Raw genomic sequence first — 130,602 nt, forward strand, 5'->3', positions numbered from 1 at the left:
CCAGCATGTGTCTCCACAGAAAGCTGAATTATAAAAAGTGTGAATGGAGTTTCTAGGTGAAAGTGCTTTTTTGACGTGCCAATATCTGCCATTGAGCCCCATTGTAAATGTCTCACATTTGAAAGCACTATATTTCTAAAACGATGAAACATTTCAAAGATTCCTTTTCAGGCAAACATGTCCACCGTAAGATGAACCTAAATAGGTTTGAATGGGGTTTCTAGGTGTAAGTATGTAGGACTAGTAGCATGCCAAAGTTTGTGCTATTGCCATTGGGAATGCATTGGGCGTTTAACTTAAATAACTCAGAAACTACAAAACATTTCAAAGTAAAAAGTTCCAGCATGTGTCTCCACAGAAAGCTGAATTATAAAAAGTGTGAATGGAGTTTCTAGGTGAAAGTGCTTTTTTGACGTGCCAATATCTGCCATTGAGCCCCATTGTAAATGTCTCAAATTTGAAAGCACTATATTTCTAAAACGATGAAACATTTCAAAGATTCCTTTTCAGGCAAACATGTCCACCGTAAGATGAACCTAAATAGGTTTGAATGGGGTTTCTAGGTGTAAGTATGTAGGACTAGTAGCATGCCAAAGTTTGTGCTATTGCCATTGGGAATGCATTGGGCGTTTACCTTAAATAACTCAGATAATACAAAACATTTCAAAGTAAAAAGTTCCAGCATGTGTCTCCACAGAAAGCTGAATTATAAAAAGTGTGAATGGAGTTTCTAGGTGAAAGTGCTTTTTTGACGTGCCAATATCTGCCATTGAGCCCCATTGTAAATGTCTCACATTTGAAAGCACTATATTTCTAAAACGATGAAACATTTCAAAGATTCCTTTTCAGGCAAACATGTCCACCGTAAGATGAACCTAAATAGGTTTGAATGGGGTTTCTAGGTGTAAGTATGTAGGACTAGTAGCATGCCAAAGTTTGTGCTATTGCCATTGGGAATGCATTGGGCGTTTAACTTAAATAACTCAGAAACTACAAAACATTTCAAAGTAAAAAGTTCCAGCATGTGTCTCCACAGAAAGCTGAATTATAAAAAGTGTGAATGGAGTTTCTAGGTGAAAGTGCTTTTTTGACGTGCCAATATCTGCCATTGAGCCCCATTGTAAATGTCTCAAATTTGAAAGCACTATATTTCTAAAACGATGAAACATTTCAAAGATTCCTTTTCAGGCAAACATGTCCACCGTAAGATGAACCTAAATAGGTTTGAATGGGGTTTCTAGGTGTAAGTATGTAGGACTAGTAGCATGCCAAAGTTTGTGCTATTGCCATTGGGAATGCATTGGGCGTTTAACTTAAATAACTCAGAAACTACAAAACATTTCAAAGTAAAAAGTTCCAGCATGTGTCTCCACAGTAAGCTGAATTATAAAATGTGTGAATGGAGTTTCTAGGTGAAAGTTTTTTTGACGTGCCACTATCTGCCATTATACATTTCTCAAATTTAAAGCACTATATTTCTAAAACTATGAAACATTTCAAAGATTCCTTTTCAGGCAAACATGTCCACCGTAAGATGAACCTAAATAGGTTTGAATGGGGATTCTAGGTGTAAGTATGTAGGACTAGTAGCATGCCAAAGTTATGATTTTTTTCGGACGGCATACTATAGCATGTCGTTTTTCGTGATTTTGGACTATTTGAAAAAAAGATGAAAATCATGAAAAAACGACATACTATAGTTCATGGTTTCGGACGGCATACTACAGCATGTCGTTTTTCATGATTTTGGAGGATTTGAAAAAAAGATGAAAATCATGAAAAAACGACATACTATAGTCCATGGTTTGGGACGGCATAATATATTTTGTCATATTTTCATGATTTTGGGAAACTATGTCAGAGCCAGGACTTGAACCTGCAGCCTCCTGATTCCGAGGCAGGCTCTGTACCCAGTGAGCCACTGTGAATGCTGTTCTTAAAAGGCCGAATAGATAATGACAGAAGAGCCAGAGACTTGTTTCCATTGTGGTTCATAAACATTCGAACGTCTAGAGATAAACAACAGCAAAAGAAACAATAGACAAATCTCCTGTTATTTTTTTTTTTGTATTTTATTTTTGTATCAATGTTGTACTCAAAGGGAACAGCAGACTGTGTTGTGACAGGTAGCAAGTAGATCAGTGACTTAGCACACTGGCTGCATGATCTGGAGATTGTGGGATCAAACCCCACTCAAATGTTTACTTGCCAAAATCTGCCATTGACCCCCATTCTGAATTTCTCAAATTTAAAAGCACTATATTTCTAAAACGATGAAACATTTCAAAGATTCCTTTTCAGGCAAACATGTCCACCGTAAGATGAACCTAAATAGGTTTGAATGGGGTTTATAGGTGTAAGTATGTAGGACTAGTAGCATGCCAAAGTTTGTGCTATTGCCATTGGGAATGCATTGGGCGTTTAACTTAAATAACTCAGAAACTACAAAACATTTCAAAGTAAAAAGTTCCAGCATGTGTCTCCACAGAAAGCTGAATTATAAAAAGTGTGAATGGAGTTTCTAGGTGAAAGTGCTTTTTTGACGTGCCAATATCTGCCATTGAGCCCCATTGTAAATGTCTCACATTTGAAAGCACTATATTTCTAAAACGATGAAACATTTCAAAGATTCCTTTTCAGGCAAACATGTCCACCGTAAGATGAACCTAAATAGGTTTGAATGGGGTTTCTAGGTGTAAGTATGTAGGACTAGTAGCATGCCAAAGTTTGTGCTATTGCCATTGGGAATGCATTGGGCGTTTAACTTAAATAACTCAGAAACTACAAAACATTTCAAAGTAAAAAGTTCCAGCATGTGTCTCCACAGTAAGCTGAATTATAAAATGTGTGAATGGAGTTTCTAGGTGAACGTTTTTTTGACGTGTCACTATCTGCCATTATACATTTCTCAAATTTAAAGCACTATATTTCTAAAACTATGAAACATTTCAAAGATTCCTTTTCAGGCAAACATGTCCACCGTAAGATGAACCTAAATAGGTTTGAATGGGGATTCTAGGTGTAAGTATGTAGGACTAGTAGCATGCCAAAGTTATAATTTTTTTCGGACGGCATACTATAGCATGTCGTTTTTCGTGATTTTGGACTATTTGAAAAAAAGATGAAAATCATGAAAAAACGACATACTATAGTTCATGGTTTCGGACGGCATACTATAGCATGTCGTTTTTCATGATTTTGGAGGATTTGAAAAAAAGATGAAAATCATGAAAAAACGACATACTATAGTCCATGGTTTGGGACGGCATAATATATTTTGTCATATTTTCATGATTTTGGGAAACTATGTCAGAGCCAGGACTTGAACCTGCAGCCTCCTGATTCCGAGGCAGGCTCTGTACCCAGTGAGCCACTGTGAATGCTGTTCTTAAAAGGCCGAATAGATAATGACAGAAGAGCCAGAGACTTGTTTCCATTGTGGTTCATAAACATTCGAACGTCTAGAGATAAACAACAGCAAAAGAAACAATAGACAAATCTCCTGTTATTTTTTTTTTTTTATTTTTTTTTTGTATCAATGTTGTACTCAAAGGGAACAGCAGACTGTGTTGTGACAGGTAGCAAGTAGATCAGTGACTTAGCACACTGGCTGCATGATCTGGAGATTGTGGGATCAAACCCCACTCAAATGTTTACTTGCCAAAATCTGCCATTGACCCCCATTCTGAATTTCTCAAATTTAAAAGCACTATATTTCTAAAACGATGAAACATTTCAAAGATTCCTTTTCAGGCAAACATGTCCACCGTAAGATGAACCTAAATAGGTTTGAATGGGGTTTATAGGTGTAAGTATGTAGGACTAGTAGCATGCCAAAGTTTGTGCTATTGCCATTGGGAATGCATTGGGCGTTTAACTTAAATAACTCAGAAACTACAAAACATTTCAAAGTAAAAAGTTCCAGCATGTGTCTCCACAGAAAGCTGAATTATAAAAAGTGTGAATGGAGTTTCTAGGTGAAAGTGCTTTTTTGACGTGCCAATATCTGCCATTGAGCCCCATTGTAAATGTCTCACATTTGAAAGCACTATATTTCTAAAACGATGAAACATTTCAAAGATTCCTTTTCAGGCAAACATGTCCACCGTAAGATGAACCTAAATAGGTTTGAATGGGGTTTCTAGGTGTAAGTATGTAGGACTAGTAGCATGCCAAAGTTTGTGCTATTGCCATTGGGAATGCATTGGGCGTTTAACTTAAATAACTCAGAAACTACAAAACATTTCAAAGTAAAAAGTTCCAGCATGTGTCTCCACAGAAAGCTGAATTATAAAAAGTGTGAATGGAGTTTCTAGGTGAAAGTGCTTTTTTGACGTGCCAATATCTGCCATTGAGCCCCATTGTAAATGTCTCAAATTTGAAAGCACTATATTTCTAAAACGATGAAACATTTCAAAGATTCCTTTTCAGGCAAACATGTCCACCGTAAGATGAACCTAAATAGGTTTGAATGGGGTTTCTAGGTGTAAGTATGTAGGACTAGTAGCATGCCAAAGTTTGTGCTATTGCCATTGGGAATGCATTGGGCGTTTACCTTAAATAACTCAGATAATACAAAACATTTCAAAGTAAAAAGTTCCAGCATGTGTCTCCACAGAAAGCTGAATTATAAAAAGTGTGAATGGAGTTTCTAGGTGAAAGTGCTTTTTTGACGTGCCAATATCTGCCATTGAGCCCCATTGTAAATGTCTCACATTTGAAAGCACTATATTTCTAAAACGATGAAACATTTCAAAGATTCCTTTTCAGGCAAACATGTCCACCGTAAGATGAACCTAAATAGGTTTGAATGGGGTTTCTAGGTGTAAGTATGTAGGACTAGTAGCATGCCAAAGTTTGTGCTATTGCCATTGGGAATGCATTGGGCGTTTAACTTAAATAACTCAGAAACTACAAAACATTTCAAAGTAAAAAGTTCCAGCATGTGTCTCCACAGAAAGCTGAATTATAAAAAGTGTGAATGGAGTTTCTAGGTGAAAGTGCTTTTTTGACGTGCCAATATCTGCCATTGAGCCCCATTGTAAATGTCTCAAATTTGAAAGCACTATATTTCTAAAACGATGAAACATTTCAAAGATTCCTTTTCAGGCAAACATGTCCACCGTAAGATGAACCTAAATAGGTTTGAATGGGGTTTCTAGGTGTAAGTATGTAGGACTAGTAGCATGCCAAAGTTTGTGCTATTGCCATTGGGAATGCATTGGGCGTTTAACTTAAATAACTCAGAAACTACAAAACATTTCAAAGTAAAAAGTTCCAGCATGTGTCTCCACAGTAAGCTGAATTATAAAATGTGTGAATGGAGTTTCTAGGTGAAAGTTTTTTTGACGTGCCACTATCTGCCATTATACATTTCTCAAATTTAAAGCACTATATTTCTAAAACTATGAAACATTTCAAAGATTCCTTTTCAGGCAAACATGTCCACCGTAAGATGAACCTAAATAGGTTTGAATGGGGATTCTAGGTGTAAGTATGTAGGACTAGTAGCATGCCAAAGTTATGATTTTTTTCGGACGGCATACTATAGCATGTCGTTTTTCGTGATTTTGGACTATTTGAAAAAAAGATGAAAATCATGAAAAAACGACATACTATAGTTCATGGTTTCGGACGGCATACTACAGCATGTCGTTTTTCATGATTTTGGAGGATTTGAAAAAAAGATGAAAATCATGAAAAAACGACATACTATAGTCCATGGTTTGGGACGGCATAATATATTTTGTCATATATTCATGATTTTGGGACACTATGTCAGAGCCAGGACTTGAACCTGCAGCCTCCTGATTCCCAGGCAGGCTCTGTACCCAGTGAGCCACTGTGAATGCTGTTCTTAAAAGGCCGAATAGGTAATGACAGAAGAGCCAGAGACTTGTTTCCATTGTGGTTCATAAACATTCGAACGTCTAGAGATAAACAACAGCAAAAGAAACAATAGACAAATCTCCTGTTATTTTATTTTTTGTATTTTATTTTTGTATCAATGTTGTACTCAAAGGGAACAGCAGACTGTGTTGTGGCAGGTAGCAAGTAGATCAGTGACTTAGCACACTGGCTGCATGATCTGGAGATTGTGGGATCAAACCCCACTCAAATGTTTACTTGCCAAAATCTGCCATTGACCCCCATTCTGAATTTCTCAAATTTAAAAGCACTATATTTCTAAAACGATGAAACATTTCAAAGATTCCTTTTCAGGCAAACATGTCCACCGTAAGATGAACCTAAATAGGTTTGAATGGGGTTTCTAGGTGTAAGTATGTAGGACTAGTAGCATGCCAAAGTTTGTGCTATTGCCATTGGGAATGCATTGGGCGTTTAACTTAAATAACTCAGAAACTACAAAACATTTCAAAGTAAAAAGTTCCAGCATGTGTCTCCACAGAAAGCTGAATTATAAAAAGTGTGAATGGAGTTTCTAGGTGAAAGTGCTTTTTTGACGTGCCAATATCTGCCATTGAGCCCCATTGTAAATGTCTCAAATTTGAAAGCACTATATTTCTAAAACGATGAAACATTTCAAAGATTCCTTTTCAGGCAAACATGTCCACCGTAAGATGAACCTAAATAGGTTTGAATGGGGTTTCTAGGTGTAAGTATGTAGGACTAGTAGCATGCCAAAGTTTGTGCTATTGCCATTGGGAATGCATTGGGCGTTTAACTTAAATAACTCAGAAACTACAAAACATTTCAAAGTAAAAAGTTCCAGCATGTGTCTCCACAGTAAGCTGAATTATAAAATGTGTGAATGGAGTTTCTAGGTGAAAGTTTTTTTGACGTGCCACTATCTGCCATTATACATTTCTCAAATTTAAAGCACTATATTTCTAAAACTATGAAACATTTCAAAGATTCCTTTTCAGGCAAACATGTCCACCGTAAGATGAACCTAAATAGGTTTGAATGGGGATTCTAGGTGTAAGTATGTAGGACTAGTAGCATGCCAAAGTTATGATTTTTTTCGGACGGCATACTTTAGCATGTCGTTTTTCGTGATTTTGGACTATTTGAAAAAAAGATGAAAATCATGAAAAAACGACATACTATAGTTCATGGTTTCGGACGGCATACTATAGCATGTCGTTTTTCATGATTTTGGAGGATTTGAAAAAAAGATGAAAATCATGAAAAAACGACATACTATAGTCCATGGTTTGGGACGGCATAATATATTTTGTCATATATTCATGATTTTGGGACACTATGTCAGAGCCAGGACTTGAACCTGCAGCCTCCTGATTCCCAGGCAGGCTCTGTACCCAGTGAGCCACTGTGAATGCTGTTCTTAAAAGGCCGAATAGGTAATGACAGAAGAGCCAGAGACTTGTTTCCATTGTGGTTCATAAACATTCGAACGTCTAGAGATAAACAACAGCAAAAGAAACAATAGACAAATCTCCTGTTATTTTATTTTTTGTATTTTATTTTTGTATCAATGTTGTACTCAAAGGGAACAGCAGACTGTGTTGTGGCAGGTAGCAAGTAGATCAGTGACTTAGCACACTGGCTGCATGATCTGGAGATTGTGGGATCAAACCCCACTCAAATGTTTACTTGCCAAAATCTGCCATTGACCCCCATTCTGAATTTCTCAAATTTAAAAGCACTATATTTCTAAAACGATGAAACATTTCAAAGATTCCTTTTCAGGCAAACATGTCCACCGTAAGATGAACCTAAATAGGTTTGAATGGGGTTTCTAGTTGTAAGTATGTAGGACTAGTAGCATGCCAAAGTTTGTGCTATTGCCATTGGGAATGCATTGGGCGTTTAACTTAAATAACTCAGAAACTACAAAACATTTCAAAGTAAAAAGTTCCAGCATGTGTCTCCACAGAAAGCTGAATTATAAAAAGTGTGAATGGAGTTTCTAGGTGAAAGTGCTTTTTTGACGTGCCAATATCTGCCATTGAGCCCCATTGTAAATGTCTCACATTTGAAAGCACTATATTTCTAAAACGATGAAACATTTCAAAGATTCCTTTTCAGGCAAACATGTCCACCGTAAGATGAACCTAAATAGGTTTGAATGGGGTTTCTAGGTGTAAGTATGTAGAACTAGTAGCATGCCAAAGTTTGTGCTATTGCCATTGGGAATGCATTGGGCGTTTAACTTAAATAACTCAGAAACTACAAAACATTTCAAAGTAAAAAGTTCCAGCATGTGTCTCCACAGTAAGCTGAATTTTAAAAAGTGTGAATGGAGTTTCTAGGTGAAAGTTCTTTTGACGTGCCACTATCTGCCATTATAAATTTCTCAAATTTAAAGCACTATATTTCTAAAACGATGAAACATTTCAAAGATTCCTTTTCAGGCAAACATGTCCACCGTAAGATGAACCTAAATAGGTTTGAATGGGGATTCTAGGTGTAAGTATGTAGGACTAGTAGCATGCCAAAGTTATGATTTTTTTCGGACGGCATACTATAGCATGTCGTTTTTCGTGATTTTGGACTATTTGAAAAAAAGATGAAAATCATGAAAAAACGACATACTATAGTTCATGGTTTCGGACGGCATACTATAGCATGTCGTTTTTCATGATTTTGGAGGATTTGAAAAAAAGATGAAAATCATGAAAAAACGACATACTATAGTCCATGGTTTGGGACGGCATAATATATTTTGTCATATATTCATGATTTTGGGACACTATGTCAGAGCCAGGACTTGAACCTGCAGCCTCCTGATTCCCAGGCAGGCTCTGTACCCAGTGAGCCACTGTGAATGCTGTTCTTAAAAGGCCGAATAGGTAATGACAGAAGAGCCAGAGACTTGTTTCCATTGTGGTTCATAAACATTCGAACGTCTAGAGATAAACAACAGCAAAAGAAACAATAGACAAATCTCCTGTTATTTTATTTTTTGTATTTTATTTTTGTATCAATGTTGTACTCAAAGGGAACAGCAGACTGTGTTGTGGCAGGTAGCAAGTAGATCAGTGACTTAGCACACTGGCTGCATGATCTGGAGATTGTGGGATCAAACCCCACTCAAATGTTTACTTGCCAAAATCTGCCATTGACCCCCATTCTGAATTTCTCAAATTTAAAAGCACTATATTTCTAAAACGATGAAACATTTCAAAGATTCCTTTTCAGGCAAACATGTCCACCGTAAGATGAACCTAAATAGGTTTGAATGGGGTTTCTAGGTGTAAGTATGTAGGACTAGTATCATGCCAAAGTTTGTGCTATTGCCATTGGGAATGCATTGGGCGTTTAACTTAAATAACTCAGAAACTACAAAACATTTCAAAGTAAAAAGTTCCAGCATGTGTCTCCACAGAAAGCTGAATTATAAAAAGTGTGAATGGAGTTTCTAGGTGAAAGTGCTTTTTTTACGTGCCAATATCTGCCATTGAGCCCCATTGTAAATGTCTCACATTTGAAAGCACTATATTTCTAAAACGATGAAACATTTCAAAGATTCCTTTTCAGGCAAACATGTCCACCGTAAGATGAACCTAAATAGGTTTGAATGGGGTTTCTAGGTGTAAGTATGTAGAACTAGTAGCATGCCAAAGTTTGTGCTATTGCCATTGGGAATGCATTGGGCGTTTAACTTAAATAACTCAGAAACTACAAAACATTTCAAAGTAAAAAGTTCCAGCATGTGTCTCCACAGTAAGCTGAATTTTAAAAAGTGTGAATGGAGTTTCTAGGTGAAAGTTCTTTTGACGTGCCACTATCTGCCATTATAAATTTCTCAAATTTAAAGCACTATATTTCTAAAACGATGAAACATTTCAAAGATTCCTTTTCAGGCAAACATGTCCACCGTAAGATGAACCTAAATAGGTTTGAATGGGGTTTCTAGGTGTAAGTATGTAGGACTAGTAGCATGCCAAAGTTTGTGCTATTGCCATTAGGAATGCATTGGGCGTTTAACTTAAATAACTCAGAAACTACAAAACATTTCAAAGTAAAAAGTTCCAGCATGTGTCTCCACAGAAAGCTGAATTATAAAAAGTGTGAATGGAGTTTCTAGGTGAAAGTGCTTTTTTGACGTGCCAATATCTGCCATTGAGCCCCATTGTAAATGTCTCACATTTGAAAGCACTATATTTCTAAAACGATGAAACATTTCAAAGATTCCTTTTCAGGCAAACATGTCCACCGTAAGATGAACCTAAATAGGTTTGAATGGGGTTTCTAGGTGTAAGTATGTAGAACTAGTAGCATGCCAAAGTTTGTGCTATTGCCATTGGGAATGCATTGGGCGTTTAACTTAAATAACTCAGAAACTACAAAACATTTCAAAGTAAAAAGTTCCAGCATGTGTCTCCACAGTAAGCTGAATTATAAAAAGTGTGAATGGAGTTTCTAGGTGAAAGTTCTTTTGACGTGCCACTATCTGCCATTATAAATTTCTCAAATTTAAAGCACTATATTTCTAAAACGATGAAACATTTCAAAGATTCCTTTTCAGGCAAACATGTCCACCGTAAGATGAACCTAAATAGGTTTGAATGGGGTTTCTAGGTGTAAGTATGTAGGACTAGTAGCATGCCAAAGTTTGTGCTATTGCCATTGGGAATGCATTGGGCGTTTAACTTAAATAACTCAGAAACGACAAAACATTTCAAAGTAAAAAGTTCCAGCATGTGTCTCCACAGAAAGCTGAATTATAAAAAGTGTGAATGGAGTTTCTAGGTGAAAGTGCTTTTTTGACGTGCCAATATCTGCCATTGAGCCCCATTGTAAATGTCTCAAATTTGAAAGCACTATATTTCTAAAACGATGAAACATTTCAAAGATTCCTTTTCAGGCAAACATGTCCACCGTAAGATGAACCTAAATAGGTTTGAATGGGGTTTCTAGGTGTAAGTATGTAGGACTAGTAGCATGCCAAAGTTTGTGCTATTGCCATTGGGAATGCATTGGGCGTTTAACTTAAATAACTCAGAAACTACAAAACATTTCAAAGTAAAAAGTTCCAGCATGTGTCTCCACAGAAAGCTGAATTATAAAAAGTGTGAATGGAGTTTCTAGGTGAAAGTGCTTTTTTGACGTGCCAATATCTGCCATTGAGCCCCATTGTAAATGTCTCAAATTTGAAAGCACTATATTTCTAAAACGATGAAACATTTAAAAGATTCCTTTTCAGGCAAACATGTCCACCGTAAGATGAACCTAAATAGGTTTGAATGGGGTTTCTAGGTGTAAGTATGTAGGACTAGTAGCATGCTAAAGTTTGTGCTATTGCCATTGGGAATGCATTGGGCGTTTAACTTAAATAACTCAGAAACTACAAAACATTTCAAAGTAAAAAGTTCCAGCATGTGTCTCCACAGTAAGCTGAATTATAAAATGTGTGAATGGAGTTTCTAGGTGAAAGTTTTTTTGACGTGCCACTATCTGCCATTATAAATTTCTCAAATTTAAAGCACTATATTTCTAAAACTATGAAACATTTCAAAGATTCCTTTTCAGGCAAACATGTCCACCGTAAGATGAACCTAAATAGGTTTGAATGGGGTTTCTAGGTGTAAGTATGTAGGACTAGTAGCATGCCAAAGTTTGTGCTATTGCCATTGGGAATGCATTGGGCGTTTAACTTAAATAACTCAGAAACTACAAAACATTTCAAAGTAAAAAGTTCCAGCATGTGTCTCCACAGTAAGCTGAATTATAAAATGTGTGAATGGAGTTTCTAGGTGAAAGTTTTTTTGACGTGCCACTATCTGCCATTATACATTTCTCAAATTTAAAGCACTATATTTCTAAAACTATGAAACATTTCAAAGATTCCTTTTCAGGCAAACATGTCCACCGTAAGATGAACCTAAATAGGTTTGAATGGGGATTCTAGGTGTAAGTATGTAGGACTAGTAGCATGCCAAAGTTATGATTTTTTTCGGACGGCATACTTTAGCATGTCGTTTTTCGTGATTTTGGACTATTTGAAAAAAAGATGAAAATCATGAAAAAACGACATACTATAGTTCATGGTTTCGGACGGCATACTATAGCATGTCGTTTTTCATGATTTTGGAGGATTTGAAAAAAAGATGAAAATCATGAAAAAACGACATACTATAGTCCATGGTTTGGGACGGCATAATATATTTTGTCATATATTCATGATTTTGGGACACTATGTCAGAGCCAGGACTTGAACCTGCAGCCTCCTGATTCCCAGGCAGGCTCTGTACCCAGTGAGCCACTGTGAATGCTGTTCTTAAAAGGCCGAATAGGTAATGACAGAAGAGCCAGAGACTTGTTTCCATTGTGGTTCATAAACATTCGAACGTCTAGAGATAAACAACAGCAAAAGAAACAATAGACAAATCTCCTGTTATTTTATTTTTTGTATTTTATTTTTGTATCAATGTTGTACTCAAAGGGAACAGCAGACTGTGTTGTGGCAGGTAGCAAGTAGATCAGGGACTTAGCACACTGGCTGCATGATCTGGAGATTGTGGGATCAAACCCCACTCAAATGTTTACTTGCCAAAATCTGCCATTGACCCCCATTCTGAATTTCTCAAATTTAAAAGCACTATATTTCTAAAACGATGAAACATTTCAAAGATTCCTTTTCAGGCAAACATGTCCACCGTAAGATGAACCTAAATAGGTTTGAATGGGGTTTCTAGTTGTAAGTATGTAGGACTAGTAGCATGCCAAAGTTTGTGCTATTGCCATTGGGAATGCATTGGGCGTTTAACTTAAATAACTCAGAAACTACAAAACATTTCAAAGTAAAAAGTTCCAGCATGTGTCTCCACAGAAAGCTGAATTATAAAAAGTGTGAATGGAGTTTCTAGGTGAAAGTGCTTTTTTGACGTGCCAATATCTGCCATTGAGCCCCATTGTAAATGTCTCACATTTGAAAGCACTATATTTCTAAAACGATGAAACATTTCAAAGATTCCTTTTCAGGCAAACATGTCCACCGTAAGATGAACCTAAATAGGTTTGAATGGGGTTTCTAGGTGTAAGTATGTAGAACTAGTAGCATGCCAAAGTTTGTGCTATTGCCATTGGGAATGCATTGGGCGTTTAACTTAAATAACTCAGAAACTACAAAACATTTCAAAGTAAAAAGTTCCAGCATGTGTCTCCACAGTAAGCTGAATTTTAAAAAGTGTGAATGGAGTTTCTAGGTGAAAGTTCTTTTGACGTGCCACTATCTGCCATTATAAATTTCTCAAATTTAAAGCACTATATTTCTAAAACGATGAAACATTTCAAAGATTCCTTTTCAGGCAAACATGTCCACCGTAAGATGAACCTAAATAGGTTTGAATGGGGATTCTAGGTGTAAGTATGTAGGACTAGTAGCATGCCAAAGTTATGATTTTTTTCGGACGGCATACTATAGCATGTCGTTTTTCGTGATTTTGGACTATTTGAAAAAAAGATGAAAATCATGAAAAAACGACATACTATAGTTCATGGTTTCGGACGGCATACTATAGCATGTCGTTTTTCATGATTTTGGAGGATTTGAAAAAAAGATGAAAATCATGAAAAAACGACATACTATAGTCCATGGTTTGGGACGGCATAATATATTTTGTCATATATTCATGATTTTGGGACACTATGTCAGAGCCAGGACTTGAACCTGCAGCCTCCTGATTCCCAGGCAGGCTCTGTACCCAGTGAGCCACTGTGAATGCTGTTCTTAAAAGGCCGAATAGGTAATGACAGAAGAGCCAGAGACTTGTTTCCATTGTGGTTCATAAACATTCGAACGTCTAGAGATAAACAACAGCAAAAGAAACAATAGACAAATCTCCTGTTATTTTATTTTTTGTATTTTATTTTTGTATCAATGTTGTACTCAAAGGGAACAGCAGACTGTGTTGTGGCAGGTAGCAAGTAGATCAGTGACTTAGCACACTGGCTGCATGATCTGGAGATTGTGGGATCAAACCCCACTCAAATGTTTACTTGCCAAAATCTGCCATTGACCCCCATTCTGAATTTCTCAAATTTAAAAGCACTATATTTCTAAAACGATGAAACATTTCAAAGATTCCTTTTCAGGCAAACATGTCCACCGTAAGATGAACCTAAATAGGTTTGAATGGGGTTTCTAGGTGTAAGTATGTAGGACTAGTATCATGCCAAAGTTTGTGCTATTGCCATTGGGAATGCATTGGGCGTTTAACTTAAATAACTCAGAAACTACAAAACATTTCAAAGTAAAAAGTTCCAGCATGTGTCTCCACAGAAAGCTGAATTATAAAAAGTGTGAATGGAGTTTCTAGGTGAAAGTGCTTTTTTTACGTGCCAATATCTGCCATTGAGCCCCATTGTAAATGTCTCACATTTGAAAGCACTATATTTCTAAAACGATGAAACATTTCAAAGATTCCTTTTCAGGCAAACATGTCCACCGTAAGATGAACCTAAATAGGTTTGAATGGGGTTTCTAGGTGTAAGTATGTAGAACTAGTAGCATGCCAAAGTTTGTGCTATTGCCATTGGGAATGCATTGGGCGTTTAACTTAAATAACTCAGAAACTACAAAACATTTCAAAGTAAAAAGTTCCAGCATGTGTCTCCACAGTAAGCTGAATTTTAAAAAGTGTGAATGGAGTTTCTAGGTGAAAGTTCTTTTGACGTGCCACTATCTGCCATTATAAATTTCTCAAATTTAAAGCACTATATTTCTAAAACGATGAAACATTTCAAAGATTCCTTTTCAGGCAAACATGTCCACCGTAAGATGAACCTAAATAGGTTTGAATGGGGTTTCTAGGTGTAAGTATGTAGGACTAGTAGCATGCCAAAGTTTGTGCTATTGCCATTAGGAATGCATTGGGCGTTTAACTTAAATAACTCAGAAACTACAAAACATTTCAAAGTAAAAAGTTCCAGCATGTGTCTCCACAGAAAGCTGAATTATAAAAAGTGTGAATGGAGTTTCTAGGTGAAAGTGCTTTTTTGACGTGCCAATATCTGCCATTGAGCCCCATTGTAAATGTCTCACATTTGAAAGCACTATATTTCTAAAACGATGAAACATTTCAAAGATTCCTTTTCAGGCAAACATGTCCACCGTAAGATGAACCTAAATAGGTTTGAATGGGGTTTCTAGGTGTAAGTATGTAGAACTAGTAGCATGCCAAAGTTTGTGCTATTGCCATTGGGAATGCATTGGGCGTTTAACTTAAATAACTCAGAAACTACAAAACATTTCAAAGTAAAAAGTTCCAGCATGTGTCTCCACAGTAAGCTGAATTTTAAAAAGTGTGAATGGAGTTTCTAGGTGAAAGTTCTTTTGACGTGCCACTATCTGCCATTATAAATTTCTCAAATTTAAAGCACTATATTTCTAAAACGATGAAACATTTCAAAGATTCCTTTTCAGGCAAACATGTCCACCGTAAGATGAACCTAAATAGGTTTGAATGGGGATTCTAGGTGTAAGTATGTAGGACTAGTAGCATGCCAAAGTTATGATTTTTTTCGGACGGCATACTATAGCATGTCGTTTTTCGTGATTTTGGACTATTTGAAAAAAAGATGAAAATCATGAAAAAACGACATACTATAGTTCATGGTTTCGGACGGCATACTATAGCATGTCGTTTTTCATGATTTTGGAGGATTTGAAAAAAAGATGAAAATCATGAAAAAACGACATACTATAGTCCATGGTTTGGGACGGCATAATATATTTTGTCATATATTCATGATTTTGGGACACTATGTCAGAGCCAGGACTTGAACCTGCAGCCTCCTGATTCCCAGGCAGGCTCTGTACCCAGTGAGCCACTGTGAATGCTGTTCTTAAAAGGCCGAATAGGTAATGACAGAAGAGCCAGAGACTTGTTTCCATTGTGGTTCATAAACATTCGAACGTCTAGAGATAAACAACAGCAAAAGAAACAATAGACAAATCTCCTGTTATTTTATTTTTTGTATTTTATTTTTGTATCAATGTTGTACTCAAAGGGAACAGCAGACTGTGTTGTGGCAGGTAGCAAGTAGATCAGTGACTTAGCACACTGGCTGCATGATCTGGAGATTGTGGGATCAAACCCCACTCAAATGTTTACTTGCCAAAATCTGCCATTGACCCCCATTCTGAATTTCTCAAATTTAAAAGCACTATATTTCTAAAACGATGAAACATTTCAAAGATTCCTTTTCAGGCAAACATGTCCACCGTAAGATGAACCTAAATAGGTTTGAATGGGGTTTCTAGGTGTAAGTATGTAGGACTAGTATCATGCCAAAGTTTGTGCTATTGCCATTGGGAATGCATTGGGCGTTTAACTTAAATAACTCAGAAACTACAAAACATTTCAAAGTAAAAAGTTCCAGCATGTGTCTCCACAGAAAGCTGAATTATAAAAAGTGTGAATGGAGTTTCTAGGTGAAAGTGCTTTTTTTACGTGCCAATATCTGCCATTGAGCCCCATTGTAAATGTCTCACATTTGAAAGCACTATATTTCTAAAACGATGAAACATTTCAAAGATTCCTTTTCAGGCAAACATGTCCACCGTAAGATGAACCTAAATAGGTTTGAATGGGGTTTCTAGGTGTAAGTATGTAGAACTAGTAGCATGCCAAAGTTTGTGCTATTGCCATTGGGAATGCATTGGGCGTTTAACTTAAATAACTCAGAAACTACAAAACATTTCAAAGTAAAAAGTTCCAGCATGTGTCTCCACAGTAAGCTGAATTTTAAAAAGTGTGAATGGAGTTTCTAGGTGAAAGTTCTTTTGACGTGCCACTATCTGCCATTATAAATTTCTCAAATTTAAAGCACTATATTTCTAAAACGATGAAACATTTCAAAGATTCCTTTTCAGGCAAACATGTCCACCGTAAGATGAACCTAAATAGGTTTGAATGGGGTTTCTAGGTGTAAGTATGTAGGACTAGTAGCATGCCAAAGTTTGTGCTATTGCCATTAGGAATGCATTGGGCGTTTAACTTAAATAACTCAGAAACTACAAAACATTTCAAAGTAAAAAGTTCCAGCATGTGTCTCCACAGAAAGCTGAATTATAAAAAGTGTGAATGGAGTTTCTAGGTGAAAGTGCTTTTTTGACGTGCCAATATCTGCCATTGAGCCCCATTGTAAATGTCTCAAATTTGAAAGCACTATATTTCTAAAACGATGAAACATTTCAAAGATTACTTTTCAGGCAAACATGTCCACCGTAAGATGAACCTAAATAGGTTTGAATGGGGTTTCTAGGTGTAAGTATGTAGGACTAGTAGCATGCCAAAGTTTGTGCTATTGCCATTGGGAATGCATTGGGCGTTTAACTTAAATAACTCAGAAACTACAAAACATTTCAAAGTAAAAAGTTCCAGCATGTGTCTCCACAGTAAGCTGAATTATAAAAAGTGTGAATGGAGTTTCTAGGTGAAAGTTCTTTTGACGTGCCACTATCTGCCATTATAAATTTCTCAAATTTAAAGCACTATATTTCTAAAACGATGAAACATTTCAAAGATTCCTTTTCAGGCAAACATGTCCACCGTAAGATGAACCTAAATAGGTTTGAATGGGGTTTCTAGGTGTAAGTATGTAGGACTAGTAGCATGCCAAAGTTTGTGCTATTGCCATTGGGAATGCATTGGGCGTTTAACTTAAATAACTCAGAAACGACAAAACATTTCAAAGTAAAAAGTTCCAGCATGTGTCTCCACAGAAAGCTGAATTATAAAAAGTGTGAATGGAGTTTCTAGGTGAAAGTGCTTTTTTGACGTGCCAATATCTGCCATTGAGCCCCATTGTAAATGTCTCAAATTTGAAAGCACTATATTTCTAAAACGATGAAACATTTAAAAGATTCCTTTTCAGGCAAACATGTCCACCGTAAGATGAACCTAAATAGGTTTGAATGGGGTTTCTAGGTGTAAGTATGTAGGACTAGTAGCATGCTAAAGTTTGTGCTATTGCCATTGGGAATGCATTGGGCGTTTAACTTAAATAACTCAGAAACTACAAAACATTTCAAAGTAAAAAGTTCCAGCATGTGTCTCCACAGTAAGCTGAATTATAAAATGTGTGAATGGAGTTTCTAGGTGAAAGTTTTTTTGACGTGCCACTATCTGCCATTATAAATTTCTCAAATTTAAAGCACTATATTTCTAAAACTATGAAACATTTCAAAGATTCCTTTTCAGGCAAACATGTCCACCGTAAGATGAACCTAAATAGGTTTGAATGGGGATTCTAGGTGTAAGTATGTAGGACTAGTAGCATGCCAAAGTTATAATTTCTTTCGGACGGCATACTATAGCATGTCGTTTTTCGTGATTTTGGACTATTTGAAAAAAAGATGAAAATCATGAAAAAACGACATACTATAGTTCATGGTTTCGGACGGCATACTATAGCATGTCGTTTTTCGTGATTTTGGACTATTTGAAAAAAAGATGAAAATCATGAAAAAACGACATACGTATAGTTCATGGTTTCGGACGGCATACTATAGCATGTCGTTTTTCATGATTTTGGACTATTTGAAAAAAAGATGAAAATCATGAAAAAACGACATACTATAGTCCATGGTTTGGGACGGCATAATATATTTTGTCATATTTTCATGATTTTGGGACACTATGTCAGAGCCAGGACTTGAACCTGCAGCCTCCTGATTCCCAGGCAGGCTCTGTACCCAGTGAGCCACTGTGCATGCTGTTCTTAAAAGGCCGAATAGATAATGACAAAAGAGCCAGAGACTTGTTTCCATTGTGGTTCTTAAACATTCGAACGTCTAGAGATAAACAACAGCAAAAGAAACAATAGACAAATCTCCTGTTATTTTATTTTTTGTATTTTATTTTTGTATCAATGTTGTACTCAAAGGGAACAGCAGACTGTGTTGTGGCAGTTAGCAAGTAGATCAGTGACTTAGCACACTGGCTGCATGATCTGGAGATTGTGGGTTCAAACCCCACTCAAATGTTTACTTGCCAAAATCTGCCATTGACCCCCATTCTGAATTTCTCAAATTTAAAAGCACTATATTTCTAAAACGATGAAACATTTCAAAGATTCCTTTTCAGGCACCGTAAGATGAACCTAAATAGGTTTGAATGGGGTTTCTAGGTGTAAGTATGTAGGACTAGTAGCATGCCAAAGTTTGTGCTATTGCCATTGGGAATGCATTGGGCGTTTAACTTAAATAACTCAGAAACTACAAAACATTTCAAAGTAAAAAGTTCCAGCATGTGTCTCCACAGAAAGCTGAATTATAAAAAGTGTGAATGGAGTTTCTAGGTGAAAGTGCTTTTTTGACGTGCCAATATCTGCCATTGAGCCCCATTGTAAATGTCTCAAATTTAAAAGCACTATATTTCTAAAACGATGAAACATTTCAAAGATTCCTTTTCAGGCAAACATGTCCACCGTAAGATGAACCTAAATAGGTTTGAATGGGGTTTCTAGGTGTAAGTATGTAGGACTAGTAGCATGCCAAAGTTTGTGCTATTGCCATTGGGAATGCATTGGGCGTTTAACTTAAATAACTCAGAAACTACAAAACATTTCAAAGTAAAAAGTTCCAGCATGTGTCTCCACAGAAAGCTGAATTATAAAAAGTGTGAATGGAGTTTCTAGGTGAAAGTGCTTTTTTGACGTGCCAATATCTGCCATTGAGCCCCATTGTAAATGTCTCAAATTTGAAAGCACTATATTTCTAAAACGATGAAACATTTCAAAGATTCCTTTTCAGGCAAACATGTCCAACGTAATATGAACCTAAATAGGTTTGAATGGGGTTTCTAGGTGTAAGTATGTAGGACTAGTAGCATGCCAAAGTTTGTGCTATTGCCATTGGGAATGCATTGGGCGTTTAACTTAAATAACTCAGAAACTACAAAACATTTCATAGTAAAAAGTTCCAGCATGTGTCTCCACAGAAAGCTGAATTATAAAAACTGTGAATGGAGTTTCTAGGTGAAAGTGATTTTTTTGACATGCCAATAGCTGCCATTGAGCCCCATTATAACTTTCTCAAATTTGAAAGCACTATATTTCTAAAACTATGAAACGCTTCAAAGATTCCTTTTCAGGCAAACATGTCCGCCGCAAGATGAACCTAAATATTGTTGAATGGGGTTTCTAGGTGTAAGTATGTAGGACTAGTAGCATGCCAAAGTTTGTGGTATTGCCATTGAGAATGCATTGGGCGTTTAAGTTAAATAACTCAGAAACTACAAAACATTTCAAAGTAAAAAGTTCCAGCATGTGTCTCCACAGTAAGCTGAATTATAAAAACTGTGAATGGAGTTTCTAGGTGAAAGTGATTTTTTGACGTTCCAATAGCTGCCATTGAGCCCCATTATAACTTTCTCAAATTTGAAAGCACTATATTTCTAAAACTATGAAACGCTTCAAAGATTCCTTTTCAGGCAAACATGTCCACCGTAAGGTGAACCTAAATAGGTTCGTATGGGGTTTTAGGTGTAAGTATGTAGGACTAGTAGCATGCCAAAGTTTGTGCTATTGCCATTGGGAATGCATTGGGCGTTTAACTTAAATAACTCAGAAACTACAAAACATTTCAAAGTAAAACGTTCCAGCATGTGTCTCCACAGAAAGCTGAATTATAAAAACTGTGAATGGAGTTTCTAGGTGAAAGTGATTTTTTGACGTGCCAATAGCTGCCATTGAGCCCCATTATAACTTTCTCAAATTTGAAAGCACTATATTTCTAAAACTTTGAAACGCTTCAAAGATTCCTTTTCAGGCAAACATGTCCACCGTAAGGTGAACCTAAATAGGTTTGAATGGGGTTTCTAGGTGTAAGTATGTAGGACTAGTAGCATGCCAAAGTTTGTGCTATTGACATTGGGAATGCATTGGGCGTTTAACTTAAATAACTCAGAAACTACAAAACATTTCATAGTAAAAAGTTCCAGCATGTGTCTCCACAGAAAGCTGAATTATAAAAACTGTGAATGGAGTTTCTAGGTGAAAGTGATTTTTTTGACATGCCAATAGCTGCCATTGAGCCCCATTATAACTTTCTCAAATTTGAAAGCACTATATTTCTAAAACTATGAAACGCTTCAAAGATTCCTTTTCAGGCAAACATGTCCGCCGCAAGATGAACCTAAATATTGTTGAATGGGGTTTCTAGGTGTAAGTATGTAGGACTAGTAGCATGCCAAAGTTTGTGGTATTGCCATTGAGAATGCATTGGGCGTTTAAGTTAAATAACTCAGAAACTACAAAACATTTCAAAGTAAAAAGTTCCAGCATTTGTCTCCACAGTAAGCTGAATTATAAAAACTGTGAATGGAGTTTCTAGGTGAAAGTGATTTTTTGACGTTCCAATAGCTGCCATTGAGCCCCATTATAACTTTCTCAAATTTGAAAGCACTATATTTCTAAAACTATGAAACGCTTCAAAGATTCCTTTTCAGGCAAACATGTCCACCGTAAGGTGAACCTAAATAGGTTCGTATGGGGTTTTAGGTGTAAGTATGTAGGACTAGTAGCATGCCAAAGTTTGTGCTATTGCCATTGGGAATGCATTGGGCGTTTAACTTAAATAACTCAGAAACTACAAAACATTTCAAAGTAAAACGTTCCAGCATGTGTCTCCACAGAAAGCTGAATTATAAAAACTGTGAATGGAGTTTCTAGGTGAAAGTGATTTTTTGACGTGCCAATAGCTGCCATTGAGCCCCATTATAACTTTCTCAAATTTGAAAGCACTATATTTCTAAAACTATGAAACGCTTCAAAGATTCCTTTTCAGGCAAACATGTCCACCGTAAGGTGAACCTAAATAGGTTCGTATGGGGTTTCTAGGTGTAAGTATGTAGGACTAGTAGCATGCCAAAGTTTGTGCTATTGCCATTGAGAATGCATTGGGCGTTTAAGTTAAATAACTCAGAAACTACAAAACATTTAAAAGTAAAAAGTTCCAGCATGTGTCTCCACAGTAAGCTGAATTATAAAAAGTGTGAATGGAGTTTCTAAGGGAAAGTGAGTTGATGTGCACGCCCTTCCAACAGTCATTAAGACATGCGAATCCCTTGACTCCTTCAAAATCGCTCTCAAAGGGCACCTACGGACAGCTGCAATTCGAAACTGGCACACGTAAAATCTGAATCCCCCACCCACCCCCTTCTTCCCCTCACTGTATATATATATATGTTTTCCCTTTTGACCTCCTCTATGATGATTTCCTGTTTTTTGGCTATATATAAGCTTATATTTGTACGTCTCTAAATGTTATGAATTGAAAATGGTGGACCCTCTTGTAAACAAGTGTAATACTTTATGGTGTCGTGCACTCAGTTAACTTAACTGTACTTGAAATGTAGCCTACTGTAATTCTGCAACCTGTTAATAAATACTTCAAAATCAATCAAAAAACCTTAGTCTGACTGAGTGAGATTTCCTGGCGCTTTTAACAGTATGTTGGCTGGAATGGCTTAGGGTCGACGACAGAGTACAGCAACTTGCAATGGGTCTGGTCCACAAGATTCGATACACCACCAAGATACCCATGTACCTGTCTAGATACTTCCTTAATGTTAACGAAGTCCACACCCACAACACCAGAGGGAGTGCAACGAACCATGTACAACCCAGATTCGGCACAAACAAGGGACTAAATTCTTTTCGCTCCTATGCCACCAAAATGTGGAACGCCCTACCAACTGTCATTAAGACATGCGAATCCCTTGACTCCTTCAAAACCGCTCTCAAAGGGCACCTACGGATGGCTGCAATTCGAAACTGGCCCCCGTAAAATCTGAATCCCCCCCCCGCCCCCCCCTTTTTTCCCCTCACTGTATATATTTCTTTTCCCTTTTTACCTCCTTTTTGATGAATTCCTGTTCTGTCTATAGAAGTGTCTATTTGTACGTCTCTAAATGTTTTGATGATTTGAACATGGTGGACCCTGTTGGAAACAAGTGTAATGCTTAATTGGGTCGTCCACTCACAGTTAACAGCCTTTGTATTGAGTTTGTGCTTGAAATGTACTGTAATTCTGCAAACTGTTAATAAATTCTTCAATCAATCAATCAATCAATCAATGTTTTAACAGCGGGCGACAGGCAGACACATTTTCCGGAAGTGCATTATTTGTCAATGGGACCCGGCAACTACTGGCGATAGCAGGCGAAGGTCGAAAAGTGGGCGGAGGAACATCGGCCAAGAAGATAAAAATAACTCATCTTTTGGGCGATAGTGGGACAATAGCCAATTAAATTCAAGCGTCGCTCGCCGTTGTTCTCCCGCTGTTAAAACGCACTGTAACTTCTTCTTTCTTCAAAGTAAAGTTTCAGAGTAATTATCAGAGTGGGATTTGAACCCTCAACATCTGGATCATGTGGACAGCCACTTAACACATTGAGCTACCAGGCTAACTGTGTTCTGTCATGGTTTCTCCTCTGTAGTATCCGATTAACATCCATGATAACACTTAAATGCACTAAAGACAGCTTTGATGCACAGCAAACACCATTAAAATGCTCTGTAGGCGTACAAATTAAAGACTTCAGTGGGGTTTGAACCTACAATCTCCCAATCATGTAGCTAGCATCCTACCCACTGCCCTACTTGTTACCTGCCCTAACACAGTCTTCCTTTACCCTTGAGTAACATTGATACACAAATATGAAAAAAACAGGAGATTTGTCTAGATGTTTGAATGTGTATGAACCACAATGGAAACAAGGCACTGGCTTTTCTGTCATTATCTATGATAGATTCCCCAGCCTGACAATATGTTGCCAACATCTTGACACATTTGGGTCAAAACTTCAAAGTTCAGAGCTGCTGTCCTATCACACTGAGCTGTTTAGTTGTAGTTTTCCTTCTTTTTAACTAACAACTATACACACAAAATACATATCAAGATAGTTAAAATGTTTTTTAAAACAAAAAGTCTAGGGTTTGCTGTGCTGTTGCTTGTCTTAAATGAATGTTTATGAACCAATGGAAATTATAGATTTGGCTTTTGATGAATATCAAAATAAGAACATAATGGTTGTAAAAACAGAAAATCTAAAATTTGCCACAGACAAGCTAGGACAAGTCTTTACCACGGACACATGTGTACTCTCAAGACTTGATGCTTGTGTGTGACGCTGCAGTATGATCATGTAAGGGCGTTAATTTACGGGAAAACACAAAGTTAGAATATGGAGATAAGTTTCTGCCTGTTTCAGCAACAATATTCAAGAACACATTTACAGCACATCCTCTGGTTTCTGTGTTGAGCTTGAAATCATTGAAAGGAGTAAATTAAGGCTTGTGACACACTTTGAATGCTGCAACCTTTATTTATTTATTTTATTTAATGTATTTATTTAAACTGCATTTAGAGCACGTCGTCTTCCTCAGATTACAACGTGGTGTGCTGATCCTTCGTCTCCATGTCGGCCAACCCCTGGACAGGAAGTGATTTCACAAAAACAATCATTAGAATTTCCAAAGGAGGTGGGGTCTGAATAAGTGAGCTAGGATGTAAGGTAGAGCAGTGGTTCTCAAACTTTTTCATGTCAAGGACCCCTAAATTAATGGTTAAAAATGTAAAAACAATAGTCAAACATTTTCAAAGAATGTCAAGATTTTTTTCAAAATAGATGGCCCCACTTTGAGAACCCTGCGCTTTAGACCTCATACCACCATAACTCTGAAAGTGTTGGTTCCATTTGTACACATTCAAAGTTACACCACATCAGTGTTCCTATTCCTAACTATCCATCATTTATCTGGGGGACACCCTGGAACCTACTCAAGGACCCCTGGGGGTCCACAGACCCGACTTTGAGAACCACTGAGGTAGAGCATAGATAACGTCACTCAAAACCTATATACACGTCATTGGCCGCTGCAGTTAATTGGAGCGACATGTATCACAGGGAAGGCGGAAGTCAAGCGGAAGTGCTGAAGGCACGCTGCCACTCAAAGTGAGTACTGTCACAGCGCGTCTTTTCCAGGACTTATCAATTCTAACGTAGCTTTATTGGCATGAGAAAACTTGCGTTTACATTGCCCCTTATTGGCCTACCGAAAGTCCCCTTCTGTGACGCACGTGGAAGCTTGACAGAAGTTTGCGTCCCTCGAAATACAGACGCCCCAGAGTTTTCTATGAGGTAGAGTCTGAAGACACAAGTGCTAGGGGATGAGGTGGAGTCTGAGGAGGTGAGTGCTAGGGGATGAGGTGAGTGCTAGGGGGTGAGGTGAGTGCTAGGGGGTGAGGTGAGTGCTAGGGGGCGAGGTAGAGTCTGAGGAGGTGAGTGCTATAGGGGGTGAGGTGGAGTCTGAAGAGGTGAGTGCTAGGGGGTGAGGTGGTGCTAGTGGTAAGGTGTAGTCTGAGGAGGTGAGTGCTAGGGGGTGAGGTGGAGTCTGAAGAGGTGAGTGCTAGGGGGTGAGGTGAGTGCTAGTGGTAAGGTGGAGTCTGAGGAGGTGAGTGCTAGGGGGTGAGGTGGAGTAGGAAGAGGTGAGTGCTAGGGGGTGAGGTGGAGTCTGAGGAGGTGAGTGGTCCTTTTTTGTGAACTTGGCCCTATACTGATTTGGATTTTGTATTTTACCTTATTCAGAACCTGACCAAAGCAGAGACGACCCAGTTTCAGAGCGAAGGGCGGATAGTGCACACTGTAAAAAAAAAAAAGAGACAAATGTTTTATCAGAAATGTTCTAAAGTAGCGGAAACAGCAGCACTTTTATTTAACCAGGCAAGGCAAGATATCGTTGGTGATTGTGCAAATATCTGATCTACAAGCAAACAATACATTGCACAGTTTTGAGCTTGTATATCTGCTATTGTCACTACATTTGTGTGACACTCTTGTATGATGTAGTAGGGCCTTAAAAAACTATGAAGAGGTGATACAAGGTTTCTGCCCGACAGCAACGATATACAACCTCTTCTTGAGGAGAGGGGAAAGAGGCCAAAAACAATGTTAAAACAATAAACACCACAATATAAAGCACAATGTAATCATTAACACCAGTGCTTCTCAACCTTTATCAGGCCGTGCCCCCGCCTGCCCCAAAATAAAAGGAAATACGTTCACTTTAACTCTGTAAATTTTACACATCAGTTAAACTGAACGCATTTCTGCAGAGCCTAAAAGTGAACTAACAGGGCACAGACACATTTGTCTGAGTGTCAACTGTCAAGTTTTAAAGCGATAAAGAGAGAATCAAAAAGTGCCCCTCGGGGGACAGGTCTCCACCAGGGCAGGTCAGGTTGTGGCCTCCTGGTGCCATTTCTTCTTACGCCTTGGATGGCAATTGGATGATTTGAGGCATTTAGTTCCAAAAATGTGTTTTGCAAAAATCCCCCTGTTGGTGGCGCTATAACAGGCCAATGTGAAAAGGGTGGGATATATTCCTCAGCCTAGTATGAAAGGCTATGAAAGATTTCACGTAAATTGCACGCTGCGTTCATGATTTGAGGCTTTTTGTTCAAAACGGGCCAATCCTCCAAACTTTGAAAGCCAATGTTAGCCAATTAGGATGGAATATGAAATATCAGACAGATCCGTCTTGAACACATGACACATCAAGGTACTTTAACAATAAAGTAACATGAATTTGTATCCACCCCCTCCTCATTTCTAACCATTTTTGAGTGTTCGGATCGCCGCCTTCTCTTTAGTGTCAAGTTTTAAAGTTCACAACAGAAGCTTGTGAGCTTGTCAATCAGCTATTTGCTCTTTCTTTTGGTAATTATTAAATATGGCCTGTACCATTATCGGTACCGGTCATTGTCAATCCTTTCATGGTATATTTAAAAGGGAAACCAGGTAACATTTAGCTTATTTCTTTATGCACTGTACTGTACGTATATAAATATTTTAGCCCGTCATTTCACATCAAGCCACTATATTATTGTGCTGGTGTGTTTCCTTTCAGAAAGACATATCCCTCTGGCTGTTGGTTTTGTTCCACCGTTTGTTGAATGTTGACATTCATCCCTTGCAGGGACGTGTTTTTCCTATGAGGGGAGGGGGGAGCTCAGCCAGAGCTCTTAAAGCTAGTGTAAGGGATTTTCTTTGGTTAAAATAAGTGTTAAAAAGCTCTATATTGTGATAGTACTCACTGCATAGTGTTTGTTGCAGTAACAGGAGTCTCCATGTCTCTCCAGCTTTTTATTAAACAGAAAATGTATTTTCAAACTGAAACTGGGATACCAATTTGATCCAACTAGGACAGAGAACACAGGGGCACAGATTAAACAAGTGTAGTGTATGTGAGGACAAAGAAATGAGCAGACAAAATTGGAACTGGAACACTATAACAATTAAGCTCATAAATGGCTACTCTCTCCTGATTGGCTGAAATTATGTCACCTACCCAAAAATGTATAGCTCTTTATTAGAGAGTCTTTGTTTACAAGTTAGTCTGATCGATTCGACAGACGGTGGGTGGATCTCAGCGGTTTGCTACGTGGCTTATTTCTAAACCTATAATGTTTTCAGATCTTTTTACTGTGCTGATTAAGTTTAAAACGAGTTGACACTGTCTGGATGTCATCTTGAATGAGTTTTTGGATGTCATCTTGAATGAGATTAAAAACGGAGTAGTTCTGTAATCACAACCAGCTGCGTTTGGAAGAATAAACTGCAGCAATGGGAATAAACCAGGTGAACGGAAAACAATTAAAATCAGCCTATCACAACCTATCATTTGTGACAATTGTCAACTAAAACGACTTTACAGATGAAATATGGCAACAGTAGTCAACAGTTATAACATGACAGTCCACTTACCACTAAGTTCCATGACTTTAGTCTCCATGTGGTCTGACCCCTCAGAAGGCCCCTCATCAAGGCCAGCTTGAAGATCGACATCTTCGCCAATGTGATCGAGACTAGCTTGCTGTTGGACCTGCTCTTCAGTGGAGTGGTCAAGATACTCATGGCTTGAAATAGTCTGAGGACTAGCCTGAAGTTCAAGGTGGATTTGGACCTCTTCACTGATGTGATCGAGGCCAGCTTGCAGATGGCCCTCTTTGGTTATGTGCTCGGGATTAGCTTGAAGATGGACCTTCTCTTCAGCGGTGTAGTCCTGATACTCTTGGTTTGAAATTGTCTGAGGGCTAGCCTGAAGTTCAACCTCATCTTCAGTGATGTGGTGGAGTTTGACCTCTTCACCGATGTGATCAAGGCCAGCTTGCTGTTGGACCTTGCCTTCAGTGGAGTGGTTAAGATACTCCTGGCTTGAAATCGTCTGAGGGCTAGTCTGAAGTTCAACCTTCTCTTCAGTGATGTGGTGGAGTTGGGCCTCTTCACTGATGTGATCGAGACAAGCTTGCAGATGGACCTCTTCAGTGATGTGATCAAGGCCAGCTTGAAGATGGACATCTTCAGTGATGTGATCAAGGCCAGCTTGAAGATGGACATCTTCACCAAAGTGATCAAGACTAGCTTGCTGTTGGACCTGCTCTTCAGTGAGACTAGCTTGAAGATGGACTTTCTCTTCAGCAGTGTAGTCGAGATACTCTTGGTTTGAGATCGTCTGAGGGCTAGCCTGAAATTCAACCTCATCTTCAGTGATGTGGTGGAGTTGGACCTCTTCACCGATGTGATCGAGGCCAGCTTGCTGTTGGACCTTGCCTTCAGTGGAGTGGTTAAGATAGTCCTGCCATGAAATCGTCTGAGGGCTAGCCTGAAGTTCAACCTCATCTTCAGTGATGTGGTGGAGTTTGACCTCTTCACTGATATGATCGAGACAAGCTTGCAGATGGACCTCTTCAGTGACGTGATCAAGGCCAGCTTGAAGATGGACATCTTCACCAATGTGATCGAGACTAGCTTGCTGTTGGACCTGCTCTTCAGTGGAGTGGTCAAGATACTCATGGCTTGAAATAGTCTGACGACTAGCCTGAAGTTCAAGGTGGAGTTGGACCTCTTCACTGATGTGATCGAGGCCAGCTTGCAGATGGCCCTCTTTGGTCATGTGCTCGGGATTAGCTTGAAGATGGACCTTCTCTTCAGCGGTGTAGTCCTGATACTCTTGGTTTGAAATTGTCTGAGGGCTAGCCTGAAGTTCAACCTCATCTTCAGTGATGTGGTGGACCTCTTCACCTATGTGATCGAGGCCAGCTTGCTGTTGGACCTTGCCTTCAGTGGAGTGGTTAAGATACTCCTGGCTTGAAATCGTCTGAGGGCTAGTCTGAAGTTCAACCTCCCCTTCAGTGATGTGGTGGAGTTGGGCCTCTTCACTGATGTGATCGAGACAAGCTTGCAGATGGACCTCTTCAGTGATGTGATCAAGGCCAGCTTGAAGATGGACATCTTCACCAAAGTGATCGAGACTAGCTTGCTGTTGGACCTGCTCTTCAGTGAGACTAGCTTGAAGATGGACCTTCTCTTCAGCAGTGTCGTCGAGATACTCTTGGTTTGAGATCGTCTGAGGGCTAGCCTGAAGTTCAACCTCATCTTCAGTGATGTGGTGGAGTTTGACCTCTTCACTGATGTGATCGAGACAAGCTGGCAGATGAACCCCTTCTGTAATGTGGTCAAGGCTAGCTTGAAGTTGGACATTTTCTTCAGTCATGTGGTCCATTCTATCTTGTAGTTTGGCCTTCTCTTCAGTCATGTGGTCCATTCTAGCTTGAAGTTGGACATTTTCTTCAGTCATGTGGTCCATGCTAGCTTGTAGTTTGATCTTCTCTTCAGCCATGTGGTCCATGCTAGCTTGTAGTTTGATCTTCTCTTCAGCCATGTGGTCCATGCTAGCTTGTAGTTTGATCTTCTCTTCAGTGATGTGGTCCATGCTAGCTTGAAGTTGGACAAACCCCTCTTCAATTAGCTGATTCAAGCGAGTTTCCAGTTGAAGCTTCTCTTCAGCTATCTGACAAAGGTTAGTTGCCAGCTCATTTTTCTCATTCCGCAGTAGGTTTAGATTCGCCTCAAGTTGGACTTGTTTCTCAGTCAACTGTATCCTCGCATCAATGTCTTGCCGGTTCTCTTCGGTCAGTGTGTTCAGTTTGGCTTCCATTTGATCCCCTTCTTCAATCGTCTGCTGCAGGTCTGACTCAATCTGTTTCTTCTGTTCGACCACCTGCTTGAAACATCTCTCCAACTCTTTGTTGTTGTGCGCGAGTTGGCTCAAACTGGCTTCTAGCTCAAGTTTCTCCTTATTTAGCTGAAAAGAAAGAAAGATAACTGTCAGGGATAGATCGGGGTGCCAGATGTCAAAATCTCTATGAGCCATGGTTTGTACCTCAGTCTCCCTGTCCTCCAGGTCCATCTGCAGCATCTCCCTATGGAACTGTACATCAACACAACAATGAACACAACATACTGTACAGTGTACAGTAACAAACACACTTTGGACATCACTTCCCCAGTACAAGTTGTGTGGCCGAGAAAACAATGTGCCAACTGTATGTCTTTTCAAATATAATAATACAAATCACACACGTGTGAAGTGAGGGGCGCTCTTATCATCATACATAGTTACATCATCACATTCCAGCCAATCACAATTGGCATCCTCACTTTTTATCCCCAAGTGAAGTTCAATCCGGCTAATCACTATTTAGATTGCTCAGCCAATTAAAGCATCACTATGGGGTACACGCAAAGCTGGGCATAGGAGGGGCTGGCGCCCCTCAAAAATATATATTTTGTTTAAATTAAAACAAATGTGTAGGCTTGCTTCTTACCATGCTCTGCTGCAAAACAATGCTCGTCTCTTCAAGGGCGTCTGATAAGGTGTTGATCTCCACCATCTTAGAGTTCAGGTTTTCTGTTAGACTCTTAATCTTGGCATCTCTCTGCACCAGGCCCTTTAAAGACAGTTATAACAGATCATTTCACCACTGGAAGAAACTCCAGTCACTAAAATTATAATAGTATTTGTACTAGATGACAGTAGCACAATTTGACATTTGCACTCTATGGCCAGAAAAATAATGTATGTCTGTTTGACTGGATTACTACAATGACCATAATGCTTTGGTGCACTCACCCCACCCGTCTTATTGAGACTTATGTAGTCCAGAAAGGATGTGAGACCAGTGTCTGACATCACAGACACTTACTAAAATATCAAAAATCCAATATATTACCCACATAAAAACCCCAGGAAAGTGTTTTGTCTCCCAAAATGAAATAAGATCTGGTTGCAAAAGGGGCGAAGTGGCCCTTTAAAGCTGCAGACAGGGTGGTCTTAGCCCCTTTCGGGACGGCGGTACCGCCGTCAAATTCTGAAAAGGTAACTGAGGGTCCCAAAAGGGGCTAGGGTGGTCTTAGCCCCGATACGTTCCCTCAGTCCCTATGCTCATTCTGTAGCTCCGAGGAGCTACAGAAAGAGCGTAGGGACTGAGGGAATGTAATACATTCTGTATCGGGGCTAGGGTGGTCTTACCTTTAAAGCAGCAGAAAGGGTGGTCTTAAACTCTCGTCTCTGTGCCCTGTGAAAGGCCAGCTCCTGTTCAGCAGCCTCCAGCTGCTCCTCAAGGGTCGCTCTGTCCAGAGACTCGCTGCTCATCCTGGTGGCAAAGTTATTATAGTTAAACGGTTGTTCATTCTCTCCCCGCATTAATTCCAACAGGAATTAATTCAAAGAATGAAATAAATGTAAAAATGGAACAACTGAAACTGTATTTAGAAAACTAACTCAAATACAGAAAGTTATTTTAGTCTTTCACAATAATTCATACATAAGCCTACTATTCTCTGCTGTCGGGGAGACATGCTTTTGCTGCCATGCAGGGGAAAGGACAGTTTGATGATCCAATGGAGTTAGCCTGAGCTAATGTGTTAGGTTTCTGGTCTAGAGGTCGCGGCAGAGATTTGCGCACGCCCTGATTGGATCTCACCGATCTGTCAGTCACCCCCGGCCCCTCCTCTCCCCCCTAGTGCAGCACTACATCACATCAATTGGAGCGACGCCCACCCAGAAGAGTTGACTCCCACTTTTAGACCAGAGCGGCCAATGCGTTCCTCCAGGTTTTCATTTTTTGCGCCGACATTGTAGCCTGCTACAATGGAGTTAACTGGTTTTGTCAGATGCACTTTCTAATACTTTCATTGGTTCAATTTTAACCAACACAGAAGTAAAGGCCCTTCAAATGGCGAAGAAAATGGAGTTGGTTTCAAAAGCTTTAGAGCCTGTAGATCAGCTACTTATAAATAAATTGTTATCAATGCTTAAAAACTAAAACTAGCATTAAACACTACAATAAATAACAAATCCCCTATGAAAACAAAATAAAACTAACAGAAATTGATCAAGGAGAGACATGCCAACAGAAAACAACCTGATATGGAGGAAGAGATATGAATGAAGGAAGGAAGGCCTGGGATACTCCAAAGTCCAAACCCAGGTGTGTCCCATTCTCCTTGACTTGAGGATGAGAAGTGTTGCCAGGTCTGCTTATTATGAGCGACTTTCTGTAAAAGTAGCCTGTAAATCATTTCCATGTCATGAACCCCCAAATTATGTATTTGAATATTTGTCCATGGACCCTGGCCCATCTGAAAATATTTAGTGTTAGGGCCCATACCAGATTTGTGTTGTTAAAATGTTTCATAAATATTCCACATTTGTCACTTTTTTTCAAGTTTGGAAAATAGAAGCTTAGAGCTTGTCCGATAGTCGCTTTTTTTGGGCTTGTTTTCATAAAACTGGTTGCTATTTCCGTCCTAAAATCTGGCAACACTATCTGGGATACTCCCAAACCCAGGTGTCTTCCATCCTCCCTGACGATCCCTCCTGAGTCCTGCTCCACCCTGCCAGTAGTAGTGTTTCTCAATTTTTCTCAAATTGATATACTTGCTGTCAGAGTGGGTGGAAATGTCCATATTTGAATTTTTTGTGTTTTTTCATAAATTGACCCACAGCTTGATCACACTACAGTGTCACACAAAAGTATCAAAAGTAGAAGATCTGCAAGCTTGAGGCATGGCATGAAGCGATGTGTTTTGAGCTTGAATATTTGCCATTTTTGAATTTGAATCCTGAACGGTAACAGTATTGCACATAGGTTTCCACGGTCCATATTATAGTGTCTATAATTGCACATTGGTTTGGTACTTAAATAACTGAATAACAAATAGAATTGACAGTACAACACAAACGAAAAGAAAAAGAAATCTACAGTTGTAAGTTAATTGGATAGATTTCTGTGTCAGTGGTCCTCAACCTTTCCATGTCAAGGACCCCAAAAATGATATGTAATTGGCCACCGACGCCCTTCAGAAAATATGTTGTTCCAGGGACCCCCCAGAAGCAAAGATTTGAGTTAAAGGTATATTCAGTGATGTCACTTAATTCAAATATTGTTTTGTTGTGATAATCCTCCCTACTATAGAGTGTGCTGACCATATAAGGAGTTCCTCCCTGTCCCCAGTTAACCCCTGGGGGTCAAAAAAACGTAGGTTTCGTTTTTGGCTAGGTGGCCCAGCCTTCATCCAATCAGAATAGAGGGGCCTTCCGCCAATCATGATCGAGCGGGGGCGGGCCTTGGTGTGCGTGAGGGGCGCTCTTATCATCACACATTCCGTGTTCAGCCAATCAGCTGAGCACATTCAGACACACCTAGGTGTGCATTAACTGTTAAGTTATCAATCAAGGAAGCAGCTATTTTCAGTTTTTTCAACAGATGTTATAATGCATATGAATCAAAACAATTTTGACAATACTATTACTTATTTCAAATAATTGAGATCAGGCGATTGTGTCATAATTATGACAGGCCTGGAACTAATTCGTTATAACGAATGAGACCAATGATTATTATGCTTTGCAGACACTTTATTACACAAATAACATTGTTACTCAAAATAGTATTCTTGCAGCAAATCCTCGATATTTCACAATAAATAGACACAACTCACTGGAAAAGGTCAAATACAGCTTTTTAGATATACAAGATATATTTTTACCCATTTCACTTTGAATGCAATGTAACGGAAATCAATAAAAGGTACATCGTGACACCAGCAGCAGTAATTTTTCATATAATGTGGCACGTTTTGTTTTAATATATAATAACTGTAGAAAGGCAAAAATATATAATCGAAAACGGACAAAAAAGGCACAAATGTAAATCGGTCATGGGAATGAAATGTCGACCAAACAACTTAAAAAAATTCTCCTGAATATATAATAATGCCATCGTGTTCAATTCAGTGGAAGAAATCAATGCAATATATATATATATATATATATATATATATATATATATATATATATATATAAAAACATAATCCCCCCCCCCCCCCCCCCATCTTAGACTCTCTCTAGAGCAGTGTTTCTCAATGTCTAGTCCGTGGGTCCACCAGGGCTCCATATGGCACCCTTGGATCTGTAACTGTTAAATTAACAGTGAGGATTTCAAAGTATATTTCGGCTTTAAACATGTTTGTGGTCATCTTGACTTCTACTCAGGCTTTTTTTTAACACAGTTCTTAAGTTGCTTGATTCAGTATTTAGATATTTGATTTTGTCAGACACGTCCGCTTCCTGCACAAACTCATTGCAACTTCAAACTCAAATGTTACCAAGTTAGATTAAATGAAAACACGTCCTTGGTTCTGGTGACTGCAATGTGAGGTTGCAGTTTCTTTTTTTCCCCTCTCTCAATTTATGTTTTAATTATTTTTAATTTGTGGTAATGAAATAAATACAATAAATTAAAAAAGTAATTGAAAAAGCACAGCCCCCTCATGCATTAGAAGGACAATATACATTATCAGTCAGGACCAAGGGCGGGTGTTTTCGATGAATCTATCATGGTTAAATTAGAGTTTGACGTTATTTTTTATAGGAAGGGGGCATGTTGATAAAAATTAACATCAAAAATCTAAATACTGAATCAAGCCACTTTAAAAACACAAAAGCCTGCCCTGAGTAGACGATAAATTGACCACAAACATGTTTGTGGTAGACAGGGGTCCCAGAGATAAAGCATTGTATGAATTGGGGGTCTGTGGTCTAATGCATATCAAACAGAGGGTCCATGAGAGAAAAAAGAAAAAAAAAAAGAGATGAGAATCACCAAACTAAACTAATACCCCGGAGAGTGTACATTACGGGTCCATTTGGCTCAATTTGTACACTCTCTCAGAGTTACAGACCAGTAAAGCGTTTATTTGGACTCCTGATGGGGTCCGCGGACCGGACCCCACATCGAGGACCACTGCTCTCTAGTGCATAAATCATTGAATCTCTAACAAGTGAAATGTGTGTAATCTTAAACGGAATAAACTCTGGTCCATGTGGTTCTGAAATGAAGTCACCTAAACTGAACAGAGCACATGGAGTCTGGAAGTCACTTCTGTTACCCTCCCCGTTTTCTCCATTCTGAATCCCATTGACTTTTTTTTTTAATAATCATATAAGAACTGTGCTCCAAAAAAAAAAAAACACGATTTTAACTCGTATGCATATGAAGCATCAATTGACGGTGAAGGTATACATTTTACCCAAAGAAAATAAAGAGCAAACTGCCTACACATCGAATAGAATTCTCAGGCTTAAAATAATTACCTAACGACTTTGAGATATGGCCAAAGTGTTTTTCATCATAATGTTGGGTCTGCACTGGCTGAGTAAACAGTCAGAGACTCAAACCCCATCATGATGACAGAGGTAACACTCGCAGAAAGGTATTGATTTTGAGAGCGAAATGCCCCACAATATGAATACATTTGTATATTCTTTATTTCGATGGCAACCGTTGTATAAAATCGCAATATTACACCACAAGGGCTTTATCGTGATTATTGGCACTTAAGTGATGCTTGCAATAAATACACACACCGATAACTAGTGTCACGAAATCTAAAGGAGCACGAGGCCGACGCGCTTCAGTGGAGGACTTCTGTATCTTCCAACGGTATACTTTCTGCTACAACCACAGAATTCATTACAGTTTCTCCAAACACGTTCATCAAAAACAAACTAAATATCATCAACGACACAGAGCCATCTCCCTGACAGACTCGTTCCTCTATTTTTGGAGCACAGTTGTTATTATTAAGACGTGATGTAGAAAAAGCATTGGTTCTCAAAGGGGGTTCCACGGGGTCCCCGGCAAAAGTAGTTAACACAGCATCACAATCATTTTAACCGCTATCCATTTATACTTTGGCCATTCAAAAACAGCAGATCTACAAGTTCACACTGTGAGCTTGTACATGTTATGGGTAACAGGAGGTGACGGTCAGACTCTGGTCCATGCAGCTCAGAAATAAAGTGCCAACAGAGAGACGATAAAGTTGAAGAGAGAACGAAAAAGAGAGAATTTCTTTTTTTAGCACAAATAAATAAAGATTTGCAGCCAACAACAAAAACAAAATAAACAGCTACACAAAACCAAACCGCCTCTCTAGAGGGCCCAGGAGAAGAGAGGCAGCAGGGGATTGGCTGATGTGGGGGGGGGGGGGGGGGGGGGGGCAGGGTTTAGGCCACCGGCCTAGGACGGCGAGACGGGGAAGGTTGGTGGCGGAGGCGGGGGCGGAGGGGCGGAGTACTCCTCGTTCTCGGAGTCGGTGGCATCGTCCTTCTCGCCGTCGCTGCCCTCTGTGCTGAGACGGTCGAAGCCCTGCCGGGTGTAACCTTTATGCGAGGCAAAAAAGTTCCCCAGGTTGAGGCCGCCTGCCGCTTTACCTGGACGTCGTGAGGTAAAAAATAGCAGATTAGCTGAGCTTGTGGCGCAGCAGGATGTGACACGCTGCTGTGAGCTGTGAGCTTGTATGTCTGCCATTTTTGAGTAGCCGACGCTAAAAGCTAAAATGACACGGATTACCCGGTTTTAATGGGTTCAATAAATATTTTGTCTGCTCTGTGTGTGTGTGTGTGTGTGTGTGTGTGTGTGTGTGTGTGTGTGTAACCAATGTCAGTGTTTATGCTGTATCCTGAATGAATTTGACAATCACTGATTGTATACAATCTCTATCCAGACCTGGAAATGTATTGTCTGTCTTTTATGTGTTTTTTTCCATGGCCACTGGAGGGCACTGTTCTCTAACCTATTGGTCATCCATGGTTTAGGGTGATTCCTGTGAGCCTTCAGGTTGATCACATGAAAAACATTATCTCACACGCACGTAGAAGCCAGTAGAAAACACCACTACAGTACAATCCAATGCGTGCAGAGCAGGCTCTCAATCACAGCCTGTGTCTTTCAAATGGATTCGCGTTTGGCCTAAGTATGGACCATGATTATTTTCTGATTCTAGGACATCCGCTCGTGTCATTTGAGGGCACCCGTGCGTGGAATGGAGCGACACAGAATATTCTGTCATATATTCAATGGTAGGTGAATTTAGATCTAATAAACATAGAACATACCTCTGAGTTTCCCTAAAATGCCTCCTGTAGAGTTGGGCTCCAGTTTAACGTCGCAACCATCTGGAAAAGAGTCAAATATTCCACTTCAATACATATTCCAATTTCCAATACATGAATGCATTAAACTTGTTTTCTGCTTTTAGTTTGGATAGTACAGAGTTTTACAGGAAACAAGGGATGGAGCAGACGAGTCACACACAGCTCGGGAACTGAACCCAGACTCACTGTCAGGCTGCAACAGAGCCTGCATAGCCATAATCACCTAGCCTGATTATCAAGACTGTAGCTTTCTTGAAGCTTCAGTCTGACATTGTCTCCTGTCCGAGCGATTTCAAGGGGGAGGGGATTAGAATTTCCCTCAACCAGTAGCCATTGGTGTTTTTCCCTCCTTCCTCTGTGTGTTGCGCTGCGTGATGACGCTGAAAACGAGACTCGGCGCTGATTGGTTGTTCGTTAGACCCACCCCCACCACCGATTCTCATTGGATAATACATTTTTGTACCGAAGAAATTATAGTTTCACAGTGCAACACCAGACCAAGAGACGCAGTCTACTCAGAGAGTGGGAGGGGTCTTTGGGCTGGATCCAGGCTAATAGTCACCCCCATGCACTTGTTAAATACATACACCCCCCCCCCCCCCCGCAATATAGTCATTGTGCCAATTTCCTCCTCACACACTTGTGTGTCGTCACAAGATTTTCGCCACATTCTTAAGATTTTTTAAAAATAGGTCTACAAAGCGCTACGAGCTTGGAGAGCTGCTATTTTAAAATAATGGTGGTTAAAAGAGACACTGATGCGTTACCTCCATAAGGTCTGCTTTTCCTCCATCGTAGGAACACTCCCATGGAGATGATCATCACCAGGGGAATGAGCAGCAGGGTGGTCACCACGGCCGGGGACATCGTCCCCCCCTGCTGGCTCGTCTGCTTCAATACACCCTTCTTCTCCTCGTCCTGCTCGCAGTGAGGATTTTGACAAAAGCAAAGTTAGATTTCGTTTTTAGTCACAGTCTTTTGAATAATATTCCATTTAGTTTTAGTCATATTTTAGTCAACTCTAGTTTTAGTTGACTAAATACCATAAGATTTTACTCAAATAAATCAAATCTACAGTTGATTTAGTCGACTAAAGTATCTTAGCAGGCCGTTATGTTGTTGAAATTCCAAATTTTTACTCAGCTGTGTGCCGAAAATAGCAGCTCTACAAGCTCACAATGTGCCTTGCTGTGACACACTATTTTCAGAGAGTGACACATTTGTTGACAATTTTTATTTTATTTAGTCACAGTTCCAGTCATCATAGCTACAGTTAGTTTTTATTTAGTTCTCGTCAGTGGAAAAAAAAAGGTAGTCGACTAAACATTTTCGTCGTAGTCTTAAAAGCCTAAACCACACCATTCAACTCCTTGCAACCAAACGGTTGCGAGTAGACGCATACTATACATGTAGTTGCAAGCAACCATTGAATTGAACCAATTTAATCACTTGCGTCGACATGCACCACCATGCGCTGACGTGCACATCTGGGACGAACACTAAAACAGTTTTGTTGCGTCTCGACCCATTGGTGTGGTTTGGGCTTAAAGCCCAGACCACACCGCCCCTGGTGGCGCATGTCGACGCAAGTCAACCTCACCCAAGTGATGGTTGCAACATGCGTCTACATATGTCTACTCGCAACCGTTTGGTTGCAAGGAGTCGCATGGCGACCCATTGGTGTGGTTAGGGCTTTAGTCGACGAAACCAACACTACCTGCTTATGCTGCTGTTGGAGCAGCCGGGTGGGCGGGGTCTGGGCGGGCCTCTGTTGGCTGGCCACAGCGGCCACAGCTACGGACACCTTGTGCAGCGCGGGGTGCTTCACGTTGGTCTGGACGAACGCCTCTATTTCTGAAAGGAGGACAACATGATGTCTGTCTGGATGGAGAGCTGAGCTCTCTGCTTATTGGACAACATGATGTCTGTCTGGATGAAGAGCTGAGCTCTCTGCTTATTGGACAACATGATGTCTGTCTGGATGAACAGCTGAGCTCTCTCTGCTTATTGGACAACATGATGTCTGTCTGGATGAACAGCTGAGCTCTCTCTGCTTATTGGACAACATGATGTCTGTCTGGATGAAGAGCTGAGCTCTCTCTGCTTATTGGACAACATGATGTCTGTCTGGATGAAGAGCTGAGCTCTCTCTGTTTATTGGAGGACAACGAGCTGAGCTCTCTGTTTATTGGCAGTGGTGGGAAAAAGTTCTCACATTTTTATACTGCAATGTACGAGTCAATGTGAGCTTGTAGATCTCTAGCACTTTACAAAACAGAAAATGCATTTTCAGGTCGGGATTTGATCCAATCAGGATAGAGAACTCAGTCAGGATACAGATTAAACAAGTGATGATTACACAAAGAAATGAGCAGACAACATTGGAACTGGAGCACTATAAAAAGAAAATAAGCTGATAAATGGGTACTCTCTCCCAAGAAATATAATGAGTTAATTTGATCTCATGTAAATTAAGACAGATCCATCAATTTACCTTCGATTTCTTGGACCTCTATTCCACCTTTCTTAACCGAGCGATGTGTTTCTGCAAAATACAAATGCAATACATGTCAATGTCTTTTTTTTTTTTTGTCTTTACAGCAGTCTGCTTTTATTGTGATATATCACAGTGAACATAGACAGGTACGTCAGGAGAGGATCGGGATTATTTATATCGTGGTTGTCGGGCAGAAACCTCTTATCTCCATAACGTTTTGTATTTTTATTTTTAGTAAATTAACGCCCTACTTGATCATACTACAGCGTCACCAATAAGGATCAAAAGCACCAGAACCACAAGCTCGAAACGCGGTGCAGAGTGACGCATTTTGAGCCTGTTGAATTTTTGAATCCTGAAAAGTAACAGCTTTGGACATATGAGGTGTTCTTCCCAGGTAATTAAGGCAACCCAATTGTTTTCTATGAAAGAATAAATGCACAAATAAACACTAAACCTCCTTTGTCTAAAATAGTTTGAACTGATGTCACTGTGTAGGCGGGTTTCTGAAGTATCAACACTTCAACAGCCCTCCTCTGAGACACAGTGAGCAGACAGAAATGAGCATTAGTGACGACCAATTATTTGAAGATAAAGGTTGGATAATGGGTGAAGCGGTCCTTTTACAAGAGCTGTCCAAATGTATCGCTCTGTGGCTCAATTAAAAATGATTCTATGTCTGTATAAGACATTCATTAAGTCAATTGTCTCCATGCACAGCAGCCATATTGTAAAGAAATTGAAAGAAAGCCTTATAAAGGACTTACCACTTTGTCATTTTATCATCTACTCAGGCTTATGTGAACACCCCAGACAGTATTTAAGTTGATTGAAGCAGAGCTTCCCTTTATTTTTACCAAAATAATTATTAAAAATAAAAACTGTCATGATTTTAAGAAGACATTTTGTAGAATCTGAAATGAGTCAACATACTTGCGGAGGTGAACTTGATGACGGAGTTGGAGCCCGCGTCGCCGACGAACACCACCCCGTCCTTGTTCACCACCAGGTCATGAGGCATCACGAAGTCCTGGACACAGAGGTCAAAGGTCAACACATAAAACAAGCATTTGTCTACTGCCATGTTGATAATAGTATTAAAAACTTAAAAACGATGTGTTTAAGGCGGTGGTTTTCAACCAGCGGTCCGGGGAGTTCCAGGTGGTCCCCAGCTAAATGATGGAGACTTGGTAACCAAATGGACCCTTATAGATCTTTAACTCTTGAGTGTAAACGGTTTCATTTTACACTCTCAAGAGTTACATTATTGCTAAACTGCATTACTTACTCTACCCAATTAGAGAATGTAGAAGAATTGTTATTTTGATCAACGTTGGAAAAGGGTGAGTTATCCAGTTACCACCGAGGTCAAAGTTGTCAGTCACAGCAGGAGTCCACTCACTAGTTTAGTCTAAACCAAAGTTTCCAGCCCGAGGTCCGGGTCCCCAAAAATAACTCAACCTAGCATCCTTTATTTATTATTCATGATGTTTTTCCCTTCAAAAGTATAACACACATTACATAATACCTTCACATTGTGTTTCTGCTGAGCCAATCAAATGAGGCTATTCTGGTGCTGAGCCAATGAAATGAAGGAAACTGGTAGATTATTAAATAATGTTAAAAATCAGTATATGCACTAAATAGTTAACATATCTTTACCACTAAAGCTATTATTGAATTATTACCTTATATATTGAGTGAATAGGTAATCATAGGGGAAAATTATATTTAATCATAAAGGTTGCAAATAAATAACACCCGGTCTCACACAATTTAGGATCATTGAAGTAGTAAACCATTAGTAGATAAGCACACAGACAAAAACCTCTTCCTCCCAGCATATCACACACACGTGCACACACGCACACACACTATCTCTCTCTCAGTGGAGGACAGAGAGACATGCAGGTTCCCTCGCAGGTCAAAGCCATCTCGACCGGACAATGTAAACAATGGGTTTGCATGGTGGCAAAGGAAACACGTACACACTGGGAGCGGAGTCCGGAGGAAAGTGACCACGCGATGGATGGTGACGAATCAGACCCAAAGAGAGGCAGATGGCCAAGCCTCTGAAGAATCAATCATGGACAATGAAACATCACCGCAGAGAGATAAATATATCTGGCTATTGTTGTAAACTTCACTCATTCATTACGATGTGACCTGCGTTGTCATTGACATATTGGTGAAGTCCAGAGCTCTGCCGGTGACTGGTAATTCGTTGAAGAGCTCTGTTAGCTGTTGGTAACATCCATCTCTGTTCACTATATTTTGTATTAGTTATAGGTTCACAAATATTATGATTAGGCTCAAGAATAATTGTAACTAGACATAGGATATAAAACTAATTGACTTATGTAAATCTCTCGTGTATTTCTTCCTGAGGTTTGGTACATTTATGGAAATAATCATGAAACGAACGCGTGCTGATTCAATGTTGTATCTATACCTGTCTGGAGGTTAAAGGTGAAAGACCTAGAGGTGAAATCAGCTTCCAAAGCCTGGGCCTACAGCGATGCACAGAGCCTATGGGCCCTATTTTCGTCAGTGCCTTACCCCTTATCCCTAAACTTCTAAGGCAAATACAATGAATAGTCCAAATAGCCGATCTACAAGCGTGTTTTTCAAAAGAGTGAAAAAAATGCAAATAAGTTTAGAGATAAGGGCCATGGGGTAAGGCACTTATGAAAATAGGGCCCTATTGTATTCCATCATTATGAAATAAAAAAAATCACACCCGTGTGAACTGAGTGGTGCAAGGTCTTATATAGCCTGATCAGCTGTGGTCTGACGTAATGTCAGTGACCATAGTAACCATGCTCATTTTTTTGGGTCCCACGTACAGGTACACACACGTACAGGTACACACATACAAACATAGATACAGACAAAGCTGGTTGTTGGAGTGGTTTGCACCACTCAAAAACACCGCTGTGTGTCTCGTCACACTCAAATCGAAAGCTATTGTTCATAATTCCTTAAATTAATAAAACACTACAGTCATTTATCTTCTTAACATGTTATTGAAAGTGCAAATAGCAGACCCCTTTATGCTGGTTTGCGTGGCTGACCTGTTTGCTGGGGCTGAAGGTGTCCACGATCTCCTTGGTGGAGTAATTGATGACGAAGCCTTGGGGCGGAGCCGAGACGCTGTATGGAGACTCACCGTTCACCGCGTAGAGCAAACCACCTGGATGACACACACACACGCACACACAATGTTGTTAAGAATCTATAAAAGCGTCACCACCTGCAACAGCTGTTTTGTACGAGAGCCATGGTCAACAGTTAACGAGCGTCCTATTCTTTTTAGAAGGTGCCGATTCATGAACATAAAAATAAAACATAAAACCTCAACCTCACCGTCGGCAGTGCTGTAGGACACGGCGTACACCTCTCCCTGGAACTCTGGACTCTTGATCTCCTTGACGAACTGGCCGGTGTCGGCCACGAAGCACTGGATGCGCCCGTTCTCCCTGTCGGCCACGCACAGCTCCTGTCTGTCGGGCAGGTAGGCCAGGCTGTGGGGGATCTGGAACGGCACGCGCCGCCGCCTGTTCGACGCGCCTAAAGAGCAACGAGACACAAATCAATTTATGATGTAGGCGTTTTAGCACTTATTTTCAAATTTTCTGGTCCCCCTGGCGTACAGTGCCTGCGCCCCACTCAGACAGGTATTTCCCCATAGCGTATAGCATACCTGCGCCCCACTCAGACAGGTATTTCCCCATAGCGTATAGCATACCTGCGCCCCACTCAGACAGGTATTTCCCCATAGCGTATCATACCTGCTCCCCACTCAGACAGGTATTTCCCCATAGCGTATAGCATACCTGCGCCCCACTCAGACAGGTATTTCCCCTCGGGAGAGAACTTGAGTATCCTGGCGTTGCAGTATCCGTCCGACACGTAGATGTTGCCGGTGACCTGGTCCACGGCCACGTCGGTGGGCTTACAGAAGTGGCTGCTGTCACTGCCGGGCATGAAGGCCTTACCCAACTCCACCAGCACCTCGCCCCCGCCCTCGCTGCTCAACTTGAACACCTGGAGCAGGTTGGAGAGAGGAGACAAAAATAATACCGGCTTGTATTATTAAAGTCGGACTGCAATGTTTCTTTTTCGGCCATTTGGAAGCCTGTATTGTTCTATTAGCTAATTTCGCTGGGGTCCCCCTGGAACCCCCTCAAGGACACCCTGGGGGCCCCTGGGCCTCACTTTTAGAACCACTGATGTAAGCAACATAATCTACGGAAGCGTATGTCAGAAAAGAATAATAATAATAAATGAAAAAAAAAGTTTAATCAAGAATGTCAAATTAAAATTCCGGATGTAGTAGCAATATGCTACTATAAATAGAAAATCATAATCACAATCATAATACAAACTTGTATAGCTTTCTTACTCATTTGATGTTTGCAATTACAATTACAAGGATTTCTAGCCTTGGTGACGTTGGTCGTCATGTCTTGCAAATCTTTCAGACTTTTTTGAGATGTCTTCTCATTGCACTGAATTGAATGACGACACTAATCTAGTCCCATATGTCGTCTGTCGGGTGGTAAACCTCATATGTCCAAAACGGATACTTTTCAGGATTCAAATTCAAAAATCTGTATTCAAAAGTAGCAGGTCTACAAGGTCGATCTGCTCGAGCTTGCGGATCATGCTTTTGTGCAACGCTGTAGTATAATCGACTAGGGCGTTAATTCACGAACACAGTGAACATATGGAGATGGGAGGTTTCTGCTCGACCACAACGATATATACTGCTATGCCCTGATGAGGCAGACATGAGACGTGTTACCTGGTGCAGAGCCACGTCAGTGACCCAGTAATGATTCTCCTGATCTGTGGTTATCCCATGAGGCAGGTAGAACCTGGAGAAAAGACGGGGAAGGATGAGGATTCACATTTACTTATGCCAATCGATTCCTCCCCACACACACACATATATGTGCTGTCACTGCTGCCGAGCCCCCCAGCCCGTAGGATTACCTGCAATGACAATTATCACCCTCCCCTGCCCATCTTCCCTCCCCCGAACACGGGCTAATCGTGTTCATGTAGATTGTATGTAGACACTCGACAAAGCCGCATGCACCACAGTGGATTCGAACCCACAACCTCCGATGGTGGTGGGCAGGCATTTTACCAATGTGCCACCCGTTCGTTGAGTACTTAGCCCACCACTGGATGACAGGGAAAACGCATATAATGTACTTGCATGTTTCTGCCAGAGGCCTTGAGGACCGCTCCAGTGGCAGGGTCCACCACCAAGATGGTGGACTGCTGGATGGGACCCTGGGAACTCTGCTGGTACCTCGCCTGGCTATCAAAGGAACTGAAACGAGAAAAGGAGGACGTCTGAGCCAAAATATTCTCTACGAATGTCGTTTTGGTGTGACACAGACCTGCAGTGTTTCCCCCACCATATGCATGAAACGGTGGTTACCCCAGCAATTTTACTCTATGGATATGAAGCATCAACTGACGGTGTAAAAGTACTAACTTATCCATATTTTTCTCCAAACAGTTAGAGAACTACCAATTTATTTTAGGATAGGATTTTTAGGATAGGCCTCCGTGGGTTCAGTGAGATACACATACCTGGCCCAGGCGGTGGCGTAACCGTCTGGGCACCCGACTGGTAATCCAGTCGCAGTGTGCCGCGGGTTCGACTCCCGAGCCCGACACGGCCTTTACTGCATGTCTTCCCCCATCTCTCTCCCGTTTCCTGTCAGCCTACTGTCTGTCCCTTCAAAAACCAATAAAAGGCGTAAGCCGCAAAAAAAATATCTTTAGAAAAAAAAAGATACACATACCTGGCGCCCCACTCATGGTCTCCTCTGTGGAAAATGACCAGGTTGTCGTCAGTGTCCAGAGCCACACCCGACACCTGTCCCAACCGCAGCGCACTGGATGGCCAGGAGGGGGCCTCCTCCAGGTGGTAGCCTAAAGACAGACAGACAGACGTCGACAATTTTAGTTACAGTGAATTATCACAGATCATTGCAGTGGCAGCCATTTTGTTTACTGGCTGTGGTTCAACAGATACAAAACCAATTCATTCAAAAATAGATGCAACTATATTCAGTCCAAATGCACAGGGATCAAGCAATACCCCAGATTTCCCTTGGGTTTTTGCTACCTCATTTCCTTAATTTCATCCTTGTACCCATTTGTTGGTTTGTTAAAAAGAAAAAAATAATTCATCGAAAGTTAGATGTCTTTACCCCTATCTTTCCTGTGTTGCATACTGTGGTGCTTATGCCAACTGAATGTCCCTTGCGAGATCAACAAAGGTCTACCAGTAGCTTTAACTGCACCACAAAAAAGACCCACCTTGTTGGTCGGCACCGGCCACGGCAGTGGCGGCCGCCGCCGCCTGGCTCCCTCGTGGCCGGGCCGCGGCCGCCTCCAGCTGGTGAAATTTGTGCACTCTGTCCCTCACCAGCACAGGGTCCTCCCTGGACGGGTGGCCTAGTCTGGGACTGGGCCAGCCCAGTGCCTTCTTTTGCATTATGCTATCGATCTGAGCCACCAGATGGGCCTGAGCCTGGGCCCCCCGCGTCGGGCCGGGGGGGTCGTACCTATGAGCATGGTGCACTACGTCCGGGCTGGGGGGGGCTAGCAGCTTGGACAGAAGGGAATAGAAGTCACCTGTGCACACAGGACAGACAGACAGAAACACCACAGGAGATAGAGAGAGAGAGACAGAGAAGAAGCATGACGGGAGAGAAGCAGTGCTGCATAGAATTCAAGCTGCAGAAAGTCGAAGGAAGTAAGGGTGGTGTTGGGACCGAAAGAGTGGACAGGAGAAGGGAGAGTTGCGCTGTGTGCTGTAGAGAGCTAGCTTGGGTTTCACTAGAGCAAGGGCCCACGTTTCAGGCCGCGACCCCCCAAAAAATAACAACATTTCAACTGGGGACCACCCCGACAAGCACTTGGAATTGTAGTTGAGGCATTAGATTTGGTTTGACTCGGTTCCACAGACATTGTGAAAACAACTGATCTACTAGCTCAGCTTGTAGATCTGCCTTTTCAAAATGTGTGCCTCTTCCTTATATTACTTGACAATTTGGCCAGTTTGTAAAGTTCAGTGTGTATATTACTTTTTGAGGTATTAAAATGTCTTAAATGGTCACTTCAAAAAAACTTCGAAAATCATGTGAGGACCACCACAGGCCATTTTCAAAATGTGTGCCTCTTTCTACTGTATACACTTATTATAAACATAAATTACAATGAGATAAACAACCAGCCCACCAGCAAGGCGAAAATCAAAAGATCCGGAAAGAGCCGGTCAGTCGACCATTTCTCAACCGTTTTGGACAGGGGTGGGCTCGTTGGAATCGTGCCTCCCCCCTGGGGGCGTTTTTTGTGGTCTCAAGGTTCGGGGACCCCTAGGGACCCCCCAGGGACCCCCACATGGTAACTGTCATTTCTCAACCGTTTTGGACGGGGGTGGGCTCGTTGGAATCGTGCCGCCCCCCTGGGCACGTTTTTGGGGTCTGGAGGTTCGGGGACCCCTGGGGACCCCCCACATGGTAACTCTGTCATTTCTCAACTGTTTTGGACGGGGGTGGGCTCGTTGGAATCGTGCCGCCCCCCTGGGTGTGTTTTCGGAGGTTCGGGGACCCCAGGTGACCCCCAGGGACCCCCACATGGTAACTGTCATTTCTCTACCGTTTCGGACGGGGGTGGGCTCGTTGGAATCGTGTCGCCTCTCTGTGTTCGTATTCAGAGTTTTGGAGGTTCAGGGACCCCTGGGGACCCCCAGGGACCCCCACATGGTAACTCTGTCCTTTCTCTACCGTTTCGGACGGGGGTGGGCTCGTTGGAATCGTATCGCCTCTGTGGGTGCGTTTTCGGGTTTTTGTAGGTTCAGTGACCCCTGGGGACCCCTGCATGGTAACTCTGTCATTTCACTACCTTTTTGGACGTGGGGGTGAGCTTGTTGCACTTACTCATCATTTTCATTGTAATGGATTTATTTTGAGGACGGACATTCAAAATGTTAAAGTTCATAGAATGTCAGTTATTTAATCATGATGCATTTTCTTTAACATTTTAAAAATCCTCTCAAAGATAATTTAGACTAAATGTCAAGGCAAAATTGTGTTAATATTTATTCATATATTTAAATATAGTTTTAATACATCTTTTAATTTTCTATCATGAATTATACCGTTTTAGAGTTTAGGTGAGAATCAATTCATGTAAAATACACGAATGCTCAAACATAACAAATGAAAAGTTTAAAATCAGGACGAGTTGACTGTGAAGAATGTATATTTATTTTTGCGTAATCAGTCGCACAATAGCAGATTAAATACACATTCAAACCTGGGACAATGAACAATAGTCCTGTCTGCAAGTTTTTGCAGAGACAAGAGTCTGCAAGTTTTTGCAGAGACAGGACTATTTCCCCTGATATCAATGGCCTTTCTTTTGCTTTACCATGAATGTACAATGACAGTCCATTTTAGGTTTTTATTGCAGTTCCATGCATGTATATCTCCAATCATTTTCTGTTCTTATCAGGATTACATTTGCTTTTAGTCAGTTAGAAGAATCCGTAGAGTCTGAAGATTCCGTGCTAGTCTCACCCGGCTGTAAGGACGTAAGGACATACATATAGTATAACAAACATTAATACATTTTCTGTTAATACCGAAATATTTTTGTGTTTGCAACCCACTACAATGAGGTTCAGAGTGTGTGAATCCCCTCCATCAAACTGAAGCAGCGAGAGATATTTCATTATTACAAAATAAAAAAGTCTTCTAAATGCTGACAGTTTTCTGAAATTCCTATGTTTCTATATCAGCGGTGCTCTATAGTTCATGTCAAGGACACCAAAAAATATATGTAATTGGCCACAATCCATGTAACTTTCGTTCCAACGATTTGACAAAATAAAATCCAAAATGAGACATTATTTCATTTGTTTATTTATCGATTTGTTTTATTTTTTTGACCGCGGCTTTTGATTGGCTGAAACGGGTGTGAAGCGCTCTGATGCGTCAGCTTGGACTGCACGCGAGAACGCACCCACAGAGGCAACACGATTCCAACTGGGGTCCCCATGGGTCCGCGAATCTTGAGACCCCCAAAAACGCCCCCAGGGGTGCACGATTCCAACGAGCCCACCCCTGTCCAAAACGGTTGAGAAATGACAGAGTTACCATGTGGGGGTCCCTGGGGGTCCCCAGGGGTCCCTGAACCTCTAGACCCCCAAAAACGCGCCCAGGGGGGCGGCATGATTCCAACGAGCCCACCCCCGTCCAAAACGGTTGAGAAATGACAGTGTTACTATGTGGGGGTCCCTGGGGGGTCCCCGAACCTTGAGGAAAAAAAAGCCCCCAGGGGGGGGCGGCACAATTCCAACTAGCCCACCCCCGTCCAAAACGGTTGAGAAATGGCCGACTGACCGACCGACCGGACTTTCCACGGACCGGCCGGCCTTTCCACAGACCAACCAGCCTTACGAAGCGGTCTTTTGGATTCTGCCCTCCCTCCAGAATTTACTGTCAAAATACGCTAAGACACTACAACACCATTAGCCATCTCAACACCTCTGCTAGTGCTAGTGACTTATGTATTCCAGTTACCCAGATATGTATTTAATTTAATATGAGGAATGTCTGCAGTTTCTGGACAGTGTGGACATCCTGAGACCAGAGCATAAGTCATTTCTTCTTCTTTCTGGGTAAAAATACCAATGACACCTCTATGTTTGACACATTGATTAGAGTGACACAAAGGTCCTAGAAGACTCTCCTGTCCCACCGTACAACGAGTTCTTCTACAAACATCCTTCCACACATGGTTTTCACAGAATACACAGTCCTAATCTTTCAATTTCTACTGCCCTCTTCAAGTGTTAAAAGTTATAAGATGTTACTGACCACGTATTCACCCAAAACGAACAAGCTCTAGCAGCTGATTTGTGTGTTTGTGATGTCTTTTTTTCTGTCAAAGTTAACAGTGCTCCGACGTCCTTATAAGTGAGACATTATCAACAACAACAACAACGCCCCCGAGTATCTGAGTTGTTCAATAGACAACATGGTTAAAGTTCTCGGACTCGCAGTTATTAACACAAGAGCGTACTAGCATTATGTTGTGTAGTGTACACTGTGTTCCTGTAGCAATGAGTAAAACCTCTAGAACTAGGAGTTCCTTTTTCTCTACAGAAGTGGTTCTCGTCTTCTTCTTGCGGGCGGATATTATATTATACAAGTACTATAAGTGATGGACAAATATAAAAGGTTAGATATAAACAACCATAATAACAGTGGTTTAACAATACAATATATCATTCTTCCTCAGCACCCCAAATAAGATTAGAATAATAATATAACACAACATAAAAAATGAAACAGATGTTAGTATTTTTTTGCACTGGCCTAGAAAGAGTCTTGCAAAGTGTTACGTCAATAGGCACTTTCCTGCGACCTTTTGATCATTGGTTCGAAGGACGGCCAATTATTATGCTCTGGACGGGCAGAACAGCTCTGGTCAAAAAATGTGATAGGTCATCACATTCGGCGCAACACCTTGTCACCCCCTCTCTATGGCAGTAGAGAGTATTGTCATAGTACTCCAACTTTTTCATTTCAAGGACTTCCAAATTAGTATGGATTTGGCCATGGACCCCATTTGAATTTATTTTGTGCCAGAGACAAGATTTGTGTTTAAAAAATATTCAAAATCTTTTAATACTGTATTTTTCCTACAAGTTCACAGCGCATCTGGGTCTGGCGCGTTGTGAGTTTGTAGACCTGCTTTTTGCAACTTTTGCATGGCACGATTGTACGGCATTAATTGTAGAAAAATAAATAAATGAAAGGAAATAGCGACAAAATGCCAGTGTTTTTAAAATAACTAACCATTCACACTCATTCAGACTCACCATCATCTTCTCTTTCTGTTGGTCCTGAGTTGGATGTGTTTTCTAGACCATCTTCTTCTTCATCTTCTTTTTTTTCTTTGGAAGAGAAATCAAATGACGTCAGAATAATCCTACGCCTGTCACAATTATTACATCAAATCACAATAATTTGATTTGCTTAATGCTCATAATCCTTTCCAGGTTGAAAAATGTTTAAAAAGTAGAAATCTATAGAAATTTAATAGATCTACAAAGCTCACAACCATTGTAATTGTATAAAATTGGGTCGCTTTTTACACAATATAATGATGTTCTCTAAACACATTTGATTATTTTTAATGTTTATTGTCAAACATTTTACAACTTAAACCCTCAACATGTTTTAAACTTGACCTTTGGCTCTGTACTTGTTCTGCTCTAGATTTATTTTACCTCCACACAAAACCTCTTTACCGAAAAAGAGAAAGGTGAATGATGAACACGTTGTTGCACTTTGTGAACAGGGACAATACTTGGACTTGGACTGCGTCACTAGAGGAAACTAAAGGAAGCTACTTCAGAGAGGTTTACTCACACCTGGAATCCATTAGAATAGTGGAAATGGAAAGTTAACAGCCAACGAGAGTACATAAATCCTTCACTTCGGCGACTATAAGACAGTCCGTTCTCTCTCACGCTCACTCGCTATATAACAATTGAACTATGGCGCCGGGGCCATCTAGTGGTGATTTTTTCCGGGTTTTCTGACAGTATGGTCATTTTTCAGGCCAGTTGAGAACTCAACCTTGTTGTGAGCCACTTTCTTGTTGTGCACCACGGCTCATGTGAACCATGGACATGGGGTATTTTGGTACCTTGATGTGAACCATGGACATGGGGTATTTTGGTACCTTCTTGCGGTGCACCATGGCTCATGTGGGCCATGGACATGGCGTTTTCCGGGCTGACAGGGATGGGGACGTTGGCCTCAGCAGGGATGTGTCTGAACAGCTCCTTGCTGCCGGGATCCATACAGCTCATGTACGGAGTGCTGTGTCTGCTCTCCATGTAGTACATGATGTAGAAGTTACACATCTCATCTCCTGCTGTTCCTCTGAAATACACACACACACACACACACACACACACACACACACACATACACTGAACGTGTAAGTACATCATGTAAGTACATGTGCATCAAGCAGAAGTTAAGATATCCTGCTGTACCTCTGAAAAATACAGCCAATCCATTTCATGCATTCTGCGGTTATACCTAGTAACTACTGTATTTTACACATCATACTGTATATCTCCTTTGTTTCTTGTACTAAAATACATAAACGCTGGCGCACACCGAGGGCTCCAATGCAACAGATGCTCTATTGCAAAAGAAAAGCTTGGAGCTCAAAGCTCTTCCTCAGACCGAGGATGTGACTTGTGTTTCACAACTGCAGTAATGCCACGACGACTGAATTCCCCACTTAAAAATCTGTCTGTCTGCCTGTCAAGAACAATGCTACATCTTCTTCAGGATCGTCATGACCGGACGAAGAGGAAGCAACGTTGTCACCCTTTGCTGGCTCCCAGTCAATCTTCTTATATTAAAATGTGCTTAAAAGAGTAGTTCACCCCCGCAAAAAGAAAATACTATTTTATATCAATTACACACCCAACACACCCCTAATTCACAGAGATTTCATTTTTCCCCCAGTCACAATGCCAAGTCAATAATCTGATGAGCGGGTCATCGCTGATTCTCCTACCGGAGACTTCGCCAATCATCAAATTGTTGACTTAGGAATGCGACAACAACAAAAAAAATCGATATGAATTCAAGGTGTGTTATTGCTGGACAATAATTAATTATTTGGGTAAACTACTCCCTTTAAGTGATTATTATCAGCTCCATTTAATGTTTTTGCATCATCACTACATACTTCACTTGTTTATGCCGTATCATGTATAAGTTCTAGTCCCACCCACGACGAGTGGCCCGGAAGAGAATTTCCCCTTTCCTAGATGTTTCTTTTCTCTTTTTTTTTTTAAATTGGAACAATAATTACGTAGAAAGAAGAAAAAAAGGGCAGGGTACAAGACATTTTTTGTTGTTTTTCTTCTTTCTAATTATTTGTTCGGCCCAAAAAATTTGTTTATTGTCATGAGTTGTCACCATCCCAGTTGGCTTTGTCCGAGGCTTACAGGTCTTTAATTAAATACTTTCTGAAATGTCTATGAGAAAAATGCATGGGAAATTCTCTTCCAGGCCGCTCGTCGTCATGAAAGTGGCTCGCTGTGATGCTCTATCGTGTGCAAAATGACATGGAAAGAATATGGTAATTGTGCGTCAGAACTATACCCGATCTCGGTGTTCTTGGTTCGGCCCTCTCCTGTGAAGACACACCGTGCTGCTATAGTGTCTCCTCTCTTCACCTCCACGCCCGGCTGGGCTGCATAGAACGCCTAGTAGTAAATGATAATAAAGAAATCATATTTTGTAAAAAAAATAAAAAAAACATATTTAGCCACTTGTTTGAATGCCCCCTCCCCCCTGTCAAAAATAGCTAAAATCGTTAAAACGAAAGAAAGCAGCAAATGAAAAAACACTCATCTTTTACTTTCTCTAATAACCTAAAACATGAACCTTGTTTGAAGAAACCTTTGTCCTTTAAATTGTCACTTCACTGTCATCTGGGGACCCCCCCCCCCCACACACACACACACACAGACTGAGATAGACAGACTAGTATAATGCTACTAGCCAGCCAGGCGTTGCTTGGACAGAGTGCTTCAACATCTGTGTATGTATCTGTAGGTCTCTGCATGGTCCTTGTGGCTCTCATATGTACTACTACATTGTGTTCATATTGTTATGACATACCTGTGGTAGCAGTGGAGACTGTCGTCCAATTAGAGTCCAGTTCCCATCCCGAACCCTGTAGCCACTCACCACTTTACCTGTGACAAAAATACACATTACTTTACCCGTCACAAAAAGTACATATTACATACCACTCTGTGTACCACAAAAAGTACCATTACTGAACATACAGTACCACTACTGAGTAAGCCTTGGTGCGCCATGTGGCCCATAGGTGGAGGAGCCTATCTCCTGTTTCTCTAGCGTGTAAGTACACCCCCTGGACATGACACTAGTATGACGCAGGGACTTACCCACAATCCAACCCTTGATGCAGAATGCCAAGCAGGCAGTGCCAATTATTTATAGTCTTTGGTAAGACCCGGCCGGGGGATTCGAACCCCGACCTTCCAATCTCAGGGAGGACACTCTAACCGCAAGGCCACTGATCTGAGATCAGTACTTTATCTGTGACAAAAAATACTACTATATATATCACCTACTTTATCTGTCATGAAAAGTATTAATTACACAAGCCCAACCCAGAACACTTTCTATATCTAGTCAGTCGGTTCTCAAAGTCGGGATTGGGGGACCATTGAGGCAGCTCCAGAGGGTCCCCAGAGTAAAATTATTATTAGGAACCAAATGGACCCTTACAGGTCTGTGACTCTGCGAGTGTATGGGTCCATCTGGTTCCATTTGTACACTCTTAGAGTTATGAGGGTCTGGGAGGCCTTGAAATTAAAAGGTTTGAGAAATGAGAACCACTCATTTACTAGGCCCTGCGTTTACATTAGTTGATTAGAAAGCTGACCTAGCTGATGTGTGTGTGTCCTGAAGGCAAACGGGTAGATGGGATAATAGTCATACTGGCAGGAGACGTCTGAATTGGTCACTGCGAAGGAGAAGACAACATGTCCGCATTAGTCACTGTGAAGGAGAAGCCTTTGACATCAAAGTCCACTGGGCCAATCACAACACTTTTTTGAGCCTAATTATTCAGAAAACCCCAGAACACAGAAAACCCACAGAATATGTATGTATACATGAATGTGTCTTAATGTGATTATGAATACATTAATGTACCTTTAATAAATATGATTACATTTAAAGGATATGAACACATACACACCTTTCTTTCCTGGGGGAATAACTGTGTCGGCAGACATCAGCAGATACATGCCAGCGATGAATGGCTGCCTGGAATAAACACAAACGGTATATACTCAACATTATACAGATGCACACACATACGCACGCACACACGCATGTACACACACGCACACACACACACGGTAGGGTATACATATAGTTGCTGACTGGAGAAAACCGGTTGAGCTGGTAGAACGGCTATTTTTACAGTTTAAGGCGCATTGATCAATACGAAATTATAGGAAAGCACAAATATATTGTGTGTGTGTGTGTGTGTGTGTGTGTGTGTGTGTGTGTGTGTGTGTGTGTGTGTGTGTGGACTGACTGAACTGGTTTGGGTTTTCCCAGGAAAAATGTGCATGTTTCAACTGACATTAGTCAAATGTTATAATCCACATAGAGATCATACTTACGGCTTCGTAGTCATAGTTAAGGCGATTCCTGAACAGTCTTTATGCCCACCTGCACACAGGAGACATGCATACATTTGGCGATTTCTCCTTTTTACAAGATACACAAGCTCCCAAGCTTTACCCCTATTTAGCTTTGAGGGAATTCATAAAGATTTTTAAAATCTAGGGGTGAATAGTTTGTAATTGTAATAGTAATTGACATAATAGACATTTAAATCTCCCAGCAGAAATTGCGAACGCCATCTTCAAAATGACACCTTTCCAGAAGTTCGATTTTCCTAGCTTTTTAGTATGACATTTAGCATGCCATATGTTCAACCATATACTGACCCGTGTAATATATTTGGGTTTCTGCAAGGAGACCACTAGGGGTCCAGCCCAACTTGTCCATAGTCGATAAACAGGAAATTTCACTTATCTCGGATTCTTTTCCCAGATTGCGTTTTTGATCAAAACAAACTTTATTCATGGCTCATAAGTAAAGCATCGCTGGTCGCAGTTAAAAAAAAACATTTCAGGAGAATTACAAAAATATCGCAGCAACATAGCCTAGCTGTGTTTACTTCCAGTTCTCTAAGCCCTGGTCTTCAAAATAAAAGCTCGCTCTGAAAAGACTTGGCAGAACAGAAGAACAGAAGAACGATGGGCGAAATATATCTGACAGGAAATAAGTAAAAAACTATTATTTAATTAAAATATCTCTTAAAAACAAATCACAGCTGTTCCAAGTTTCAAGTTCTGTACAGACAGTCGACAGAAATACAGTAGGTGACAGTCAAAACAAATACAGTAAAGTCAACATGTGTGAGTGTGTGTGTCAGTCCCTCACCTCTGAAAGCATGGAACGTGTACACACACACACGTGTGTGTGTGTGTGTGTGTGTGTGTGTGTGTGTCAGGCGCGCCTGAGCCATGGAGCAAACGGAGCAGCTGCGACACCAGATTAAAAAGTGGGGTCGCATTGCGACCCCACTTTCCCTCCCTCCCCACCCCCCCACCCCCCGGCCGCCGCCGCCGGCACGCTCGAAGTGCACGGTGCGCGACAGCGAGAGAGAGAGAGAGAGAGAGAGAGAGAGAGAGAGAGAGAGGAGGAGAGGGTGTTTGTCTATGTGTGTGTGAGCGCAGCACGCGCGGAGAGAGAGAGAGGGATGCTGCGTGTTCAAAAATAAATAGGCTACTAATTCGCGTATTGCATCCAATAATGCCCGGCTTGCCCACCTGTGTGAATCACTTACTTTGTGCTTGCTGCTAGTTTTCAGAAGAATTAATCCAAGGTTTGTCATATTATGTTTTAAAGTAGGCATACATTTTAGCTGGTCAGTCAGTGTGTGCAGACTCAGAGAGAGAAGCAGCACTGCTCTGCTGATTAAATTGATATGACCTAGATATGTCATATGCGCGTCCGCATCTGATAATTAGTTATTTGGCAACACCTGTGTGAAATACCAGAATAAGCTTTTTCTTTTTTTTGGTGGCCATCTACAGGCCGGCCATGACTGTACTACAGCTGGAAGTTTTTTCCACAGCTGTGGAATTGAGATCCTTTTTTTTTAACTCATATAATCTGCTATGATTTCTTAAATTATTATTCATGACATGAATGTGCAGTAGCCTACCAAAAAAAAGGGAAATTTAAAAAAATATATAATGTCACGTTATTATTTATATAAATAAAAAGTGGACTGGTTGGAGGATAAAATAAATAGTATTCTTTAACTACATTTGTGTGACTTTTTGGGTTGTTTTTTTTTTATCATCGTCTCTGCTCTGCTTTTTCTCCCTGGAAATAAAAACGTCTGGGTTTCTGAGGCTACTGCTCTGCTGCTGACGCTATTTCCGGTTACCTTTACGCACGGGGCGCACGGATTTGAATTTCTCTGGTCAGCCTGAATGTGTGTGTTGTTGTTGTCAACATGGCTCAGAAGAGAATGAGTGATTTATTTGGTGGGTCCAAGCCCAAATCAAGTCTAGTTCATGAACCCTTGGCCTTCATGTGCTAACGTTGAGTCCGTTGTCGTCGGAGAAGGAGGACAATAATAAAAACAACAGCAGCAGCTGGAGCAGCACAAGCAGCAGTGTCCATCTCACATAGCCTACATAATGACATTCTGGACACATAACTCACGTTGGATATACAGTAAATGCCATGATGAGGGAATTAACCACCCCGGAGCGCAAGAGCACATTTGGGGTTTAAGGTAAAGCATTTACAATTTAACTATATTATTTCTCTAATAGTCACTATTGCAGTGAGAAATAATATAGTATTTACTAATTACTATGGCCGCCGTGCCAACTGAACTGCTGAATGCTGCTGCAATTTAATGTTAGATATTAGATTCTGACGGGGAGGGATCTATGATGAATGATGACGATACAACACCGGGGTCGCCGAGCCCAACTGCGCTGTCAGCTCGTCTGTTGTATAATAGGGCTATAATTTATATGTTTTGTTTTGATATCGGCGCCTTGCCAATGTCATGTGTAGCCTAAATAGGCCTATGCCTTTTTATGATGCATTTTGTCAGTTTGTTCATATAACTTGCGTGTGGAGAGGGAAAGTAAAAGCCACTTTTCCGTGTGAAAATGCGCGAAAACGCGCGTGCACGAGGCACATGCACGCGCATTTTTGCGCGCGTGCTATGCGCGCGCATATGAGTCCAAATCTGTGCTCCCCCACCTGGAAACAAAGTTAGGCGCCCCTGGTGTGTGTGTGTGTGTGTGTGTGTGTGTGCTGTCCCTCACCTGTGAACGCATGGACATCTGCATAGTGGATCTGCAGCACAAAGTAAGAGATGCGCGTGGTCCCTCCCACTTTGAAGCCCACGTCTGTGGAAACAGTAGAGGGCTCACATGCAAAGAGGAAGGCAGTGGTGGACAGTGGTGGAATACTGCAATGTAGATCTGTACTCCGTTATGTAGATCTATTCTGTACTCCGTTACAAGCAGAAGTCCCGTATTCAAAATGTACTCAAGTAAAAGTAAAAAATCAAAAGTACTCATATTGCAGAATGTCCCATTTCACAAGTTCAAAGTGTACAAAATATTTGGAAAATAGCCGATCTACAAGGTATTGTGAGCTTGTAGATTGGCTATTTTCAAATGGCCGAAATATAGGGTTGAAGTTGTTAATGTATGTTTTCTAGTCAAAATCAAAATCGACAAAGTAACTAAAGTTTTCAAATAATTGTAGTGGATTAAAAGTAGAGGTAAAAGTATTGGAAATACTCAAGTAAAGTACAAATACCTCAAAAATGTACTTAAGTACAGTACTTGAGTAAATGTAGTAGAAATACCACATGCCTGTGTTACAAGTAAAGGTCTTTCATGAAAAAGTGTACATTAAAGGGATAGTTCAGATTTGTTTAACTTAAGTTGTATGAAATACTTGCCATTAATATAGTGGTTGCAACTGTATTAATTGATTGCCCGAGTCCTGTGGTGGGAGTTCTGCTCTGGTTTTGGTCAATATTAAGTAGTTCCGGTCATTTTGTGGGGGGCACTGGGGCCACACAGTAAAAGTAAATGAATCCACAAAACGAAAGTAATTTGTATGGTTGACCTATTTCTAAAATATTAGCGCGACTTTCGTTCAACTTTGACCCCTCTATCACATGGAACTATTTTTTGGGCGTAGTGATATGGACACAAAAAACATAGTTCTGTGTGATAGAGGGGTAAAAAAAAGAACGGAAGTTGCACTAATATTTTAGAAATTTAGGTCAACAATACAAATACAAATAGTTTTGTGGATTAATTTACTTCTACTGCGTGGCCCCCAGTGCCGCCCACAAAATGACCGGAACTACTTGATATTTCACCAAAACCAGAGCAGAACTCCCACCACAGGACTCGGGCAATCAATTATTACAGTTGCAACCACTATATTAATGGCAAGTATTTCATACAACTTAAGTTCAAAAAATCTGAACTATCCCTTTAAAGCCAAAGTCAGAAAGTATTGGCATCAAAATATACTTAAAGTAGCAAAGGTAGAAGTCCTCATTATGCAGAATGGACCTTTCTGAACCATTTTTGATTGATTGATTTGAATTTTTGATTGGTCAATCACTGAATTCAGCGGTGTGTTATTTTGACCGCTGAACTCAAAGGCTCAGAGCACCTGGCTCATATCAATCTGCATTGCTTGATTTTGTGCCGTATATTCCGAGGCAACTGCGTTGCACTGGACGCACCTGGCATACATTAATGGTATACTTCAATTACCATAAGCAATGAAATCCTTCGTTTGGTTATTTTTGGGTCAATATATTAATTGAGCAGTCTAAGTCCATTAATTATCCATAATGTATAAATTATGGATAAGGGGTCAGGACAGATAGGCCTTTTCGGGGAGGGGTCAGAATAAATTATGGACTTCTCTCAACAGCGTGAGACGAGCTCAAGATTCAATTTCTAATGTCTTTTTCAAGTACAGCTAGAGATCAACTAGGCGATTTAAGGGAATGTAAATGGATGCAGATCTATTTAGCTATTTTTTGGGTATTTTGTTTTTGACACCATGTATGCTATGACATATACCCACTGGGATTACAACAATGAAAGTCAATGCCACCCACCTTTGGGTAACTTGGTGGGGGGTGCGTTGCGTCCCCAGGCGTACATGATGGCAGCCTCATCGTCACAGGTGCGCTCAGTCCCACAGTCCCTACAAAACATGAAAGATTATTGTAAGTTTTAGATTTTCCCGTTACGTCTTTCTAGGGCTGGGTGTACAAAATGTGCCGAGGACCAGCATGCACATATCCCATCTATTGAGCATGCTGATATACCGATGACAGGGAGCTGGCTAGATCTTCCCTGTTCCTTGTTTTGAGACAATGCAAGGTCCCTTTAGCCAGGGAGTCAGAGCCCCACTTCCTTGGGTTCAAAAGGAAACCCAGTGGGGAAACTGGACACTCTCTCCCCGGGCTTTGGAGTTTCATCGGACTGGCTGGACTTGAACAATCTCTGTACTTAACCCATTTTGGGCGGGAACCCCTTTTGGTGTTTTAAACATAGTTATAATTTAGCTATTGAAAAATAGCAGATCTACAAGCTCATAGCGCGCCACCGAGTGGCGCGCTACGAGCTTGTAGGTCTGCTATTTTTGAAAAACCGTGAAAATATTTATTTCAGAAAACTGGAGAATTTAGAAGAATTCTTTAAAATGTTGAGGTCAGGCCTATATGGGTTAATAACTGACCACCTCTGTTGACATACAACAGTGGACACACTCACAGGTGCCAGGAGGACCCTGTTGTTCAACATCAGCAACAACACTACACTGGACTTGAACTTCAGGGGGAACTTGCTTGTCTCCCCTCTGCTGATCACTCTGTTTCCCACTGATTTCTAAGTGTCACTGCTCTCAATTAGGCCATTATCACTTTTACAGTAAAAGCCAGTTTACAGATCCTTCCCAGAAGGCTCAACCTTTCCCTCTGGTTTCCCTCCAACCATGTTTGTATCCACACCACACCACAGGGCTAAATGGCTGATATGCCTATAAAGGGATTCACATAGCACATCACGACAGAATAGTTGATCTCATAACAAAAGTCATATCTAAACATTTTACACTGTCTGTGAGAAAGTCCAACATTCCTGTGTCAAACCCTCCAAGTTTCCACTCATACCATTAAGCTTAATGGTACACCTGATGTGTACACTGGCCTACAGGACAAGGCTCAGTGGATTCGTCTATAGATGCAATCTACCGGTGTTTATCTCTCTCTCTCTCTCTCTCTCTCTCTCTCTCTCTCTCTTCTCTCTCCTCTCTCTCTCTCCTCTCTCTCTCTCCTCTCTCCCCCCCCCCCCCCCCCCCCGGGTCTGAATTCGTTAAAATCGTGCACTTGGTGACAAGATTTTTGGTATGGTGGTAGGTATGGTTATAAGGTTTTCAAAAACCATCGCAAACGAGTTGGGAGCGCCCCCTAGTGGTCCGTTTGCAATGAATCTAATATTAAACGGATCAGTATATGGTTATAAATCAAAATTATTGATAAGAGATTTTCCAATGGATTCTATTAGTATTGGGTGTGCTAAATAACATACAAAAAAAATTAGGAAAAAGAAACTTCTGGAAAGGCATAATTTGCAAGATGGCGTCCACGGTGGCCTCAGTAAAATTAAAATGCCTATAAACTGGGATTTAATACATAAAAGATCATAACAATTATGCCCATACCTAACATCATGCCAAATATCTAAAACTTGTCACCAAGTGCATAATTGTTATGATTTTTTATGTATTAAATCCCAGTTTATAGGCATTTTAAGCTTACTGAGGCCACCGTGGACGCCATCTTGAAAATGATGCCTTTCCAGAAGTTATTTTCAGCCAGAATTGTTATGTTATGTTATTTAGCATACCCAATACTAACAGAATCCATTGGAAAATATATTTTATCAATTATTTTGGGTTTTCTTTACATATTAAATCCCAGCTTTATAGGCATTTTGCAGCTATTGTGGACGCAATCTTGAAAATGATGCCTTTCCAGACATTATTTTTTCCTAATTCTTTAGTATGTTATTTAGCACACCCAATACTAATAGAATCCATTGAAAAATCTCTTTTAACAATTATTATGGTTTTTAACCATATACTGGCCCATTTGATATTAGATTCATTGCAAACAGACCACTAGGGGGCGAGCCCGACTTGTTTGCGATGGTTTTTGAAAACCTTATACCCATACCTAACATCATGCCAAAAATCAAAAACTTGTCACCAAGAGTATAATTATTATGATTTTTTATTTATTAAATCCCAGTTTATAGGCATTTTAAGCTCCTGGCAGCCATCGTGGACGCCATCTTGAAAATGATGCCTTTCCAGAAGTTATTTTTTCCTAATATTTTAGTATGTTATTTAGCACACCCAATACTAATGGAATCCATTGGAAAATCTCTTTTATCAATTATTTAGATTTTTAGCCATATACTGACCCATTTAATATTAGATTCATTGCAAACAGGCCACTAGGGGGCGCTCCCAACTCGTTTGCGATGGTTTTTGAAAACCTTATAACCATACCTACCATCATACAAAAAATCAAAAACTTGTCACCAAGTGCACGATCTTGTTGATTTTGGACGAATTCAGACCCAGCTATACTGTGCTATCGAAGAACCCAAACTTACCAGTATCCCGTGCGAGCGAAGGGTTTTTGGCAGCCGAACAGAAGCATGTGATGGGCTGTGTCCATACTGGCATGAGGGACGAAATCCACTGTGGATTCACACAACAAACATGTTATACACACTGAATATCATAAACACATCATTACAACCACACGCCAAATGTAAAAATGGTCTTTAATAGTGGGTCTGGGACGCCAAGGGGGTACTCAGAGTTACTACAGGGCCAAATGTTGGTGTGATAGGATCATTATTTTTGCATTAACCACTTGATCCCTTGCATCCCTATTCTGAGGAGAACTTTAGCCGAAAATGGCAGATCTACAAGCTCACATATATGCTATTTTCGGCAAAGAGGTTTGGTATACAGGGGACCACACATCTGCTATTTTTGATGAATCGCTAAAGTGTTTGAAGAATGTTGACTTACAAAAAAGAAGTTTGAGAACTGAGAAATTAGGAGCAATTTGTAGAATCGGCCTCAGGTCTTCTTAATGACTTAAATACCGGATAAAATACTCACCTATATAGGAATCCCTGCCGGCAGGTGCGGGAACCGCTGTGCACAAATAAGTGTCCGGCTGAAAACAAACAAACCAATGATTATTAATAATGATACCTCAATCCAAAGCCCTATAGCGAGTCATAACCACATGATTACTTTACACACTATCGTCGTTGGTTAAAGCTTCCAACCCATGCACTGAGAATGGAACGCGCCCATTCAAAGACCTACAGCACAGTAACAGTACAGTAACAAATAAATGCATGAATAAGCAAATAAATGAATGAATAAATAAGTCTAAACAACAAATAAGCGTTCACGCTCCATTACCCACTGACTGGGAATATCGGTTATAAAGGTTATTATTTTTATGATTATGATTATTATAGTTATTATTACTATTATGTAACCTGTTTAATCAGGGAGGTCATTTAAGAGAACAAGTACATTTACAGAAGGTGCATAACAAACTGTACATTACATACAACTAATATCAAATAACATCAGCAACACAGTAAAAAAAACACACACACACTGACTGAACTCATCCCCACTTTTTTTAAACCACAAGCATAATCTAAAAACGCTTCCCCACTTTCACCACAAGGGGGCACCAATGCATATGAACATAGCATTAAAAAATATGTTTTCTAACTTTCTCACTGACTCGGATTATTCAAAAATAAAGCTTTGATGAAAACTATAGAATTATGTTTGTACATAACTCAACCAGCCTTCTGGCGAACATCAGTGCTTTCTCAAACGTTGTCATGTCAAGGAGCCCCACGTACATACGTCTGGCTGCCACCCCTCCACCCCTATCTGAAAACAGGGGCCCACCCAAATCTAAATGATTGTCTCCACCAGGCCGAAGGCATGGGGAGACATGGGAGGCATGGGATGTTTTGCACTCCGTCCGTCCGTCCGTGTGTCCGTCCGTCCGTCCGTCTGTGACCAGCTAATCTCCGGCACCGTTAACCCGGTCGATGCCAAATTTTGCACACACACTCCCTGGATGCCAACGATGAACCTCTGCCCCAAAATGTCCAGAATGGCCTGTTATAGCGCCACCAGGAGGCCGCTTTGTGCAAAACAAGTTTTTGGACAGTACACCTACAGATTTTGTCCAAACATCACGCAAATTGGTACACAGTCTCTCTAGTCAAGGGTTTTCAACTGATTATGAACCAGGGACCACCACCCTGACTGAGAATCAACCTGGGGACCACCACCCTGACTGAGAATCAACCTGGGGACCACTACCCTGACTGAGAATTAACCTGGGGACCATTGTTGTGTTGGGAGGGAGGATATGGGCGTGGTGTGGGGGAAAGAAATTAACCTTCCATATTCAACTCATGTTGCTGTTCATTGTAACTTACTCTATGAGTAAGCAGACACTTGCGATTGATTATGGGCACATTTCTTTAATAATGGTGACTCAACCAGGCAAACCGGTACGGTTTCCCTTGAGATTCTAACTCACCTTTCTGTGGAAGTTCTTGACATCCGACTTCCCAGTAGATCTGGTGACAAACACCAGATCTGGTGACAAACGACGCGTCATCGTTTGTCACCAGATCATTTACTGCATTGTTTCTTAACTTGTGGTCAATGCAATAAATCTTCACTTTCCTACATTACTAAATGCATGGTCAGGGACCACATGCAACACCTTCACGGACCACCAGTGGTCCACGGACCACCTGTTGAAAACCCATGCTCTAGACTAGAGCCATTCAACAAAACGGGTCTTTCAGATTTCTCGGACTCCATCCTGATTGGCTAAGATTGGCTTCCAAAGTTCGCAGGAGTGCTCAGTTTCAAACAAAATGCTGCAAATCATGAACACATTGTGTGATTTCCGTGAAATTGTGCACACACATTCCCACTAGGCAGAGGAAGAAATGCCACATGAACATTTTCAACTCAGCCTCATGGTGGCGCTATAACTGGCTGAAAAGTGTTTTTACGTCTAACTGCACGGCTCTGTGGATAACTTTGTATGCCAACTCCCTAGAGGCCAAGGAAAAACCTTTTCCTGGAATTTTTCACATCTGCGCTTTATAGCGCCACCAGGAGGCCGACATATGTCAAACACATTTTCTAATATTACTCAATATTACCCAAATTTCACGCAAATCGGTACACATGCTCTCCATAGTCATGTGATCAAGACGGGTTTGTTTGATTTCTCATAATCCACCCTCATTGGCTACGATTGGCTTCTAAACTTTTCAGGAGTAGCCCGCTTTGTACCCGTTTTGTACAAATCGCCACAACTACTCAACGCAGCGTCCGATTGTGGTGAAACTGTGCATGCATATTCCCACTAGGCTTTGGAAGAAATGCCACTTGACCGTTTTCAAATCAGCCTCATGGTGACGCTACAACAGGCCAAGCCGCGACACACACACACACACACACACACACACACACACACACACACACACACACACACACACACACACACACACACACACACACACACACACACACACACACACACACACACACACACACACACACACACACACACACACACACACACACACACACACACACACACACACACACACACACCCTGGTGGAGACCTGTGCCCAGAAGGGCACTTTTTCTAGTTCTACATTCTTTCCAATTTTGTACTAATCTACAAGCTCACAACTTCACGAGGAGTCGCATCGTGACACATGTACAAAATGTTTTACTGATTAGTTCTTTATATAGAGATATAGTTATTTTGAGCATTAGGACAAATGAAAGTAATTGTCTCCACCAGGCCGAAGGCATGGGGAGAGAGTATGTTTTGCACTCCGTCCGTGTGTGTGTGTGTGTGTGTGTCCGTCCTTCCTTCCTTCCTTCCGTCCGTCCGTTACCAGCTAATCTCCGGCACCGTTGGCCCCATCCATGCCAAACTTTGCACACACACTTCCTGGATGCCAACGATGAACCTCTGCCCCAAATATTCCTCAACGACCTGTTATAGCGCCACCATCAGGCCGATTTAGGCAAAACACATTTCTGTAGATTACTCGTACACATTTTATCCATAGATCACACAATTCGGTATACACTATCTCCATAGTCATGTGATCAACACGAATCTGCACCATTTCCCATCTTCCATCCTGATTGGCTAAGATTGGCTTCCAAAGCTCACATGATTGGTCCGTTTCGAACAAAATGCCACAAATCACAAACGCAGTGTGCAATTTCCGTGAAATTATGCATGCACATTTCCACTAGGCTGAGGACGACACGACACAAAAAAAAAGAAAAAAGAAAAAACATGTTTATATTACTCCTAAACATTTTGCCAAACATCACACACACTCCTATCCTCCTGGTGGAGACCTGTGCCCAGAAGGGCACTTTTTCTAGTTTAATTTGTAATAGCCATAGAGGTCTGAGCTCTCAAATGTTTTATCCAGTGCAGTAATAGTTAATTATGACACAGAACGCAAAAGGCTACTTCTAATTATCTCTCCCCGGATGAAATAGCGTTGCAATAAATGGTAATGGTCAATCCTGAGCTGAATGAAATGTATTTATCTCATGCGTCTATCTGCTGAGAGGCTGAGAAATAAATATAAAGAAAAATCAAGCAATCTAAAGTTTAAAAAAAGAATGCCTGGGGTGTTCAGAAAAGCCTGAATAGACGTAATGACCCCAAACATGTACAGTAACATGAAAGTTAAATATCCCTTTAAAATCTATACGATCATTCATGTCACTACTACAGCTAGTGCTGTGTGCATTTCACACGCAAAAATCCCCAAAAAGTGCCCAAACTGGTCCGTGTTGACACTGTCAGTGTGGATTCTGGGGCCGGCTAATCAAACAAAACCAACAAACTGAGCTCTCATTTCCTCAAGGCCTCAGCACTCATTTAGCTTCAGGGTTGTCACCATCATTAGCTAAAAAATAAAACCACTAATGGGTCACGAGAAAAAATATCCCTTTTTTGGAATTTCCTAAAAATAACAAAATGTCTAAAGAATGAAAGAAATGTAAAGCGTTCACTGTGGTTCTCAAAGTGGGGTCAAAGGGGGGTCCTTTCCTTGTGGGGGCGTTCCAGGAGGTCCTCAGCAAAAATGCGTTACTACAGACAGCATCACAATCATTTTATCCTTTCCAATTAACCACTTTATCCATATTTAAATGACTGAGAATGGCAGATGGCAAAGAGGCCATGGAAGTTTATATTTTAATAGTGGAAAAAGCTGATCTACAAGATTGCATCACAGTGAGTTGTAAGCTTGTAGTTCAACGATTTTCACAATTCCTGGCGAAAACAATAATAGCGTTTGGATCAAATGGATTATAAGCATGCATTGTGACAGGCCTTACACACCTACAGACAGACAGCACCTCCCAGGCCTGGGGATACAGATCTATCAGCCTGACACCACTACCACCGCATGACTCACTGCAGCATGACTCATAATCTGACACACAGAATAATAGATTACTTCACCATTCATCCACTTAAGCCCCGTTATATACTGAGGTCGCACGGCCTTGGTCGTGCGGCGAAAACAGCCGATCTACAAGCTCACAACACGCCGCGGGCACGGCGCGTTGTGAGCTTGTTGATCGGCTGCCTGTATAATGGCATGCCAAAAATAGGGATGCTAGGTTTGAGACTGAGCAGATAACCTTATCTGCAGAGAGAGAGAGAGCGCGACACACACACACACAGTACTCGTGAGGACATCAATCATTTATGATGGCTATTTTAATCATAAAGGCGATGTTTAATCTTTTTTTTTAGTAGGTTTCACCGCTAAACATACACCCATTCTGACAGGAATACTGTACAGACACTGATTTATAATGATACTGTAATAATACTGTTTTTGCTCTTGATCCAACTGGGGTTGTCGTCCCCCCTGACTGCAGGCATGGTCTAACTCTAATCCATTTTAGACCTGTATAGCTTTTAACCACTTTTAACCATAATTTTAAGCTTTAGTGGTTGAAAGATCGTGAAAATGTGTACAAATCTTTGAATATATATTCTTTCACAGTGAACGTTTTTAACGCAAATATTTGCTTCTGGGGGGGTCCCTGGAACCAAACACCATTTTCAGATGGGGGTCCAAATACAGGTCAATCTGTGGGTCCTTGACAGGAAGAAGTTTGAGCACCAGCGCACCACCGATACATTTTTCACGTCATGATTTAGAAGACGTTTTGTAGAATCTTGGCTCAGGTCTTAATGGGCCAACTCACCTGTCTGGGGCTGACTCCAGGCATGCGCAGGTCCAGTGTAAAGTTGTGTGATGATGACGGTGTCATGACAACAGGCTGTTTGCTGCTGCAGTCGTTCGGATCGGACCAGGAAGTGTCCCTGTTCCTGTGGAAACGGCAACAATCAATCAGCCATCTGCTTCACTTCCTGTCGCTTCCCATTTTTAATTCCATTACGTGTTAATTCTACTATGATAACTGATAGCAGCATGTCCCCAGTAATATTTGTGGCAGCTGGCGGGAACTAGAGTTCTCAACAGGCCCGGAAATTAAGGCCTGGCCCTACCTGGGCCCTCATCAAACCCTGTATACTGCCCCCGCTGCCACCCTTAGATCTCCATATATGGAGCTGACCTGTTCCGACACTCCATATATGGCCTTCTCGCCCTCAGGCATCTTACTGGTGCCTATATTATTTGGCCAATGTCTGACCAGTTTGTATAGTAAAGTTTGTTGATTACTCTTGATCTTTGTGTGATTGGATTATTATATTTGAGCGGCGCTGGCTTGTTTAGTACAAACGTGACGTGTCGTGGCAGCCAAGTATATGGACTTACGATGTTTGTCTAAAATATTTGCCCCTCACTTCACACAACACATTTTTTGAGGGGCGCTAACCCCAACTATGCCCAGCTTTCCGGGTTTGTGTGAACACAAACATTGGCTTGTGATTGGCTGATCACCCCATAGCAATGATTTGATTGGCTGAGCAAAGTACATAAAAAAAAAGTGAAGACGACAAAAGTGATTGAGCATGGAATGATGAGAAGAGCGCCCCTCACTTCACACGTGTGATTTTATTAAACATTAACCACTTGAACTCCACCCCAGCATCCCATTTCTGAGAAGAACTTTAGCCAAAAATAGCAGATCTACAAGCTCACAACGCCTCCTGCTGTGAGGCGTAGATCTGCTCTTTTTGGCAAATACGTATAGGTGTAGACAGAGGAAAAAAACTACAGAGTGAAAGGTTGGGTTTATCTCAAATCGACAAGGAATATATATATTTAATATTTAATTATGACAGCCCCACTCTCACCTTTTAAACCTGTAGAGAGGGGTGTCCGTGTGCAGACTCAGGCTGTGGCAGACGAGAGCGAAGGCCAGCGTGCAGTGGAACAGAAACGCCACCATGGTTCCCGTCGTTCGTTCGTCCACCTGCTGGCGCAACGAACTCCTTGGGTTCCTGACGAAACGGGATACAAAAAATCCAAAGGGCAGCAACGATGACGGCTGGTCTGGACGAAAGGCAGCTGAGGTATTCTCTCAAACACCTCCGTTTTGTTGGCCGAGAAAGGACAGCCGCTTGCTTTGACAATATGGCAGTCGAAATAAGGAGGGAATATGTTGTCCACTCACTGAGTGCTGGCTCCTGGTTTGGTTCCTTTCCCTGCCGGCCTGAAAGTTCATCAAGAACCGTATCCAAACCCCTGCAATGAACAAATGCAACATTTCATTATGGAAGTCTACACAGTCTACACAAATGTTCAAAAAGCATGTTGAAAAGCACTGCACTAAAGCAGTGGTTCTCAAAGTGGGGTCCATGGACCCCCAGGGATCCTTGAGGGGGGTCCCCGGCTAAATGAGTTAACATGATAGCATCATCTATCGTTTAACCACTAGAAACCTAAATACATCGGCTAATTGTAAATAGCCAACCTACAAGCCCACAACGTGTGCTTGTGTGAAAAGATTTGAACATTTTTTTATCTTTTGAAACAACTATAGTGCAAAAGAAAGAACACACACAAAAGAAAGTGCACGGTAAAGCGACAGGGAAAAAAAACTGTTACTGAGACGGGTGGTGCGTGATTTGATGCTCTGGTAGCTGAGTAGGTGGAACAGGGTATGGGCAGGATGGCTGGTGTCTTTGATGATGTTGTGGGCTTTTTTCTTACAGCGAGTCGTGTAGATCTGTTGTGGAGACTAGGTAGTGCTGTGCCGCCAATGATTTTAGCTGCTGTTTTAACGGTCCTCTGCAGCCTATTGCAATCCTGAGCAGTCATGTTGCCATACCACACTGTGATACAGCCAGTTAAGACACTCATTATCCCACGATTTTGAAACGCATTTCTTCACCCCAGTGTCAATTATCTAACGTAATCCTGGGCGCTACACATCCTCTGCCAACATGGGGAGGGCAGCGGGCTGACCTCATGCTTCCTTATATGCATGAGGAGTCCAAGCTGCTTCTTTTCACCTGACAGGGGGGAGTTTCCCCGGCTGGTTAAGACACTTTCAATTATATATACAAATGCACAAGGCCCTTGGTGCTTAAGCCAAAATGTTGAAGGCGCCTTAGAAAGTGCAGTGGCTCCTGCACCTTCTTAAGGATATGCTCGGTGTTGGGGGACCATGTGAGTGAGTCTGTGATGTGTATGCCCATTGCCCAGGAATTTAAGGTTTAATATCAACTATGTCAACAGATGACCCCTTGATGGAAATGGGGGTGTGGATGCCTTTGGACTTCCTAAAGTCTGCAATGATTTCTTTGGTCTTATTGATGTTAAGTAAGAGGTTGTTATCGCACCATATAGGGTTAGATCTTCTACCTCCCTCCTATAGGCCCTCTTGTCACCGTCGGTTATTAATGCAATCGCTGTGGTATCATCTGCAAATTTAATTATGCTGTTATTCCCACATCTGGCAAACGTAAACAAACTGTACAACAGAGGACAAGGCAGCAGCCTTGGGGCACGGCAGTTCTGGTGAGAATTGTGGATGAACATCTATCTCCTATGCACAGTGACCTGGGGCCTGCCTGTCAGAAAATCAAATAGCCAGTTACAGATGGAGCTGCCCAGACCAAGGCCTCAGAGTTTCAACACTAGTTTAGATGGAACAATAGTGTTGAATGCGGAACTATAATCAATGAACAGTAGTCTGATATAATAGTTTTTCCTTTTCAAGGTGTACCAAGGCAGTGTGAAGAGCAAGAGACATAGCGTCATCCACAGATCTATTTGAATAGTAAGCAAACTGAAATGGATCAATGCTAGCAGGAATGACGCTTTTGATATGAGAAATAACCAATTCTTCCAGACATTTCATGAGAACAGCAGTCAAAGCAACAGGTCGATAATTAAGACAGGTGACAGGTTTTTTTCTTGGCAACGGGCACAATTATTGGACAGGGTTCACTGCCAAATACACATTAATTTGGGGGATTAATGGAAATGTTTGAGAAGCCACTGGTTTAAAGGATGCAGAGAATCAGGGAGAGTGGTGCTATGGAAGCAGAGGGGGCGTGGTGGTGGCTGGTGAGGCAGGGCATTGATTGATGAGGACAGGTGTCATTAAATATACATGGTCACTGTTTGCACTGTGTGCAATACTTTACTCTACACCACGTCATTGCAGCTGTGTATAGCTGCAATGTCAACACTTTGATTGCTTTTGTTCCAAATGTTAACAGAACAATGTGTTTGCTTTGCTGTACATTATTATCATTGTTGTTCTACACGAGTGGTTCTCAAAGTGGGGACCCCCAGGGTCAGTTCAGCACAGAGGTGTGTGTCACTGTCCAGCTGATTTTGTCGACTAAAATTATAACGAAAATGTTCGTCAAGTCGTCGACTACCTTTTTTCACTGACGAAAGCTAAATGGAAACTAAATGACAGCTAAGCTACGATGACTAAAACTAAGACTATATATACTGACAGTTTTGTCCACAAATACAAACTAGACTAGGAAGGGAATTGTGGACAAGAGATCCAGTAGAAGTAAAAGACACAAGTCATTTTACACTTGGTTGCATGCTGAAAATAGCAGCTCAAAAGCTCACAATGCGTCGCGCTGCGACGCGTTGTGAGCTTGTAGATGATTTTTTTTTCATCAAGGCCCGCCAAAACACATTTTAGTCAACTAAATCAACAGTAGATTTAGTCAACTAAAATCTTATGACATTTAGTCGACTAAAACTAGACTAACACTATAACATTCCAGGTGACTAAAATGTGACTAAAACTAAATGAAAACTATTCAAAAGACTATGACTAAAATAAAAAATGTCTGCCAAAATCAACACTGCTGTCCAGCTGACACTCGAGTTGTTGACACTCGTTAATGTTACTTGCATGAAGGCAATAATGTTGTGTTTCTGCAGATACCGTTATTTCTTATAATGAAGATTTATTTTTTCCCCTGGCACAAAAGGGGGAATAATAACACCAATAACTAAACAAACAAATATTGGTATTAGTATCGGCTATCGGCAAAATTGCATCCTTACTATTTTTCCTAATTTTTTTAATTGATTCCTGAAAAGTAACCGTATCCACCAATTTACGATAGATATGTTGCAATATGGGAATAGCAAGACACCAACAGGCCTGGTGTTGATTGTTTTGACAACAGCTTGGCTCCATATCTCACCACAAGCTACAGTCTATCAACATGCATAGATAGACAGTATGTTCTGATGTCTGCTCTCACCAGTGTTGCCAGAATTCGCAAGAGAAACAAGTTGCCAGCTCTACAAAAACAAGCCCAAAACAGAGACTAGGACTATGATGTGTTTAGACCGTGGGTCGGGACCCATATGTGGGTCACGGAACAAGTTGTATGGGCCGTAAAAAAAATCTCCTTTTTCCTAAATTACTATATGTATTTGGCCATAGACCCCCATATGAGAATGTGTTGTGCCAGGGACCCCCCCACACACACCCTGAAGAAATTTTGTTATCTATCTGCAATGATTGAATTCTTACTAGCCAACGTATAAAATATGGATAAAGGGATTGAAATGCTGTATTATTATGATTTGCAAAGCTTTATCGATCATGTCAAATTTAGCACGTGATTCAACGGGCACAGGTCTACTGTTTATTAACCCATTTAGGCCTGAGGCCGATTCTAAAAACGCCTCTAAATCCTGACCCAAGTTTTCTGAAAAGTTTCACCTATTTATATACTGTAGCAGCATCAATTTCTTTAGAGCTGGAGACTACTACTTCCTGTTTTGAGCTTGTTGTGACAGGAAGCATGCTCAGATGCCGTGGTGCAGATAGAGGCCAGACCGAACACATCATGGCCTGAGCCAACGAACTTTGACATGGACACCATGACATGGACACTTTCTGCAAGCATTAGTTCCCGTTTGTCTTGAATTTCAGAGTCATACACAGCTGCAACATTTTTGGTACATTTATTTGTTTATTCTTAACTACTCCTGACACAAGTTCAGTGGCCTTAGGGTTTTGGTTAGAGTGTCCGCCCTGTGACTGACAGGGAGGTCAGGGTTCAACTTCAATCCACAGCTGAGTCAAACGAATACTATAAAAAGATGGTACCCAATGCCTCGCTCCTTTGCACTGTTGTGAGCTCCAGAAAACCCTGGGTCTGGCTCTAACAGGCTGGGTGGTGACGTGGTATGACAATTCAGTTGAAGTGTTCCTTACACTGCGTTTTAACAGCAGGAGAACAGCGGCGAGCGACACTTTTCATTGGCTATCGCCCAATCGCCGGGCGACGTCACCCAAAAGATGAATTATTTTCACTTTTCGAATTTCGACCATCGCCTGTTTCGCCTGCTATCGTCAGCTTTCGCCAGTAGTTGCCGGGTCCCATTGACAAATAATGCACTTCTGGAAAATTTGTCTGGCTGTCGCCCGTTGTTAAAACGTACAGTCAGGTAAGCCCTGGCGAACAAGAACGCGACACAGAGACGGTATCACAGATTAAGGCTTTAACCTGCTTTTTATAAGACAATTACGATTTTATGGAAGATGCTAGTTGCAGAGTTTGACCACTACAAATAGGCTACTCTAATCTTAAAAATAATAACTGAAAATAGCCTATTCTACACTTTCCATGTACTTGTACATCAAGCTGCCTCACGCTGAGCAAACAGGAGATATGCTCTTCCTCCTGACCTAACGGCTACAGTACATGGCTTTGAGAACCGTTGGGCTCCAAAGATACTCATTTATTCATTTCAATAAGGATGGATTATGAGCGATTGCCTTTGCCCCCTTTATAGCCACAGAAAAAATAATTGGACCCATTCTTCACAAGACAGCAGTATGTTCTGAACATCCTGACATTATAATGGCCTCTTTCAGACGAGATAGATAAAAGAGGGAAATGATCTTCGTTCGATCAACGGCCAGGGTCAGCTGACAGTCAGGGTCACTGTTGCACTGATCATAGGACATTTGAGAGATCTGACTAAGATCTAAGTGTTAATAGCTCTATGTTCAGACTTCAGATAATATACTCATTGCTATAGAGGATCGCAGTCCCGCCCCCGACGAGCGGCCCGGAAGAGAATTTCTCATTAATTTTTCCCATAGACGTTTCAAAAAGTATTTCTTTAAAGACCTGTCACCCTCTGACAAAGGCAAATCGGATGGTGACAACTCATGACAACAAAAGAAAATTGTGCCGAACAAATAATTAGAAAGAAGAATAAAAGGGCAGGTTACAACTTACAACATATTTTTTGCTGTTTTTCAGGTCAGGATACCAATTGTTATCCAGTCAGGACAGAGAACTCAGACAGGAGTAGGACACAGATTTAGTGTGATTAAGTGAAATTGGAAGTGATGACAAAGAAATGATCAGACAAATTTGGAACTGGAACATAAAGATTAAGCTGATAAATACTGGGTAAGTACTTTCACCTGATTCGCTGACATTTTGTCACCTACCTGAATTTTTTTTTTCTGTTTATTAAAGAGATGGAGAGACAGGGAGACCTCTGTTACTGAACAAACACTATAGCAATGGTTACTATCACAATATAGTGCTTTAAACTTTTAACAAAGGTTTTGTTTTAACCAAAACATATCACCTTAACGCATTTTAGGCGGGAACCCTTTTTGGTGTTTTAAACATTGTTATAATTTAGCTATTGAAAAATAGCAGATCTACAAGCTCATATCGCGCCACCGAGTGGCGCGCTACGAGCTTGTAGGTCTGCTACAGTTCTGAAAAATCGTGAAAATGTGATGCAAATCTTTGAATATATTCTTTCAGAGCGAACATTTTTAACTCAAATCTTTGCATCTGGAGGGTCCCTGGAACAAACATATTTTCAGATGGGGGTCGGCGGCCAATTTCATATAATTCTGGGGGTCCTGGACATGGAATATTGAGAACCACTGACATAGAAACATGGGTTTTTCAAGAAAACCGTCAGGATTTAGAAGGCATTTGTAGAATCGTTCCCAGGTCAAAATGGGTTAAAGAGACCACTAACCCAGATCGAACCGGCGGGAACCTTGCAGTTCCAAGCGGCCGCTCTACCTCCTGAGCCACTGCCACCCTATGAATGGTCTTTGTCCTTACGCAGCCTTGGATAAACAACAAGCCGTTTGCACATGTTGACAGAGAGACAGACAGCCAGACAGGTGCATGAGAGAGGAGCGATCTTAGGCAAAAATGTAGCAGGAAAAGCTCCCGCTCACCGTCTTCAAATGCAAAAACGATCTGGGAGTCTTTAACAATATTGTGTTTAGTGTTTCCTAGTGAATCTTTTTTCCCCCCTCTCACTCTCTGCATTTGAAGACTGTGTGAGATTTTCTTACACTTCTGTAGATTTTTAACCTGAACCGGAAAACACAAGCTACTGTATAGGCCTACAAGGTTGTACATACATCTGCTATTTTTGAAATGATTTGAAAAAAACTTGAAAGTGTGAGAACTACTGATTTAGAAGGTATTGGTAGAACCGGCCTCAGATGTTAATGGGTGGTCGATGCCAAACTTTGCACACACACTCCCTGGATGCCAACGATGAACCTCTGCCCCACATTTTCCAGAACGGCCTGTTATAGCGCCACCATGAGGCAGCTTTTCACATTTTGGTAACCCTTCATTTTACGGTACGGTAATTACCAGGTAACTACCAGGTAATTACCTGGTAATAATAGGTAAGTACCTGGTATTACCTGGTAACAACCAGGTAGTAGTTATAAGTATTTACCTATTAATTACCTGGTAATTACATGGTAACTTCCAGATACATTACTCAGTAATTACTATGTAATTACCAAGTATTACCCAGTATGTATAACTATTTACTGTATAATCTCCTGGTAATTATATGGAACTTACCATGGTAAATGACACTGGTTGCCAGGTAATTACCAAATATGTTCCTGACAATTACCAGGTATTTATACGTTTTTACTATGTAATTACCAGCTAACTACCCGGTATTTATAAGTATTTACTCTGCAACCAGGCACGATACCCTGGTTGCAGGTACTATAGGTATACCAAGTATTTTCAACAACTACCAGGTATTTACTCTGCTACCAGGCAAGTTACCCAGTAGGTACTAGGTCATTACCAAGTATTTTCCTGACAACTACCAGGTAATAACATGGTAACTGTATTCACTGTGTTTACATGGGTACTACCCATGAAACACTTGGGTAGTAGCCTACCAGGAAATTACCAGTTGTTACTAGGTCATTTCCTGACAACTACCATGTAATTACCTGATAGGTACCCAGTAAGGAACACTACAGTTCCTCCTTTCTTACTGGATACCTATCAGGTAATTACATGGTAGTTGTCAGGAAATGACCTAGTAACAACTGGTCATTTCCTGGTAGGCTACCCATGCGTTTACATGGGTAGTACCCATGTAAACACAGTGATTACAGTTACCATGTAATTACCTGGTAGTTGTCAGGAAAATTACCAGTTGTTACTAGGTAATTTCCTGACAACTACCATGTAATTACCTGATAGGTATCCAGTAAGAAAGGAGGAACTGTACTGTGAAAGGAAGTGTGCTCTATTTCCATGATATTACCATGTACCTACCTGGTAATTGTAGATTATAATCCTCCCCATTACCCATCAGGGTGTATTTTGAACTTTGAACTTTGAATTTTGAACTGGCAATAACTGTTAATTACCAGGTATGTACTGTGTAAATCAACAGGTAAAACCAAGCAAGTTACCGTGTAAGAAAGGTGGAATTGTACTGTGAAAGGAAGCGTGGTTTGTTACAGTGAAAGTACAGGGTAATATTATGGAAACAAACCACGCTTCCTTTCACAGTACAGTTCCACCTTTCTTACACGGTAACTTGCTTGGTTTTACCTGTTAATTTACACAGTAAATACTTGGTAATTAACAGTTATTGCCAGTTAAAAAAAAGTTCAAAGTTCAAAGTTCAAAATACAAAAAATACGTTTACATGGGTACTACCCATGGCAATAACTGTTAATTACCAGGTATTTACTGTGTAAATTAACAGGTAAAACCTTGCAAGTTACCGTGTAAGAAAGGTGGAACTGTACTGTGAAAGGAAGCGTGGTTTGTTTCCATAATATTACCCTGTACTTTCACTGTAACAAACCACGCTTCCTTTCACAGTACAATTCCACCATTCTTACACGGTAACTTGCTTGGTTTTACCTGTTAATTTACACAGTAAATACCTGGTAATTAACAGTTATTGCCAGTTCAAAATTCAAAGTTCAAAGTTCAAAATACACCCTGATGGGTAATGGGGAGGATTATAATCTACAATTACCAGGTAGGTACATGGTAATATCATGGAAATAGAGCACACTTCCTTTCACAGTACAGTTCCTCCTTTCTTACTGGATACCTATCAGGTAATTACATGGTAGTTGTCAGGAAATTACCTAGTAACAACTGGTAATTTTCCTGACAACTACCAGGTAATTACATGGTAACTGTAATCACTGTGTTTACATGCGTACTACCCATGTAAACGCATGGGTAGCCTACCAGGAAATGACCAGTTGTTACTAGGTCATTTCCTGACAACTACCATGTAATTACCTGATAGGTATCCAGTAAGAAAGGAGGAACTGTAGTGTTCCTTACTGGGTACCTATCAGGTAATTACATGGTAGTTGTCAGGAAATGACCTAGTAACAACTGGTAATTTCCTGGTAGGCTACTACCCACGTGTTTCATGGGTAGTACCCATGTAAACACAGTGAATACAGTTACCATGTTATTACCTGGTAGTTGTCAGGAAAATACTTGGTAATGACCTAGTACCTACTGGGTAACTTGCCTGGTAGCAGAGTAAATACCTGGTAGTTGTTGAAAATACTTGGTATACCTATAGTACCTACATACCTATAGTACCTGCAACCAGGGTATCGTGCCTGGTTGCAGAGTAAATACTTATAAATACTGGGTAGTTAGCTGGTAATTACATAGTAAAAACGTATAAATACCTGGTAATTGTCAGGAACATACTTGGTAATTACCTGGCAACCAGTGTGTCATTTACCATGGTAAGTTCCATATAATTACCAGGAGATTATACAGTAAATAGTTATACATACTGGGTAATACTTGGTAATTACATAGTAATTACTGAGTAATGTATCTGGAAGTTACCAGGTAATACCAGGTACTTACCTATTATTACCAGGTAATTACCTGGTAGTTACCTGGTAATTACCGTACCGTAAAATGAAGGGTTACCCAAATTTTTTACCTAAAACTGCACCGATCTGCGTGAAATGTTGCATGCACACTCCCTAGAGGCCAAGGACAAACCTTTGACCTGCCTTTTCCGCATCTGCCTTTTATAGCGCCACCAGGAGGCCGACTTTTGTAAAACACATTTTTTTATATTACTCCTCCAGATTCTGTCCAAAAATCTCACAAATCGTTACACAGTATCTCTATGGTCATGTGGTCATATTCCATCCTAATTGGCTATAATTGGCTTTCAAAGTTTGCAAGATTGCCCCGTTTTGAACAAAAGCCTCAAATCATGAACGCAGCGTGCAATTTACGTGAAATCTTTCTCACATTTTCTTACTAGGCTGAGGAATATATCCCACCCTTTTCACATTGGCCTGTTATAGCGCCACCAACAGGTTGATTTTTGCAAAACACATTTTTGGAACAAAATGCAAAATGCCTCAAATCATCCAATTGCCATCAAAGGCGTATGAAGAAATGGCACCCTTTTCACATTGGCCTATTATAGCACAACCTGACCTGCCCTGGTGGAGACCTGTGCCCCGAGGGGCACTTTTTCTAGTTTGTGACTAGGGCTGTCACCGATCATAATATTTCAGTTGTCGATTACTTTCCACGTAAATAATTGCGATTAACGATTTAATTGTTTTCGGCAAGTAGAAATTAAAATGTAAATTATATTTGGCTTGCTTTTGAAGTTGCACAGAGCAGATCTGTCCCAAAAAAGAAATGCCTGACACCTAATGACCAGTATCAATCAAAATCAACAGACCACATTTAATAATTTTATTTTGTTTTATTGTGGATCCGATCCACAAGCCCTATTGTTTTAACTTAATTTTGTAATGCTATTTTTGTAATTACAATTTATATAGATAAGTTGAAACGATTGTGACGAATTATACAAAATCATTGTGATTTTCTCAAATAATTGCGTTCAGGTTCTCTATAATGTGAGCTCAGATGCATGGTTAATTTGACAAAATGACAAGCTTCCTCTTTAAATAGGATCAGCTAGCATTAACTCCTTAACGGTTAAGTAGAACCGGCCTCAGATATTAATGGGTTAAGGCTTAACGGTGCCAGAGATTAGCTGGTAACAGACGGACGGACACACACACACACGGACGGAGTGCAAAACATACTCTCTCCCCATGCCTTCGGCCTGGTGGAGACAATTAACCGTCTTTTGTCCAGTGGTCCAGCCAGGAATTTGAGTGACGTGCTCAGACACTTGCGTGAAACATAATAAAATGTACATACACAGTCATTCTATCTGCTCCTATGTCTTCTGCATTTTAAAAACCTCATGTAGCCTATACATCTGTTACAGACCTGCCCTCAGTGGCCTGCATATGATGCTAATGTCTGTAAAACAAACACAGAACTGCATGTGATGCAAATGGGATGCAAATTGTCTCTGTCGGGTGGAAACCTCATATGTCATACTGTATGTCACATTTCAGGATTCAAATTCAAAAGCAGCAGATCTGCTACTTTTTATACTGTTGTGTGATGCTGTACTCCTGTAGTATGATCACGTACTAGGGGTATTCATGAAAAAACACAAAACGTTTAAAAAATGGCTTTGTCTGCCCGACAGCAACATATGCATCTTTATTTGTTCTATTAAAACAGTTTTCTATCAGTTTCTTTTTGCCCTCACTCTTCCTCTATCCTCTCTTCTCATGGAATACTACAAAACGATGTATTTGTAATATAGCTGGGTAACAGCTGTCAGGACGTAATATTTCAAATATCAATATTCATAATTTATGAATATGAATTATTAAAATATTACAATATAATAATTATATTGCTCACGTCACTGTAATGTAACATGAATTCTTGGACAGACTTGCATTAAATATTCCAATACTGTATTGACCATAAACATATGATACATAGGACACAACCACTTCTTAATTCAAATAATCAATTTATTAAAAATAAACAAATGTAAAACATGGGTAGAAAGAATCAGGTTTAAGTGGTACTTTTGGTCATAGTAAGTGTCAATTAATGCGTTTATGGACAGGCAAGGCCTGTCACCAAAGGCATGATCACATCTCTGATGCTCTCATCAAAATCCTCTTTTGAGTTAAGTGAGAAACATCAGTTTTGAAATAAAAATAAAATAAAACAAATTTAGTACGCCCACCGGAAGTAGGCTAAAGTGTTAGTAAAATAAGGTAAACTTTAGTTTAGGATATCGTGTGGAGAAAGAGAATAAACAGATCTTGGCCGGGTAGGCTAACAGTTGCTTATGGATAAACTGTAGTGGTGAACTGAGGAGAGACAGAATGTCCGCCCAGAGGCGCGAACCAACACATTCATATTCCCATTCGTTGTGTGCCATAACTTCATGTTCAGTTTCATACAACCTTTTCGCCGGGTATCAGAGGCTGTCGGCATGTGGCGTCGGTTTTGCTCATGGGTTGAGCAGTGTCCCCTGACTCTAAACTGTAGTGTACCCCCAGGGGTAACCAGTGTTTTGAAGGCAGTGGCCTGTTGTAGCCGGAGGGGAGAACCGTCCATCTTCTTCCACAGCCATTTTGCCACTGTGGACCGGGGCGTGCCGAGAGCGTGCACAGGAGAGACAGCAGGAGAGCCGTCGTAGGTCGTTGGCAGGCTGGTGACATGGCCGCAGAGAGAGTAGAGCAGGGCGTTGTCAGTCTGGAGCATGGCTTTTCTGGTCAGGCCGCCGTCTCCTGTGAGTGGCATCTCGCAGGGTTGCAGAAGGTTGCGTGGTGATTGCAGTAGAAAGAGAGCGGGTCAGAGCATCGGCAGGCCTGACTCGGCTGCACGCTGACCTCATGGGGCAGGATTGAAACCCAGGCAGGGCCTAGTGGGGCTTCCCCTATAGGCACGTAGTGTTCAGACAAACGTTCACCAGGACAAGAGAGAGAGGAGAAGGAATGCCCCAGCCTTTGCCCTGCTTTGGGGGCTCACAGCAGACCCCCCCTCCTTAGGAAAAGGGCTGTCTTTTCCAGTCATAATGTTACACCCACTTTGAACTGCTGTCTCATGGACCTGATCAATTTAACCTCTTTATTAATTAAACTATCATGCAGAAAATGAATACATCTGACCATGGATCCAGACTCTGCATACACTTGGTTTTAGTGTGCTACCAAACATGACAGGTTGATGTCAACTAGAAAGTCAGTAAGGAAGCAATGTAATTAACAGGAGAAAAATCGCATTTAAACTGTCACAGTTAAGATATTGTTGCAGTACAGTGAACACCATGACAATGGAATATTCTCAGATCACAGAATATTATAGCATATGCAGTTTTAATCACAGTCTTTGTTCTTCCATTGTGCTTGGTCAGAGCCAATACTGTGACGCGATGCACATTCCACAGAGGGGAAATGAAATGTCCAGGGTTCCAGTGAGGTGTCTTATCTAGACATCTGTCTCTTTTACGCTGATTGATAGGGGTCTTGCTTGGGCTAGGAGGGTCATTGTAAAGTCAGCTAGAAGGCAGGAAGGAGGTTTGCTGAAGTGTGGGTTTAGGGAGGAGGTCTGGTTAGCTAATTATGACCAATATCCATTTATATTTAAAAATGATACAAGATACAATTTTGGGCAACCATGTATTGACTGCATCATGGCTACATATCCCCCCATTAGTCATAGGCGATGGACCCATGATGTCATCATGGTTTCATCCGTCTAGGAGTATAAAACAAAAAGGCAGTCAGAAAATTACTCCAAAAATTGGCTGTGTCCCTTGTGTCTCATGTGGGCACGTAGTGGTATAGCAGTAGGTTGCAGAACACTGTGCATAGTCTTTCAAGTCTCTGTGGTATGGTATGGTATGGTATGTAATCATCCTTGCATGTAAATCATGGCACACCATCACGCTCACACATTCAATGCAGGCATTCCATGCAAGTACAGAGGTGAAAGAAAGAAGGTGTAAGGAGTATTTCTGCCCATACATGATAGAGCATACTGTCTATTTGGGGGCCCTTAACGTCTTAGTGGCAGGGGAGAAATGAGGCAGATGTCTCAGCTTATCTACATTTCAGGGACTAAGTGAAAGTGACCCCTCTTGACCTAGCTAGGACAAAACAGGGAGTAGCATGCATAGCACCAGAGATCGGCTTCTTAGTGAAGGATTAAGCCGCTCAAAATGAAATAAACAAAACAAAACGAAAGAAACTTTCATTGGTTTTGTGAGAACCAAAACTACAAAAACAAAACAAACAAAACTTTCCAAGTATTAATAAACACGAGTGAATGGACCCTCCCCACTTGACGAGGGTGTGTTTCTTTTAGATATGTATGTTTGTGTTTTTGTTTTTTTTGTTTTGCTCTAAATAATGTCATTTGTATGAGCTAATACATGCCTTCACTTGTTCCTGCTGGAGTGGCAACAGACTGATCTAGTTATGGTTTAAAATCAGACTATTGTGTCACTGCAGGCACTTGTTTAGAACCTATGGTTATGTAGTTGTACATTTTTAATTGTTTAGGTAGAGGTCAGAGTTTTGTCTCAATACTACAGTAAATAAACTACAAACAATTGATTAGATACCAACATCATTGAGCCTTTATATATTTTCCAATTGGTTGGCTAGAAAAGAATGTCTTGCAGCACTTTGTGATGCTGCCCCCCCCACTGATGCTGTCTGGCAGACCTGGTCAACAATTGGCAATGATAGGGTGATAGCACAGCACTTGGGTGATTGACCCCTCCCCCCTTTTGTGGAGTTGAGGGACCACCAGGCTTGACGCAGTGTTTGCATCAACACCCAAAACATAAATGTACCGGTATCCCTATAATTGTCAAATGTATACCAGGGTGGGGTTCGCCAACGTCGTTGAATGTCGGGCTGGGTATACTGTATACTTTTGGGCTTTAGGCCATGTTATTTAATAATACTGATACTGAACACGCATTAACTGATGCATACAATATGGGAAGGTATGAGCTGAACCCAACACTGACTCCATTATAGACAAGTCATCTTTGCTCAGAGTTATTAATAACTAATATAAATAGACGAGTCATCTTTGCTCAGAGCTATCAATAACTAATACAAAATAGGGAAGTGTATTGCTCATCTAATTTTGATATAGGACTCAGCAGGATTAAACCATAGGGGAGACTTGCATTTGAAAAGCACCTGATCTTTGTGTGGCAGATCATTCTCTTTTCATTTCTCATTTGCATACAAGTCAATGACGTTACCTGATTGAAGGATTTAATTCAATGGATTATATCATCAACCAAAGGCAATGTCCAAACTCATTCCCAATTCCCAATATACCATAGTGCAGTATCAGAATTATATCAGGCCTTAATTTTATCCGCGGAATAATAAAAAAAAAACGAAAACAGGCGTCCCTCCCAGTGGGCTTTGTTGCATGTAAGGTAATATTCACAGTATATGGCAATACGAAAGCAACAATCTCAGGGAGGGCATAATACAAGGTGTATTATTAAAATGCCATTTGTGGACTTGGGTTCAGTTAGGGTATACTGAGCCAAATCCTAAACCAACACCAGGTACTGGAGGTTGTTAACTAAATGCAACAGGAGTGTAAAACTTGTGTGTTAGTATTCCTACCAGGCTATATCATGTATAGGGCCGGCTTCTTTTTTATGGTGTAACATTAGAGAGTGCTTTTTGCACGTTTATCAAAGAAACACGAACCATACATATCATATGCTACGAACCTCTAAAATACATACAATTAAGAAGCAACCACATGGCTTTGGAATGTAGTAAAAATTAAGGATCCCACTTCAGCTCTTTGTCTAAGTGGGATTTTTACCTGTGTTGAGGGAGAAAGCTCACTGGTTTCTCTCAAACCACAACACCACCTTGCTATATCCAGCGCTGTGTGGTAGTCACTGAGAGTGACTGTCGTTTCACCATGTGCTCGTAAGTCAATGGTGGAACCCCACAGACACTCTCTGCCAAGCAAAACACACCCAGACGTTCTAACGTCACCATATTGCAGAACCTATGGTTTTGAGCTACTCAACATGTGTCAGTTCAGTCAACAAAGCTTCATATTTGAGATGCATGTCTGTGATAACTGCGCTCTCTTTAAAAAAAAAGGTTGCTCTGTGGCAAAAGCACAACGCTCTATTGCTGACTTTGAATTTACTCAAAGTCCCGACAACACACTTCAACATGAAGAGCAAATGTTCTATTTCTTGCTCATAGAGACAGAATGATGGCCTTAGATTCACAAATTGGTCTTGCACCATATTTGCTACTTGTGCACAGGGATATGCACATGTGGGTTACTGTCCCTAGCAAATTGGTATAGTGTTTTAAGCATTACAGCCATTGTTCCTCCCATCATCACAGATCAAACAGTTCATGACTCTGTTATCCTGTGGCAGGAGGGACTAATGTCACAGTTGTAAAAGTGACTGCAGAGCCCCTTCCATTCCCACCCTGATCAGGGGCGAGGAATCAAGGCTCCTGATTCACCTACAACTTACTATGCCTAAAACAAATACCACTAAGCTTTGTACAGTGCACAAATCCCTGCTCATTCGGCCAGGGACGGACAAAGGTCAACCATGGTTGGCCCTTGTTTGCCAAACATTTTTCTTGATCTCGGACCCCCTTTAGTCGTCGGAGGGGTGTTAAATACAAGAACAAAAAGTAAAATAATTTGCATATCCCGCAACGTACACCCCATATCACTAGAGTGATACATTCTAGCACATACAGTTCTATTGAATAACAATGATACTGTTATAAATTTCAAAACTCAAACGTTTGGCAAGTTGTCTAGATTGTAAAAGTTATTTATCTAACTTCAGGGAGAATGTGCTATGACTACTGTGGTATTTGGTCCGTGGCTTGTCACAACATATTGTTGTGTTGGGAGTAACAATCCCAACTACCCGTACACGGACACAATATCGTGTAGCATACTGCGCCTTGTTTAAATAATAGCAAACCTAGTTCACTAATTATCACAACAGTAGTCTCAGCACAACGCTTCCCACAAATAGAGTGAGTTTACTTTCCCAGGGGACTCTCAAAATGGTTGTAGCATGACATTGTGATCAATTACAAATTAGGACTATAGGGTTCACAATAGGACACCAGTAGTTTAAAGAAACCTACTAGTTTTCTACTGTGTTTCAAAATTGATGTACAATTTGACTTCTAACATTAATTTAGGCCTTGATTCACTGCAGCGGAACTTGACACAAGTCAGAATTTAGGATTCAGGATGGGGTAAAAGAAACTACTTTATAATTTGGACTCCCAGTTGAAATTTAAAGAGGGAACCAGAGCTTCCAATGGGGCCATAAATCTACTCTGGAGGCAGCTGCAAAAGCCACTGATATGTTAGGAGGCTAGTTTTATCACTTTGTATCCTTAATTCAAGTTAGAAATATAATTGAGTGATTTAATATGGCCTTTTCCCTTAAAATCAAGGAATTGAGATTCTGAACTAACAATAAAATAATGAATTACCATAATTAAACAATCAAATGTAGTTGTTCTCCTCACAGTAAACAAATTAAAACTTTAAATTGACAGAATAAAAGTAGTGAATTAAATTTTTACTTTTACCGCAATGGTCAGAACCTTGGCATAATTGAACAATCACATTTGAATGTACTATATTTAGAATTTAGGCTAATTTGAATGCATAATACGAAAGGGTACAACTTAACCAACCAAGTAATGTTTTGGGTTAGATATCAAATATTGAATCAACTTGTAGCCAATGTCATGTCTAGCACCCTTCAAACGTCACAGTATCGTTCTATTCAATAGTTGTGCCTACACATTTAAGAACACAAAACACCTACAAGGGATGCACAGGGGATTACTAATTTCTTAAGACTTAATGTTTTTACAACTAGATAACACTGTTTGTGGTTACTGTCCATCCATACAATACAGTGCTGTGTTTGCGTAGCCACGCAGTCACACTAGCTGCAAACCTTCACCCGCCAAATATGTATGAATTCATACAACACACGGTAGCTGTAAGCTACCCGAATGCACTTATTCCCTCAGGAAATTCAAGAGCGTGGTTATATATCAAAGTCCAATTTCATCAAACCAAACTGAAATGGCCGTTTACAACTGAAACCAATATAAAACCAGGTTGAACCGTATAAAACTGGCAAATGCATAAATGCCTTTCCAATGACAAGAACAGTTCAGTTGTTTTTTTTCACTCCTGATTTAATGACCGGACACCTCAAAAACGACGCACTACGGAGACACTTAAGTCTAAATTCATACTAAACCTTTCAAAATGGTTTTTCTGTAATCCCGTGAGCCGCTATGGGTACTAGACAATTCCCAGGCTCCAAATTAGCAATAGGCATTACACACTATACGAATTAAATCGATTAGCTAAATGGCAAACAGATTCGTTGCTGAATGACCCACGAACAGCTTACGCTCGGAGCAATTGGCAACAGGGCGTTAGGAAATAAAAACTCTCAAAAACGATAGCCCTTGGTTGTGTCACTTCACAATGATAAGCGTGAACCACTTATTCATTCTAAAATAACCATGTTGAACCATTAAAATGGTAAAAGCAATACTTTGCTGTCTTCCTTACTGATCCAGCTTTCCACTAAGCCTAAATGACAATATAGAAGATATATCTCAGACGTGCTACCTCATTTAGGGGTTTCACAGAGACTCTCAAACCAACTACCACGAGGGGTGGCAGCAATAACTTACTATCACGATTAGGGATTTCAGTAGTGGTATCTTCTATTTGAGGTTTAGGGTGTGGATGCACTCATTCAGCTTTCACATAATTTAGTAAAAAGTATATGGGTGAAATTACTCTTTAAGACTTAACGAAGCGTACTGTACATACATGTAGCAAACTGCTCCCATACACTCGTATTACCATACGAACCTAATCGAAAAAATGTGACTTTTTGTTGTCACTGTTCATTAGTCAGACTAGCTACTTTCTGACAATTCACAGTGTCAGGACGTAAGAAAACGGTCGTCCATGTTTGTTTCTCTTATACAATAGCCTTTTTGCTTCTGCAGAAAAACGGTTTAGCTATTGTCAAGGGTACGATTTTATGATTATGCAGACATTGTCCGCTTGTTATAAGATCACTTATACAGTGTATAGGCTTATCAAGGCACATATACGGTGTATAGGCTTGATCTATTCAATTCAGCTACGGTCCATTCAGAGCTTGTCATACAGGACCGCCCCAGCACAGATATCTAACAATTTGTTCATCTTAAGTCACTAAACTTGGTTATACGAAGAAAAACAATAATAATAATAACAATAATAATAATAGGCCTATATTATCACCACTATTATTATTTAAAAAAAAAAATCATTTCACTTTTATTTTTTTTTCTCCCAAAGTATGATTTCTAGTATCAATGTCTACAGTACGTACAGTATTGTAATAAGAGTCTGCCTCGCATAGGGGCACCATCTGTAATATAGCTGGGTAACAGCTGTCAGGACGTAATATTTCAAATATCAATATTCATAATTTATGAATATGAATTATTAAAATATTACAATATAATAATTATATTGCTCACGTCACTGTAATGTAACATGAATTCTTGGACAGACTTGCATTAAATATTCCAATACTGTATTGACCATAAACATATGATACATAGGACACAACCACTTCTTAATTCAAATAATCAATTTATTAAAAATAAACAAATGTAAAACATGGGTAGAAAGAATCAGGTTTAAGTGGTACTTTTGGTCATAGTAAGTGTCAATTAATGCGTTTATGGACAGGCAAGGCCTGTCACCAAAGGCATGATCACATCTCTGATGCTCTCATCAAAATCCTCTTTTGAGTTAAGTGAGAAACATCAGTTTTGAAATAAAAATAAAATAAAACAAATTTAGTACGCCCACCGGAAGTAGGCTAAAGTGTTAGTAAAATAAGGTAAACTTTAGTTTAGGATATCGTGTGGAGAAAGAGAATAAACAGATCTTGGCCGGGTAGGCTAACAGTTGCTTATGGATAAACTGTAGTGGTGAACTGAGGAGAGACAGAATGTCCGCCCAGAGGCGCGAACCAACACATTCATATTCCCATTCGTTGTGTGCCATAACTTCATGTTCAGTTTCATACAACCTTTTCGCCGGGTATCAGAGGCTGTCGGCATGTGGCGTCGGTTTTGCTCATGGGTTGAGCAGTGTCCCCTGACTCTAAACTGTAGTGTACCCCCAGGGGTAACCAGTGTTTTGAAGGCAGTGGCCTGTTGTAGCCGGAGGGGAGAACCGTCCATCTTCTTCCACAGCCATTTTGCCACTGTGGACCGGGGCGTGCCGAGAGCGTGCACAGGAGAGACAGCAGGAGAGCCGTCGTAGGTCGTTGGCAGGCTGGTGACATGGCCGCAGAGAGAGTAGAGCAGGGCGTTGTCAGTCTGGAGCATGGCTTTTCTGGTCAGGCCGCCGTCTCCTGTGAGTGGCATCTCGCAGGGTTGCAGAAGGTTGCGTGGTGATTGCAGTAGAAAGAGAGCGGGTCAGAGCATCGGCAGGCCTGACTCGGCTGCACGCTGACCTCATGGGGCAGGATTGAAACCCAGGCAGGGCCTAGTGGGGCTTCCCCTATAGGCACGTAGTGTTCAGACAAACGTTCACCAGGACAAGAGAGAGAGGAGAAGGAATGCCCCAGCCTTTGCCCTGCTTTGGGGGCTCACAGCAGACCCCCCCTCCTTAGGAAAAGGGCTGTCTTTTCCAGTCATAATGTTACACCCACTTTGAACTGCTGTCTCATGGACCTGATCAATTTAACCTCTTTATTAATTAAACTATCATGCAGAAAATGAATACATCTGACCATGGATCCAGACTCTGCATACACTTGGTTTTAGTGTGCTACCAAACATGACAGGTTGATGTCAACTAGAAAGTCAGTAAGGAAGCAATGTAATTAACAGGAGAAAAATCGCATTTAAACTGTCACAGTTAAGATATTGTTGCAGTACAGTGAACACCATGACAATGGAATATTCTCAGATCACAGAATATTATAGCATATGCAGTTTTAATCACAGTCTTTGTTCTTCCATTGTGCTTGGTCAGAGCCAATACTGTGACGCGATGCACATTCCACAGAGGGGAAATGAAATGTCCAGGGTTCCAGTGAGGTGTCTTATCTAGACATCTGTCTCTTTTACGCTGATTGATAGGGGTCTTGCTTGGGCTAGGAGGGTCATTGTAAAGTCAGCTAGAAGGCAGGAAGGAGGTTTGCTGAAGTGTGGGTTTAGGGAGGAGGTCTGGTTAGCTAATTATGACCAATATCCATTTATATTTAAAAATGATACAAGATACAATTTTGGGCAACCATGTATTGACTGCATCATGGCTACATATTTTTAAATGTATTTTCAAGTCAGGATACCAATGTCATCCAATCAGGAGAGAGAATTCAGACAGCATACAGTTGTTAGTAAAGGTATTAGTACATGTAGATTAGCTTTGCAAGCTGATAAAAAGCTTTTTTTCTTGAAAGCAAAATATGTATTTTACCTTAATTTGAACTGCCTCACACCAGTGCCTGTTTGCATTATCTGCCCTTCGTGTGTGTACAGAACTCCATATCAAGAATGTTTGAATATTGGACCTGTATTTCTTTTCTTTCCTTCTAATCCCTCTTGCCTTTCCTAAGAAAGTGGGAAGGCCGCGTTTTTCCTCAGAATTGAGGCTCAGATTGCGGTGATTGAACAGAACGTCGATGTTAGGGGCTCATTAAAAACTCGTCGCTACCTTGCGGTTACAATATTAACGCTTCTGATGACTTGATTTCTGATGACGATCACCACATTAGTTATAGGCGATTTTGCTTGCGTGAATTATTATTATTATAATATTTTTTTGCAAGCCCAAAAGCAATCATTGCTTCTGGGCTGGGGGCCCCTGGAACAAAATATTTCAAGATGTGGGTCCGCCGCCAGGAGTGGCATTCCGACTATGTGGCCGATTAGGGTTAGGGACAGGGTTAGCAATGCGGCGAGTAGGAATGGCGTTGCGTTGGAACAGCAGGATTCCCATCTCCATATTAGGCGGGACATGTAACAGGTAGAAATGGAGCCGTGGCTTCCGATTGGTCTGTGGTGCGGGTTGGGACTAAAACACCGGTTTGACGTTGTATCAATGCGCACTGTGGAGCTACTGTTGCCCTGCAACATCCCCTTATCTTTCACTAAACTCACCCCACACAGCCGTCAGTTTTTTTGTACTACTGAATCTGACATAGTGGACTGCTTTTTACCGTAGGTTTTACTCTTTAGTCTCGAGTGAGAAAAAGCCCCAAGCCCCCAGTAAGGCTATCCCAACGTTGAAGCTGCCACTACCTACTGGTGAAAAGTGGAACTGCAGCATGTTCATGGAGGTGGACGGATGTTCAGTGACGTCATGTGCGTAACGTGCGTCATCCTGGACCTCAAATATGAGGTCCGGGCTTAACTTCCGCTCACTCGAGCCATTGAGTTATAATTGTACTTCCGGCAGTCTTCCGGGTGCTTCAAAACGCCACTGAGCAACTTCCAACGAAATGAATAAGGGGGGGGGGGGGGGGGGGGGGGGGTAACGCTCCAGTTCGGTCTCTATCCTTTTATTACTCTATGGAAAAAGCATGGACACAGTAGCTCTGGCTGATGACGTATCAGCAACAACGTGACAATGTAACAGTTGACAAGAAATACAAGTCTGCTGCCTGCCGACCAGAATGAGTAGCGAGTGACAAAACAAATCCATGGAACGGAGCGATTCAGGCTGGAACCCAGGCTAATCAATTCCCAACAGATCCCCAAACCCGTCGTTTTGGGGAGCGCTGGTTTCAGTTCAGTCAACCAGTCCTCTTGTGTGTTGGCTGGTGAGACGCAGAGATGCACCCTAGTGAGACAGATATATTTGTCTCAGCTGTGGAACCTTCTCCCGGCTTCGGTCCGTGGGGCTGACACGCTCTGCACATTCAAGACTAGGTTGAAAACCTTTCTCTATGACAAAGCCTATAGCTAGACTTGTCTCCAGTACTCGCTCACCCGATAAAGTCATAAGGGTGAGAACTGAGTAAGGGGAACCTCCCACCAAACCTCGCACCTGTGCTGTGTGTGTCTGCTAAATACCATGATTGTACATTGTTTGTGTGGGTTTGTCTCCCAGCAGTGCTTGTAATATACACCGTATAGGCTCCAGTAAGGCCTGCCACTAATCCAACTCCTTCCCCGGAGTCTCTTTTTGTCCTCCACTTCGCAGTTCCGTGGACCTCTAATATTTAACCCCCAACTGACTGCCGAGTGTGACCGTGGACCAGGCCACTTCACGGAGCCCAGCAGTCTCCCAGCAGTGCTTGTAATATACACTGTATAGGCTCCAGTAAGGCCTGCCACTAACCCAACATCCGGGGAATCCTTCCCCGGAGTCTCTTTTTGTCCTCCACTTCGCAGTTCCGTGGACCTCTAATATTAACCCCCAACTGACTGCCGAGTGTGACCATGGACCAGGCCACTTCACGGAGCCCAGCAGTCTCCCAGCAGTGCTTGTAATATACACTGTATAGGCTCCAGTAAGGCCTGCCACTAACCCAACATCCGGGGAATCCTTCCCCGGAGTCTCTTTTTGTCCTCCACTTCGCAGTTCCGTGAACCTCTAATATTAACCCCTAACTGACTGCCGAGTGTGACCGTGGACCAGGCCACTTCATGGAGCCCACCAGAAGTGTGACCGTGGACCCGGCCTCACAGTGCACGACCTGGACCAGATGTGGACCAGGCCCCTCCATGGAGCCCACCCTGTCTATCTCTCTTCTATTCTTTCTTCCTATTCCCCTCTACCCCCCCCCCCCCCCCCGACACGGTCGAGGCAGATGGCCGCCCACCCTAGAGTCGGGTTCTGCCTGACGTTTCTTCCTAAAGGGGAGTTTTTCGTTACCATTGTCGTAATATTGCTTGCTCTGGGTGGATCTTTGTTGGTTGTAAAGTGTCTTGAGACAACTTGTTGTGATTTGACACTTTAATAAAATTGAATTGAATTGAATTGAATATATTTCACCCCGCCAACAGTGCTGCGCTCAGAAAACAGCTAAGCTCACATCGCATCACAGATGCAGCCGCTGTGAGCTTGGTGGTCTGCTGTTCTCGACCAATTCTCTGCACACAACAGCCTGAACTGAGCCAAGCTGGAGCTGGAAATACATTGTTTTCAACGAGGGCGGCGCAAACAAGAGCTATTTTAAGCATGTGTGCAACATGACAACTGTTTTTTGTATTGTACAGTAACAACTAAAGTCTCTTTAATGTTGATGTTGTACTATTACGACAAAACAATTTAAAATAAAAGGGAATGATTTAAGATCATTAAAGCTGGGCTGTTGCCTGAGTCCAATGCATTTCTGCCTACTTCCGGTCCAAGACTTCCGGTCCTACATTGACTTCAATAGAAGTCAATGTAGGAGAGCCGCCATTGGACTGGCCCCATGGTGAACGCAGTTTGCGTAACTCTGTCCATATCTAAGGCTCTGGCACGGCAAAGCCTAAAATTAGGTTTGAGGGGCTACAGCTGCGCGATCAAGCAGCTGTGATCATAGGAAGCGCTCTCTCTGAGACTGAAAGTAGAGTTTGGGGGACAAATGCTTTGAGAATCGCTATTATCGTTTACACAAGTTGACACAACATAAACCAAGGTATACGGTATATTTCAAGAGCGAGAGATCTCAGTAAAAATCCACCCTAAATAAACCTTCTTCCACAATGGGATGAAAACAACATCTGAAAGTTTGATGGGATCCATTTCTACATTACATCTAATGAGCGATCGGTTTCTTTTGCCCCCGACCTGCGTGCATACAGGTTCTTGTCAGTGTGACGTTGTCTGGAAATGAGTCTATGCCGGTGTGTAACGCCGCCACCAAATAGCCTACATAATAATGTTGGCGATCCTTGAGCATCTCCCTTTATTTACCCAGGGTAAGTGCTCATTTTCAGCAACGCCCTGCACATAGAAATACAGTCACAGACAGACACACATTAAAACCTGGGAGCTGACCAGTACAACCACAGTCTTATACTGTTGGCCACTACGCAGCTCCACTGGAGCAGTTCATGGGGGTTCAGTGCATTGCTCAAGGGCACTTCATCGGTGCTGGGTGAGTGATGACCAATCACGGCAACAAGGGCACTCCTCTAACCCCCTAGGCCACCGCTGCCCATGGTAGCAAGCAACATACGATTTTCAGATAACTGTTGTCGAATGGGCCTCAGGTCTCAATGGGTTAAAGTCATGCATTATTAATGAGATCCATACATAATGTCACCTCATTGAGCACAAATGAGGATGCCACCTCGACGACATGTTGCCATGGCAACCCGACTGGTTGTCAACGTGGGGTCTGGGGACCCCCCAGTGGGTCCTATAGGGGGGGTTCCAGGGGTGTGTGTCCGTCCCCCCCCCCCCCCCCCCCCAGCTAAGTGATTGACAGTCAGGAAACAGATCAGACCCCTTAGCCTTTACATAGTGTAATGAGTGTGTATGAACAGATGTGTAACTCTGAGAGTGTACGAAATGGTCCAAATGGCCAACAGATGTGTAACTCTGAGTGTACAAATGGACCAAATAAAATGAAAACGCTCAAGAGTTAGGCCTAAATAAACACTGAGGATTGGGGTCCATCCCAGAGATAAAACATTGTGTCAAATGGCTGTCTGCCACAACAATCAATCAACCCAATCGAATATGTTCATCATACGATGTTGTGCCCACACACACACACACACACACACGCGCGCACACACACACACACACACACACACGTCAAGGATGTGCCGGGCCACTTTAATCAACGCAGACACAAGTTACCGCCATCCCAACATGTAACAATTTAACCGTGTTGACATGGACAGTGCGGGCACATTATCACGACCGACCACCCGATGTACAAACAAAGCTGGAACGCCTATCTGTTTTAGGCCCACAATACATCTGACGTGTGTTATTGTTATTATTATTATTATTATTATTAATAATAATAATAGTGTTGTTGTTGTTGTTATTCTACTCACCGTTCAGGAAGGTCCGCAGCAGCAGGTATTAAAGCGACATGTTGGTTGAATGATGTGATCACTGTTGCTTTTGCTTTGCTTTGCTTTTTTTTTTTTTTTCTTGCTTTTTTTCCCACGAAGACGTAGGTTTATCTCCTCCCACTTGAGCCTACACGCGCTCTGATTGGACGGTTCCACCGCCGCTGCTACGTGACGTCATCACCATCCATGAGTCAGGGTTGCCAGGTCTGCTTAGTATAAGCGACATTGGGCCTGTTTTTTTCTTCTGTAAAGTAGCTTGTTGCTTTTGATTGATTGATTGAAATATTTATTAACAGTTTGCAGAATTACAGTACATTTCAAGCACAAACGCAATACAAAGACTGTTAACTGTGAGTGGACGACCCAATTAAGCATTACACTTGTTTACAAGAGGGTCCAACTTGTTCAATTCATCAAAGCTTCTAAATGTATGTATATATTTTTGTATTAATTGATTGAATACATTATTAACAGTTTGCCCAAAAAAGCACGGAGGTACAGATTTATACAAAAGCATGTTATTATTTCCAAGACTTTTCAGGCATCCCACAAATTGTCCTACATTGTGACTGGCAGGCATCAGTGTTCAAATGCCCTAATAGTCCCCTGTAAAGCTCTCTCATTGTCCCTTTTCCTGCAAGATGTGTTTTTCAAACCTGTTAAAGTAGCATGATAAATATCCCCTAGTCTACAGTACCAGCATTTTAAAACAAAATGTGAGATGCCAGAGGGGTTTAATAACAAAATAATGAATAGACAATATTAGGCCCATGGTTGAATATGACATCAAGCCAAGGCATTTAATAGAAACTTAAGTAATGTTTCTTTATTACCCCGTCCCGTCACCCTGTCCCACTTGTCCCACACAAGTGATAATTCTGTCCTTCAAATGAACGGTTTGGATCTGGTCACTCTATCGGTCCTGTGAAATTCAATTCATGGAAATTGATTGATTGATTGATTGATTGATTGATTGATTGAAAATTGTATTAACAATTTGTAGAGTAAGCACAGTTCGAGGAAAGTACAATTATGTTATCTACATGACATGATCTCTAAACAATGAATGGGTGAACTGATGTCCTGTTATAATATTTAGCTGACATAAGCACACGAATCCAGCTTTACTGGCCTTTGTCGCCACCTACTGGTAACATAAAGACACTGTGATGGATTTAATCATCTCAACTTCTCTCTCTCTCTGCATAATTATTACAATGTTTGCCAAGTCTGTATAGACTGTATTGACCCTGGGGTCTGTTTTGAGTAAATATGCGGTTCTTTTGACTGCCTTACATTATGATTATATAGCTTGGCCTGAATTGCAATGAATTTCCCTTTGCAAACCACACACAAAAAATGCTTACAAAATGCTGGGGTTTAATTGGTTAATGCATGTGCTTCTCAAAAATGTTCATGTTGTAAGATTCAGTATGCTGTATGTGGAGAGACCCATTAAGTTAATTTATAGTAGCTGAGTACAAGTGCTAATTTTCACTATAGGGCCACAACGGAAACAAGTCCCCTGGACTATTTTGTGTTGTCCTTTAGCCTATAAATGTCTGACGTGTCAGATATTTCTGACTAGGAATAATCAATCAATGAATCAACCAGCAACACCCTTGTCTTCACATAGACACACACATACACACACATTAAAACCAGGGAGCTGACTGGTACAACCGGCCTGATACTGTCGTACTGCTGACCGGTACAACCACAGTCTGATACTGTTGTACTGGAAGCTGACTGGTACAACCGGCCTGATACTGTCGTACTGCTGACCGGTACAACCACAGTCTGATACTGTTGTACTGGAAGCTGACCGGTACAACCACAGTCTGATACTGTTGTACTGGGAGCTGACCGGTACAACCACAGTCTGATACTGTTGTACTGGGAGCTGACCGGTACAACCACTGTACCACAGTCTGATACTGTTGTACTGGGAGCTGACCGGTACAACCACTGTACCACAGTCTGATACTGTTGTACTGGGAGCTGACCGGTATAACCACAGTCTGATACTGTTGTACTGGGAGCTGACCGGTACAACCACAGTCTGATACTGTTGTACTGGAAGCTGACTGGTACAACCGGCATGATACTGTTGTACTGCTGACCGGTACAACCGGCCTGATACTGTCGTACTGCTGACCGGCACAACCACGGTGAGTCTATACTGTTGGCTACAGAGCAGCTCCACTGGAGCAGTTCGGGGTTCAGTGCCTTGGTCAAGGGCCCTTCAGTGGGAGAGGTCTGATTGCATTAAACTGCGTTAAATGATGACTTTGCCACTCGATTTTATGCATGCACATTATACCCTCTATTATAAACATCTCAAATAATTTGGGGACCCATACGAATGTACTGGAGTTGAGTACTTTATCCAGCGCTGCTTATGAATGTTCCTCACACTGACATGGAATGAACCAGTAAACACATGAATATATTTAATGCACTTTTATTAGGGAGACCCTAGTACAAGCCAGTGGTTGAATCAGACGATCCACTGATCAGGGAGAGACTGTACGAAGTGCACACACAGAGGGTCCGGTATGTGAACATTCCCAGTCGCACCATTTACCTGTAGATCCACAGTTTGTCAACACACAGTTTCCACCACTTGGCATGCCCTCGTGCCACGCGGTGTAGCTCACGTTGGAGCCATTGGACCACATCCACCAACCCTCCATCTGAGTGTCACTCAGTCCAATCCACGTGAACCTCTGGTACGGGTCAAAGCTCTTGATCAGGGCTCGGACAAAGTTGTGCTCCTCATCACTGTGGATGGACACAAGGTTGGCGTCTTCAGACAGGCAGTTCCGCTCTGCTACGGCCCAGATCATGGGTGAAGAGATGTACTTGTAGCAGCGACCGTTGAAGCTGAACCAGAACGGTGGACAGGTTCCGCGTTCTAGCTTCACCTCAGCATAGGGAGCAGCGTACAGGGGGCCTATACATAGAAACATAAAGGTGACAAATTTAACCGAAACGGTTCTGATTAATAACAATAACATGAACCAGCAAATGGCTTCTTGGTTAGAGTGGGTGACAATGTTATCACACGTAAAGATGAAATTACCTACCTAGGTTCCATCCTGGAGGCTAATCTTTCCGGTGATAAAATGGCCACCAACGTAATCAAAAAAGTCAACCAAAGAACAAGATTCCTTTACAGGATCTCCTCACTGGTCAACAAAAACACCTTGAAGACCTTAACAGGAGCCCTCGTACAAGGTTTCTTTGACTATGCATGCACCTCCTGGTACCACAGCACCTCAAAGGCCCTTAAAACTAGGCTCCAGACTTCCCAAAACTAACTGGTCAGGCTCCTACTTGGCCTCACCCCCCGAACCCACCTCACCCCTGCCCACTTTGACAGGCTGGAATGGCTTAGGGTCGACGACACAGTACAGCATCTTGCAATGGGTCTGGTCCACAAGATTCGATACACCACCAAGATACCCATGTACCTGTCTAGATACTTCCTTAATGTTAATGAAGTCCACACCCACAACACCAGAGGAAGTGCAACGAACCATGTACAACCCAGATTCGGCACAAACAAGGGACTAAATTATTTTCGCTCCTATGCCACCAAAATGTGGAACGCCCTACCAACAGTCATTAAGACATGCGGATCCCTTGATTCCTTCAAAACCGCTCTCAAAGGGCACCTACGGACGGCTGGAATTCGAAACTGGCCCCCGTAAAATCTGAATCCCCCCCCACCGCCCACCCCTTTTTCCCCTCACTGTATATGTTTCGTTTCTCTTTTTACCTCCCTTATGATGAATTACTGTTCTGTTCTTTGACTATATAGAAGTGTCTATTTGTATGTCTCTAAATGTTTTGATGAATTGAACAAGGTGGACCCTCTGGTAAACAAGTTAATTGGGTCGTCCACTCACAGTTAACAGTCTTTGTATTGAGTTTGTGCTTGAAATGTACTGTAATTCTACAAACTGTTAATAAATATTACAATCAATCAATCAAAACAACCAACTACTGTATATCTATCAATAAAGGCAAAAAAAGAATGCGTAAACCAGTTAAAAACGCAGTTATACTTCATCGACTGGTGTCTCCCAGGGGTCTGTAGGCCTACTATCGCTCCTATATTTGTCCCTCTACAGTAGGACTAGTAGCATGCCAAAGTTTGTGCTATTGCCATTGAGAATGCATTGGGCGTTTAAGTTAAATACGGGGAGGAAATATGACAGCAAACTGCCTGTCATATTTTCTCCCTATTCCAAAGCCCCCCAGGTACATTATATATTTAAACTATTTTCAGCAATGGTACACTTATTTTTTCAGTGGGTAGATCTTGTTGAGTTGGTCATTTTGAAAGTAGATCTCACGTCATAAATGTGTGGGCACCCCTGCTCTACACCAAATGTCTTTGTCGAAAACAGCACTCAAGGCGTGTCAAAATACATACGTTGTGAGCGTGTAGACATACTATATCTGGCAAATGTAAGCCTATTGAGAAATGCCCCGAAATGTGGATTCTAGGGTTTAAGAGATTAAAGGTTCCTCAAAGAACACCGAAAAAGATGTGAGGACCATGAAGAACCATTCACTGAAATGGTCAGTAGGTGATTCTATTTTATGGAATCACAATCAGTTTTATTGTCACACCGCAGGCTTAGAAAAACTACTTCAAAAACGTCAATGACTGACAACCAAAATCACAACACCAGAGAGAGCTCCACAAATCACGTTCAACTCAGATTTGGGTCAAACAAGGGGTTAATTGTTTTCTGCTATGCCACAAAAATGTGGAATGCCCTGGCCTATACCAACAGTCATAAAGGAGTGTGAATCCCTAAAAGATCACATACATGGCTACAAACTGGCCCCCAGTAAAAAGTCAAAGCCTTTTGGAACCATATGGCAGTGGTTCTCAAGGAGGTATTGAGGAGGTTCCAGGGGGTCTCCAGTTAAATGATTTATAATTAGGAACCAAATAGACCCTTTACAGTTCTGTAACACTGAGATTGTACAAAATGTTACAGATCCGTTTGGTTACATGTGTACACTGTAAGAGGTAAATGAACACAGATTTCTGTATAGATTGCATGGTTTTCCGGAGATAAAAATGGTGAAATTGGTGTCCGCACAGTCTGTGTACATCAAACTGGGAGTCCTTGAAATAAAAACAATTATGAACCATGGCCATATTGAACCATATGGGCTTTTAAAGAACCATTTAAGAAGCATTATTGTTCTGTACCTACTAGGGCCAGGCCCAGCAAGCATAGGAGTTGAGGAGCCAGCAGCATGTCAGCCTGAGGTGGTCGTCTGTGTCCGTGGATCTTGGGTTTGGGGTCTTCTTGAAGGGTGTGTGTCAATGGATCTTGGGTTGGGGTCTTCTTGAAGGGTGTGCATTGCTGTGTCTGTGACCGTGTCTTTTTATCTGCTCTATGAGGGCGTCTTCCGAGCTGGCATCATTTGATTGGTCATCATGCAGTAACAGCTGCCGTGTTCACATGTTCACATTTTGTAGCCAAAAAGATTACTTTTTAGGACATGAGGGAAAAAAGAACCTGTGTTCCAATGGATCCAATGTGGCTATTATTTAGTCAAGTCACAAGCTCTGGGCTAATACTTTTACTTTGATAACATTATTTACAAAACCAACTGAAACACGTAACCACTTTTACTTTAACTTAAACAAACTCAGAAAATAAAAATATGCGTTGCATCACATATGACGCTTTATTTTTTATCCCACGATTTTGCAACCCATTTTTCACCCAGTGTCTGGGCGCCACACTTCCTCTGCCAACCTGGGGGGGCAGCGGACTGATATCATGCTTCCTTCTATGCATGAGGAGTCCAAGCTGCACTTCTTTTCACCTGACAGGGGTGAGTTTCCCCGGTTGGACGTAGCGCGTGGAAGGAACACATTATTCCGACCAGTTCCTTTCCCCTCCATCAGGCGCCCCGGCTGGCCAGGGGGAGGTAGTTTAGAGACCAGGATTACTGCATGTTTTTTGTGAGGGTACCTACCCTAGGGGACACGGGGAGAACATGCAAACTCCACACAGAAAGGCCCTTTCACCAACCCCGCCTCGGGTATGGGCACTGATGACGCGGAGGAGAGAACACATGTCCATGTATCTGCCAGAGAATCACTGTGTTTACTTATTTATATCCATATAAATACATTGTTCCCTTATAAATCCTGCACTATGAACACATTTCACAATCGTATCATCATGAATGAACCAATATCGTCTATGTATCGTATCATCAACCATGTATCGTGATGCGCATCGTATCACTGTTAAGATGTATCATTACACCCCTACAAACTGGGGATCCTTCATCCTTGACATGAAATAAGGATTTAGTCAACCAAGTACACAATAGGCTTAAGTGGTCCAGTTCTCCCATTCTGCCACTGGGTGGCGCCAGTGTTGCGCTTACACATACTAATGACAAATCTGGCTTCCAAACGGTCACACAGGTGGTTTAAGATTGGGAGGCCCCTGCCTGCACACAGGGTCCCCGCCGGTTAGGAGAGCACGAGGGTCCTCTGCAAGAGCAGAGAAAGGTCTTTGTCACATGGGCGTGTCAGTGAGGAGGCCTTGGGGACATTGTTTTGTACCTTCTTTGGGTCTGTCATGGTGGGTGGGGGGGAGAAGCCGTTTGTTTCAGATTGCAGTGGGCAGACAGTTCTGTTGTTTTTTTACGCAACCTTTTCCCTCTCGTGGTGGGATCACCCCCTGTCCACAGTCTCCCCACGCAGGCATCTGCCGGAAACCCCTAACCCCTAGCTAGCATACACACACACCGCAGACCGAAGCCACAGGCAGGTCTGCAAGCAAGCTCTGATCCGGGGGCCTAACGGCCTACTACTACCAGAGAGGCCCTTATACACATGCGTGTGCACAGCGCACACACACACAGTCGCACACACGCACGCACACACACACACACACACACACACACACACACACAAGTAGCCAGTAATTCCGTTGTGTGTCTGTCTGGTGTCTATACTCTGCACCTGGCCCTGAATGGAGAGCTTGTATCCTGTATAACAGACACTGGACTGAAACCCTTGTTCCCCCTCATCCATTTCCCAAATCAACTATGCCAGTTGTTCTCAACCCTTTTCATGCCAAGGGCCCCCAAATTATTTGGTTACGGACCGACATCTGAAATTATTCTGTGCCAGGGACTGGTGATGTTAAAATGTTTACAAAATAACATCCCTCCTCTGAGACACAGAGTGAGTTGACATCTTTAACCCATTAAGACCTGAGGCCGAATTCTACAAATACCTTTAAAAAAATATATAGGGCTATAGGCCTACTATATATTTTTTTGAGTGGTGTAAACCACTCCTACAACTGGCTTTTGTGTGCAGAAAAAATGAGCATGGTTGCTATGTTCAAAATAATTTCTGACGTAATTAAATCACACCCGGGTGAACTGGATGACCGTAGCAACCATGCTCATTTTCTCTGCACAAAAAAAGCCAGTTGTGAAATCACATCCAGGTGTGATTTCATTACGTCAGATCAGAGCTGATCAGGCTATATAATACCTTACCTTATATAATACCTCACATCGGACAAAAACTCCAGCTGAATCAACTTCATGGTCACAAATCATCACATCAGAAGACGAGTCTACCTAGCCAAAGATCTTTAACGTCAGACATTACGTCAGACCACAGCTGATCATGCTATATAAAACCTTACACCACTCAGTTCACACGGGTGTGATTTTTGTTATTACATTTGAGTGGTGCAAACCACTCCAATAACCAGCTTTGTCTGTATGTCTGTGTCTATGTATGTGTGTACCTGTACGTGGGGCCACGTACGGGTGAGCATGGTTGCTATGGTTAGTGTGTGACGTCGCACCACTCAGTTCACACGGGCGTGATTTTTTATCACACAATTGTGTAACCCAATGTTGTACTGTGTCAATTATCTAATGTGATCCTGGGCTCTACAAACCCTCCGCCAACCTGGGGAGAGCAACAGACATGAACTCATGCTTCCTTCATGCATGAGTGCCCAAGTCGCTCCTTTACACCTGACAGGGGAGTTTCCCTGGTTGGACATAGCACGTGGAAGGAACACGTTATTCCAACCAGTTCCTTTCCCCTCCATCAGGCGCCCTGGCTGGCCAGTGGGAGGTAGTTTAGAGACCAGGATTACTGCATGTTTTTGAGGGTACCTACCCTAGGGGACACGGGGAGAACATGCAAACGCCTCAGGTATGGGCACTGATGACGCGGAGGAGAGAACACGCCGCCAGCACCCACAGCGTCCCCAGTGGGAATCGAACCCAGGACCTTCTAGCTGTGAGGCGACAGCACTAAAGACTGTGCCACCGTGCCCCCACCTTTCAAAAATATTCAAAAATACCAGATGTACCAGCTTGCATCGGGGCACAAAGTGACACGATGTGAACTTGTTATAATGAGCATGAACTACTAGGAGGTCAATGTTTAATTAGCCAGTGTAGTGACACCAGAGACAAATGTTAGGTTACAGGGGTGAATCTACAATCAGACCTTTAGGACCCCTGGATAAAAATACACATTTGTCTGTGATATTTTATTTTCTACCCCAGATTGGAATAGGTTTTCCTTTTCGTTTTGTTTTGCTAATAGAGCTTGCCTTCAGGTAAAAATTCATGTCATAGATCCAGTGTCTAGGTGATACACAACTTTTGACACAATCTAAATGTCTCAATAGAAGAGCAGGGAGAAAAACACAACCACCCCAATTATATAAGTTATATTGTATTAACATACTCTACCATACAGATTGGACACAATTACATTACATTAAAAAGGTTACATATTAGTTTACATGTTTTTGTTTTTATAGTATATGTTGGTTGCAAAAGTAACCCATAAAAACATGAATGAAATAATGAGTAAATCAATTAGGGATGCTTACATGAAATTGGGTGCTTGACCACACCTAAAAGTGGGACTAAATAGATATATATATATGGTTAGCCAATTAGAATCCACATCTTTATCAGCAGCATTTATAATCAACGTTTCAAAAACTATTTGTTTGTTAGTAGTATTTATTCATGTGTATCTTTTCACAGGACGTCATGGTCATTCATCAATCATATTTTTATCATTTCTATGCCCAATAACAGTATCAACTATTATTCGTCAGTAAAAGGCAAGCTGGCTGTCTCAAAACAAAAGTCGTCACAGCAATAGTAATGGCACAGCTCTCAAAAATATAATGTTCTGGGTTGTATCCAACGATCGATTCTCATTGAATAAACACTTAAACCCTCTATATGTATGTTGACCGGCTCAGTACTTGGTCCCCTCTTTTTCTCTCTCTTACACCACATCTCTTTGCCGAAAATAGCCATATCTACAAGCACATTGCTTGTAGATATGGCTATCTTCGGTGAACTTTCCCCCAGAAATAAGGATGCTAGGTTTCAAGTGATTTTTTAACAGTTATGAAAAATAATGGTGGGGAAGCAGCTGGTGGGTGGTTGTTTTAGATTTTTGAAATCTGTACTTTTTTTCCACTATGTTATTCGGAGACGTGCCGATAATGACAACGCCAACATCCGGGTTCACGTGCATATTTCCTGAACTCAGGACCAGTTCAAACCGTTGGTAGCAGAGTCCACCCTTGAATCTGGAACGGACCCCTGAAAGGGCATTGATTGATTGATTGGATGGCAGTGCTTAGTGACAAAGCAGGACCCTTTACTCTCCCTTGAAGCGAGGGGGCCTCTTCTCCTTGAACGCTGCCAGACCCTCCAGCCTGTCCTTCGTCGGTATCACCTTTGGGAGACACAGACGAGGCCGATTCTAAAACTATCTTCTAAATCAGTCTTCTGATAAACCTTCTTTTCAATAAACAGCGGATCTACAAGCGCACAGTGTCTTGACTCGGTGCAACCACCTCAAGACACATTATTTTTGTACACATTCTATTTTGGATTACACTTACCTGAGCGTAGCATGCCTCTTCAATTGCCAATCCTGTAGCCAAGTCAACCTAAGGGACAATATAATGTAATATCACTTTAACACATTCATTGGACTAATATGGAACATATTATATAATATGGATTAATATACACAACACTGCAATAGTTCTACAGCCATTACTTCCAGGGCTTAAAGCCAAAAACAATCCCAAGACTGAACATGTTTTTTTGCAAATCTGCACTGATCTCATTAAATGACCCCTATGAGATCCTCAGGACTGAAATCAGTCCCCAGGACTAAGAACTTTAAGCCCTGCATTACTTCGCATCAATACCACCATTCATTACAACTTTTGCCTCAATTAGTATTATAAACGAAGGGGGGAATGAAAGAAAGCCGATCCACAAGCTTTCCCTCGTTTTGATCAAACAAAGTATAATACCGGGTTAAGTGATTTATTGGACTTAATCGATTTATTTGATTTTTGTGTGCCGATTTGTTTTTTACTTATTTTTTTAAGTATACCGTGTGTGAGCCACAGTGGTGGGTATTCTTACCTCCATTCCTTGGTTTATTGACAATTTTGCCATCCTGATAGCAATTGGACCCTGCAAAACAATTACACACATATCATTATGTCTAGTCAGACACAGCTGTTTTAACTACAGTACATGAACCTTAGCGAGTCTACTCTTGTGTGTATGCCATGTCAGAATAGGTAAACATTCAACAAAATCACACCTGTGTGAACTGAGCAATGCAACTATACGTTCTAGCCCTCCTCCCTGGCCTGTGTGTGTGTGTGTGTGTGTGTGTGTGTATGTGTGTCGCTGCTCAACAGTGCCATCCAGCTGTATTGCCAAGGTGTTGCAGCTGTCCGTGCTCAGACATACAGAATCAGAGACAGACATACATACGTATACAGTACACATAGCTGCGAAATGGAGCGGTTAGGCACCGCTCAAAAATAGGTATAAATAGCAGATCTACAAGCTCACAATGCACTGTGGGTAGTTCTAGATTTGGTGTAGATGCGGTAAAGGTACAGACCTAGTATATAGGGTTTAAAAGGAGCATCCATTTTCAACCTTATCTGTCTACTCACACTGTGTCTCATTAGGGCTATGGACAGTTCAGAAACCTAGCAACCAGTGATCATCAACAGGGATCCCAAGCAAGCTCCCAGAACCGTGGTAGGACAGTGAGGCTGCCGTCGCTTGGCCCTGGTGGAAAGATATCTGGGATTGCAAGACTTCCGTGTTTAAAACCAACATTTGGTGCTCAAATGCGGAAAAAGGAGGTACTTCCGAGTGCTTTGTGTGCTGGGTGAGCAACTTTGTTGAAATGAATAGGTGGGGGTGGGGCTGTCCGTTCTCTAGTCTAGATATATCATAACTATGATCGCAAGCGAATAGAAACTTCAGCCCTTCTCTTCCTGTAAAGTTAGCATGCTGGAATAGAAGAGAGTGTACTTGCACAAATTAAAATACATAAATGGAATCTAAATAAAAGTGTTACGTCACTGGTAGGGAGGTTTCTGATCTGTCCACAGCCCTCCAATGAGACAGTGAGTAGACAGAAATGATGTCATCTCAAAATGGCAATTTTAAGGCTGTCAATTTGAAAGTATTCAAAGTGGAAAGGTCAACAATCAATACCTCAATGTGCAGAGTTGAGTTCATTTTGATTCATATACTCAAGGTCCATGGAAATAATCTGGATGGGTTTTTACTAGCCTGGTAAACCATCGCGGTCACGTGATTTCATGTCATCATGTGTCTTCTGACGAATGTGAATTCACACGACCGGAATGCGTTACAGGCTTAGAGTATATATGAATAGAGACGGCACCGGATTTCTCCTCTCATCCACTTGCATTAAGTTGCTCAAAAGCGCATGAGGCGATTTCACTCTTCCATCCGGGTAGGAACAGAGTGCATTCTGGGAAGAATTGGGCCAAATCGTGAACGCGCTGTGCCGTTGACTATCGTTGCACACGTTCACGTATGAAACAGCGTTCACGTGTCATCATGAACGTGCGCAATGATAGCCAACGGACCAGAATTGGCACAGCGCTGCAATACCAAATTTGGCCACTATGTCCATTTCGCCTCAGGGTTTCCTCCGGGTGCCGTCTCTATTCATATATACTCTAAGGTTACAGGGCTAGGGTTTAAGGCTCATCTTCACCTGACTGTTGAACTCTCGAGCCAGTTCCAGAGCGCGGAGGTAGGCCGCGTCTCCGCTGTCGTTCTGCTCCACAGAGTGGCTGACCAGGCCCACGCGCTGGGCCTCCACCCCGTCCACCACCCGCGCTGCAAAGATCAGCTCCTTGGCCAGGGACACGCCGATGGCCCTGGGCAGACGCTGGGTCCCACCTGTGCACACAGGCACGCAATGGTCACACAGTAGTCTTAATTGCTTCGGGAACAATCGGTTCAGTACAGTATTAGACACTCTCTGGGTTCACTCTCTATTTGCATCTTGTATAAATGAATACAAATAAAGTATCACAGAAAGATTTGACGGCCCGTTGCAGTATCTCTAAGAACCCCCTATGGTTCCCGGACCCCTGTAGAAGACCCCTGATGTACCCAGTAAAATCTGCGTTCATTTAACTCAGAGTATACAAATTTACTGTAACCAAATGGATCCGACCCATAAGGGTCCAAACTGAGGATGTTAGTGTATGTACACACTTATACAGTATCTTGAAGGTAACCGTACCTGCTCCAGGAATGATACCGAGTTTGGCTTCAACCAGGCCCATCTTTGCAGAGTTGGCTGGAGATGATGAAGAGAACAGTAACTAGTTAATTAATCTGGGCCACATTAGCAAACATTAGAAAGGCCAACTCTAAAACCACGTTATGTCCCGTTCAAATGAGCCCTTGATTGTATACTGTGCATACCAAGATTCACATGCGTGTATCACTATCAAATGCAGTTAAAAGGTAAACCTTAGAATAGCTCTTGTGATCATTTTGTTGCACAAGAAACATGTCCTAATGAATAACTACACACACATTAGGTCAATGGTTCCAAAACATTTTAGATCAAGACCGAAAAGAGAAATAATATGTTTGACTGGGACCCAAACTAGTGAAAATCAATCTACAAGCTCAAGCTTGCACATCAGCTATTTTCACTACTTCTTAATTATATATTTTTTAATTTATGGAATTTCTTAGATTTGTTTGTTTGTTGTTTCTTTCTTTTTCTTTTGGGGGGGGGGATCTTTTGAAAAAATATAGTTTTTTAAACGTAGGAAAAGAAATGGGATTTTTACTCGAGTTGTGACCCCAAACAATTGGTCCCTGACCCACTGTTTGGGAACCAGTGTGTTAGGTCATGGCAGATGTAATTATAGCAATGTTTGCATCAGGGTGTTGGAAATGCAAAACGTAACCAGTGTCAGCTAAGTATTCTTTGAAACATTATGGCTGAAAACACATATCTTCTGATGGAATGAAAGCATCTCTTTTTTAGGAGACATGTTGTAATAAATGTGTCCATCTTACATGCGATCCTGATGTCACAGGCCAGAGCCATCTCCAACCCTCCACCTAATGCCACTCCATCAATGGCTGCAATGACCGGCATCGGCAGGTTACCTACAAAGACCATACCAACAGGGTTGTCAGTCACCATCATGAACACTTAGCTCACGAGTCACAATTAATTGTTAGGGTTACATCACAGACGAGCTTGTAGATTGGCTATTTTGGCTAATTGTAGGTCATACCTTTCAGAACAAGGACAATGGGGTTCAAGTGGTTATAACAAATGAGTGTCTTACCCAGATCTGTAATAAGTCCTCTTGCTTTGGAGACGAAAGGTCCCACTTCACTCAGGTCCATTTTGGCACGTTCCTTTAGGTCTGCCCCTGCAAACAGCCATTAAAGAAAAACTTGACTGTTACAGGTTGTAACACACACACACACACACACACACACACACACACACACACACACACACACACACACACACACACACACACACACACACACACACACACACACACACACACACACACACACACACACACACACACACACACACACACACACACACACACACACACACACACCTAATTAATAAACCCATCATTTCAGTAGTTTGTAATGTGTTCAACCTGTCGCATGAACTCTTCAAACCAAAGGGAACAGTGAATGCAACGTTAAGTAAGTAGGTCCGGTCAGAGAGGCTTATTGTTGGCATCAGTCAGAGCGCTTGAGTAAATGTAATGTTACCTGCACAGAACACCCCAGGTACCATGCTGCATATAATCACACTGCGCACTTTGCCATTCTTCTTTATACTCTCCACTGTCTCTACCATCTGGAGAAAGAAAGAAAGAAAATGTTTGTGTTTACACGCTTTTGTCTTCAATGTTTGTGTTTACACGCTTTTGTCTTCAATGGGGACTAGCACCCCTCAAAAAAGAAGGATTAGAATTAGGTGGGGAGTGCGAGTCTGAAAAGGTGGGTTTTGAGTGTGGTTTTAAACATGGTGAGGGTGGGGGGCAGCTTTGATGTGAGCTGGCCATGACTTCCATAGGCAAGGTGCAGCCACCGACAAGGCCCTGTCACCCCAGGTTTGTTTGTTTGTCCTGGGGATGTCAAGGAGGTTGGCATCGGTAGGGGCCGTGGCATTGGAGGAGTTCAGAGATGTAGCGGGGATACATATTGGTGAATATGTATGTACAGGCCTACACATATCTCTGCTGTCGGGAAGAAATCCCCTAACTCCTAAGGAAATGAAAAATGTACATTTTTCAGGAAATGAAGAAAAAAAACAAAGCAATACTGCTACCTCAAAGTTGGTGTTGTGAATTTATATATTGTCAATTGCTTGCAGGGGGAGAGGTGGTGGAGTTAGAGTAGTTGCTTTAGTAGTAGTAGGAGTTTGAGGGTCCAATGGAGTTATGAGGTTTTGTCCGGAGCAACTTTTAACTACATTTCATTGGTTCAATATTTGTTTAACCAACACACAGACGTAAAGCGTGCAAAGAAATAAAACACCTGACAAATTGAGTTAGGTGGCTTCCTCCTGACAGCAACGAATGTATGTATGTAGGCCAATACATAAATATTGGTCTATAAATAATATGTTTGCAAGCAAAATACACAAGTGCATGACTGTAATGTACTGCAGGTCTATGAATAAATATGTACACTTCGTTCGTAGGCTACTGTAAGCCTGCACACTGCAGTATGGGAGCAAACCCCACTGAATTGATTGAATCCTACAAAAATAAATGTTTGGAAGCGCTTGTTGGAAATCACTTAATGGTCCTTCATCATGCCACCCGTTTCGAAATGATACATAATGCAGGAGGCAGTAGGACGTTGCATTGAAAATGAGTGCTTCCAAACTCCAACACTATAGCTCATAACATGTCTACGGTGGATTTTTATGAAACAAACACCTTGCAGATAGAAAGAGGATAATTCAAGCATTTCGTACAGCTGCAATGTTGGTGAGTTTAACATTGTTTAATACAATCAGACTTTTCAGTTAGGAATTGGATGTATGGGCTCATTGGGCTGCCAGTGGCTGGTGTTGCAACTCTAGATTCAACATATTAACAATAGAACCTAGAGTTGCTTGTGGCTACTGAATTGATAAGTCTGAACTTTGTTTTTGTTAACAACAACAACAACAACAACAAACCAAGGCAGTGGAACAACATACCATGTTCACCAGGTTTCTACTTATTGCATTTTTGGCTTTAGGTCGGTTCAGACCAAGAACCACAATTCCTGAAAGACAAGACAGAAGAAATATAAGATAAAGAGCTGGATTGTCACCTTTAGCCTACAAGACACAGTCCAGTTGTCCAGGGACAGGTGTCAACTGTTTTGGTTATATGTGTGCAGTAAGCCTATGCCTATAGTAAGGCTGCCTGCATGGCATTTCACCTGCTTAAAACATTGATATTAATTTTCAATTAATAACTCTAATCAAATCACATATATCCTACAATAAATAAATAAATATAAACGTTAAACATTGACCTGAATCTTGTCCGTCCAGATATCTAACGTTCAGGTCGTCCTTGGGGTTAGAGCTGTATTGCCGCGCCGCTGCGGGGCGGCAAAGCACGGGAGAAGACTGAAATAATAACCCCGCATAATCCCGCACATGTATCTGATCCACCAGGTCTCTCCGCACGGGAGAGGAGCGCAACGACCGCAGAAAGAGTCTGGAACCCGCCGCCATGACCGCCATACTGTCAACAACACACTTCACAGAAGAAGGAAAAAAATTAACCCGGCGTACTTGGTACGAAAATAGCAGATCTACAAGCCCCAACGCGTTGTAGACGCAACACGTTGTGAGTTTGTAAATCTGCTATTTTCGGGCTGGACTGGGAAAATCCGATGTTTCTATTTGTTGTTAAAGGCTCAGATCCGGTTTAGAGCCCGCCTGCTGTATCCGGTGGGTTTAAAGGCAGATATTATGCGTTTCCGTATCCGCTCTAGAGCGGATGTGCAACCCGGAAAATGAATAAGAATGACTGCAGTCAACTTTGAACTGGATGACGTCACGTGGGTTGGCATGGCTTTTATCATACATGATGCATACAGGCTACAGCTTTATGGGTTTTATATTAATAATTACATTTAGTCAAAGATTAGGCTTAGATTATGTTAAATTAAGTGTAGGCAATAAAAGGTTACACTTTTTATTACACACTTATAATAAAAGTAATAAAAGTGTGTAATAAAAAGTCATAAGTGACTTATGGGCTACTCAAAGCAGATCTTTTTTTGTTGTTTTGTTGCAAAATAATTTGACTGAAATGGCTAAAGGAAAGGACGGAATATCATTTTCTAGCTATGGTATAAAATAGCTCAAGGCTCTATTGCTGGTTAGGACCCGCCGCAGTGGTGTCCGATTAGAACTTAAACCAGGATGCCTCGACTTCCCCTTCTGCCTTGAACAGACCTCTATTATATATTATCCGATTAGGCTTTGTCAGGATGACTGAACCAATAAGATCCATATAGGAACGGATTGGGGAGCCAAACCGTTCCTACCAGCAGCACAGCAGCACTCTAACCAGCTTTCTCTCCATCTCTCACAGAACAACCTGCTGGATCCCAACCAGTCAGAATCCTACTGACAGATTGAGTTCAACTGGGTGCGACTCTATACTATAGAGTCGCAGGCAACTTGGATGCTAGAGTCTATAGCATCCAAGTTGCCTGCGGCTAGGGTATAAACAAGTAGTTGAAGGGTAAATTAACTGGGGTTTTAGTACTTTGTCTACTAATGCTTCTTTCATAACTGTACTGTTTGATAGTTCTTCATTTCCATCTTCCTTTGTACTACTTTTATACTGCATGAATATTCATCAACAACACATAATACACAAGTCGGTCCTGACATGTATTTATTGTAAAACAGGGGGGGGGGGAACTCATTCACCATTATTTACCACAAACCTAGAGTACAATTTTAAACATGAATGTGGACTGCTGTAAGTTCAGATATGCCAAACTACAAACTCACACTTTTACTTTTAAACCCCCTTCATTTGAAACAGGGCTGGGCGATATAGACATCTAATATGACGATATAAAATATAGCCAATCCACAAGCTCACAAGTATGCTTGTAGGTCGGCTATTTTCACTATTTTAGAAATTATTTTGAAGGTATAAAATAAGGCTTACATTTATGCCATATCGCGATATTATGATATGGTCTCTGTCGGGTGGAAACCTCATATGTCCAAAATGGTTACTTATAGCACAAGTAGCAGATCAACAAGCTCTAAAGACATTGTGGCGACTGTGGCTCAAGAGGTAGAGCAGGTCGTCCAATGATCCATGGGTCGGCGGTTCGAATCCCGGCTCCTCCTGTCTACATGTCGAAGTGTCCTTGGGCAAGACACTGAACCCCAAATTGCTCCCGATGTGCTGGTTGGTACCTTGCATGGCTTCCGCCGCAATCGGTGTATGAATGTGTGTGTGAATGTAATGCACAATCTATGTAAAGCGCCTTGGATAAAGGCGCTATATAAATGCACCATTTACCATTTACATTGTGGTGTTTCAAGCATTGCTACTTTTGATGCTTTTGTGTGATGCTGTATAGTATGATCTAGTTAGTAGAATGTTAGAATGAGATGAGATGGAGATGAGAGGTTTTTGCTCCGACAGCAACGATACGCGAAATCCCCAAAGAGTCTTGTAATGATGATAATCAAAGCAACATCGATATATTGCCCAGCACAATTCTAAATGTGTAACCTTACACCATATCAATAGCACAGTGAATAAACACAAGGGGGGGCAGGAAACGCTGTAATGCACACATTGTCTAAAAAAACAAACATTGTCAATTTGTTATTCCGAAAACACATAGTGATCTTTAGTGCTTGCCGTCGACTCCATCACAGAACCCAGGTGTGTTGGGATGAGTCTCGATAGACAGGCTGCATTTGAGGACAGCTCAGCAGCCATGCCCTGATTTATATGCAAGTTCTCCAAATCCGAATGGGCACATGGGGAGGAGGGATCCCTACCATCCGTTGTGAACGCACTGTTGAGGAGGCTTGGGCTAAGCCTGCTACTCATGCACCTATCATCCTGTGGGCTATAGTCTTGTGGGCTATCGTCCTGCAGGCTATAGTCTTGTGTGCTATCGTCCTGCAGGCTATAGTCTTGTGGACTATCGTCCTGTGGGCTATCGGGTCTGTTTTTCTGCCACTGCCCGGACTGGTGGGTCCAGTCTCGCATGTCAATCACCTGCGCCGACAGGGGGCTGGGGGATGACTCCGCGGCCCGCTGCTGGTGCCACCCATCGGAGGCGTGTCCCAGAGCGTGGTACTCGGGGTCTATGGCCTCTACCTTGACGTTGATGTTGGCCTTGGCCTTGAGCCGCAATTTGTGCGGTAAGGCAGCCACCGCTGAGGTGGCGTCCGTCGCCTTGAGTGCTGAGACGATGACGCTTCTCTGGTCAGAGGAGGCGAGCTCTGAAGAGGCGGTGAAAGGCAGCAGTGGGGCGGGGGGACCCTTGGGGACCCGCTGCTCGTCCTCTCCATCGGATGACTTGCTCAGAGCCCCGTCGTCAGATGTTCCAGGAGAGTCGCCAGAAGACTCTGCGGCCCGTGGGGACGGATCGGTCAGGGGGGCGGTGGCATAGCTGGGATACATCTGGTACGGGCTGGCCCCCCTCTCCGCCACGTAGCCGCCTCTCTCAGCTGGCTCTCGTTTGATGGTGTCTCCGTCTTGAGACGCCATCACGCCGTGAGGCAAGTGCCTGATGACCGACACGCAGCTCCCAGCCATGCGCAGGGGCTCCAAGTCGCCCGCGCCAGGCGACACATAGTCCCGGTACAGGGTGGCGGTGGCATGGGATAACTTCTGCACCTCCTGGGCATATGCTGCCGAGCTCACCAGACCGAACCTAAGATAAGATATGATAAGATATGACATTAATTGATCCATACTGTACTGAATTTGACTGATTGATTGAATATTTTATTAGACAGAAATGCAGTATAAGTAGGGTCCTATATCTAGCCGAGACTAGCAGACCTCTAAGCTCACAGCGGTCGCATCCGCGACGCAATGTGAGCATCAGCTGTTCTCGGCGCAATACCGTTGCACGATGAAGTATATGTCTCGATAGGGTGCGCCTCACTAGCCAACAATGAAGAGTAGGGTTAATGGACTGAAACCAGCACTCCTCAAAACAACAGGTTTAGGGATCTGTTGGGAATAAATGACGTGCTAGTTCGATCTTTTGGATCTGCCACTTTTTATGCTTTTGTGTGACTCTGTAGATAATATGATCAAATAGGGCATTAATATGGGCATAATATGGAGACAAGAGGTTTCTGCCTGACAGCAACGTTACTGCAAGTCACTCTGAATAACAGTGGTCCACTACAATGTAAATGGTAAAACCTTTCCCCACAAAACAATCCTTTACAACACAAACCTCAACTTGAGCGCCAGGAGCTCAGCCTTGAGCGTCGCGTTCTCCTGTCCGAGGGCCATTAGCTTGTTCTCCAGGACCATGTCGTTGACACGCCGCTTCTCCCGCGAGCGCTTGGCCGCCTCGTTGTTCTTGCGCCGGCGCTCCCAGTACTGCGGGTCTTTCTTCTCATCTGGGATGAACTCACGTTTGCGCCGACACGGCATCCTGGCTTTCAGCGGCATGGAGGAGGACTTGTTGAGGCCAATCAGGTCCCTGTGGGAGCAGAGGGCGAATATGAACCCATTAAGACCTGAGGCCAATTCTAAAAATGCATTCTAAAATCTAAATCAGTACTTCTCAAACTTTTTGTCAAAATTGTCAAAACCATCTTCAAAAATACTGTAGCAAGAAATGAATCAGACCTACAAGATCACAAAAGCTTGTAGAACTGCTATAGTGAACTTGTAGATCTTAAATTCTTTGCTATTTTTCGGACCTTGTTGAATCTCGACCCTGTTTCGTATTACAAAACAAACCCCTAAAACTAATAAATACTAAATACTAAACTAAAACTAAGAATTAAAAAAAAAAAAAAAAGAAGAAGAAATCACAGACTGAGGCTTTAACTGTTGCTTTTATATTAAATAGCCGAGACCATCAGGGTTTTATGGTAGATCTTTCTATCATTGCTAGTTTGACCACTTTAAATGCTTGTACATGCTATTTTCTCTGTGCTATACTTCTATGTCTTCTATAGAAGACATGTTGGCTTCTATTGAATGCAAATGACTGAAATCAGTTGTGGTGATGACTGAGAACTTTCATCCATGTATACCAGTGGATCTCAACCAGTGGTCCGGGGAACTAAATTATGGCATTGTTTGGTAACTAAATGGACCCTTTTTTAGATCTTTAACTATTAAGAGCGTAAAATGAAACCAAATGGACCATTACGCGGGGCCATTTGGTTTAATGTTACGGTCTCAAGTGTTAAAGTATTGTTAAACATCTGCATTACTTAATTTACAAGAATGTCTACACAATTAGAGAATGTAGAAGAATTGGTATTTTGATCAACGTTTGCCTGTTATCTCTAGCCTCGCATAGCGAGGCTATCTCTCCTATGGTACCACATCAATACAGCATGGAATTGTGGTTTGGGTTTGGGGTCTGAGAGGCTAATGCCGAGAATAAATAATGGACCTTGATGAAAAGGGTTGAAAACCACTATTCTATACTAACCTTGTGCTGGAGCTCTGGTAAGCATCCTGTTCAGCGTACGTTCCACTGGAGTGCAGTTCTCTCTTAATGGTCTGCATGTTAGCTTGCATCTGTCGCTATATGCTCATGCATTTTTAGGCATGTCAGCGTTGTTATAAAAGCATGTGAATGACGTAGGATGGTATCGGGCAGTGTTCATGTCCAGTCCAGCGTATATCTGTGAAAGTAAGGAAAGATCAGACAAGTCCATGACGTTGCAACATTAGCCACTTAGTTGAGGGGTCCCCCAGGGAGCTACACTAGGTCTGCTCCTTTTTTCCCCCGTGGACACTAAATCCCTTTTTCTTAAAATAGCCCATTTACAAGCTCACAACTAAGCCTGTAGATGGGATATTTTTCCCCTGAAATGTCCCCAGAATGTGGCACATTCTGTCCCACAATCCGCACCAAAGGACCCCCAGGGGGGGGAGTACCAGGGGGCGCCCAGCAAAACTAACCACTCTATCCATTTATATGTTGCTATTAAAAACTAGCAGATCTATAGCTCACAGCACGCCCCTTTGTGCCACGCAGTGTTTGTATATCTGCTATTTTACATTTTTTGTGAAAAATATCGAAAATGTTTGGACTATATATATATATGATATAATAATTATATAATATATATATAATATATATTATATCAAATATAATAATTATATAATAATAATAATATATATATATTAATATATATATAATTTTGTTTACATAAACATTTGTTCTGGGGGTCCCTGGAACAAAAATGTGGGGGTTCTTCCTTGACATGAAAAAGTTTAGTATCTGCATGTTTTAACACCACAAATCTTGAATCGGGGTGGGGGGTACTGTAGCCTACTGTATCCGTGTGCACTGTAGGCTAAAGCAAGGGAAACAAAGAAATAAGGCCAAAACCACGTGACTGAAATGCTATAACACAAACTAACGCCTCGAAATAAAATACAATAAAAACCCCCCCGTTCCACCTCACCGTACGACCGTGTCGCCGCGTTGGGGGGTCAGAGCTTAGAGTATATATGAAGGGTCAGAGGCGGGGGGTGATAATGCCGTACCGTGCGTGCGGGTCTCTATCACGCACACAGTGTGCGTGCAGAACACGGAATGTTCAGGCGGCGTCATGTCCCATTGCCCCAGATATTCTTCTTTGTGTCACAGTCACAGGGATTACAGAACGAGCTCAGTCAGCTCACAGTGCAGCGGCCAGCACATTCTGCCATTATGCAATGCATTCCCGTTAGCCTCGTCTACAGACATGCTTTAGCGAGGAAACATGTTGAAGAATAAAACAATAGGCTAATGATAAAAAGCCAAAAATAACACGTCTTGCTTGACACTTGTATATAGTGCGGCATGTGGCTACGACGAGGTTATGCAATGAATGGGGTTAAAGAAAGCAATGGCTTTCTTTAACCCCATTCATTGCATAACCTTTTAGAAGTGCCTAAATAACATAGAAATAATGATAATACGGCAAAATTATTGACTTGTTTTATTTTGTTTGGTTCCCGGCGCTGGGACATGTACAGGAACGCCATGGCACGTTTCCATCCTCAATAGTGTGCGTTCTGCGCGTCCCAGCCTCTCCTCTCCTCATAGTCTCTCCTGCTATGAGTCCTCTCCTCTCCCCGCCCCGTGTCTATAGTGTGGAACAAAGCGGGACCACTCTAAACGCTATATAATCCCGGTATCCCGGTTATGGACGTGAACATAAAAAAATAACAATAATAATATCAAATTATTCATCCATAAAAGTCCGATTTTCCAGAATGTTACTGTCTAAACGGCAAAAGATGTTTTGTAGAACCCATACATACTGGTCTGTAACTCTGAGAGTGTAGCCTACAACTGGAAGCAATGTGTACACTCTGAGAGAGTTACATTAATATTACAGTGTAGATTTGGTAGGCCTACCTTATACATTAAAAAAAATCTCTGCAGGTTCTCAGATATAAAAACGATGGCACTAAACCGGTGGTCCAAATCCATGGCCTATAATATCAAAGTGAACCGGCGTGAACATAGAATCATCACCATTACGCGTCAGAAATGTGTGTATTATTTTGTCCCCTACCGGTTGACGATGTGTGCGCCAACACGCCGGCCTGGTGGCATGTCCTCCCCGGCGACAGTAGCACTGTGTCCCCCCTAGCTGCTGCTTCTTCTGCGTAGAGGAACACGCTGGAGCATTGCGTAAAGATGGACAGTCAGAGTCAGGAATGTGTCACATTATCATACATTGTTCTGTGTTGTAACGTCGCCTTTTCCCCCGTCACACACTGACTGAATGAGTGACTGGCTGACTGCTTTTAGGATCTGTGTTAGTAGGTCAGTGGAAAAACGCGTCTCTGAGTGACGAGACCACGGGGCCAATGGGGAAACAGCGTGGCCCTTGGATGCAGCCAATGGCTGTGCCTCTAACTATATGAATGATATGAATGTAATGTAATAATGGGCCTGGCTACTATGGTGAGATCATCCAGGATTCGTCACCACTCACCAGTGATGGAAACTGGAAAGTGTACTAAGTAGGCTACATGACTTTACTGTACTAGCACTAGTAACTAGAGACTAGAGTAGGCCTACTCTACTCTACTCTGTAGGACGCGTATGCCTAGTAGGCTACTGTAGAGTAGCCCAACTAGGCGCTTTAAAAATGAAAAGTCATATAATAGTCATATAATAATAATAATAATAATAATAACAAACTGTGAACTAGTAAGCTTATAGGCTATTACAGTTTGAATGCCAAACAAGTCGCCCGGCCTATGATCCTGTATACAGGGTATCCGGAGAACTCGCCAGTTTACCATCTTGCGAAAAGTGGAGAGCACTCCGCAGGGACCTTGAGACTGACATCAAGCAGTGTGGACTGACATGGAAACAGCTGGAAAAGAAGGCCCAGGATAGAGGACTCTGGCGAACTGTAGTCAACGGCCTATGCTCCATGAAAAGGAGCCATAGGCATAAGTAAGTAAGTAAGTATGTTGCCTCGCCGGAACTGTGGACAGCTCGCCGGGATCTGTGGACAACTCACCGGACAGCTCGCCGTGGTGATGAGATTTACCAACCACATATGAGAGTATGACTTTCGGGGACCTTCGCGGCGACAAGGCCCGGCGAGATCTCCGCACTTTTCGCGGCGAGTCGGAAAACTGTCGAGTTCTCCGGTATTCCTTTACAGATGCATTAGGCCTACTTTTTAAAAAAAACACTGTAATGTCTTAATGTTTCTAATAAATTAATGCACAGACTGTAGGCCTAGTTTGTTTAGACTTTCTAAATATCTACCCTGCACCTGGCATCATGCATCATTTTCATCATGCATGGAAGTGCATCAATAGAAAATAGTGCTTTTACATTGGTACTGTACATATATTTTGATGCCAATACTCAATATGCCATTGAATAATCTGTTTTGAGAGATTATGTCACTGCTTGTCATTCAGAGTTGTGCTGTAACATCTAAGCGCCAATAGAGGGTGCTGTTGACCTGTCATAATGAAAAATGCCAGGCGTTAGGCGTATGGACAATTTAGTAATGTATCGAGGCAAAATGTGTTTATTTTCGTTGAAGATAAATGGTGAAATTATCCCTTCTTAAGCACTGAAATCAATGCCTCACACAAGAGCTTTGGTTCACACTTCACAGTTCATAAACAAATAAAACAAATAGACATTATTGTAACACATGCAAAAAGTTTGTTGAACAAGATTAGGATACTATTGATACCTTAAATCACTTTCTATAACCATTTCGAATATGTTCATTTTATATAACTGGTCCAACTTTCATACATTGTGGCTTTTTTTATTCATTTTTGTAAAATGTTGCTTTTCTGAAAACCTTTTGCAAACTGTTTGATAGCTTTATTTATTTTATGTATTATTTGTAGTAAAAGTGATACAAATGCATATTTACTGACCCATAAAATGATCGATTTGGCCTAAAGGTGGTGCTAGAGTAAAGGCCATGGGGTCACCTAAACAGACATGTATGGCTATGAGGTATGATAGTGAAACTGTAACTGCACATTTTCAAATAGATCTATTATTTTTTCAAAGGCTGACACATTTAAAAAAAAATCACACCTGTGTGAAGTGAGGGGCGCTCTAATCATCGTACATCATCATCATCAAGAATGGTGGTCCCTTATTGGCCAAGGGTTCCCACCATGTCGATTTGCTCAGACACATATGAAGTAAGTTCTCCATTCATTGTCAATGGCATTTTTAATGTTTGTTCAGACCACACAAACATTAGTTCTCCGTTCATTATCAATGGCATTTTCAATGTTTGTTCAGACAACACGTGCTATATATAGGAGGGGCTAGCGCCCCTCAAAAATAGTAATCTACTTTTACTTTGGTGATGTATTTTTTGAGTGGTGTAAACCACTCCTACAACTGGCTTTTGTGTGCATAAAAAAATGACCATGGTTGCTATGTTCAAAATAATTTCTGACGTAATTAAATCACACCCGGGTGAACTGGATGACCGTAGCAACCGTGGTCATTTTCTCTGCGCAAAAAAAGCCAGTTGTGAAATCACATCCAGGTGTGATTTCATTACGTCAGACCACAGCTGATCATGCTATATAAAACCTTACACCACTCAGTTCACACGGGTGTGATTTTTTTAATACAGGCCCTTTTTGGCCTATAACCTACAGTATATTTATGTTGCGGTTTTGCTGCTTTTTCTTAGGTATAAAATGCAAAACAAATCTGACTACTTTCCCCACCACTGCACTGGTTAATAGAAAACAGTTGCTATGAGTAACAAATTACAAAGTAAACATAGTGCAGTGGTCATCGGTAGAGTACTCAGACGCCAGCCTATGACATCAGTCATCTTGTACCAACTTGGGAGAGCTGGTGGATCTCCATATATGGGCATAAAGTGGACACACACACACACACACACGCACGCACGCACGCACGCACGCACGCACGCACGCACGCACACACACACACACACACACACACACATGCAGATAAACAGATTCCTGGATTTATGGATGGAAAGAGCACAGTCACTCATGAGAAATCATATGGGGTGCACTTGAAAGGTTTTACCCACTATAACACACTGACACAATACCACTATAACAGATAATAAAATAACTGGGCACGGTCCACCATCCTTTCAGATGGGGGTCCGTGACCACATACTTCATTTGGGGGTTGGAGTCCTTGACATGAAAAAGCATGAGACCCACAGCTTTACATCAAGTAATCCTTTCTTTTTTTAATGTTTTTATTTATTTATTTTTTACAGCTAGTAAATGTCCATGTAGTTTCCCAGGGCTCCCACCTCATGACATGTTTAACTAATACTCTCAATGACTAACTTTTATGAGCGAATGACAAAACCATAATCAAACATCACCAGGATGTTTAACATTCTCATCTTTAAGAGTCACTGCACATAAAGCTGACATCTTTTAAATTAAAGTTTATATGCAAATATCAACAACAGAATTTAGACATTACATGAAAACTGCGCACACGCGTGCGTGCGCGTGTGTGAGCGAATGCCCCCACACATATCTTGAGAACCATCTGACCGATCTACTTCAAACCTGGGCCTGTGTATCGCAGAGAACAAATAACAAATAAACCCTTATGCTCTCTACCTACCTGTTTGTCTGCGTGTCTGTCTGCCTATCTCCCACAGTCCCTGTTATGCCCACGCAAGAACTAGAAGAAGAAGAAGAAGAAGAAGAAGAAGAAGAAGTAGAAGAAGAAGAAGAAGAAGAAGAAGAAGAAGAAGAAGTAGAAGAAGATGAAGGAAAGGTAGAATAACAACAAGGGACCATAGGCCTTTCGGGCTTGGTCCCTTACAAAATACAAAATATATAAGAAAGATGATAAACACATCACAACAACTTAAAAAGATCATCAATGTTGTCTTTATTTGGACTTTATTCAATACTCAACGGTAGAACACAATATTATGGTTAGCATATTATTATGACTGCTTACAAAAAGCACAAGAACATTGTACCAGTAATATCACCAGGCTTAATAATAATATTTAGCACATGAACATAACAACAACAACAACAAAGTGTCCATATATAAATTACAAAATGGTGCAACAATGGTATCCAAAGTAATAGTTTTAAAACCAGTCTAAACTATTGGAGGAGACACTGTAGGACCTTTCTCTGAACATTCTATGGTATGTAGGCAGTGTTGGGCGAGTTACTCAGGGAGAGAAATATGTTACTTAGTTATTTAGTTATCTATAACTTAGTTATCTATATGGTTAAATGGAGTCCAAGGGCTCTATACTAGTGTGTTTTCTGTTATTCTGGGGAGAGCATTTGCGGAAAATAGCCGTTCGACCAGCTCACAAAGCTTGTTTTCTGCAAAAGCTTTCCCCACAATATACGGATGCTGGGGTTTAAGAGGTTAAAAACATCAGCGATTCTCAACCTGTGGGCCGTGGCCCATCTGTGGGCCGTGCGAGGACAAAACCCTCAGATTTTAATATTTAATAAAACATTAAGATATTAAATCATATATATGTGTAAAGAAAAAAAAGGTTATAGTTCCATCGATCCAAACCCAAACACAAATTAAACATGCATGCGGCCCACACATCTGACCACTTAACACTGGTTGGGCTGCGGGACACTTGATTCAATCATAAAAGGTTGAGTATCACTGCATTGCATCACTTGTTATCAAGAGTAACTCGTTACAATACAGCTTTTTGAGTGGTGCAACCACTCCCTTACGGAGCTATGTGTGTGGGTGGCTGGCTGGGTGGCTGGCTGGCTGGGTGGGTGCGTCTGAGCACAAAAACAGCATGGTTGTTTTTCACCACCTGTGTGCAACCTAACTCACACACACACACACACACACATATATTAACTGTATATATGGTGATTGTGGGTGCCCGTACAGTACAGTGACAGTACAGTACAGTACAGTAGAGGGTAAAGTAGAGGGACCCCCACACGGTAACTCTGTCATTTCTCAACCGTTTCGGATGCAGGGCGGCTCGCCGGAATCGGCAGTACCCCATCACTCACGTGTTTTGATGATTCTGTTAAATGAGTTCCATCAACTGTCTTAGTTTAGTACAGGGGGTCCCCACATGATTTTGAATGCCAAAAAAAGAGAAATAAAAAAAATAAAAAATACTATTAATTACTGCATCAAAAATCAACAAAGTATAGCCCATAGTTTGTTGATTACTTTTGATGCATTAATGGTAAATCTTCTTTTCTATTTTCAATACCATACTAAAAAAAACTGGCCAACCATTGGCCACATTGTCAAATAATATAAAAAAGAGGCAAACATTGTGAATTGTGAACTTGTGAACAGTTCAAATATGATTATTTTGGGGGGTCGCAGCCTGAAAAGGTTTAGTTTAGTACTGTACACTGGCTGCTATCTTGTCAAATGTCAATCATAGTTTCAGTCAAAACTATCCAGGGAGAGTGAGAGACGTTTGAAGTTTGAACCAGTTATCCATGTTCGCTTGCATTAGTTTATTTGGCTGCAGATTTGACCTTCATGGGTTTATTGAACGTAACATGCGTCAAGTCAGCGGTTCGCAAACCCTTTTCGTGTTAAGGACCCCCGAGATGATATATGTACTTGTCCGCAGACCACCATCTGAAAATGTTTTATGGCAGGGACCCTCAGAAGAGAAGATTTGTATTAAAGTTATTCAAAAGTCTCCAAACATTTTAGATTTTTCTTTTTTTCCAAAATGGCAGTTGGAGCGCAAAACAACACATAGGCCTACACAACATTTTAGCAATGGGCCTTTGAAATGACTTGCAATATTTATTGGGTACAGGCTTCTGCATGTGCATCCCATATTTATTTCCATATCATTTGGGGAATAACTTAACTAAATGAATAAATAAAGCGCCAAAAAAATACCAATTCCAAGTGCCCCTGGTTGGGACTACTACTCGTTACTGGGGAAAGAATTGATATTACCATTAACATACAGTATTACTTAACCCTAACCTAAACCCTGATAATAGGAAAGGTGTGCAGCTGTAATAAAGCCTGATTTGTACTTCGCCGTATGATGGTGTCCTGCTGTGAAAATAGCACACTTTCATAACACAAATCAAGCATAACATTGAACTTGGAATCGCTGCTGAACATGATGATGTCACTGGGGTCAAAACCATTCATATGAAATGTAGTGTAAGTGATACTTGTTTGGTTAAAACAAAAGTTAAAAAGTAAAATAATGATAGTAGTCATTGCTATAGAGCGGTGGTTCTCAAACCTTGTTTTGCTTCTGTTTTAAGTAGGCTACCCCCTTGATGGTTTTAAGTAGGCTACCCCCTTGATGCGACTACATTAAACTGCAAGAGAAAACCATGGCTAGCAATAGCATATGAATGCTATGAATTAATGATAAACAACCTTTAGAAGTCATATAACATGGAAATGAGAGTTAAAGAGCTGCAACTCAAACCTCCTGCAGCACATGCATTTTAAAACGGTGGCCATAACACTTCAGTGAGTCCAGTTTTGATATCATTATATTCAAGTAATGTGCAAATAAACATTGCTTTTCTATTCAATAACAGTCGTACTGCTATTGACAAACACAGCTTTTGTCACTGTGTTATCATAAAAAAATACTAACAGTAAAATCAATTCTTCCATTTTCCACTTTCTCGTACACCCATTTGAGAAAAACGGCTATAACGAAAAAGAACACTTTATTATCCATTACATTTGACATTAAATGGAAATTTCACTTTGGCACTCTTACAGTATAAAACAGATAATAAAACACAGAATCAACAACTAGTGTTGTGCTCAGTAATAGGGGTCTCCCAATATCTTCAGATCTTTAATAAACAGAAAATAAAATTTCAGGTGGGTTGTCAATTTCAATCCAAGGATTAGAGATTTGTGAGCTCCAATTCTTATAGTGTTCCAGGTCCAATTTTGTTTCATCTCTTCCAATTATACTTGGCATCCTGACCTGAACATTTATTTTCTGTTTCTGTACCAAAAAGCCAGAGAGGCCCCTGTTACTGAACAAACACTGATTTACAAAGGGAATGTATAGAGCTATTTAACACTTATTTGAACAAAAACACTTACACCACTTTTAAAACTACTACCGCTTACTTTTTGTTGTTGATATTTCAGTGTAGATGGGGGTCCCAGAGATTAAAAAAAAATCAAATGGCGTGGCCGAATAAATGCATATCATACTGGGGGTCCTTGACATTAAAAAAAAAGGTTGAGAATCACTGACGTTAAGTATTATGCATTAAAATATTCCACTTGTTAAAAAAGTGGCACTCCAATTTAAAAGAATAGATAAGAAACATAGAAACATGTTTTTGTCTCAAAACACTGAAATTACCCCTGTCTGTCTGTCTGTCTGTCTGTCTGTCTGTCTGTCTGTCTGTCTGTCTGTCTGTCTGTCTGTCTGTCTGTCTGTCTGTCTGTCTGTCTGTCTGTCAAAATAACTTCAGCTATCATTTCCATAGTCATTAAATAAATACGTTGCTAAATCGTATCCAGGTTCTAATCGTCATACATTCTACAACGTGTCACATTTCATTTTGACCACTGCTCCTCAGACTCCAACTCCATCTTCCATAAAACCGCAGTAACAATCATCTCAAATGTTCTGTCCAACTGATATGGAGGCATGGCAACTTGTGTTTAAGGAATCCTGGCACGAGAGCAAAATGTTTGATGTCGCACAACAGTAAGAGTAGAAATTGTTCTTGTATTGGCTTTGCAACACCAACCCAACAAACAACATTTGCTTGATCCTCTTTGGCCCTTTCTAATGAGTTGTACGGGTTTACGTAAAGAGTTTTTCCCCCCGATGTGAGATGTGCTTTGCTGTCCAAAGCGCCAGCCAGAGCTACGATAAACCGTTCAGTTGCAAAGCGTTCCCTTCACTGCCTTTCTCCTCATTACTCCCCAAGCGAGCTTCACTCGCATCACATTTTGGCTTTTTTCCCCCTCTGTTCCATATTGTCTGCCAAAGAAAATGCTCAAAAAAGCCCGAATTATACTTCATCATACTCGGCATCGCTCGCAAATAGCTGATCGACGAGTGCACAACGCGTCACGTCAGCGACGCCCTGTGGGCTCGTCGATCCGGCTATTTCCGGCGCGCAACATTGTCAATGCGACAAAGTACAAAACCAAGCTTTATTACGCCTCCACGCACGACGTCTCCTCCTCCTGAACGCCAGTCTGTTGTGGATCGCTGTCGCCCAGCAGTTCCGTCTCGGGCACCGACAGGTCATCGTCAGGCTCCGGCCCGTTGTGGGACGCGGCGTCGTCGCCCAGGCCCCCCCCGCCACCGTCGTTGTCGGCCTCTTTGCGCTCGTCGTCCAGCAGCGCGGCCCGCTCCGCCGCGGACAAGCTGGGCGGCCCCGTGGTGACGTAGCCCGTGGAGGTGGAGCCGCTGTGGCTGCCTGCGCTGTGGTGAGAGCCCGCCTTATTGGCCGGCGCCATCTGAGGGTGGTGGGATACCCGCTGGTGGTGGTGGGGCACAGCGGGCTGGTGGTGGGACATCTGCTGCTGATGGGACATCTGCTGCTGATGGGACATCTGCTGCTGATGAGACATCTGCTGCTGATGAGACATCTGCTGCTGATGGGGCATGGCCATGGGCATCTGCATGGAGTATAAGTTCTGCGGGTATGGGTACGGGTAGGCGGGTATGGGCTGGTAGCCGTTGACGGGCATGTAGATCTGGGGAGGCCCCATGGGGCCCCGGTGCATGGGGCCCTTCATCTGCATGAACTGGGCCTGCTGGGGGAACGCCGGCATGCACTTCTTGGGGCTGGCGTAGCGCGAACCATTGGCCCCGCCGCCGCCGCCGCCGCCGCCGCCGCCGCCGCCGGTGGTGATGCTGCTGACGTTGCTGACGGGGCTGGTGCTCAGGGAGCTGGTCTGCGTGGTGTGGCTGGTGCCCGAGCTCTGCGCCGAGCCCGTGGTGTAGTTGCTGAGGCTCTCCCAGGCGCGCAGCCGCGCGTGGATGTCCTTGAAGCCTGGCCTCCTGGAGGTGAGGAAGCAAGGGTTGTTTTCAGGGTTAGATCGGCTATTTGAACAGTTTTAAAATGTTTTTCAATCATAATTTGCGTCCTCACTTTTGTCTTCAATGTTTGTGTTTACACACTTTTGTCTTCAATGCTTGTGTTTACACAAACCCTCAAAGCTGGGCATAGGAGGGAATGGCGCCCCTCAAAAATGGCAAATAAGTATAGGGATAAGGGGTAAGGTGGTCCAAAACTAAACTGATTTTGAAAATAAAATGTAAAAAAAAAAAAAAAAAAAAACACCCCTCCCCCCCAAAAAACCCACACAAAAGTAAATGAAAAGATGTTAAAACGACGCTAACCTGGCGGGGAACTCGTTCCAGCACTCCAGCATGAGGGCGTAGGTCCAGGCGGGGCAGTCGTCGGGGCAGGACAGCAGCTGTTGAGCGCGCACCATCTCCATCACGTCCTGGTTGGAGCAGCCACAGTACGGCTGCAGGCCGTAGCTGAACACCTCCCACATCACCACTCCGTACGACCACACGTCAGAGTCCGTGGAGAACTTACCTGGAAAAGGGCAGATCATTGATTTATTGCAGTGGTTTTCAACTTTCAGGGCCCATTATTATTTTCGGCATTTGAGCCACGGATCCACCATTCGATGATGGGATTTAGCCTCGCAGACCCCAAAACGAAAGAATTTTGTTGTCGTTGGATAACATTTCGTCCACAACCACAATTATTCTACATTCCCTAATTGTGTAGACTTGTAAATTAAGTAATGTAGATGTTTAACGATGATTTAACTCTTGAGAGCTAAAATGAGGGGGGGGGGGTGGGGGTTCAATCATACTGTAAATATTCTGTGACTACTTGAAAGGTATGGGGAAAAAAAAGCTGGCAGGGGGTGGATTATTATTTATATTTACTTAGGCAGTGAATGAGTTTAACATACTCTACCACACAGATTGGACAACATTACATTTTATTCATAAAGAACACATAGTGCCGCCAGGGATCAACAGAACAATCGCAGAGGAAATAGCGAATTTGCCGCGCCCCAAAACACAACGTACCGTAGGCGATGGCCTCCGGGGCCATCCAGCGGATGGGGAAGGGGCTGGCGTTGCCCATGATGTTGCAGTAGTCGGCCGAGTACACGTCCCGGACCAGGCCCAGGTCCAGGATCTTGACTTGGAGCTTGTCGTAGACGAGGACGTTGCGCGCGGCCAGGTCCTTGTGCACCACGTTGTGCGTGGACAGGAACTCCATGCCGGCCGCGATCTGCGTCACAATGAGCAGGAAGTCAGCCTGCTCCAGCGTGGAGGACCGGACTGTCCGGCCGTCGTCCGAGCTGCCGCCTATAGGGATGGAGACGATAAATTGTTATAATCGTTTATCGCGAGATTTAGCCTCGCAGACCCAAAACTAAAGAATTTTGGATAAGATTTTGTCCACAACAACAATATTATTCTACATTCTCTAAAGTTTTTAGAATTCTTGGAAATTAAATAATGCACATGTCTAACAATGATTTAACTCTTCAGAGCGTGAAATGAAACCACTCGACATCATTTAGCTGGGGACCACCTGGAACCCCCTCCAGGTGGTCCCCGGACCACTGGATGAAAACCACCGGATCACAATAATCCTATCGTAGAGATTTACATTTTTGGTGAAATTGTCCTCGTCATACGCTAGGATGAATTATCTTGCACCGCGCTGTAAGCTTTTTTTAGCGAACGCCCCCTTTTCATCCGCGACAATCGCGACGTGAAAATTCCCGCATCGTCCTCCTCCTCGTTCGACCCTTACCGCCAACGACGTCCGAGTGCGGCGAGCGTGTCACCAGGAACTCGTGCAGGTCGCCCAGCGGCGAGTAGCCGAAGAACATGCTGATTGGCTGCTCCTTGGTGACCATGCCCAGCAGCGTGACCACGTTGGGGTGCTGCAGGCGCGCACGCAGCGTCGCCTCGCGCCGGAACTCCTCCAGCAGAGCACCGCCGTCCGCCGTGTCCTTCAGCGTCTTCACGGCCACCACCTGTGGAAATTTAGAAATATACTCCCGTTACATGTGAACGTCCGGAATTCAACGTGTGTTTGAGTGAAAGCGCAAAAGTATTGGCATCAAAATGCACTTAAAGTGCTAAAAGTGAAAGTGGTCGTTATGCAGAATGTTTTGAAAATAGCTGACATTAAAACTAAACCAGTAAGATGCCCTGAGGGGAGACGTGATGTCATGAGGAGTGACCATATATGGAGGCGTGGGTGACTATACTAACGGACAAACGGACGGATGGGAGATGCAGGTTTTCATAGTAAATGCGACCTACAGTCGCAATCAAAACTACAAAACTACCGTAAAAATTACAATGAAAACTAAAACTAAAAAGCTAAATGCTAATATCCTTGCCTGGCTGGGCTCGCCGGGCACCGTGCCGTACAGGTGGGCCTTGTAGATCTTGCCGAATCGGTCCTCGCCAAGCTCCTCCATGAAACGCACGGCGGCCAGGCCGATCTCCCGCAGCTTGGCCTGGGAACACACAAATCGTCATCTTAATATCTGAACTTTTTTTTATTATTATTTATTTTTTGTAAATTAACGCCCTACTTGATCATACTACAGTGTCACACGAAAGCATCAAAAGTAGCAGATCTGCAAGCTAGAAGTGCTTTTTAATGCATATCAAACCGGGACGGTCCTTGAAATTGTAAAGTTTGAGAATGAATGGCCGCCGTCTGTACCTGATGTTTCTGCTGGTTGATGAAGGGCAGTTCCATGTCCTGGCTGACGGGGGAGCCGGTGAGCTGGCGGCGAGGGCTGTCGCCGGACTCCTTCTGCTTGTTGCGACACATATAGACCAGGAAGAAGAGGCACGCGATCACCAGGGGAATGGCGATGCTGGGCACGAGGATGTACAAGATCTCCCTCCTTATGTTGTCTGGAGGCCCTGCAAGTAAAATAAGACAAAACATGTTCTGTATTGTATGTCTCGTATGGTGAATTATAATACAACTGGCTGCGCCGGTTGTAAAGGCTGCGCCTTTTAGAAAGGTAGGCGTTCTCAAACCGTTTGACCCACCGTGCGGGTAAAACGCTGAGGAACGCTCAGCATGGCGTCCATCATACCATCATATTATGGTAAGAAAATGGCTTGGGGAGAAATCGCCTTCAATTGAGTACATAGGACCACAATGGAAACAGTGGATTTGCCCTGTTTTCATACACGCTAATAAAAAAGGAAAGCTGTTAAAAAAGCAGCGAGTAGCTAAACATGGAAGTTAAAAACACTGTGTGACACGCAAACACAGTAACCCAGGTACACTACAATCCTTGCGATTGGCCATTTTATTCTTTTAAACGCTACAACAGTTCCCTAGCAATTAACCCTTGCAAACTAAACCTGGCTGGTTGTTGCGTTTGTTTACATTAACGTAGCGGTCAGCAGACCATGTCGGCTCCAAATCTCCAATGATCACCCCCTTTTCTGTCCAAATACCCACACTCTATTGAACAGGTGAACACCATTAGCGTGGCAGCGCCAGGTCCAGTGATTACGCCCACCACCTAATACTGCACCAGCAGTGCCCAAGCAATGTCAAATATGATTATCTTGTGGGGTCACAGCCAGAAAAGGTTGAGAACCAACAAACTAAAGTAAAAGTACAAAAGAATTGTGCTTTGAGTGAATGCACTTATAGTTACTCACTGCAGGGATGGATGTCACACAGGTCCACCCTGACCTGGGCGTCCAGGGTGAAGCACCAGGGTCCCTCCATCTGGCCCCCCGGGTTGCGGCAGAAGTTGTGTCCCCCGCGCAGCTCGGGGTACTCCACGGGGGACAGGTGGTGGCTGTGGGGGTACTGGGACATCCAGGGCTGGCACGTGTAGCCCGAGCGGGTGACGCTGGTGGTGCCGTGGTAGGCGGCGCCGCTCCCGTTATAACA

General features: G+C 41.9%; 6 protein-coding genes across 11 annotated transcripts in view; all 6 read right to left on the bottom strand.

Moving 5' to 3' along the window:
- Positions 1-24,246: 24,246 nt before the first annotated feature.
- LOC306939706 (uncharacterized protein) lies at positions 24,247-32,354 on the bottom strand. Of its 5 annotated transcripts, XM_079524385.1 has the most exons (9): positions 32,210-32,354; positions 31,315-31,438; positions 30,611-30,733; positions 30,166-30,213; positions 28,300-30,087; positions 27,708-28,260; positions 27,038-27,141; positions 25,521-25,584; positions 24,247-24,373 (listed from the first exon to the last, which is right to left on the bottom strand). In XM_079524385.1, the coding sequence occupies exons 1-8, from the start codon at positions 32,284-32,286 to the stop codon at positions 25,522-25,524; spliced, it is 2,880 nt and encodes a 959-aa protein (XP_079380511.1). In that variant the 5' UTR covers positions 32,287-32,354; the 3' UTR covers positions 24,247-24,373; position 25,521. The 5 variants fall into 5 exon arrangements, with proteins under 5 accessions (XP_079380511.1, XP_079380510.1, XP_079380513.1 ...); XM_079524384.1 differs by having other exon boundaries at positions 27,708-30,087; XM_079524387.1 differs by lacking the exon at positions 32,210-32,354 and adding an exon at positions 31,620-32,183 and having other exon boundaries at positions 27,708-30,087.
- Positions 32,355-35,137: 2,783 nt separating this feature from the next.
- pam (peptidylglycine alpha-amidating monooxygenase) lies at positions 35,138-94,588 on the bottom strand. Its single transcript, XM_079525028.1, has 27 exons — positions 94,472-94,588; positions 69,356-69,426; positions 69,036-69,182; positions 67,979-68,102; positions 62,761-62,818; positions 62,241-62,328; positions 59,672-59,760; positions 57,837-57,920; positions 55,092-55,140; positions 54,659-54,726; positions 54,341-54,421; positions 53,545-53,621; positions 53,023-53,126; positions 51,575-51,777; positions 50,706-50,780; positions 45,610-45,739; positions 45,012-45,128; positions 44,592-44,664; positions 43,621-43,831; positions 43,151-43,354; positions 42,859-42,977; positions 40,718-40,814; positions 39,782-39,832; positions 39,005-39,141; positions 38,055-38,205; positions 37,249-37,308; positions 35,138-36,564 (listed from the first exon to the last, which is right to left on the bottom strand). Exons 3-27 carry the CDS (start codon positions 69,128-69,130, stop codon positions 36,371-36,373), a joined length of 2,739 nt encoding a protein of 912 aa, XP_079381154.1. The 5' UTR covers positions 69,131-69,182; positions 69,356-69,426; positions 94,472-94,588; the 3' UTR covers positions 35,138-36,370.
- Positions 94,589-96,940: 2,352 nt separating this feature from the next.
- On the bottom strand, positions 96,941-99,945 carry LOC306939244 (ladderlectin-like). Its single transcript, XM_079523799.1, has 2 exons — positions 99,732-99,945; positions 96,941-97,448 (listed from the first exon to the last, which is right to left on the bottom strand). The coding sequence occupies exons 1-2, from the start codon at positions 99,778-99,780 to the stop codon at positions 97,009-97,011; spliced, it is 489 nt and encodes a 162-aa protein (XP_079379925.1). The 5' UTR covers positions 99,781-99,945; the 3' UTR covers positions 96,941-97,008.
- Positions 99,946-103,311: 3,366 nt separating this feature from the next.
- Positions 103,312-110,715, bottom strand: auh (AU RNA binding protein/enoyl-CoA hydratase). Its single transcript, XM_079524218.1, has 10 exons — positions 110,468-110,715; positions 110,145-110,212; positions 108,701-108,788; positions 108,247-108,333; positions 107,969-108,061; positions 107,175-107,231; positions 106,638-106,825; positions 105,005-105,055; positions 104,467-104,514; positions 103,312-104,297 (listed from the first exon to the last, which is right to left on the bottom strand). Exons 1-10 carry the CDS (start codon positions 110,679-110,681, stop codon positions 104,220-104,222), a joined length of 972 nt encoding a protein of 323 aa, XP_079380344.1. The 5' UTR covers positions 110,682-110,715; the 3' UTR covers positions 103,312-104,219.
- Positions 110,716-111,844: 1,129 nt separating this feature from the next.
- Positions 111,845-118,065, bottom strand: nfil3 (nuclear factor, interleukin 3 regulated). Of its 2 annotated transcripts, none has more exons than XM_079524300.1 (4): positions 117,714-118,065; positions 115,628-115,823; positions 114,407-114,658; positions 111,845-113,869 (listed from the first exon to the last, which is right to left on the bottom strand). In XM_079524300.1, exons 2-4 carry the CDS (start codon positions 115,714-115,716, stop codon positions 112,807-112,809), a joined length of 1,404 nt encoding a protein of 467 aa, XP_079380426.1. In that variant the 5' UTR covers positions 115,717-115,823; positions 117,714-118,065; the 3' UTR covers positions 111,845-112,806. The 2 variants fall into 2 exon arrangements, with proteins under 2 accessions (XP_079380426.1, XP_079380427.1); XM_079524301.1 differs by lacking the exon at positions 117,714-118,065 and adding an exon at positions 117,127-117,234.
- Positions 118,066-125,331: 7,266 nt separating this feature from the next.
- ror2 (receptor tyrosine kinase-like orphan receptor 2) overlaps positions 125,332-130,602 on the bottom strand; it is a 33,366-nt gene continuing 28,095 nt past the window's right edge. The window contains exons 8-14 of the mRNA XM_079523978.1: positions 130,365-130,602; positions 129,400-129,605; positions 129,068-129,187; positions 128,470-128,695; positions 127,731-128,015; positions 127,017-127,221; positions 125,332-126,674 (exon numbers count right to left, since the gene is read on the bottom strand). The exon at positions 130,365-130,602 is cut by the window's right edge and continues 23 nt beyond it. Of these exons, the coding sequence (XP_079380104.1) occupies positions 125,822-126,674; positions 127,017-127,221; positions 127,731-128,015; positions 128,470-128,695; positions 129,068-129,187; positions 129,400-129,605; positions 130,365-130,602 (2,133 nt within the window). The 3' untranslated portion in view covers positions 125,332-125,821. The remainder of the gene's footprint in view (positions 126,675-127,016; positions 127,222-127,730; positions 128,016-128,469; positions 128,696-129,067; positions 129,188-129,399; positions 129,606-130,364) is intronic.

The sequence above is a fragment of the Electrona antarctica genome (genome assembly GCF_951216825.1).
Source record: "Electrona antarctica genome assembly, chromosome: 16".
Lineage (NCBI taxonomy): Eukaryota > Metazoa > Chordata > Actinopteri > Myctophiformes > Myctophidae > Electrona > Electrona antarctica.

What these genes read in the sequence shown, in the direction of transcription:
- LOC306939706 (XM_079524384.1), bottom strand. Translation starts at nt 32,286, where the DNA reads ATGGGACACACCTGGGTTTGGACTTTGGAGTATCCCAGGCCTTCCTTC. An exon ending in CCCTTTCTGCTGCTTTAAAG is followed by an intron (nt 30,734 to 31,314) that starts GTAAGACCACCC and finishes CTGTCTTTAAAG; the next exon opens with GGCCTGGTGCAGAGAGATGC. An exon ending in ACTGCAACAAACACTATGCA is followed by an intron (nt 25,585 to 27,037) that starts GTGAGTACTATC and finishes TTTTTTTTACAG; the next exon opens with TGTGCACTATCCGCCCTTCG.
- pam (XM_079525028.1), bottom strand. Translation starts at nt 69,130, where the DNA reads ATGGTGGCGTTTCTGTTCCACTGCACGCTGGCCTTCGCTCTCGTCTGC. An exon ending in CGGCAGGGATTCCTATATAG is followed by an intron (nt 62,329 to 62,760) that starts GTGAGTATTTTA and finishes GTGAATCCACAG; the next exon opens with TGGATTTCGTCCCTCATGCC. An exon ending in AGTCTCCACTGCTACCACAG is followed by an intron (nt 53,127 to 53,544) that starts GTATGTCATAAC and finishes ATTTACTACTAG; the next exon opens with GCGTTCTATGCAGCCCAGCC.
- LOC306939244 (XM_079523799.1), bottom strand. Translation starts at nt 99,780, where the DNA reads ATGCTGCTGGCTCCTCAACTCCTATGCTTGCTGGGCCTGGCCCTAGTA. An exon ending in GCTGGGCCTGGCCCTAGTAG is followed by an intron (nt 97,449 to 99,731) that starts GTACAGAACAAT and finishes TTCTATGTATAG; the next exon opens with GCCCCCTGTACGCTGCTCCC.
- auh (XM_079524218.1), bottom strand. Translation starts at nt 110,681, where the DNA reads ATGGCGGTCATGGCGGCGGGTTCCAGACTCTTTCTGCGGTCGTTGCGC. An exon ending in CTGTGACATCAGGATCGCAT is followed by an intron (nt 107,232 to 107,968) that starts GTAAGATGGACA and finishes CATCATCTCCAG; the next exon opens with CCAACTCTGCAAAGATGGGC. An exon ending in CAATAAACCAAGGAATGGAG is followed by an intron (nt 104,515 to 105,004) that starts GTAAGAATACCC and finishes ATTGTCCCTTAG; the next exon opens with GTTGACTTGGCTACAGGATT.
- nfil3 (XM_079524300.1), bottom strand. Translation starts at nt 115,716, where the DNA reads ATGCAAGCTAACATGCAGACCATTAAGAGAGAACTGCACTCCAGTGGA. An exon ending in TACCAGAGCTCCAGCACAAG is followed by an intron (nt 114,659 to 115,627) that starts GTTAGTATAGAA and finishes CTGCTCCCACAG; the next exon opens with GGACCTGATTGGCCTCAACA. An exon ending in CTCCTGGCGCTCAAGTTGAG is followed by an intron (nt 113,870 to 114,406) that starts GTTTGTGTTGTA and finishes ATCTTATCTTAG; the next exon opens with GTTCGGTCTGGTGAGCTCGG.